General features: G+C 43.2%; 3 protein-coding genes and 2 pseudogenes across 8 annotated transcripts; 3 read left to right on the forward strand and 2 right to left on the reverse strand.

The window, feature by feature from the left end:
- The first annotated feature begins 7,171 nt into the window (after positions 1-7,171).
- LOC123648802 (zinc finger protein 729-like) lies at positions 7,172-26,548 on the forward strand. The gene is made up of 3 exons (XM_045566652.1): positions 7,172-7,305; positions 15,927-16,053; positions 21,763-26,548. Exons 1-3 carry the CDS (start codon positions 7,276-7,278, stop codon positions 25,086-25,088), a joined length of 3,483 nt encoding a protein of 1,160 aa, XP_045422608.1. The 5' UTR covers positions 7,172-7,275; the 3' UTR covers positions 25,089-26,548.
- Positions 16,609-16,697, reverse strand: LOC123649550 (annotated as a pseudogene).
- A 23,791-nt stretch (positions 26,549-50,339) lies between the features above and the next one.
- On the reverse strand, positions 50,340-72,874 carry LOC123648805 (putative protein ZNF720). Of its 3 annotated transcripts, none has more exons than XM_045566663.1 (7): positions 72,760-72,874; positions 66,440-66,510; positions 60,114-60,273; positions 58,264-58,390; positions 57,272-57,367; positions 56,114-56,248; positions 50,340-51,815 (listed from the first exon to the last, which is right to left on the reverse strand). In XM_045566663.1, the coding sequence occupies exons 3-7, from the start codon at positions 60,126-60,128 to the stop codon at positions 51,742-51,744; spliced, it is 447 nt and encodes a 148-aa protein (XP_045422619.1). In that variant the 5' UTR covers positions 60,129-60,273; positions 66,440-66,510; positions 72,760-72,874; the 3' UTR covers positions 50,340-51,741. The 3 variants fall into 3 exon arrangements, with proteins under 3 accessions (XP_045422619.1, XP_045422618.1, XP_045422617.1); XM_045566662.1 differs by lacking the exon at positions 50,340-51,815 and adding an exon at positions 61,358-61,378 and having other exon boundaries at positions 52,366-56,248; XM_045566661.1 differs by lacking the exon at positions 50,340-51,815 and having other exon boundaries at positions 52,366-56,248.
- A 25,442-nt stretch (positions 72,875-98,316) lies between these two features.
- Positions 98,317-141,087, forward strand: LOC123648803 (zinc finger protein 2 homolog). 4 transcript variants are annotated; one of them, XM_045566656.1, is made up of 6 exons: positions 117,669-117,772; positions 125,371-125,530; positions 126,243-126,321; positions 126,399-127,137; positions 127,643-127,738; positions 134,107-141,087. In XM_045566656.1, the coding sequence occupies exons 4-6, from the start codon at positions 127,104-127,106 to the stop codon at positions 136,602-136,604; spliced, it is 2,628 nt and encodes an 875-aa protein (XP_045422612.1). In that variant the 5' UTR covers positions 117,669-117,772; positions 125,371-125,530; positions 126,243-126,321; positions 126,399-127,103; the 3' UTR covers positions 136,605-141,087. The 4 variants fall into 4 exon arrangements, with proteins under 4 accessions (XP_045422610.1, XP_045422612.1, XP_045422611.1 ...); XM_045566654.1 differs by lacking the exons at positions 117,669-117,772; positions 126,243-126,321 and adding an exon at positions 98,317-98,392 and having other exon boundaries at positions 127,011-127,137; XM_045566655.1 differs by having other exon boundaries at positions 126,243-127,137.
- On the forward strand, positions 100,269-102,488 carry LOC123648806 (annotated as a pseudogene).
- Positions 141,088-144,179: the final 3,092 nt, after the last annotated feature.

A 144,179-nucleotide genomic window follows, 5' to 3' on the forward strand; every position in this document is an offset into this window, starting at 1 on the left:
AGGCCACAGACTGGTACTAGCCCTCGGCCCGGGGATTGGGGACCACAGATGTAATGTACACGATGGTACTGATAGTTAATAAGACTGTCTTGGTTAATGAAATTTGCTAAAATTGTAGACTTTAAATTTTCATAACTCTCACAAATGGTAACTATGTAAAGGTAACATGTTAATTATGAATGATGGTGATCATTTCACAATGCACGTCAAGTTGTACACCTTAAATATATGTTTGTATAATATATCAATGGTGTCTCAGTAAAGCTGTTACACAAACAAAATATCACTAGAGGACAGTCAATACTTGAGCCAAACTAGCAACTACCTGAAAAAAATTTCCATTCCTAGTGTATTGTGAATGTTTGGTTTGACTCAGAGCTCAGACAAGCAATAAAACACAGTTGCAGAAAAACTTGGACGTGGAAGTTCACAGAAGCATTATTCCCAGTAGACATAAGGAAATCTACCCAATGCCCATATATAAATTTTTAACATGCATATCCATGCAGTGGAATATTACTCCACATGAAAAAAGAATGAAGTATGTATACATGCAGAAATATAGATAAATCTTGAAAAATTATGCTAAGTGAAAGAAGTCAGTCACACAGGAGCACATATTACTGGTATGGAATATCCAGAATAAGCAAATCTGTGAGACAGAAGGTAGATCAGTCATTGCTGGAGTGAGGGACAGATGTGGAGTGACTGCCATTGGGTATGAGGTTTATTCATTAGGTGAAAAAAATGTTCTGAAACTAGATGGTGAGGATGTTTTTACAGCTTTTTAAATACACTAAAGATGATTAGCACATTTGAAAAGGTAAAATTCTATATGAATTATATCTCAAAAAGCTGATAGAAAAATTAAATTAAAAAGTAACTACACATTGTGAAAACAAAGGTAACTTCTACTGCTCTGTTACCAGATCAGGGCATTGGGCCTTCAGTTTGCACCATGCAGAGCAGAGACTAGATATGCGGCTGTCTTGGTCCATGAGAACACAGTTGCTGACAGTTGGGAAACATGAATCAATTAGCACAGTGATGTTCACCTGCCACTACCTGGGATCAGTAAAAAGCCCCATGTAAATTGTAAGGAGGAGAAGCTGAGAAAAGCTACAAAGGTACTCAACAGGGTAGAGGTTCTTTGTGTGGCTCTGGCCTCAGGAGAGCATCGGGGAGCGGGGTCTTACTACACATGTGCTGAGCCCTCTGCTTGTGTGTATAGAGGATGAAACCACACAGCCACTGGCCCCGATCCTAAGTCCAAAACTCAAAATACTAGGAAAGGCTAAAAACACTTATAAGAAATGAGGATATCACTTTATTATGAAGTGCACAAGAACAAAATCCAGATTCTTTCCTTTGTGGTGTCATTACTGCTCCATTTTTTCAAAAACATATATAGAAAAATATGTTTAAGAGCATTTTCACGATTCAGCACAAGAAGGTGAACTGGCCAATGCACTTGTGAGCTTCCACTTTAAGCTCTGTCTTCCTGGAGTTCCACAGGCAGATAGATTGTGATGGCCTGGAAAATACCCCAAAGGCAGGAGTTGTTATAGGACACACCTCTGGGCACTCTGTGGAGATAAGACATACTAAATTACTAAAGAAATGTTTCACCTCTAATGCTGCCAGTGTCTGGGGTTTCCTTTAGAGAGAATGCCCAGAAGTATTGGCTGATCTCAGGAGCTTGGTCATATCTGCATCTAGTGAACTAAAGGTATATATGATGATAAATCAGTGAACAATTCCCCAGGATTTCAAGTATAACCTGCTGTAAAAAAAAATACTACCTATTGCCAGATCCCTGGAGGCCATTCAGCCTTTTTCCTAGAGTAGTATTTATATCCAGAGCCAGAGGATCCTGCAGAGAAACAAGAGAGTGGTGTTACTTCAAGGCTACTGAAGTTCAATATTCTCAACACAGAATTTGTTCACACTCAGAAACATTTATTCTTTGCTTTAAGAAGTGATTATGTTTGCATATTTATTATCCTTTACACAGCACTTAGAGTCATTGTTGTAGCTTTACATGCAACTGCAGACTGAATATTAGACCCTGCTGAACTATTGATGTTATTCTTATGACAAACCTTAGGCAAAGATGAAGCGAAACAGTCATTTAACTCCCACCCCAGTAAATTGTATAAATCAGGATTTAAACCCAGATTGTTTGGCTGCCAAAAAACAACTCTTACTCAGACTAATACAGTAACAAGGTGATATATGCTCCCGTGATCCAGAAATGAGATTATAATAGTGCTGACCACCAGTATAATTGTGGAATACTGCTGTGAGCTAAGCTATGGGATTAGGCACATAGATAAGAGATAAAACACCACAGGGTTCAGACTGAATTATTATTGATAGTGGTTATATTATGTTTTTCTTAATAACAAGTGGAATAATAGTTAATGACAATGTAATCATTATTATATACCAATATAAGATAAATATATAAAGGAGCATCCAAAAGGCATGGGAATAAGTGCATTGAATCATTGAAGAGATTCATGGTAAGAATAGAGGTGACATTGCAACATTTTCGAAGCAGAAACTGCTGAAGGCCTTGACTTTTTTTTTCTCTGCTATCTGAAACCCAAATCATGATGGAACTTTTTCCTTAAATGTGCCTTTCATTCTTTTGACATGAAAAAATAGTCTAAGCATAATCAACAGACAACAGTTTTCTTTTGTAAAAACAGGTACTGTCACTATTAAGAACATAATACACCCAGCGTTAGATAAAAGATGCATTCTAGTCACTGCCACTTTCAAACATCGTTCCTGTTCAGCAGTTGATTACTGTATTATAGTGTCATTTAATTATTGTCACTTCCATAGAGTTTTTTTTTTTTTGAGACAGAGTCTCACTTTGTTGCCCGGGCTAGAGTGAATGCCGTGGCGTCAGCCTAGCTCACAGCAACCTCAAACTCCTGGGCTCAAGCAATCCTCCTGCCTCAGCCTCCCGAGTAGCTGGGACTACGGGCATGCGCCACCATGCCTGGCTAATTTTTTCTATATATATTTAGTTGTCCATATAATTTCTTTCTATTTTTAGTAGAGACGAGGTCTCGCTCTTGCTCAGGCTGGTCTCGAACTCCTGAGCTCAAACGATCCACCCACCTCGGCCTCCCAAGTGCTAGGATTACAGGCGTGAGCCACCACGCCCAGCCTCCATGGAGTTTTTATACTGACATTTTTATTTTCCTGAAAATGGTGTTTGTGATTTAAGTTGAGAAGATTAATTTCAGAATGACAATAACAGAGAATTTAAGTATCAGATTAAATTTACTAACAAAACATTAACTGCCATCACTATGGATTAAATCACATTAGGAGAACATAGGGTTCACTATATGGTCTAGGCCTAGAAACTAGGGCCCCCAGCATATTTCTAAGAGGTCAGCCCTTGCCTCATGAATTGTTTTTTTTTATTCTCATTGTATTTGGCAGTGGACCAGTTTTAAATCCAGAATAATCCCCTTTCTAAACAAGAGCACTTACTCAGACTCCTGATAAGCCTACTTTGCTTGCAGAATTTGCCTCTCAAGCTGAAACCTAAAACACCAGACTTCTTCCTGATTTCAGGATTGTGGTCTCAGTGTGACAGTTCTGGCAGTCAGTATATGTGTGGAAGGGAGGGAGGAAAGCCCTGAGATAGTCTCTTGCCATTCTGTGACTTCACCTTCCTACAAAACTGCAGTTACCATTTTATCTATACTGGCAATGATTGTGCACACAAGTACAGCTGAGACTATTTCTAAAAAACTCTGCCTTTGTCATTAGTTCCCTTCAAATAATTGTAGGTTCTTAATCAGCATCTCCAAGGACACCATTAGATTGTGTGGAAGAGGCTCTTCCTTTTCCATGATTCTTGGAGGCAGACAGGCTGTCATGTGGAAGAGAGTAGGAAATGCTGAGGTGCAACACAAGAGAGCCTGGCAGTGAAGCATGTGTTGTACACTGGACTGTGCTTCCCTGAGAAGGACTTTTACTCAGAAGTTAACACTTAGTTAACTCCTGGGTTTCTCAGATGCCTGTCTGTAAGAGCTATGGGAAGAATAATGAGCTGACATGAAGAAACTGACAAGGATGCGTCAATGGGTTAGATATAGAACAGAGAAGATATACATTTATACTAAAATTATTAAAGAATTATTAGCACGAGTCAATTCACTTTGATTTGGAAACAAAAGGACATGAAATTTTTTACAAAAATACTCTTTACCAGTATAGACCACTGTTTAGAAAGGAAGTCTAAACAATATAATATTCATAGGAGTAGAAAAGTTTATAAAAGAGGGTCTGACAAGTACAGATCCAGGATCAAGCAGTTTAACAGGGAACTTCTACAGCCCACATATTTATTTATTTAATTGGCTATGCTAATCTCTGTATCATTCCAATTTTAGTATATGTGCTCCTGAAGCGAGCACTACAGTCGTTTTAAATATCACATAAATCAATACTTTTAACTCAATTTAATAACCTTACAAAGGAAGTACTACCAAATAAATTACAGAAATAAAATGAAACATTGGCACCAAAAACTTCCAAATGTTGTACAAAATAGACTTGTTACAGGAAAATCTCATCTCTGACTACACATGGAAATATGTAAGATATAACACTAAAATACAAGTCCTAATTGATTATTAAAAGCAATATATACTGGCAAAGTTCAGTTATCCCTGGAATTCTACAGTAATCCTTTCAATATTATGAAGTTCCATGATAAGTTTCATAATTTTCACAGGCAGAAATAGAACAATCACATGATTGTGTTCATAGATGTAAAAATGTCTACTTAGCAGAATTTAACCTGTATTACTGATAATTTAAAATCATAAAAATTAGACATTATTTTCTTTCTTGCTTGCTTTCCTTCCTTCCTTCCTTCTTCCTTTCTTTCCTTTCTTTCCTTGGAGTCTCACACTGTTCCTCAGGCTAGAGTGCCGTGGTGTCAGCCCAGCTCACAGCAACCTCAAACTCCTGGGCTGAAGCTATTCTCTTTCCTCACCCTCCTGAGTAGCTGGGACTACAAGCGCTAGCCACTACGCCCGGCTAAGTTTTTCTATTTTTAATAGAGATGGGTCTCCTTTTGCTCAGGCTGGTCTTGAACTCCTGAGGTCAAGCAATCCTCCCACCTGGGCCTCCCAGAGTGCTAGGCTTACAGGTGTTAGCCACCGTGCCCAGCCAAAATTAGGCGTTAATAGATCTTTTCAAACTTGACACAATGGTGGTTGTCATACTCATGAAAAGCATGAGGCACATTCCTACTATTCTCACAAACAATATTGCTTACAGTATTCATTAAATTTTGCATTGAGCTTTATCAAAGGTATTTGAAGATGGTAGGAGAAATAAAAACAAATATGTAAGACTTAATTTGCAGATGATATGATTACATATCTGGAAACACAAAGCAATTAGCAAAAACAAACACATACAAAAATAAGTAAACCAACAATATAGGCCAGTCACAGTGGCTCACGCCTGTACTCCTAGCACTTTGGGAGGCCGAGGCGGGAGGATCACTCAAGGTCAGGAGTTCGAGACCAGCCTGAGCAAGAGCGAGACCCGTGTCTACTAAAAATAGAAATTAGCTGGACTACTAAAAATATATAGAAAAATTAGCCGGGCATGGTGGCCCATACCTGTAGTCCCAGCTACTCAGGAGGCTGAGGCAAGAGGATCGTTTGAGCCCAGGAGTTTGAGGTTGCTGTGAGCTAGGCTGACGCCACGGCACTCTAGCCCAGGGAACAGAGTGAGACTCTGTCTCAGAAAAAAAAAGTACTAATAAAAAAGTGATAAAGTACACAATGTAAAACCAGGATATTATGCATGGAATGAAACACCATATGTGAAGTAAGAACGAAAAGGCCAAATGTTTCATCAATTTGTAAGTTATATAACAGACAAAGGGTATCACGAATGTCTGTTTGTTCCAGAAAATATAAAAGCTCTCAAGACATATGGTCTCATGGCAGAAGGAAACAGGAGGTAATGAGAAGTGTCATTCACTGACCTAAGATGGACCAATTTAAACTAAAAAAAAAAAATTTTTTTTTTGAGACAGTGTCCTGTTCGGTTGCCCGGGCTAGAGTGCCGTGGCGTCAGCCTCGCTCACAGCAACCTCAAACTCCTGGGCTTAAGCGATCCTCCTGCCCCAGCCTCGCGAGCAGCTGGGACTACAGGCATGCGCCACAAGGCCTGGCTAATTTTTTCTATGTATTATTAGTTGGCCAGCTAATTTCTTTCTATTTTTAGTAGAGACGGGGTCTCACTCTTGCTCAGGCTGGTCTCCAACTCCTGAGCTCAAACAATCTGCCCAACTCGGCCTCCCAGAGTGCCAGGATTACAGGCATGAGCCACTGCACCTGGCCCCTGTTTCTTTTCTGTTAAGTTGTTACTAGAATATTTAAAATGACCCGCTTGCCTCCTAATTTAGTTCTTCTAGGCATTGCTACCTTAGAGCCTTGCCTCCCTCTTCAAAACTCAGGCTGCCTCTTCAAATAACCAGAGGCCATGAAGGTTATGAAATCCTATTTATTTATTTAAGAGACAGGGTCTTTTGTTTTTCCCTGACTGGAATTCAGGGGCCTGATCATAGTTCACAGCAACCTCTAACCCTTAGGCTGAAGCATTTCTCCTTCCTCACCCTCCTGAGTAGCTGAGACTACAGGCATGCACCACCACGCTGGCTATTTTTTTGTAAAAATGGGGCCTCTCCATGTTGCCCAGGCTGGTCTCAATTCCTGACCGCGAGTGATCCTCTTGCCTTGGCCTCCCAAATTGCTGGCCTTACATGCATGAGCCACCATGCCAGACTGAAAATCTGAAATTTTAAAATATTTTACCATTATAGTTTCTAATTTTGAATGTAACATATATTATTCATAAACGTATAACATTATATACAAGGTTAAATGCGAATGTCCTGGCAGTGCCAGGTCCCTGTAGGGAGAGGAAACCCGGGATGCAGCTTTGCATATGCGGGATCCAATGAGCTGTCACTCAGGAGATTAAGGGGCGGGGCCTGGCGTTCTAGCCAGTCAGGGGCGCTGGGGGAAGAACTGTCCAATCAGGCTCGCAGCGGAAGAGGAAGGGGCGGTTTCTACAGTCTGACCCGGATTTTGTCTCTGGCGCCTGCCCGCCCAGGGCGTGGTTCCTGCTGCTTGTTCTTCACTTGGGAAGTTCCACGTGGCTCTGGTGCAGCCTTTGTCACACTGTGACCTGCCGGTACTGCACGATCTGAAGAGGATGCTGGGACAGCGTGAAAGCCGTGAAATGGTGAGTGCCGTGGGGTTGGAAAGGCTGGAAATGGCTGCTGCCGTTTCCGGGCCTCGCGTCCGCTCCCGAGTCTGCAGCCCCGAGTCCCGGCCGGTGCAGCTCGGCCCTCATCCCCCTGCGGCCGAGGGGTGGGGGGTGGAACAGCCGCCGGGACGCGGGGTGTCCTGTCCCGTTCACACAGGACTTAGCACAGCCCGAAGCCCTCCCCGGGCAGGTCTGAGCCTGCAGCCCCGCGTCTCGCCCAGTTTGGGCGGCAACGACGGGAGGATTATCGGAGAGAATCCTAACTCAGCGGCGGGGGCCGTGGGGTCCTCAGTGTGTCCTTTCTCCTGCTAAAATTTAAACTAAGGCACTGTTAAAACATTAATGTGTTTATCGGAGCAAACAACGATTGACTCAGAGAGCCCCCAGCCCTGGCTCGTGTTTGGGGCGTCCACAAGAGAGGCTTGGGAAAAAGGCTTTTATAAGGTGCACGAGGAAGCAAACCGAATTCAATAACGCACTCGTTATACTTTTGTAGTAGCCTTCCTTGGACTATGATTGTGACTCTCTCCTGTTTATGTCATCGCTGGTAGTTTGTAGTTGGTTAAGCATAAATTTTGTTTCTAAGTGAGTAGTTTACCAAAAAAAAAAAAAAAAAAGCATTTGAGTTAGATTTCAGTATGCTTAGGTAGGGAGTCAGGGGCACAAGAGTCAGTTCAGTCTAATTGCCAAGCATTTAGTTATTGTAAGACTCCACGGAAGGACTGGTTTCTCTCTGCGTTTTTCAAATGTATGGCAAGCAGAATCTCAAATCCACCACCCGTTCCCCCAACATAACTCTCCTATGGCTTGCAGTAAAATCCTAAATTTCTAGTTTTTCCCCCACATTCCCAAACGTCAACTTCCACTCACCAATTCACATTATCCACTATTTGTCCTTTATTGTATTTTTCTAAGAGACAGAGTGTTTAATTGTTTATCCTTTTTCACAGAGCAGTGGGTGGCTGTTTTTGAAATATTTGTGTTTCTGAACATTTCACATGAGGAAATCGGAGAACATTTACTCGGCATTCTGGTTTACCAATTCTTTGTGCCTCTCCGTCTTTATCTTCCCTTGGCACAGACATCTTGCCACAATGTCTTTGGTTTGAGGTTTCTCTTCAGAACGTTTATAGGGTGATGTGTCCTCAGCCACCCTCCTGTCTTGTGCTGGTCCTGGATTTCACAACTGTCTGGGGATGACCCAGAATTCCCACAGTGGCCATGTCTCTTGGAAATTCTCGTGAATACCAGCCCTGGGTATTCTCCAAGAAAATAGCCTGAGGTATGGGGCTGGAGCCTGTCAGGAGAGAATCAGGATGACTTGGGGCTGACAGGAATCTTCTGGTATAGCCTTCATTTTAAAAGCTCAGGTCAGATTTTCTGTCCCCCACCCCAGTTTTCATTTCTTGGCGACATGCCAATTGGATGCTGGTATGGAGGAAAAAAGTCACAGATGATTCCTGCTCTCTGGATTTTCTCACACTTGTGAAGGGTGAAAAACTATCCCAAAGGATGAGGAAACAGATCCCAGTAAGGTGGTACAAGAACCTGCAAAGCAAAATGCACTTCAGACACACAGGGGGGCAAAGTGCAGTGTCTCCTGGGAGAAGGGTCTTCCAGTACTTCGGTGAGCAGGATTGGGGTGAGCAGATGTGTCAAGTGATGGGAAGGGCTGACTTGACACTTGAGTCACACATTTCTGTGTTTCAGTCAGCACTGCTCCTCCCTGCATTTGCCATCTAGAAAAGATTCGTTCACTTATTTCAGCTTCGGTTTATATTTAATTGTAAAATGAATTTTAGCAGTAGAGTTTGAAAGATGAAAAAATATTTTCAAAGTCATGAAAATGTAGGTCTCAGAAAAAAATCTGCTCATGTATTCTATTTGTTAAAAATTATTATTTACCATTTTACTTCCCAGAGTGGGTGGAGTAAGTTTCTCCTGTATGTTTGTTTGGAGGTGATTTAGCAATTCCAGGGTTTAGCTTTGAGAATGCTACCTGGGAAATGAAGTGGAAAAAAATCTCTCTGCCCTTTTGTTGCAGATAGATGAATACATCTCCATGAGAAAGTGTGGTAGAAAAATTGGTGAATGAGAAATATTCACCAAAACATCCATCCCTCTGTTTTTTTGCGGGGTGATGAATTTGTAAGTGGATAACTCTGTTTTGTGTCCTGCTGTCTGGATTTTGTAGGTTAATGGTGAATCCTGTGAGACAGGATTTGGCTACTCCTGAAGGTGGTTACTAAATGATATATTATCATGCAAATAGTAATTAAATGGCCCTTTATTGCCTAGAAGGGATAGATATTTTTGCTTTTCCTGTTGCGGTATGATATTTTAGTGCCTTACAATTTCTGTGATATTATGATAGATACATTTTGGGTTTTTCCCATGATTCCTGGCTCTCAGTTCTTGTAAGCTTCATCATTTCCTAAGTGACTATAGCAATAAGAATATCCTTGGTTAGATTATTTGCCCTTTTGTCCTTGGTATCTGAGGTAACTCCTGGTCGGTACAGGTGAAAGATAGTCTTTTGTTATTTACAACTAGCTCTTTAAAACCATTGAGCTTATGTTACTAAGGGGATTTTTTGAAAGCCCCTGGAAACCACTGGATGGGAGGCTCGTTACCAAGGGAAGCAGCCACAATCCCAGAGTAATGGAATTTTCAGTCTCACCCCCAAAATCTAGGGAGGACATAGAGGCTTCAGGTTAAGTTGATTACTAAAGACCTATGGTTTAATTAATTATGTGAATGAAATAAAGCTTCCATAGAACCCCAAAAGGATGGGGGTTGGGGAGCTTCCAGGTAGCTCAACACATGGAGGTCCTGGAAGGAGGTGAGTCTGGCAAGGACATGACTGCTCTGTACCCATCCCCCATCTCCAGGTAGATAGTGTTGGAATTGAACTAGGTTTGAGGACACCCAGCTGGTATCTCCTCCAAAATTAAGTGCTTGCTTGTTGATAGGGAGAAGTCCCCACATCTTTGGTCACAGAAATCTTTTGTGTTGATTGTTGTAGTATGAGAATAAAGGAAAAACACTCATGGTTTAAATTTTTCCCTCTTAGAATTTCCTTTTATTCTATAAACACTAAGTTTGAGTGATTTTTGCTGGCTTCCTTAAATACTGTGCATTTTCTTTTTTTTCTTTTTTTTTTGAGACAGAGTCGGGCTAGAGTGAGTGCTGTGGCATCAGCCGAACTCACAGCAACCTCAAACTGCTGGGCTTAAGCGATCCTACTGCCTCAGCCTCCGAGTAGCTGGGACTACAGGCATGTACCACCATGCTCGGCTAATTTTTTCTATATATGTATTTTTAGTTGTCCAGATAATTTCTTTCTGTTTTTAGTAGACACGAGGTCTTGCTCAGGCTGGTCTCGAACTCCTGACCTCGAGTGATCCACCCGCCTTGGCCTCCCAGAGGGCTAGGATTACAGGCGTGAGCCACTGCGCCCGGCCACTGTGCATTTTCTTATATAAAATTATGTGAATAATCCTGACCACAAAGTGGAGGCCTGAGCCCAGTGACTCCACGTTAAGGCCAGTCTTGAGCCTGCCACAGGAAGTCACTGAAGGCCCAGTTAGTTCTTCCTGGGGAGCCGCACTGCGGGTTTCCCAACCTGCTCATGCCAGCCATGGGAGGAGTACTTTATAAAATCTTTTTATGGTATAATTCCTGTTTTCCCAAGTAATTAAGGATTTTATTCCTTGGTTGGAGTTTAAGCTCTTTATTTTCTGGGCTGAAAATATGAGTGTGCTAAGTGACATGGTCTGAACAAGCAAAGTTCATTTTTTTTTTTTTTTTGAGACAGAGTCTCACTCTGTTCCCTGGGCTAGAGTGAGTGCCGTGGCGTCAGCTTTGCTCACAGCAACCTCAAACTCCTGGGCTCAAGCAATCCTCCTGCCTCAGCCTCCCGAGGAGCTGGGACTACAGGCATTAGCCACCATGCCCCCGGCTAATTTTTTCTATATATATTTTTAGCTGTCCAAATCATTTCTTTGTATTTTTAGTAGAGACGGGGTCTCGCTCTTGCTCAGGCTGGTCTCAAACTCCTGAGCTCAAACGATCCGCCCGCCTCAGCCTCCCAGAGTGCTGGGATTACAGGCGTGAGCCACTGCGCCCGGCCTCAAAGTTCATTTTTGAAGTAAGTTGTTTGTTTTATGCTGGGTTTAAAAAATAACATAATGCTACATGAGCTCACCATCCAGGTTAGTATAAATAAGCATTTGGCAATTCTGGTGTGTCTCCCTAGAGGTGACCATACTGCTGATTCTTTTTTTTCTTTCTGAGACAGAGTCTCATTCTGTTGCCCGGGCTAGAGTGCTGTGGCATCAGCCCAGCTCACAGCAACCTCAAACTCCTGGGCTCAAGCAATCCTCCTGCCTCAGCCTCCCGAGGAGCTGGGACTACAGGCATGTGCCACCATGCCCAGCTAATTTTTTCTGTATATATTTTTAGTTGTCCATATAATTTCTTTCTCTTTTTAGTAGAGACGGGGTCTCGCTCTTGCTCAGGCTGGTCTCCAGCTCCTGAGCTCAAATAATCCGCCCGCCTCGGCCTCCCAGAATGCTAGGATTACAGGCGTGAGCCACCGTGCCCGGCCCATAATATATTTCTCAAGTGTTTAGTTGAGCCGAGTTGGGGCCAGTTGCCTGGAAGACTCAGACCCAAGTAACCTTGGTTATGAGCTCCATTTGGTCTTTATTACAAGTATGTTTTTTTTATAGGGAAAAAGGAGAAAAGGATGGGGCCACTACAAAGTTGTGTGTCAGGAATTCTCACTGGTTTGCCCAAGCATTGATTAGTGAGTTGCTGCACATTGTCGAACTACGTGGTATAAGTTACAGTGTTGAGGATGCAGCATTATTAATGTGTAGCTCCTTGTGGTGTAAGTAAATCTAGAGTCCACACAGCAGGAAGCTTCAAGAGATTATCGCTTAGGTCAAGGGTCAGAAGTGGAGTGGGACATGACTGCTGACTCAGTCCTGTGACTGGGCCTGATAGCTTAGAGGAGGCCTGCATTCCTCAAATTAAAAGAAAAGGTTTCCTTTCTTTCTCATTTCCCCTTTTGATCAAAATTCTTCTTTTTGAAAGCTTTGATGATCAAAGTGTGTCAAGGTGTCCCTCACCACTGAGAGCACTCATTCCCAGAGTGTTGTCCCGTGTTAGGTGGGGGGGAAAGAGAATATGTTTAGGTGAGGAATTTTGTGAACACCTCCAAACCAAATTGGAATGACATCCCAGGCAAAAATGAGACTTCAGTCAAGTCATTATGTATATAGCTGCTGTCCCTTCTTTTTATCACCTCCAGTCCTTAGAATTCCATGACATTAATTATCTTGGGAGCAGTAAAACAATGAGAGGCATATAACATTAATAATTGGAATACTAGAAATATAATGCAGGTAAGGATTATAACAAGAGAATTTGTATACCAGAAGAACAAAAACAAAACCCTGTTTCATTAGGGAGCCCACTAAAAACATCATGAAGAAAATTAAATTCTTCTTTAGATATTTGCTGTAAGCTAGTGGCTTCTTTCCTAATTTTTCCTAGATGAGTTTCTACATTAGAGGAAATATTTATGTGTACACAACATGCTGTATTTGCCACCACACATACACCTTGCTCAGCGTATATATAAGCTAAAATCTATAAATTTTGTCATTATTTTCTCATTTGGAATGTCCGTTATGTTTATTGTATTTTGGGGATACTATTGGACTAATCATTTGTAAAATATATCTTACATAAAAAATTTTGGAACAAGTGAACGGGAAAAATGGTTTATAACATAAATGTTAAATTATAATTATATGTTAAGTAAGAAAAAGTTTAGATGTAATTTTAAAAGATTCAGTGTTCTCAAAGTATACTTGAAAAATGGAATTTTCAATTTGCCTTAAGTGATACATTTTTAAAAAGTAAAAAAGTATAAATAATTAAACAGAGGGCATATTTTACCACAATTTACAGAAAACATACACAACAAGCTAAGCAAAAACAATAGAATTAGATTTTTTTAGTGCTGCTTTAATCTGTTTCATAGCATTACGGGGACCATGACACACTCAGACAGTGCTGCTTTCTCCAGCCTTCTGTATGTGGCCAGCGAAGACTGTGATCCTTCATCACAGTGTTTGTGTTGTGATAAGAGTGTTGGGTGTGAGGGACTCTGTGCTTTGCCTGCTGTCTCTAGCTGAGTGCCGCTGATAATGGGTCTAGGGAGAGCATCACCTGCATTCAGAGGGACTTGTTATAGAAGCCATTCATGGACCCCTTCCAAACCCACAGGACCACGTTGCATAGAGCGGGGCCTGGAATCCCAAATGATTTATGTGCACATCGAAGCTGAGAGATGAGACTTAGCTAAGAGGTTCTCAGCCCAGGCTTCCAGTTAGGATCACATGGCCAATTTGTCTTTTTTTTGGGGGGGGGGACAGAGTCTCGCTCTGTTGCCCGGGCTAGAGTGCCGTGGCGTCAAGCTCACAGCAACCTCAAACTCTTGGGCTTAAGCAATCCTTTTGCCTCAGCCTCCCAAATAGCTGGTACTACAGGCATGTGCCACCATGCCCGCCTAATTTTTTTCTATATATATAATTTTACCTGTCCAGATCATTTCTTTCTATTTTTAGTAGAGACTGGGTCTCGTTCTTGCTCAGGCTGGTCTTGAACTCCTGACCTCAAGCGATCCTCCCACCTTGGCCTCCAGGAGTGCTAGGATTACAGGCATGAGCCACCACACCCGCACATGGCCAATTTGAAGACATACCATCACTTATGCCTTCCCCACGGATTCTGTTTTCTATGATTGGATTCAGATTATGCTTTAATTTTTCCCACTCATATCACAGTAGTGATTATGGTCAATCTGTGTTCAGTGACACCTGATACCAACTTGTCGCATTTCAGCTGATGGTAACTTTATTAAGTATGTTAAGGTGCTCTCTGTAAGATTCCTTCACTATAAAGTTTATTGTTTTTCTCTGTCATTAATGCCATCGTGGAGGAGTTTACTGAGTGATATGGATAAACTATCACATTTAATGCAAAAACTTCCCTTTCTTTTTAGTTTCCCTTTCTTTGTAGCTTGCTTTGGAGAATAAAGGCTCTCATATTTGATGACTGGAGGTACTGCTTTTGAAATTGCTAGATTTAAAACAGGCCTCCGTCCTGTAGGTTTCCTTTTTATTGTCCCTTCATGTCACAAACATAAGTTTCTTTATTACTTCTCTGTATTTTCAGAGGAGAGGAGCAAGAATTAACATAAGTAATCTATTTAAGCATCTTAAAACTTTATAATATAACAAACAAGGCACATAAAATAAAACAAAAATTGAAATATAAGGCTCAGAAACATAGCTCTTATTTCTGTTTATTTCACTGTATGTGGTGGTCTTCATAGTATGCCTAAAAATCATCAGCATAGCTTTATAAATGTTTTACAATTAAATATATTTCTTTAAAGAAAAAGATTCTACTTTATCACATTTAATATGTATATAGTTACCATATCTATGTATTTGTGTGCATAAAATGTAAGTATTTGATCAGTGTTGTGTTGCTGCCTTCTTAACCTGTTTTCATTACTCTGCTCAGTTATGAAATTGCTCTGACCATTCAGTTGGGGTTGTCTGTGTGTAGTGGCCTGTATGACCCTTGTTAAGTCAGATAAACTGGGGTAAAAAAGCAAGCTCTGCTGTTTATTGGATAACTGGCAAAATACTCTCATAAAATAATAGTCTTATTTTTTCTCATAGATTATTTTTGTGGTTTTAAGCATTAATATATGAAAAACTGCTGGAATGACAACTAGTATACAGTAATTGTTCAAAAAGGATTGCTCCTTTTCTTGCTATTATGTTATAATTTGTCTATTTCATAATACTCTCAATTCCACATCATTCATGATTCCTTCCCCCAGAGTTCTACCTCTGTGCTGTTCAAAGGTGTGGCTTTTAGACCTGAGGCATTGGCGTCACTGGTGAGCTTGTTAGAAATGCAGAATCTCAGGCCTCACCCAGATCTCCTGAACCAGAATCTGACTTATAACAAGACGTCCAGTTCATTGTTGTACCCAGTAAAAATTGAGAAATATGCTTCTAACTCACCATGGCTTTTTCATCCGAGGAATTGATACAACTGATTCTGTAGGATGTAAATATATCACTCAAAACTGTATATTCCTGTGTTGATGTTTTAGTTTGATATTTTACATTCTATACAAACATAGTATCTACATTAATTTTGTAGATCTTATGTCATTCTCTTTCCACATAAGTAGAGAATGCCTTCAGAAATATTAGGGTGTTAAAATGTATGTTCTTGTGTAATTCAGGTCACTCATATATGTCAGAGCCAGTAGTCTTAATGTCCACATTTTATCTTGGGTCAAATCAAAAACTGCCCGTGGTCACATGGCCATTTATTCACTTTTGAGTTTTATTCAGGGACTGTTAACAGTTATATGGACATAGAATTCTCTCTGGAGGAGAGGGAATACCTGAACCCTAAGAACTCTTCCCACAGCTACATGGGCAGTGTATTTTATTTTATTTCATTTCATTTTATTTCACTTTTTATTTTTTCAGGAACTGTTGACATTCAGGGATGTGGCCATAGACTTCTCTGCAGAGGAGTGGGAATGCCTGGACCCTGCTCAGCGGGATTTGTATAGGGATGTGATGTTGGAGACCTACGGAAACCTGGTCTCTGTGGGTGAGAATAACTTACCTTCAGAATATCTGATGTACCTCAAAGGTTTTATTTCTTTTCTTTGCAGAGTGTGTTTTGGGAATTTGTGCATTGTATGAATGAGTTTAAAATTTGAAGTTTCAGGGAAAAAAATGGGGGGCTGTTTTGTTTTTTGTTTGTTTTTTTTTTTTTTTTTTAGACAAGAGTCTCACTTTGTTGCCCAGGCTAGAGTGCTGTGGCATCAGCCTAGCTCACAGCAACCTCAAACTCCTGAGCTCAAGCAGTCCTCCTGCCTCAGCCTCCCGAGTAGCTGGGACTACAGGCATGCGCCACCATGCCCGGATAATTTTTCTATATATTTTTAGTTGTCCAGATAATTTCTTTCTATATTTAATAGAGATGGGGTCTCGCTCTTGCTCAGGCTGGTCTCGAACTCCTGAGCACTCCTGAGCTTGAACGATCTGCCTGCCTTGGCCTCCCAGAGTGCTAGGATTACAGATGTGAGGCACCGCGCCCGATCTATAGAGTTCTTAACTAAAAATGGTCTATGGTCACCTTAGAACATGGTCTGGCATATAGCAACATTTTGTCTTTTTCTTAATTTATTTAGATTGCTAATCTTCTCTGTATCATTCCAATTTTAGTACATGTGCTGCCAAAGTCAGCACTATGGTAACATTTTGACTGTTAACTTATATCTTAATAATTATCATTTTATAATTTTGTTTAGTTGAGTATGCAGCTTACCCAGAGTGTGTCTTCTGTGTTCATTTGTTTGTTTATTGTTTCTTTCTTTCATTCTGACGTGGATTTTTTTTTTAACAAATAAAGATATATGTTTTTGAGGTTACATCTTAATGATTTGATATGTATTGTATAATGATTAACAGAATGAACTTAACACATCCATCATCTCACATAGTTGTCAAATATTGAGGGGTGAGAACACTTAACGTCTACTCTCTTACAGTATGGTGCTGTGAACTACATTCACAGTGCTGTACATTATATCCCCAGAATTTATTAATCTTGTAAGTGAAAGTTTATACTCTTTGACAAATATCTCCCGATTTTTACCACCCTCCCCCACTGTTGGTGCCCACCATTCTACCCTCTACTTCTATGATCTCTACTTTTTAAATTCTACAAATAGCTCATATCATACAGTAATTGTATTTATCTGTTTTATTTCAATTATAATTTCCACCTGGTTCATCCATCCATGTTTTCACAAATGGCAGAATTACCTTTTTTCTTATGGTTAAACAATATTATATAGTGAGAATAATCTGCTAAAAACACAGGAGAGCAGATATCTCTTTGTACTGCTGGTTTAATTTAGTTTGGATATATACCCAGAAATGAGATGGAAGGAGGATTATATGGTTCTTCTGGTTTTAATATTTGAGGAGCCTCCATACAGCTTTCCATAATAGCTGGATCAATTTACATTCCCGGTGACATTGTACAGAGTTTCCTTTTCTCACCTTTGCCAACATTTATTATGTCTTAACTTTTTTATAATAGTCATTATGACAGGTGTGAGTGATTTGTCATTGTGCTTTGACTTGCATTTCCCTGACGAATAATGATGTTGAGCATCTTTTCATGAACCTATTTGCCACTTTTATGTCATGTTTGGAGAAATATCTACTCAGGTGCTTTGCACAATTTAAGTCAGATTTACTCTTTTTTTGGCTATTGAGTTGTTTGAGATTCTTACATTTTAAATATTATATTCATCATGTACATTTTCTCCCAATTCTTGGGTTGCTCTTTTGTGTTGTTGTTGTTGTTGTTGTTGTTTTTTCCTTTGCTGCGCAGAAACCTTTTAGTTTGATGTGGTCTTGTTTTTGGTTTTTGCTTTTGTTGCTTGTACTTTTTTGGTGTGATATACAAAAATCATTATCAAGGCTAATGTCAAAGAGATTGTTCCTTATGCTTTATTCTAGAAGTTATATAGTTTGTGGTATTACATTTGATGTTAATCCATTTTGAGTTAATATTTGTATATGATATGAATGTCCAATTTCATTCTTGTGCATGGGATAGACACTTTTTGTCATTTATCAAAGAGACTGTACTTTCTCCTTTGTGTATCTTGGTGCCCTTGTCAAAAACTAATTGCATACTCATGTCTTTATTTCTGCTTTCTCTGTTCTTTTCCTTGGTCTGTTTTTCTGTTTTCATGGCAGTACCATACTCTTTTGTTAGTATAGCTTTGTAATAGTTTCAAATCAAGAAGTGTGAAGACACCATAAAACATTGAAGAATCCAAATTTGTAACAAGTTATGTGGCAGATTTAAAGTTGAGCTGCTATAGTAAATTACTGGGCATTCTCAATACTTGTACATGTATGAAGAAAAAGGAAATAACATTGCACTTTATAAGCACTGTATTATAAGTGGAAAATGCAATGCCTTAAATAAAAGTATTTAAAATTAGAAAAAAAAACAAGAGTGAACACTCCAGCTTTGTTCTCTCTCAAGATTTTGTTGGCTATTTGGGGTCATTTGTGATTTCATAGAAATTTTTGAATTCTTTACTATTTCTGTGAAAACGACTCTTCAGATTTTAATAGGAATTAAATAAAATTGTAGATTGCTTTGTTTAGTAGGAACATTTTATATTATTCCAGTCCGTGAACAAGGGATATCTTTTTATATATTTGCGTATTCTTCATTATATTCATTAATGGCAGATTTTACTGAACAAATCTTTCACCTCCTTTGTTAAATTGAGTCTTAAAAGTTTATAGTATTTAATTGGGCCGGGCGTGGTGGCTCACGCTTATAATCCTAGCACTCTGGGAGGCCGAGGCAGGCGGATCGTTTGAGCTCAGGAGTTCGAGACCAGCCTGAGCAAGAATGAGACCCATCTCTACTAAAAAATAGAAAGAAATGATCTGAACAACTAAAAATACATAGAAAAATTTACCCAGACATGGTGGCGCATGCCTGTAGTCCCAGCTACTGGGGAAGCTGAGGCAGAAGGATTGCTTGAGCCCAGGAGTTTGAGGTTGCTGTGAGCTAAGCTGACGCCATGGCACTCTAGCCCAGGTAAAAAAAAAAAAAAAAAGTTTATAGCATTTAATTGTATTGTAAGTGGCATTGTTTCCTTGAAATTTTTTCCCAGATAGTTTATTGTTGGTGTATAGAAATGAAACAGATTTTTGAATCTTGATTTTGTGATCTACAAGTTTAGTGAATGGGTGTATTAGCTCTAACTCTTTTGATACAATCTTTGTGGTTTTCCATATGTATGATCTCTCTTCATCTACAAGCAGAGAGAAATTTACTTCTTCATTTCTGATTTGAATGCCTTTTGTTTCTTTTTCTTACGTAATTGCTTTGGCTTGATCTTTCAGTACTATGTTGAATAAAAGTAATGAGATGGGTATCTTTGTGTTATTTCTGATACTAGGGAAAAAACTTCTAGCATTTCACTATTTATGATAATGGTCCCTGAGGGCCTGTTATATATGACCTTTATTATGTTGAGGTATATATCTTTGTATGTATATTATTTCAAGTTTTTATTATGAAAGTATGTTAAATTTTGTCAAATACTTTTAATAAATCATTTGAGATGATCATATGATTTGTATCTTTTCTGTTACTATAGTATATCATCTTTATTCATTTGTATATGTTAAACATGCTTGCATTCCAAGTATAAATCCTACTTGTTTATGGTGTGTGATCCTTTTAATGTGATGATGAATATGGTTTCTAGTATTTTATTGAGACTTTCTGCTTGTGTCATCATCAGAGATAATGGTTTGTGGTTTTCTTTCTTGTAGTGTCCTTATCTGGCTTCAGTATGAGGGTAATGATGGCTTCATAATATGAGTTTGGAGGTTTCTCCCCCTTCCCTGATTTTTTGAAGGAATTTGGGAAGGATCAATTAATTCTTTTTTAAATGTTTGATAGAATTCTCCTGTGAAGGAGTCTTCCAGTCTTGGGCTTCACTTTGCTAAGAAGTTTATCACTGCTTCAATGTCCTTCCTCTGTATTGATCTGCTCAGTATTTCTACTTCATCATGATTTAATCTTGGTGGAATTTTCCTTGAGAAATGTATTTATTTATTCTAATTTATCCATTATGTTGTCATATAACTAACTGTTCACATTATTGTCTTATTGTACTTTATATTTCTGTGATATCACTTTTAATGTCTTCTCTTTCATTTATACTTTTCTTCAATCCTCTCTTGTTGTTTCTCCCTGGGTTAATCTAGCCAAAAGTTTTTCAATTCTATTTTCTTTAAAGAACTTAACGATTAGTTACTTTGATCTATTCTATTGTCTTTCTACCCTTTATTTCATTTTCTGCTCTAATCTGTATTATTTCCTTCATTATGCTAACATTGGGATTATTTTATTCTTCCTGTTTAAGTTCCTTGGGGATTAAAGTTTTTTAATCTTTCCTTTTTCTCTTAATGTCAAAAGTATATCATAAACTTGTCTTAGTAATGCTTTTGTTGCATCCTAGAAGTGTTCATTGGTGGTGTTGTGAATCTTATTTGTCTCAAAATACTTTTTGGTTTAAATTTAGATATCTTCTTTGACCCGTTGATTATTCTGGGGCATGTTTTTTTTACTATCCACATGTTTGTGAGTTTCCCAATTTTCCTTCTGCCGTTGATTTCCATTTCTATATTATTGTGATCAGGAAGAAAAATTTAATAGACGTTTGTTTTGGGGTTTTTTTGTTGTTTTTTTTTTTGGAGTCTCACTCTTTTGCCCCCCCGGGCTAGGGTGCCATGGCGTCAGCCTAGCTCACAGCAACCTCAAACTCCTAGGCTCAAGCAATCCTCCTGCCTCAGCCTCCCAGGTAGCTGGGACTACAGGCATGCGCCACCATGCCTGGCTAATTATATATATATATATATATATATACACACTTTTAGCTGTCCATATAATTTCTTTCTATTTTTAGTAGAGATGGAGTCTCGCTCTTGCTCAGGCTGGTCTCGAACTCCTGAGCTCAAACAATCCGCCCACCTCAGCCTCCCAGAGTGCTAGGATTACAGGCATGAGCCACCGCGCCCACCCCAAAATGGCCTTTTATCAAGCCTGCTGTGTTTTTTCTTTCTGCTTCATAAAGTCTGCTGTTGACCCTATCTAGTGACTATGTAAATTCAATTTTTATTTTTCAGCTCCATACTTTGTTTTTTTTTTTTTTAATTTTAATCTCTTTGTGAATAATCTTATTTTCTTTATGCATTGTTTTCCTCCTCTTAGTTAGTTGTATGTGTTACCTTTGAGCTGACAGAGCACCTTTAAGACAGATATTTGAAATCCTTGTAGAATTACTTCACATATCAAAACTTCATTAGGATCACTTAAAGATTTTTCTCCTTTCATTGGACTGCATTTCTTAGTGTCTCTGATGTCTTTTCACTTTGGGTAAGATTTTGGTCACCTAAAAACAGCTACCTATTCCACCCTTTAGATAACAGCTTTGTTCAGGGGACATTTAGCACCATACAGCCACACTAGACATTTTGGATACTTGTCCAAACTGTTGGCAGTATGTGTTTTATCTGAAGTATTCCGTGTATTTTCCCACTAAAAAGGTTTGCCTATTTCCTGTTAAAAGCACTTAATCTTTACCTTCCATGATGAATTCTGTATGTTTTGCAGTCTTTCTGTTGCTGTAGTAGTTATTGATTTTTGTTCTCAATGAATTCAGCATGTCATTTACACTATATCTGCATTTCTTTTCAGGACTACATATTAAAGGAAATAATAACCAGTCTTTTGAAAGCCCTGAAGAGATCCAGGACTTTGGATTTAGGATTGGATTAAGTGTCCAGTCAAATATTTCTGAAGACCAGAGATTTGAAATTAAAGAGAATATTTCTAAATCTGACCAATTTGATGAGCCCTTCATTAAAACTTTATTATTCTTCCACAAACCAATAATACCATTACATACCAACGCCAACAACTGTCAACAGTATGGTAAAGTATTTACCCAATCATCATTGCTTAATCAATCTCAGGGAATAGATAATTCAGAAAAACATTACGTATCTAGTAAAACTTTGATGTCCTTTATCCAGAACTCTACCCTGAATAATTGCCAGGATATTCATACTGATGAGAGAAAATATCAATGTAATAAACCTGAAAAAACGTTGAACAAAGTCCCATTCTCTAGTAAATATAAGAAAGCTCAATATCCAGAGATCCAGTACAAATGTAAGAAATATGAGAAAGTCTATCATCAACGTTTAAAGCTTATTGGCTATGAGGATACCCATTTTCAAGAGTATTCCTACAAATGTAATGAATGTGTAGAAGCTTTTGCCCAGTCAGGAAAACATTCTCAAAATCAGGGAATTCGTATTGGAGAAAACTCATACAGACATAATAAAGGTGTGAAAGTCTTCAGTCAGTCATCCAATCTAAGAAAACATAACACAATTTATACTGAAGAAAACCTCTACAAATGTAAAGAATGCGGCAAAACCATTAACCCAAGTTCACAGCTTAAATATCAGAAAATTTATACTGAGGAGAAGTCCTATAAATGTAAAGAATGTGGCAAAGCCTTTACTCAGTTTTCAGTTTTTCAACAACATCAAAGAATCCATACTAGAGAAAAATCCTGCAAATGGGAAGAGGGTGGCAAAGCTTTTACTCACTCAACAAGCCTTAGAAGACATCAGGTGGTTCATACTGAAGAAAAACCCTACAAATGTAAAAATTGTGGGAAGTCCTTTAACTATAGTTCATACCTTACTCAACATGAGAGAATTCATACCGGAGAGAAACCCTACAAATGTAAAGAATGTGGCAAAGCCTTTACTCAGTTTTCTAGTCTTAAACAGCATCAGAAAATTCATACTGGAGAAAAACCCTACCAATGTGAAGAATGTGGCTTATTCTTTAACCGGTTGGCAAGCCTTAAAATTCATCAGGTAGTTCATACTGGAGAAAAACCCTACAAATGTGAAGAATGTGGCAAAGCCTTTACCGCGCCATCAAGCCTTAGAATTCATCAGGTAATTCATACTGGAGAGAAACCCTACAAATGTAAAGAATGTGGCAAAGCCTTTACTCAGATTGCAAGTCTTAAACAGCATCAGAAAATTCATACTGGAGAAAAACCCTACAAATGTGAACAGTGTGGCTTATTCTTTAACCGGTTGGCAAGCCTTAGAATTCATCAGGTAGTTCATACTGGAGAAAAACCCTACAAATGTGAAGAATGTGGCAAAGCCTTTACCGCGCCATCAAGCCTTACAAAACACCAGGTAATTCATACTGGAGAGAAACCCTACAAATGTGAAGAATGTGGCAAAGCCTTTACTCAGCTCTCAAATCTTAGACAACATCAGAGAATTCACAGTGGAGAGAAACCCTACAAATGTAAAGAATGTGGCTTATTCTTTAACCGGTTGGCAAGTCTCAGAATTCATCAGGTAGTTCATACTGGAGAAAAACTCTACAAATGTGAAGGATGTGGCAAAGCCTTTACTGAATCAGAAAGCCTTAGAAAACACCAGGTGATTCATACTGGAGAGAAACCCTACAAATGTAAAGCATGTGGCAAAGCCTTTACTCAGTTTTCCAGTCTTAAAAAGCATCAGAAAATTCATACTAGAGAAAAACCCAACAAATGTGAAGAGTGTGGCTTATTCTTTAACCGGTTGGCAAGCCTTAGAATTCATCAAGTAGTTCATACTGGAGAAAAACCCTACAAATGTGAAGAATGTGGCAAAACCTTTACTGGGTCAGCAAGCCTTAGAAAACACCAGGTAGTTCATACTGGAGAGAAACCCTACAAGTGTGAAGAATGTGGCAAAGCCTTTACTCAGCTTTCAAATCTTAGACGACATCAGAGAATTCACACTGGGGAGAAACCATACAAATGTCAAGAATGTGGCAAATCCTTTACACATAGTTCATGCTTTACTCAACATCATAGAATTCATACTGGAGAAAAACCCTACAAATGTGAAGAATGTGGCTTATTCTTTAACCGGTTGGCAAGGCTTAGAATTCATCAGGTAGTTCATACTGGAGAAAAACCCTACAAATGTGAAGAATGTGGCAAAGCCTTTACCCAGTCAGCAAGCCTTAGACTACATCAGGGAATTCATACTGGAGAAAAACCCTACAGATGTGAAGAATGTGGCGTATCTTTTATACGATCAGCAAGCCTTAGAATACACCAGGTAGTTCATACTGGAGGGAAACCCTGCACATGTAGAGAATGTGGCAAAGCCTTTACTCAGCTTTCAAACCTTAGACGGCATCAGAGAATTCACAGTGAAGAGAAACCTTACAAATGTAATGAATGTGGTAAATCCTTTAGACATAGTTCATACTTTACTCAACATCAGAGAATTCATTCTGGAGAGAAACCCTGCACATGTAAAGAATGTGGCAAAGCTTTTGCTCAGTTTTCAAATCTCAGACACCATCAAAAAGTTCATACTGGAGAGAAACCTTACACATGTAAAGTATGTGGTAAATCCTTTAGCTCTAGTTCATACCTTACTCAACATCACAGAATTCATACTGGAGAGAAACCCTACATGTGTAAAGAATGTGGCAAAGCCTTTACCCAGTCAGCAAGCCTTAGAATACATCAGGTAATTCATACTGGAGAGAAACCCTACAAATGTGAAGAATGTGGCAAAGCCTTTACCCAATCAGTAAACCTTAAACTACATCAGAGAATTCATACTGGAGAGAAACCCTACAAATGTGAAGAATGTGGCAAAGCCTTTACTCAGTCAGCAAACCTTAGACTACATCAGGGAATTCATACCGGAGAGAAACCCTACAAATGTGAAGAATGTGGCAAAGCCTTTACTCAGGTTTCAAGTCTTAGACACCATCAAAAAATTCACACTGGAGAGAAACCCTACATATGTAAAGAATGTGATAAATCCTTTAGCCATAGTTCACAACTTACTCGACATCAGAGAATTCATACTGGAGAGAATCCCTACAAATGTGAAGAATGTGGCAAAGCCTTTAACTGCCATTCAAGCCTTACTCAACATCGGAGGATTCACATCAGGGAAACTGTATAGATGTAATGCATGTGAAAAGAATTTTATCCTCAATACACAACTTGGAAGTTACCAGAGTGCCCATAAGGGAAAGAAATTTTACAGGTGCAAGAAATGTGTAGAAGTATTTAATCAAAACTTACATCTAAGCATATCAGTGGATTCACACAGGTAAACACTAAAGCACACTTTCAGATTTTACACTGACCCACAGTGTTGTAGAGAATGTGAAGTTGAAGCAGTTAGATGCTCATGTTGTTCAAAAGAGCAAGAACATTTATGTTTGGACAGGTATAATTATAGCCAATGGGTAACTTGTATTGACAGTATTTGAAAGTTTTCAAAAGCAAATATTGATGTGGTTTGATCTTTGAATTAGTTTATGCTATACTTTCATTCTTAATGTCTATATGAAAGTATGTATTCTGTTGTTTCTATATCAGAGCTGTGAGAGGCCATTCAGTATTAGGTCAATTTGATTAGTACCAATTTTCCATCAGTGTTTAATGGCAAAAGTAAAGTACGTTAAGAAAATCTAAAGAGATGTTTTTTGTGTGTTTGAATCATAAAACAATAATGCATGTAAATACACAGTATGTAATCCGGTTTTTAATTCTGTATTGAACTAAGAAACATTCTAAATTTTCATACTAAGTTGTTTTACCAGTTGCTCCTTAAGTATGAAAAAGCGGGCCAGTTGGTTAAAATACTGACATATCTTTATAGTAGAGTGAAATAGAAGTCTTGAATGTTATTTGATATAAGACATGGAAGTCTTGAATGCTATTTGATGTAACAGAAATAAAAACATCTTCACAGATATCAGAGGAAAGTGAAAATTACTCCTATCTGATACGCTGTATATGTATTCACATCAATGTATGTTAAATAGCCTCAATCTTAAAATTAAAGAAAGTATAACTCTTAAGATCACTATATTAGACCAAAAATAATGTTTCTTGTGTGCCTGTGACCAAGGAGCATATAGTGTATTTTAAAATGCTTTATTTAGGGTATAGGTTAATTAATTTGATTAATAACATTCAATTGTTCTTAACGTTTTAACACTGATGTGCAATGAATAAAATGCAGCACTGCCACAAATGTTAAACTATCTTGTCTACAATTGTAGTTAACAAATGAAAATAATGTACTATTTGGGTAACACAGTGGAATAACTTGTAGTAATCGCTTTATTTTGAGGAACAAAACTTTCAATAATTTCAGCATATTCTCGTAGTTACTATTTTGTGTCCCCTTTTTTGTAGTTTTGGGGTTGTTGATATGCTTACAGCAAAGATTATATGGGAGTATAATTCGATTCCATATTTAAATCCTAAATCATTATTCTTAAAATGTTACCGAATATTTTTCTTTGCACATGGCCTTTTCTGGGCCAGTTGAACACATAGAGGTGTTTTGTTTAGATTTACATGTAATGCAACATACAATATATCAAGCTAAAAATAAACTTTGTGTAAGAACTATAGAGGAAGAAATGCATGTGTGTACCTGTCTTCAGAAGAAAATGGGAAGTGATTCAAGACAGATAAGTTCAGATGATTTGATGGTTTACAAGCAAACTAGACCTTACAAATTCTCAAAGCAAATGCAGTTTTTCTCTATGTTGAATTTTTTTTTCTTACAAATCTCATGTATCCAGGGTGCAGACTCTCCCTATACAAATTCTGTCTTTGCCGCCTATTCAGTTAGAGTAATTATATGATTTTCTGGTCCTTTAAATTGTTGAACACACATGAGCTGTCACATGCTCACACTGTAGCCTGGTGCATCTTCCACCCTTCAAGCTGCACAAAACACCCGAATTGAGATTCCAGCTGCATCTTCTGAGTTTCAAACTTATCCACAAAGCTAACTGCTGACATGAATGTGGAGGTTTTCATATACTTTTCTGACTGTAATTCTTTTTTTATTTATTTTTATTTTTTATTTCAGCTTATTATGGGGGTACAAAAATTCAAGTTATATATATTGCCCATGCCTCCCCAATCCCCCCGAGTCAAGAGCTTCAGGTGTGTCCATTGCCCAGACTGCGCATCGCACTCATCATGTAGGTATACACCCATCCCCCCCCAAGTCAGAACATTCAGGCATGTCCATTCCCCAGACAGTGCGCATCGCACTCCTCATGTAGGTATACGTGATTTTTTTTTTTTTTTTTTGACACAGAGTCTCGCTATGTTGCCCAGGCTGGAATGAGTGCCGTGGCGTCAGCCTAGCTCACAGGAACCTCAGACTCCTTGGCTCAAGGGATCCTACTGCCTCAGCCTCCCGAGTAGCTGGGACTACGGGCATGCACCACTATGCCCGGCTAATTTTTTCTATATAGATTTTTAGTTGGCCATATAATTTCTTTCTATTTTTTTTTTTTAGTAGAGATGGGGTCTCGCTCTTGCTCAGGCTGGTCTCGAACTCCTGAGCTCAATCTGCCCACCTTGGCCTCCCAGAGTGCTAGGATTACAGGCGTGAGCCACCGTGCCCGGCCTACATGATGTTTTTGAGACAGTCTCGCTCTGTTGCCCGGGCTAGAGTGTCATGGCATCAAGCTCACAGCAACCTCAAACTCCTGGGCTCAGGCAATCCTTCTGCCTCAGCCTCCCGAGTAGCTGGGACTACAGGCATGTGCCACCATGCCCAGCTAATTTTTTTCTATATATATTTTCAGTTGTCCTATGTTTGGTGGACACGGGGTTCGCTCTTGCTCAAGCTGGTCTTGAACTCCTGACCTCAAGCGATCCTTCCGCCTCGGCCTCCCAGAATGCTAGGATTACAGGCATGAGCCACCACGCCCGGCTGAGGCTCCTGTCTTGATTTAAGTAAGGCTTGTGCAGACATTCTGTGTGCTCAAGGGCACGTGCCCCTCCCTGTCCCTCAGTATTCTCTTTCTATTCCTTCCTACAGCCTCATTAGGTGGGACTTTCCAACATCCCGCAAGTGTTGGATGGGGGTATTGTAACATAAGCATATCCATTGTATTAAAAGGAGTATTAACGGAGAGGAGGGCCTTGTGATCTGTGTTAAGAGGCTTTCTGGCTGGGTGTGTGGCGACAAAGATGCTGTGCTCTCAGCGGTCCACACAGCAACCGCCTCAGAAGTTCAGTCCTGATGCAGCCAGAGCTGCTGGTCACAAATCTGGGTTCTCCTGTGGTTTGGTGTCTTCTGTTTAGATTTTGTGTCTCTGACCCTCTTCTGCTAACCTCGTCCCTGAAAATATCTGCTCAGTTTTCTGGTTTGATCGAGTTGTTTCCCAGGAGCCAATTGTGTAACTGTGTGTTGCAGGGTCTTTAGGGCTTCTGTCATCACTGCCTAAGTCACTGTACACTGGCCACTACTTACCATGTTGTAGTTCGTCTGCTCCCCTGGAGCTGTGAACAAGTCTAGTTACTTGGTCTCATTCTGATGCTGCTGAGGCTGCTTAGGAACCTGGGCATCTTGTCTTTGGTGTCCCTGACATCATTCCTTTTGTGTGTTTTGAAGTCTGGTACTGGTTTGCTAATAATGGGAACTCTTGCCATAGAAGGCACTTTTAAATCCTTATTGATTTCACCCTCCTATCAACTTGATGAAGTAGGCATGTAATCCTCATTTAACAGGTGATAAAACTGACACTGAGAGGGGTTGAGTGACCTTGTTAACTTTACACAAGTGCATGGTGCATTTTGAATCCTAACCTGGAACTCTGCCTCTAAGGCGTGTACCATGATCCCATCTATTCTGTGTCTCTCTGCCTGCACCCCAAGGGCACACATTCCATTCTGAGTCTTTTCTACTTGATGATAAGAAACTTGCATAAATGTGGGGTTGATGTGGGAGGGAAGTAACTGGAACTTGGCATTTCCTGTCCTCTGCTTTCCCCTTCAGCTGATGCTAGGTGTATCAGTGAGCTGGAGCAGTGGTAGATCTTGACCAGTTTTCACCTTGAATGTGTGAATTATCCCTTTCATTTGCATTGGGCTCTGATCCTAGTGCAAAAGAAAGATTAGGTGACTCAACTGTCATAAAGGACAGAGCCCCACATTCCATCTCTGATGCGTCTTTGTGGGTCATTCTCTCAACTGAGGCCGTGCAGCCAGTGTTACAAGTGAAGAGAAAGAATACAGACCAGGGCATCATTGCTGCTTTCCCCAGTGCACACTGACGGCTACAAATCATTCCCCACTTCCAACCTCGGAATGAAACACCGCCAGACACACACGCACAGTACCCCTGACTCTACCCTTCCTTCCAGCCTCCACAGGAACAGCCCAAGGCCTTCCCTTGCCTTTGGATGTGCGCTCACTGGAATGGAAACAGAGCCTCCTGTCTGTTCCTTCAGATGATTTCTCCTCTTCATCTGGGCCTTTTTCTGAAAGCAGATCTTTTGGAAAGCAGGGTGGTCAGTGGGGCAATGGATGGAGGGGCAGCAGCGCTCTGGGTCTTCTGTTCCCAATCCGATGTTGAAGCTCAAGTCGAAAGTCCCCTCCCTTACACGTGCAGATTTAAAGTGTGGAATGTTCTGCTGGATCTACCCTTTATAAGCAGGTATGTCTGAAGGCATTTCTCCCTTCTCCACTCAGCATAGACTCAAGGAATGTTTTGGGTTGTGATTTCTTTAGGGTTGTAGAAATAGATAATGGGGGATTTTGACTTGTCATAGTGTCATAAAGCAGGATATCAAAGCCAATGGGCACAGGGACAGGAATGCAGGGGACTCCATCTGATTTCTTGCTCAGTCCCCACCCAGAAGTACTTAAGACCTTGCCCAGATTTCAAAATGCAGAATTAAACAGACCATATATTGATACATGTATATATTTTGCACATTGAAGAAAATACTATAACATATAGTGTTAAAAATTATATACATAGATGTTAGAATTTTTCAGATGTTTGGACTTGGAAATGAACAATATTAGACTATATTAGATACACATATATGTGATAAAATAAAAATGCAGGGGAAAAGTAAAAACAAACTGTCCTTTCCCATCTTGAAAGTGGGGGAGATGATTACATTAAATGTTATTGCTTTGAATTGATTAGAACCAATGCTAACCCAAGTGACTGCTGATTCTAGAGGCAGCAAAAGGTCCCACTGGAGAGGGAAACTTCCCCTCTACCTCACTGCAGTCATCGTGGGAGTTCCCCTGTGTTCTGTAGAATTATTCAGCTCTCACAGCCTGAGCTGATAAATTCAGCTAGGTCATTATCATTGTTCTTACAACTTTGGTCCTTTTTTCTTGTGCTACTGTTTAAAATGGGTTGCATGTATGACTATTGCATCATGAGTTTCCAGACATCTCATGGGCCACTTGTCTGTGTCTTGCTCTAAAAAAACACCAAAATCCAAACAAACAAACAAAACCCAAAAACAACTTTCCTAACATTAACCTTTGAAAGCTGCCTGTGATGGATGCTGACTCACTGACCTCCCTGCTTCTCAACCCACAGAGAATATAGAAGAATTGTCAGGTCTTAGAACACGTGGTCAAGGTAAGGATGTGCCCAGTGAAGTGTGTGGTGGATCCCTGACCCACCGCCCTTGAGCTCAAATAAGAAAAATAAGCAGAATATGCAACCAAAGAAGCCCTGGCAACTTGAGACTCAGGGGCACTATACCAAGACTGACAGAAGGAGCAAAGGCAAAGGTGAGACATCTGAAGGGTTGAAATCATCCCTGGACATTGGAGTTCCAGTGTCTCCCATTGACTCTGTGTCTGCAGCCTTCTCTAAGCATGGATAGAGGAACTCAACAGAAATGCACACAGAGCACAGCATACTCCAGAATGCCTCACTCAGGAGCTCATGCTGCACCTGGAGGAGGCAGGATTATGGGGCCATCTTTAGACTGCACATGGCAGGTAGGATAGCAATGGAGTCCAAATGAAAGTACATGTGGGGCTGCCTGGAATCGGGGGCTGTAATGACATGAGGGCAGAAGAAGCGTTGACAAAATTTGTAAAACCTTCGATGCTTTCTTCACTCCAAAATATGAGCAACGACTACTGAGTACCTGGAACATGGCTGGTCTTAACTGAGATGTGCTACAAGTGTAAAGAGGCAGTTTTGATGATATTGCACCTATATATATATATTTTTGGTAACAATTGTATATTGATTACATATTTAAAATGATAATATTTTAGATATATTCGGTTAAGTGAATTTTTACAATCTATTTCACCTGCTTTAAAAATTTTTTTTTTTTTTTTTTTTTTTTTTGAGACAGAGTCTCACTTTGTTGCCTGGGCTAGGGTGAGTGCCGTGGGGTCAGCCTAGCTCACAGCAACCTCAAACTCCTGGGCTTAAGCGATCCTCCTGCCTCAGCCTCCCGAGTAGCTGGGACTACAGGCATGCGCCACCATGCCCGGCTAATTTTTTCTATATATATTTTTAGTTGTCCAGATAATTTCTTTCTATTTTTAGTACAGACGGGGTCTCGCTCAGGCTGGTCTCGAACTCCTGAGCTCAAACGATCTGCCCACCTCGGCCTCCCAGAGTGCTAGGATTACAGGCGGGAGCCACCGCGCCAGGCCTATAAATTTTTTTTAATTTGCCTACTAGAAGATTTGAAACTCATGTTGCTCACATTTTATTTCTTAGATGATTTTCTTCTTTTTGAAATCTCAGGCCGCCTGCTCAAAAGACCAGAGGCCGGGAAAGGTCATAAAATCTCAAATGCTAAAATAATTATCATATTGTTTTCATTTGTGATAACATATACATATACATATATATAATTCACAATTTCACATAACCATATATACAAGGTTAATGCAAATGTCCCGCTGGGTGGGGCGAGGCCCCGGGCGGGGAGACAGCCCTCCATGAAAAGGGGCGGGTCCAGGGACCTGTCATTCTTGTCTCATTCGGCCCTGTGTGAGATCGCGTCTCCTGTCAATCACGGCCCGGAGGGGAAGGGCCAGGAATCCTGTCCAATGAGGAGCGCCGGCCTGGGAACTGTCCAATCAGGCACCCAGCAGGAAAGGAGGGGGCGGTGTTCCGGGACTGGCGGGGCCTTTGTCTCTCACTACAGCCGGAACGGCGGAGTCCGGCGTCCGTGCTCTGCTTTGTTTCCTCAGCTCGGGAGGCCCAGGTGGCTCTGCCACAGCCTCTGTCACCTGGGGACCTGCAGGCACTGGGAGAGCCGTGGCCAAGATGCGCGGACCCCGCAGAAGTTAAGAAATGGTGAGGGTGATGCGGGAGCGACGGAACGCGGAACCGGCTGTGGCGGCCACGTCCTCCCTGTCCGCCCCGGAGCCTGAGACTCCGGTCCCCCGCCCCCCCCGCGGCTCCGCCCCGGGTCCCCTCCCCGCCCCCCGCGGCTGAGCCCTCGGTCCCCTCCCCGCTCCCCGAGGCTCCGCCCCCGGTCCCCCTCCCCGCCCCCCGCGGCTGAGCCCTCGGTCCCCCTCCCCGCCCCCCCCACGCGGCTCCGCCCTCGGTCCCCCTCCCCGCCCCCCCCACGCGGCTCCGCCCTCGGTCCCCCTCCCCACCCCCCCCCCACGCGGCTCCGCCCTCGGTCCCCCTCCCCACCCCCCCCCACGCGGCTCCGCCCTCGGTCCCCCTCCCCACCCCCCCCCCACGCGGCTGAGCCCTCGGTCCCCCCTCCCCGCCCCACGGGGCTCCCCCCCTGGCTCCGCCCCGGGTCCCCCTCCCCGCCCCCCGCTGCTGAGCCCTCGGTCCCCTCCCCGCTCCCCGCGGCTCCTCCCTCGGTCCCTCTCCCCGCCCCCGCGGCTGAGCCCTCGGTTCCCCTCCCGACCCCCCCCCACGCGGCTCCGCCCTCGGTCCCCCTCCCCGCCCCCCCACGCGGCTCCGCCCTCGGTCCCCCTCCCCGCCCCCGCGGCTGAGCCCTCGGTTCCCCTCCCCACCCCCCCCACGCGGCTCCGCCCTCGGTGCCCCTCCCCGCCCCCCCACGCGGCTCCGCCCTCGGTCCCCCTCCCCGCCCCCCCACGCGGCTCCGCCCTTGGTCCCCCTCCCCGTCCCCCCCGCGGCTCCGCCCTCGGTCCCCTCCCCGCCCCCGCGTCTCCGCCCTCGGTCCCCTCCCCGCCCCCCGCGGCTCCGCCCCTGGTCCCCCTCCCCGCCCCGCGCTGCCGTGCCCTCGATCCCCTCCCCGCCCCACTCGGCTCCGCCCTCGGTCCCCCTCCCCGCCCCACGCGGCACTGCCCTCGGTTTCCCCCATTCCCGCCCCTCTCCCGCGCAGCTCAGGACTTAGCTTTGGGAATCCTGCCAAGGAAAAGAAACAGGGAAAATCTGTCCTCCGTTATGGCTGTAGAAAATGAATACATTTCCACAAGAAAATGTGGTAAATTAATTAGTAAATTACATGGATTCATGAAAACATCAGTTTTTCTTTTTTCCTAGGTGGAGAATTTGTGACAGTGGATAGCTCTGTGCACTGTGAGTGATTTTGCTGGATTCTTCAAAGTGGGTATTTTGTTATTTGAAACTAAGTGAATGACCCTTATGGGAAGTAGAAGCCTGAGCCCAGGGACTCCAGGCCAAGCCAGTCTGAAAAAGGAGGTTGTTTAAGGCCCAGTTCGTTCTTCCTGGGGATCCTGCCTAGCAGGTGCCCCAGCTGCCTGCATCAGCCATGGAAGGAGCCGGTTATACTGAGAGAAGCTACAGAGCCCTGGAAAGCCGGGGACTCCCAGGAAGATGAGGTTGGAGTTGGTACGGAATGGGGTTTGGAGACCCTGAACATGGAATGGTTATTATTAAATACTTTGGGGCTGTGTCTAGACTTTATCAAATAAGTTTGAATTTAGGTAAGCAGCTACTTAAATCTAAAGGAATATTGCAACAGGTGGAAAGCACCAACTGTAAGATTTTTGAGGATCTCAAGGTTTAGGCAGAACAAGTCTTTCTTTCATAGGGAGGAGCAAACAACATTAAAAGGTGGGAGAGGGAGGGCAGGATGGAGGGTGGCAAAATCAGGTCCTAGATCAGAACAGTTCACCCTAAAGTCAGCTTGTTCATGGGAGGGGCATAAAGAGGGGTTGGACGTTGGTTCAGGCTGAGGGTGGGTCAGTGTTCTGGGACCAGGGGAAGGAGAGATACTTAAGGAAAGTTTAGTTACCAAGTATTTTGTTTTGACCACTGAAGACAAAATTGTTCAGCTGATTGTTTATGAGAAAAAAACGGGAAATTTGCGAAGTCTGTATGTGGCTTTCGGATGGGGAAAAAGCAGCATTGTACAAGTCACAATTGGAAAGATGTTTCTTTGCACTAAGCTGTTCTTTCAGACAGCGTATGGAGGATCTCTTTAAGCACAGCTATTTACCAGCGTTACCTGCCCACCCCATCGTTCCCTGCCACTTTCCCTTGTCCTATAAATCTCTTCCATTTGGCTGTTTCTGAGTTGTGTCTTTTATAATGAACGGTAGATGTAGGAACAGTATTTTGCTGAGTTTTGTGAGTAGTTCCATCAAATTACTGAACCTGAGGAGGGGGTATGGGAGCCCCGATTTACAGGCAGTTGGTCACAAATCTAGATGGTCCCCTGAAACTTGGAACTATGACTGAGTCATGACCTTGTGGGATCTGTGCTGACTCTGGGTGGTGTCAGAATTAAGTTATTGGATGCCCAGTTGGTGTTGGAGAGTTGGTTGGTGTTCAGCAATCACCACACTTTGGTGTCAGACGTGGTGTCTGATAAAAGACATCACAGGGGCCTGGGCTAGAGGGAAACTCTGAGTGTCTTGGGGAAAGGAGACTGTTGCCCCACACACAGGCTGTCACATTGCACAGTGTCCTCTGATTGCAGGTTTTCTCCCAGGGAGAGAGAGACCTGAGGATGTAGAGGGAAGGAGTTCTGAGAACAGACCCCCCCCCCACACACACCCTGCTGCCACCACATGGTTCCCGCCAACTCCTGAACGCACCCACTAGGCACTGAAGTGGCCACGCCCCTCCCAGGACAGGGCTCTAGCCTCAGGAATCCCACCACAGTGTACTTGCTCCTAGAGTGTCCTGCCAGAATTCTACACGGGTACCTAGCAGACTGCTGGCTTATTCTCACCCACAGACACTGAATGTCTAGCAGCAGCCTGGGCCCTCCACCAGTCTAGTCTTCTGGACCACCTGATTATAAACTCATCTGTCTGCATGGACACAGGAATGAGACAGAGCAGAGCTCCACCTGGGCCAGTATGTGCAGCACAAACTCTGCACCGTCCTCTTCTCACAGGTCCTTGATAACACTTTTTTCTGTCTTTTTCACCACGAACTCTTCTTCTTATACACACAGTCTGCCAAAGCCATCCCTCAGGTTCCTGAGTCCAGCACCTACTGGGATTTAGATGTCCATAAGTTCAAGACCAGGGCTTAGACCTGGCTATTGTAAGAGAAAATACAAATTAGAAATGAGACTTAATCTTCCAACTTGAAAATAAGGGAAGATATATATATGTATGTGTGTATATATATATATATATTTTTTTTTTTTTTTTTTTTTGAGACAGAGTCTCGCTTTGTTGCCCAGGCTAGAGTGAGTGCCGTGGCGTTAGCCTAGCTCACAGCAACCTCAAACTCCTGGGCTTAAGCAATCCTACTGCCTCAGCCTCCCGAGTAGCTGGGACTACAGGCATGTGCCACCATGTCCGGCTAATTTTTTTTCTGTATATATTTTAGGTGGCCAGATAATTTCTATTTTTAGTAGAGACGGGGTCTCGCTCTTGCTGGTCTAGAACTTCTGACCTTGAGCGATCCACCCGCCTCGGCCTCCCAGAGTGCTAGGATTACAGGCATGAGCCACCGCGCCCGGCCTAAGGGAAGATATTTTGCTCTCCTTGTTTTAAAAGCATTTAATTTAGAAAAGTTTTTTATGTAAATTTGTTCTCTGCCTCTTTGTAATATATGTATAAATAATTTTAACAGATAAATAGGCCATTTGTCAGTCTTTTGTTTTGACTCAGACATACTTTTCTTTTGGATCTGGAACCAATTCCTTTGAAATGTAAGCAGCAAAGAATATAGAGTCCTATCAGTCTTATCTCACAGTTTCTGTAGGAGAGTAGAAGCCTATCCTTCAGCAGGTATCTGGCTCCAAGTTGCAAAACTGCCTCCTGTTGTAAAGACAAAGGAAGTTCATTTTTCCTTTGAATATAGCCAATTAGCAAACATAGATGGCCTCCTCAATTCCAGGTGAATTCAGGGTGAGGTATATATGACAAATGGTGCCGTGAAGTCTTCTTGAGGTCTAATTATGCTGACTTTCTGTCTTTGCAGTCTCTCAGCAGATTGCCAGTGATTTACTTTACATTCTGATTTAATTATACAATAAATCCGTTTTCTGTTCTACAATTTTAGAGCTTTATTCTGGGTTTAGAAACTATTTTGTTTTTAATTATATTTCCCAGACACTGTCCAGAATTACCAGATATAAGATAAACATACAAGGTGCCCACCAGTCTTCATTCTAGAGTGGTCTTTCCCTCTCGGGCTTTCAGGCACAATCCACAATTGTGCGGCAAAATGCATGCTGTCCCCAAAATCTGCAGGCAGAAGTCTCTCTGCCTGTTTGGGATCTATAGTCTTTTCTAGAGCAGTTAAGCCAGGTTTCTACAAAAATAACTTCACAGGGCAGCAACCAGGCATTCCACATTTCAGCGTCTGTGACGTCTGCAGACCTGTACCTGATTCAGAGACCGTGGGGCCCAGAAACCCAGCCAGCCTCACTCGTGCATTGAGTGGGCCTGGGAATCTCCACTCCCTTCTCTCGCCCAAATGCCCACCAATGTGCAGAGATTACCTGCTGCTTCTCAGCCCCCTCTGAGACCTAAATCTGCAGCTTCAAATTGTGACTCCAAATCCTGGGATGTGAGGAAAAAAGAGAACTTTTATTTGAGAATGGCAAGTTCTTTTATTTATTAGGCCCAGACTCAATTGTGTCCTCCTCCTCCCTTTGAGCTATGTGTTTATCTCTTGAAATTGCTCTTGCCACAAGTAGCTATAAATTAACCTCATAATGCCACAGTGGACCCTATAACTCACATTCTGTAGCCTAACAGTTCATAGCCAATCATGAATTAATGTTAATTCTGTAAACCAATGAGAATTCGTGACAACGTTTATCAGCCCGCTCATTGTCTCCCTTTTTTGTCTTTGAAACTTGTTTTGTAACTGCTGCTAATCAGCGTGTGTATTCAGGGAAATTGGAATCTCTGCTTGCAGGTTTCAGTCCTCAACCTTGGCCCAAATAAACTCTACTCATATTAATTTTTTCTCAGCTTCTTCATTTAGGTTGACATTCCCTTTAGAATGTGTTAGCGCAGGCTCCATGAGGGGATCTCCCCTCTAGTTTTTCTCTCCTGACTGTAAACCCCCAAGAATGCAGAGCCAGGTTGATCCAACCTGGAACCTAAGAGCTGGGCTCCACCTGGGATTCACAAGACAGGGCCAGATTTCGGACTGAGAATGTGCAGGAAACCCAGGGGCGACATTTTCTGCATCATGACTGATCACCATGGACATCTAAAATCCCCTTTTCAGAGTGGAGCCCTTCAAATGTTCCAGATGTTGCCCAGTGACGTGCTGCAGTCATGTGAGGGGCACCTGGTGTGAACAGCATCTGGTGGCAGGATCTGTAAGTGTAAACAAGCACTTCAGCAGTGGGAGGGCAGCGCCACAAAATATCCAGAGCTGTGACCACAGCCACCCTGCCTGGTAACTGTGTCACTGGAGCAGCGTGCTCTTGTCCTTCCTTGTACACGAGAGTTAGCAACAGGGACAGGTGATATCACCTGGATCTAGAGTCGGCAGCTCCACCAGGGCAGGTTCATTCTCTATCCTGACCCCTCAGAGTCAGCCTGAGTCTCTCCTGCCTGGATCACCATGGAGGCATCAGCCCAGGCTCACTGGGGACCCACTTAACACCTGGGAGACTTTGGGACATTGGGGATGTCCTGTGCTGACTGGAGTCAGGCTGACAATAGGGTCTAATCTTTCTTCAATCTCAGGGGAATGGCTTATCTATTATTTGTTTCTTTCCTTAAAGAAGGAAACTGGTTGATGAGTTCCCAGATGAGGGTTCTTCCAGTTTCCTGGTACTTGGGTGAAAAACAAAGAGATCTAGAGACTCAAACTGCTAGATAAACCAATTACTTCTATTTCATATGGCTATTGGGAAAACAGTTGAAGCAGTCATGGACCCAGCCATCTAGCAACTTTCAGTTAAAGCAAATGGATACATGGTTGAATTCAACGTAGTGTGGTTACTACAAAGTAGGGAGGGGTACAGGGGACTGTGGCTTCATTTGGGTCACTACTTTTTAGATTCTTTTTTCTAATAGCTTGGTTTGGAAGTTCAGTGTTACCATCTTTTTTTATTGGTCAGATAAACTGAAATAAACACAGGCTTTCCCACTTACTGGATGTTTCACAATATATTCTCCTTGGACCAAAAGCACTGGCATCACTGCTGAGCTTGTTAGAAAGGCAGAAACAGGCCTCACCCAGATCTCCTGAATCAGAATCTGCATTTTATTAACAAGATCTTTAGGTCACTGTTGCACACATTAAAATTTGAGAGGTAACTTCTAACTCATTGTGACTTCCCTATGTGAGAAATGTTCACCATTTATCCTGTATAATAGGACCGAAAAATGTATATGTCTGTGTTAATTCCCTTAATTTTATACTGTATCATCCACAATAGTATATCATCTACTCTGGTTTTGTAGATCTTATGCCATGTTCTTTTCCTCAGAGAATACATTATAGACTATTTCTGTGTTAAAAATTATCTTATTGCATAATTTCATTCAATATGTAAGTCAGAACCTGTTCTTTCACCTACAAATTAAAAACTCTTCCCATGGTTACTTGGTAAATATGATTTTTATTTCAGAGACAGTTAAAATTCGAATATGGGGCCATAGAATTCCCTCTGGAGGAGTGACAGTGCTTACACCCTGCTCAGCAGAATTTATATATAGATGTGATGGTAGAGAACTACGGAAGCTGGTCTCCCAGAGTGAGAGTCACTTCAGTGCCCCGTTCCCATTCTACACTAAGAATTTCATTTTCCTTTCTACAATTTTTTTAATTATTGCTTTTCATGAATGAGTTTCTGATCTCTGCCTTCAAAAATAACTTGGGGACTTCTTGGTATAAAAAAGAAAATCTTCTATCTTTTTTTTTTTTTTGAGACACAGTCTCTCACTCTGTTGCCCGGGCTAGAGTGCCGTGGCATCAGCCTAGCTCACAGCAACCTCAGACTTCTGGGCTTAAGTGATCCTCCTGCCTCAGCCTCCTGAGTAGCTGGGACTACAGGCATGCGCCACCATGCCTGGCTAATTTTTTCTATATATTTTTAGTTGTCCAGTTAATTTCTTTCTATTTTTAGTAGAGACGGGGTATTGCTCTTGCTCAGGCTGGTCTCGAACTCCTGAACTCAAATGATCCTCCCTCCTGGGCCTCCCAGAGTGCTAGGATTACAGGCATGAGCCACTGCGCCCGGCCAGAAAATCTTCAGTATCTTTTATTTTGATGTTAACCTTCCCTTTTTGAGGTGATGTATTATACATTCTTCACTTCAGTGGTAATTCCAGAAATTTTATAGCATAAAATGTCATTGCCCACTCCTTAAAATCCAATTTTCAACACCAATTGTAAATTCAGTAGGACTGTGTAGCAGAGTTAAGGCCCTACAAATTGAAAATAGTTCCTAAGTATTATAAAGGTTCTTTCACAAAATACAATTTTGAGATTTTTTTTTTTTTAATCTTCCATAATACTGTTTTCTCCACTGAGTATAGTAGTAGGTTGATAACTGGACAATCCTAGCAAGAGTCATGGTACCTTTTTTCAATAAAACAGTTCTTTCTATCTCTAAGCTGTCTAGAGCAAAGGAAAGGGCCCTGGAATGTGAAAAGAGAGGAGACAGCAGCCCAACACCCAGACAGGTGGGATTGAATGAAGCAAATGACACAGGTGAGAGATCCAAAGATCAAGGAAGAAGCCAGACTTTAAAATGTTTGGGAAGTCTGCTGCAGTGGAAATGGTTTCTGAGAAGCCTGGGTTTCTTTCTCTCGCTCTCACATAGGGGCATCTTCTGTCCCATGCTCTTGCATTCTCTAAGGACTCTACTTCCCTTCATTGATCTTCCTTCAAGGTTACAGTGAGAGCCGAAGTTCTCTTCCTGGCTTATAAGGGGATGCATGGTCTGACTACTCTTCTACTGGTTTTAGGGACACAGGAATATCTGGGTATTTTTCAGAAACTCTATGTTAAACTATTTTTTTAAGTTCCCTTTTTACATCTTGTCAAAAATGTTTGAGAGTGGTTGTGATATTGGAATTTGGTTCAGAAATCCCAGGAATGCAACAAACATGTTTTCTGCTTTAGGGTTTCCTGTCCTATGGTTTCCAATGTGATTCTATAGAAATTCATACTCAGTAATTTTAGCATCTCCCTAAATGTAAGAAAATCTAAAGTTATTTCACTTCACAATTTTATTTTTTTAGTATGAACTGAGATTGGTAGTTTAAACTCTATATGGCCAAATTCCTTAACTGTAATATACTAACAGAGGAATGTATCTATTCCCTATATTTCTTAAATATATTATATTGTTGGGCAGCAACTGAACATATATTGATCTCCCACCTATCACCTTGTTTTTTAATAACTATAATTTATAATTTTTTTAAGTATGAAACTTATAGGGATTGTTATTCATATATATATACCACATGTGTATATATATGGGTATGTAATGTGGATTGTTTCACAAATAAAAATTGCATAACTATCTTTATTGTGTACAATATAATGATTTAATATTTATGTACATTGTGAAAGGACTAAAACAATAAGTTAACGAACATGTTTATTATCTCACATTGTTACCTAGTTTTTGTACTGTTAACACTTACGGTCTACTGACTTAGCAAATTTTAAGCATACGAAACATAATGAAGCCGTACATTATATCCCCAAGATTTACTCATCTTATAACTGAAAGTTTACCCCTGGAACATCTTCCCAGTTTGCCTGTCTCCAGGCCCGGGCAGCCACCTTTGTACCCCACGCTTCTATGAGTTCAGCCTTTTCGGATTCCCTGGGTAAGTGAGATCATGCAGCATTTGTCTTGCTGTCCCTGGCTTCTTTCACTTAGCATAATGTCTTCCAGGTCCACACATGTTGAAATGGTAGGATTTTATCATTTTTCATGGCTGAGTAATATTCTATTGTGAATATATACCATATTTTCTTTATCCATTCAGTGTACACAAACATTTAGGTTTTTTTTAATATCTTGGCAATTGTGAATAATGCTGCAATGACTATGGGGGTACAGATATTTCTTCAAGACATTGATTTTATTTCCATTGGTTATATTCAAAGAAATGAGATTGTTGGATTTTATGGTAGTTGTGTTTTTTAATTTGCTTCATAAAGAATCTCCATACTGGTTTTCATAATGACTCTACCAATTCTCAACTCACCAGCAGTGTCCAGGATTTCTTTCTTTTTTTTTTTCTCACATCCTTGTGACTCTGCTCTGTCTTTTTTTGTTGTTGTTGTTGTTATTAATAGCCATCCTAACAGGTATGTAATGATACCTCATCGAGGTTTTGACCTGCAGTTATCTGATCATTGATGTTAAGCATCTTTCATATACTTTTTGCTATTTCTATGTCTTCATTAAAAGAATGTGTATTCAGACTTTTTCCTATTTTTAATTGGATCATTATTATTGTTTTTCTCTTTGATTTGTATGAGTTTCTTATATATTTAGGTTATTACCTTCTTGTCAGATATACAATTTGCAAATATTTTCTCCCATCCTATAGGTTTTCTTAATTTATAATTTTCTTTGCTGTACAGGGCTTTTTAGTTTCATGCAGTCCAAATATATTTGCTACTGTTGGTGTACTTTTGTTGTCATATTCAAACAAACCATTGTCAATACCAATATCAAGGAGATTTCTTTCATGTTTTGTTATAAGATTTTAAAGAATTCATGTCTTACATTTAAGCTTTGATTTTATTTTGAAGTCATTTTTGGGTATGGTATGAGAAAAAACATCTGATTTTATTCTTTTGTTTAAGGGTATCCAGTTTTCTCAGCACCAAGTATTGGCAAGACTATAATTTCTGCATTGTGTATGCTTGGTGAGCTTGTCAAAGATTAGTTGATCTTTTAGGCATAGGTTTATTTCTTGGCTTTCTAGTCTCTTTCATTGTATTTTTTTCATCAACTACTATGCACATATCATCTGTTTTTATTACTATAGTTTTGAAGTATAGTTTGATATCAGAAAGTATTATGCCTCCCCAGCTTTGTTCCTCAAGATTGCTTTGGCTATTCAAATTCTCTTTCAGTTTTATATCAATTTTAGGATTGTATTTTCTATTACTGTGAAAAATACAATTGGAATTTTGATGGAGATCCAATTCAATATACAGATTGCTTTGGATGATAATGGAACCTTAACAATATTTATTCACCCAGTCCGTATACATGGGAAATCTTTATATTTATTTGTGTCATCTTTAATTTCTTTCATCAATATATTTTTTAAGTGTAAAGATCTTTCACTTCCTTGATTAAATTTATTGCTAAGCAATTTACTGTTTTGATGCTATTGTAATTGAAATTGTTTTCTTCCTTTTTTATTGAATATTTTCTTATTACTGTATGGAAACAACTGATTTGTATATTCATTTAATATTCTCCTAATTTACTAAGTGCATTTACTGGTATAAACAATTTTTGATATGTTATTTATAATTTTCTATATATAAAATTGTATCATCTACAAACAGTGACACTTTTACTTTTTTGTTTTCAACTTGAATGGGTTTTTTGGTTTTTTTTTAATCTTGTCTAATTTTTCTACCTAGGACTTCCAGTAGTATGTTAAAGTAAAAGCAGTGAAAATTGGCACAATATAGCCTTGCATTCTTTTTTTCTTTTTTTTGAGACAGAGTCTTGCTCTGTTGCCTGGGCTAGAGTGAGTGCCGTGGTGTCAGCCTAGCTCACAGCAACCTCAAACTCCTGAGCTTAAGCCATCCTACTGCCTCAGCCTCCCGAGTAGCTGGGACTACAGGCATGTGCCACCATGCCCGGCTAATTTTTTCTATATATATTTTTAGTTGGCCAGATCATTTCTTTCTATTTTTAGTAGAGACGGGGTCTCGCTCTTGCCAAGGCTGGTCTCGAACTTCTGACCTCGGGCGATCCACCCGCCTCGGCCTCCCAGAGTGCCAGGATTACAGGCGTGAGCCACCGCGCCCGGCCTAGCCTTGCATTCTTATCTGTGAATTTGAAGGAGCAAACACCTCTTCCAGTTTTTATGAACAGGCTTCAGCAGGTGAAGATCTTCTCTTACTGGGTCCCAAGGCTGATGTGACCATCTCCGTGTTTGCAGGAGAGCGGTGGCTGCTGGTTTACAAGGCTGCCGCCGGGTCTGCCGTGGGGTCTGCCTTTAGTGGGCCTGATAACCAGGGGCTTGGGTCACTGTGAATTCTGTCTTCTTCCTGGGTAAACGGGGTATTCTTGACGACTTCAATCTTTAGGGCAAGCAGGAGGGAAAGATTCTGCACATATGGTGGGCCTCCTAGCAGGTGTGTGGGTGAGTGTTGCTTCCACTGAGTACCTGGGAAAATGTCCACAGGTCACTGTGTGGGTTTCTAGGTGGGCAGTGCTAGCCATGCACTTGGGCTCAGAGGGCTGGACCTGAGTCACAGAAGTGCTTCAGAGACCACAGTGAAGGCCTGCGTCTGCAAGCTGCCTCCATGGGTGCAAGTAGCTATCTCCCTTAGTAATCTGGATGGGCAGAACCACTCTGGCTGGACTGGGATGAGTTGGAGACAGTTACAGCGTCACTTCACAAGTCTCAGCAAGATCAAATTGAGTAGACTATTTCTGGTCTGCTGCCAAGGCCAGGGGTCCTCAAGATTGCCACCTAAGTGAGGGCCTGCCTTCTTAAAATGACCCTCCATTGTGTTGGGAATTAGCAGGTTTCACACCCCATTCCTGGATCCCAAAGCTCTCACAGAAACACATTTTCTTGAGATGGGATCTTGTTGTATCACCCAGGCTGGTTTTGAACTACTTGCCTAAAGAGTGTCTCCCACCTCAGCCTCCTGAGTGGCTGTGATTACAGAAATGAGCTATGGTCCTTGTATCTCTCATAGAGGCACTTTTGTCCATGAATAGCTACCAAAGTATTGTTTTTATGGGGGGATATATAAGTAAGGGACCTCCTATTCCACCATCTTGCTGATGTCACTTTCCCTATACATTTTTACTTTCTATTTTTTGTTCTATTTCAGATTTCTCTGTAATTTTAGATTCCAACATTTCCAACGTTATGCTAGAATTTACATGTGTAGAAGTAAATTAGGTAATTAGTAGGTACCCCATATTAATTAAAATGTTCTCTTGTAAATTTAAGTTTATGGCAAGCATAAAGGAATTATTAGGATTTTCATCCACTTTCCTGAACCTTTATCTAAATGATAATGTAAGTTATTTCCCATTGTGTATTTATCAGTGACTCTCACCATATTTTACAAAGTTCATATTTTTCTGTATTTAGCATTGTAAGGCTTTTCTTTGCTTTTGAAGGCTGGAGTACAGCCTTCTCATTTTGTGTAAGAATAGTATCAATATACAAATAACAGGCCAGGCGCGGTGGCTCACGCCTGTAATCCTAGCCCTCTGGGAGGCTGAGGCGGGTGGATCTCTCGAGGTCAGGAGTTTGAGACCAGCCTGAGCGAGACCCCGTCTCTACTAAAAATAGAAAGAAATTATCTGGACAACTAAAAATATGTATAGAAAAAATTAGCCGGGCATGGTGGCACATGCCTGTAGTCCCAGCTACTCGGGAGGCTGAGGCAGTAGGATCACCTAAGCCCAGGAGTTTGAGGTTGCTGTGAGCTAGGCTGACACCACGGCACTCACTCTAGCCCGGGCAACAAAGTGAGACTCTGTCTCAAAAAAAAAAAAAAAAAATATATATATATATATATATATATATATATATATATATATATATAAATAACATAATAAAAATTACCTTTAGTTTCTTATAAATGCTTATTTATTAAAATTTTCTCATTAGAGCCTTTTATTAGTGATTATAGTACATTTTCTGTGAAATTTTACTGCTATAACACTATGGCAGTGATATAAAATATGGGCTCGTATCTGCTTTCAGTCAATGGCCAGTGTAGTTGAACATTATAGTTATCTAAAAAAAGTTCTTTTTTTCTGAGACTGGGCCTTACTCTGTTACTCACACCAAGGTGTAGTGATGCCAATCATAGCTCACAGCAACCCCAAATTCCTGGGCCCAAGTAATTCTCCTGGCTCAGCCTTTCTAGTATTTAGGACTCTAGGCATACACCACCATGCCCAGCATATGTTTTAGTAAATTTTTGTAGTGACATGGTCTAAACATGTTTTCCAGGCAAGTCTCAAACTCCTGTGATCAAGTAGACAAAATCTTTTTTAATGGTATATCAGTGTTTTGTACAGGATTTTAATCAGTAAACATTTCTCTTATTTTTGTTTTGCAATTCAGTATTACTGTGTTTCTTTTTCAGGGTAGGATCCTTGACATCACTTCATTGTGTTTTTGTCTTTACCTATCTACTATAATGTTGGATGACAATTTGCAACTCTGTATTTATACTTTAAGTCAATCAAAATACGAATCAGCCATATGTCTATTACAATTATATATATATGTATGTTTGTCTTTGTAAATATGACCCCAACTTTTTTATGGCTTATCTTGTATATTTTTTCCTTTACTAATTTTTAATTGTTTTATCCTAAGTGAGTAGTCATTAAAATAGTCATAATTTTATTATGTGTTTAATGATGAATCTGTATCTTCTTTGTGTAAAACACTTTTGGGATTTGAAGGCAATTTTTATTTTACTTTTTTATTTTTTTGAGACAGAGTCTCACTCTGTTGCCCAGGCTGGAGTGCTGTGGCGTCATCCTAGCTCAGAGCAACGTCAAACTCCTGGGCTCAAGCGATCCTCCTGCCTCAGCCTCCCGAGTAGCTGGGACTACAGGCATGCGCCACCATGCCCGGCTAATTTTTCCTATATATTTTCAGTTGTCCAGCTAATTTCTTTTTTCTTTTCTTTTTTTTTTTTTTGAGACAGAGTCTCGTTTTGTTGCCCAGGCTAGAATGAGGGCCGTGGTGTCAGCCTAGCTCACAGCAACCTCAGACTCCCAAGGAGCTGGGACTACAGGCATGCGCCACTGTGCCCGGCTAATTTTTTCTATATAGATTTTAAATTGGCCATATAATTTCTTTCTATTTTTAGTAGAGACGGGGTCTCGCTCTTGCTCAGGCTGGTCTCAAACTCCTGACCTCGAGCAATCCACCCGCCTCGGCCTCCCAGAGTGCTGGGATTACAGGCGTGAGCCACCGTGCCCGGCCTAATTTCTTTCTGTTTTTAGTAGAAATGGGTTCTCACACTTGCTCAGGCTGGTCTCGAACTCCTGAGCTCAAACAATCCTCCCGCCTCAGCCTCCCAGAGTACTAGGATTACAGGTGTGAGCCACTGCGCCCAGCCGATACTCTATTAATAATTTTAATAAATGTAAAATATAATTGCTTTTTTAGCTACAGAGCATTTTTAATTATGTCCTATCCTTTGTGCTGTTACAAATTTTACATCTACATGTTATAAATCCCACAATACACTGTTCTATTTTTTTCTTTATATAGTCACAGGTCTATTTAAGAAATTAAGAGGGAAAAGTAAATATTTGGGGGCAGATACTTTGGGAATATGTAAATACCCTGTTTCTTCCTTATGTTTCACCCCCAATTTGTGCATTCCTCAGGAAATTGTACCTATATTCATTATTACTGTGGCAATCTTCTGATAAATTTTCTATTTTGCATTATCCATCTACATTGATTTGAATTTGGAATTCTATAGTATATCTTTTCTGTTTAAATCTGTATTAGTATGGACTTAGGAACATGTATGTTATTCTCTGGACCATAACCAATTGATTTCATTATTTTTGTTGTTGTTGACATTGTTCCAGCTTGGATCATTGGGAAGTCTTTCAGATTGGCTCCCTGTGACATGTCCTCGTCCATTTTTTAAGCACTTATTTACTTTATGTATCTACAAGGTACTCTAGGTTCAAGTTGTGGTTTTCATCTCCACCCTCAGAATTATCCATTTTTAAAAGCAGCCCCGTTACTTTTGTTGAAGAATATTTAGAAACCAAGATCTAAGAGCTAGGTGTGCTCCTTGGTAGTGTGTGTCACTGCTTCTTGGCTCTCTCAGCAGAGTCTGGGAAATATATGTATACATATAAACCTAGGTATACACATATCTACCCCTCCATCCATCTTGATAGGTATATTACAGTACTCATAGGTTCATCCGGATCTTTCCAACTTCAGTCCAGGACCACAAAATTTATTCTAGCATTCTCCCTTGGTTTATTTTTAACTTTTGTCAAGCAAATGGAAATTAGGCTCAAATTAAATTTTTAAAGCTAACGTGTAAAATAATTTCAGAATGTCTAATCCATACCCGTGTGGGGAACATACTACAAGGTAGAATATCAAAATACTGTTTTCCAAGGTGACTTAGGTCAGAACTTTTCATCCTACTACCTTAAATGGAGTTAATACATCTGTTGTATGATGAGACTAATTTCTCGCTGTCTGTATTCCATCTGAATTCCCCCAACATCCTGGCATTAACAAGGATGTTTTAAAATTTGCAGAAAGGAAAATTCACTCTTTCCTGTGTATAGTTTATTGGGTTTTAACAACTATCTAGAGTCACACATCCACCTCCACAGTACCACCCAGAACTGTTTTACCACCCTGAAAAGTTTTTCATGCTAGTATCTTGTAGTCAACTCCTTGCCTCATCCTATTACTTGGCAATGACTAATCATTTTCTATCCTTATAATTTAACTTTTTATACAATGTCATAAAATAATTACATAATCCATCATAGCCTTATAGATCGGCCATCCTTCACTTACAGAAATGCTTTTAAGAGTTATCTATATTGTAATATAAATCATTTGTTCTGTTTTGTTGATAACTAGGAATCTATGTATGCAAAACAGTTTCTTTATCCATTCACCTGCCGAGGAACATCTGGTTTATTTCTAGTTCTTTGAAAATATAAATACAGTGGCTATAAACATCCATAAACAGGATTTAAAAAAATTAGTTTTTAATCTGCTAAAGCAGACACTCAGGTCTGGGATATATGGGTCATATAATATATATAAGAAACTGCTAAACTGTTATCCAAAGTTAGTGTGACATTTTACATTCCTAGTTCTCATTGCCCAAAATCCTCACCAGCACTTGGTATTGGCAATTTTATTTTGAATGGCTGCCATTCTTAGATGTGTGTGGTATCTCATTGTGGCTTCTGCCTCATTTTTAAAAAAGAGTTCTCCTGAATATAGAATTCTGTGTTGATAATAGGTTTTACTCTCTGCACTTGAAAGATGTAATTCCATTGTTGAATTACCGGTATGGTTCATGATGACATATCCATTGTTCATATAATTTTCTCTATATGTATTATTCCCCTCTCTGGCTATTTCCAAGATTTTTTCTCATCAGATATTAGGAGTTTTACTATTATGTACCTAGGTATAATTTTCTTGTATTTTCAATTTGGTGACCTTCTTAGATCTAAAAATTTCAGTTTACTACAAATTTCTATAAGTTTTCAGCTATTAATTTTTAGTTTTCTTTTTTACCCCATTTTTATTTTGCTGTCTCTCCAACTCTACTTCTGGGACTCAGTCATTCTACAGGTCTCTGAGGCTGTTTATTTTTCTTCAGATTTTTCTTCACACTTTCCATTAGGTTAGAAAATTTCTATTTCTGTATTTAAATTTCTTTTGCTTTTACTCTACTGACAAGCTCAAAAGTAATTTTTCATATTATTTTATATTTGGGTATTTTTATAATTTCCATTTCTTTGTATGAGTTGCATATCAGAACATTATGAGAATACTTTTCTAATTTACCCTGATGAATATATAATAGCTGCTTTCAAGTTTCTGTCTGATAATTGCAACATTTTTGACATCTTGGCCTTCTACTGCTTTACTATTATCTTATGTAGGATTGCACTTTTCTATATCTTTACACATCTTATGAATTTTAAAATTGTTAATTATAAATGAGAAATATGGAGACTAAGTTTTGTTGAATTCCTTTGAAGACTGTCATTTTTTTAAGCAGGCAACTAACCTGGCTAGACTCAAATTTTTTTTTTTTTTTTTGAGACAGAGTCTCGCTGTGTTGCCCGGGCTAGAGTGAGTGCCGTGGCGTCAGCCTAGCTCACAGCAACCTCAAACTCCTGGGCTTAAGCGATCCTACTGCCTCAGCCTCCCGAGTAGCTGGGACTACAGGCATGCGCCACCATGCCCGGCTAATTTTTTCTATATATATTTTAGTTGGCCAGCTAATTTGTTTCTATTTTTTTAGTAGAGACGGGGTCTTGCTCTTGCTCAGGCTGGTCTCGAACTCCTTACCTTGAGTGATCCACCCGCCTCAGCCTCCCACAGTGCTAGGATTACAGGCGTAAGCCACTGCGCCTGGCCTAGACTCAAATTTTAATATTTGTCTTCTCCTAATATAGGCACAGCTGAAATTTTTATTGAATTCTTACACATCATATACATATTACATCTAGATATGTATGTCAACATAAGTATATATATTTTAATCACATTTTATTATTGCCACCTGTAACCATGTTAGTTCAACAAATTGCTCTATCATTGCTAGATGCCAGAACCTCAGTGTAATTTGCATTTTAGATTTTACATCTTCTATAGGGAGGTGTTTGGAAAAAAAATTTTTTTAATTAAAGAAAGAAAGTAGATTTTACAAATTTATTTATATCTATGTATACTTTTGCTTCTTTTTTAATAGTTATATTTGTGAATTTATTCATGCCATTGTATATACCTATACTTTATTTTATAGTTTTTTTTATATTATAGTAAAATATAGTTTAAAACTTCCCATTTTAACTAATTTTGTCATGTAAAAGTCAGTGGTATTAAGCACAGTCATATAATTTTATGGAATATAATCTGTATGGATATGGTAGTTGTATAACAATGTAAATGTACTTAATGCCACTGAACTGTACATGTAAAAAAGGTAACCTTTACATATATTTGTACAATCATTTCTGTCCATACAGAACATTATATACATTATATCACTGATGAGTGGGATGATTTATTTAAAGAAAAATGACATTAAATAACACCAAAATAAAGCATGAGAATTTTATGTGTATAATTCAAAAGACATTTATAAGTATAAAACAGAAGAGTCATTTAGAATACAAATATTTGAATATGTATTTTTCAGAGGGTTAAACAGAAACATAGTTAAAATCAATTAGACCCTAAACAATGAATTAGAATTAATTTTAGAAGAATATAATTGATTTTAAAGAATACTCCAACAAAGCAAAACTCACAAAAATTGTCAAATTATTTAAAACAGAAACAAATATTGCCTGAAACTAAAAGTCATCAAACCGATTTATAGTCTGAAATTTCTGATTAGATAATGAGATTAGAAATCCATTTAAGTAATTTCACTAATGCATGTGCAGTAAAGATCTTCATAATACATTTGTGAGGATGTCAACTGAAAGGAATTTTAAAGCTGGTAAAATAGGAGAGGAATGCTGTAGTAGGTTTCAGGAACATGTGAAGCCAACACTATAAACCACATCTTTCATGAAATGGCAAAAAAAAAAAAAATACTAGTCCCCTGGATAAAATTCTGATAACTATAGAAAATACCCTGAGAAAGTTCACCTGTGTGGTGAGCAGTGTTCAGGAAAACAAGGCCTGTCTCGAGGTCTGGCGTGACCCGGTATGCCCAAACGTGCAGAGCCACCACCGCCAGCACCTTTGCTACATCTCCCTCACATAACCCCAAAGCAAGAGGACAAACTCTGGTAAAATACCCACCCTTCAAAGGACCCTATTCTTGAATTCTCTCCCCTCTCAGACTCAAGGATTCATCTAGTGTGTTCACACAGACCATGCGTTTGGTCTAATTCAGGGTTTCCATTCCAGCCCAGGCCACACTTGTCCTCCAAGTGAACATTTAAGTGACCACTGTGGACCAGGAACAGCACTCAAGCTCCCAAGCTGAAACCATAGAGGAAACCCCATTTTTGACCCCCTTTCATATCTGGACAGTAAGAGCAGAATCTACTTAAAAGTATTCATGGTCACCGGTGTATCTGACTGCACAGCCTGTAAACTAATATCCTTACTGGAGAGGACAATCATAAAAGTGCACCAAGACACTGGTTTTCTGCATGGGTTCACTGGGTAAGCAGCATTGAAAAAACCCGAGAACTTGTAATAAATGCATATTTTTTGGCTACATACCAGAACCACTGAAAAATGAACACGAAGGAGGGGCACAGCAATCCAAAATAGTACAAGCCTTCTAGGCAATTCAGATGCACACTCAATTTAACAGCTGCAGCAGCACCCAAGTCATAGCTTGTCCCTGAGTTAGCAGATAAATCATTCTAGGAATACACCAAAGGCATGTGCTAATGTAAGAGTTATAACTCAAAATGTAAGAAAGTTTATAAAAACAAAGCTGGATAAAAGCATAGGCTGTATTGCGTTTTTATTCTTCCCTATTGCACTTCCTTTACTGCCCTCCTTGTGCTTTCTGGAATCACCTTCCAAATAAGCCATTTGCAGTTGTGTCCTGCAACAGGATAATCCAATTTAAAACAAATTGCAATTTATTATTTCATAAGATGTGAATCACATAAAAGATTATCGGACATTATAATTGATAATGGAGTTGAAGATAACATTCTATCATGTTGTGTTTGATATTTTCGTTATAAAGTCATAAGTAACAATCAGATGATTAAACACCTCTTCAAGCATACCGTAAAACAATAAGCACAATAAGAAACAGATCAGGCCGGGCACGGTGGCTCACGCCTGTAATCCTAGCACTCTGGGAGGCCGAGGTGGGTGGATGGCTCAAGGTCAGGAGTTCGAGACCAGCCTGAGCAAGAGCAAGACCCCATCTCTACTAAAAATAGAAAGAAATTATCTGGCCAACTAAAATATATATATAGAAAAAATTAGCCAGGCATGGTGGCGCATGCCTGTAGTCCCAGCTACTCGGGAGGCTGAGGCAGGAGGATGCTTAAGCCCAGGAGTTTGAGGTTGCTGTGAGCTAGGCTGACACCACAGCACTCACTCTAGCCCAGGCAACAAAGCGAGACACTGTCTCAAAAAAAAATAAAAATAAATAAAAAAACAAGAAACAGATCATTTGAATGCACAATTGAATTTTGTAAAGCTTGGATATGTATTCTAAAATTTAGGGGTTTCTTACAAAACCCTATGCCAGTGTGATGGCCTTTATGTCATATTTTCTAACACACTTTGATAGAATTTTCATTTTTGGCCCTCCAAATCTTGTCTTGAAATTTGATCCCCAATATTAATTATGGGGCCTAGTGGAATGTGCTTGGGTCATGGGGAAAAGGATCCCTTATAAATGGCTTGATGCCGTTCTTGCAGGATTAGGTGAGTTCTTCACTCACAGTTCCCATGAAATATGGTTAAAGAGGGTTGGCACCTCCCTCCTCTTTCTTTCTGTCTTGTCATGTGATGTCTGTTCTTCTTTTTCTTCTTCTGAGGGTGGAAATTCCCCAAACCCCTCACCAGAAGTAGATGTTGCCATGCTTCTTGTACTACCTGCAGAACTGTGAGCCAAATAAACCTCTCTTTTTTAGTAAATTACCCAGCCTCAGGTGTTTCTTCATAGCAACATAAATGGACTAAGCAATGATCCACGTAAAAACAATCATTCCCAATTATGTTCCCATACATGCTTTTGTGTTTCAGAGAGACTTTTCCACATAGAGTGAACATACCATAATTTTAGTCAGTGAGATAAAGACAAATGCTAGGGAAGAAAGGCCTTAAGTAATGGTGTCCAATAAAATTCCCTGTGTTCTATCAGATTCTCATTTACTCTTTGTTCTGTCTGGAATGTGGTTTGATACTGGAAGGTGGGGCAGCTAACTTGAGTAAGCGTGAGCACACTGACTAACTGTACACAATATCAGAAAGGGTAAATGGAAACAAACTAGTACCCCATAAAGTCATTGCACTATTTCGTCAGTCCTGGACTGCTACCTATTCGTCATATACAAAATACACATTTTATTCAGATACTTTACAATAGTCTTTTCTTCATATACCTGAACAGAAATTAATACCTACAGAACAAAATATATTTCAATTGTGCCAACATTAAATGTGTGAATATAACCTGAAACCCAACTTTGTTGTACTTTTTTCCAAAATTCACAATCTACTTTCCACTCTAGACAGTGGGTGAAAGGATAAGATGGGCTGTAAAAGATCATGGGGAATTGTAGCCTAAAAATTTGGTGAAAGGCTTCAGGTTAAAATACTCAAAGCAACTGACTGACCAACTGCTCCCCCACATTTCCCAGTGCCTCAAAGAGAGCAAGGATGGCATGACTAGACCCACTGATGGACTGAGTTGAAATGAGGGAGGTCCCTGCCACCCCTGGATCACCTTCCCCAGAAGGTCACCTACCTACAGTGGATCTAACCTATCTTGGGGTTATCCTTTATATTTGGACCTTGAGAAACATGGAGTCTGATTTAACCACAGGACACACCATGCTGACTCTGCCTAGAACAGCCTCCCACAGGTATCTTCATCTCTACCATGTATTCATCTCCAACATAGTATTTCAAACCTATGCCCACAAAATTGGATTCATCCACGACTCCATCTACTTTCTCAAAAACTGATTGAAGCCTGAAAAATTACAGCAGTCTGCTTTAGTCATTTTTTCTGGGAATCCCTTGATACAATCAGATGAGTTTTAATTAAATATTTTGCTTATTGAATGTATAAAATTTCTTTCTCTGTGATCTTTCTTGTGATTTCTAAATTTTATATTTTTTATAAAATTCTATCCTTATTTATTACATCTGTACAGTCTTTCTAGTATCAATTCTTCTACGTTGACTTTTAACCATGGTAAAAGAATTTACCACATTCTTTATATTTGTAGGGTTACTCTCCAGTATGAATTTTCTGATGCCAAATAAGACTTGAGGAATGAGCAAAAGATTTATTGCATGCTTTACATTTGTAGGGCTTTTCCCCAGTATGAATTCTCTGGTGCCCAGTAAGACATGAATTATAGTTAAAGGCTTTGCCACATTCTTTACATTTGTAGGGTTTCTCTCCAGCATGAATTTTCTGATGTGAAATAAGACTTGAGGAATAAATGAAAGATTTACCGCATGCTTTACATTTGTAGGGCTTTTCTCCAGTATGAATTCTCTGGTGCCCAGCAAGCCGTGAACTACGGTTAAAGGCTTTGCCACATTCACTACATTTGTAGGGTTTCTCTTCTGTATGAATTTTCTGATGATTAATAAGACCAGAATAATGAGTAAAAGATTTACCGCATGCTTTACATTTGTAGGGTTTTTCTCCAGTATGAATTCTCTGGTGTTCAGTAAGATGTGAATTATAGTTAAAGCCTTTGCCACATTCTTTACATTTGTAGGGTCTGTCTCCAGTATGAATATTCTGGTGCAAAATAAGACTTGAGGAATGACTAAAGGATTTACTACACGCTTTACACTTGTAGGGTTTTTCTCCAGTGTGAATTCTCTGGTGCTCAGTGAGACTTGAATTATAGTTAAAGGCTTTGCCACATTCTTTACATTTGTAGGGTTTCTCTCCAGTGTGAATTCTCTGATGACGAGTAAGTTGTGCACTACAGTTAAAGGCTCTGCCACATTCACCACATTTGTAGGGTTTGCCTTCAGTATGAATTTTCTGATGACGAGTAAGACTTGAATAATGACTAAAAGATTTACTGCATGCTTTACATTTGTAGGGTTTTTCTCCAGTATGAATTCTCTGGTGATTAGTAAGATATAAATTCTCAATAAAGGCTTTGCCACATTCTTTACATTTGTAAGGTTTCTCTCCTGTATGAATTCTCTGATGACGGGTAAGATGTGAACTACGGTTAAAAGCTTTCCCACATTCATTACATTTGTAGGGTTTCTCTTCAGTATGGATTATCTCATATTTTTTTAGATTTGATGATTGACCAAAGACTGTCTCACATTTATTATCTCTGTATGAGTTTACTCCAAAACGGATTCCTTCATGCTGAGTATGAGTTGATGACTGGGAAAAAGCTTCTAAATATTTGTTACATTCATAAGACTTCTCTTGAACTTGAATACACTCATGGAAAATAAGCTTAGAATGTTGATGAAAGACTTTCTCACATTTTTTACATTTGTAGTAGTCCTCTGGAAAATAAGTTTTCAGATATTCTCTAGGGCTAGAGCCTTGGTTAGAGGTTTTCTCAGATTTATGGCATTGATAATTTTGGTCTTCAACATACATATCCTGGTAATAATTTAGCATAGAGCCCTGGCTAAAGGACATTGAAGTTTTGTCATAGGTGTGATGTCTTCTCCAATTATCTATTCCCTGATATTGCTTAAGCAATGATGAATGGGCAAATACCTTCTCATTCTGATCAAAGTTGTAGATTTTATCATACTTTTTGTGTAAGAATAATAAATCTTTAACAAGTGACCCATCAAATTGATCACATATGGAAATCTTCCTTTCATTTTTAAATCTCAGATCTTCAGAAATATTTGACTGAATATTTAACCCAATTCTACATTTTAATTGATCCAAATCATTATTTTGAATATGGCCTAGGTCACTATTTGAATTTTCTAAATTTCCTTTCAGATAAAATTTATGTTCCAAATGTTGATGTTGGTATTCACTCACAGAAACATGTGGTTCAGCAAAAGTAACTGACAAAAATGGAGATTTTTTCGAAGGTAGTTTACATTTCTGACCTTTTCTATCAGTGATGTTTTCATTATAGATAATTGTCCTACATTTTGTTTGTCCATCATAACATCCAATCTCCCCTTGAAACTCACCCTCACGTTCCGATTCTTTCTTTAAGTGTATATTTTCGAGGCCACGATTCCCAAATATTCCCAATATCACTTTTTGAAATGGAGCTTCTATGCATTGCTTTTTCTGTACACCTTGGGTGTAATGAGAAAATATATCTGAAAGATATAAAAGGTTTTTAAAATTCCAATTATTACATTTACAACAAAAATACACAAAATAATACCAAGCTCAGAACATCATCATGTGGTTGAATCAAAAATCTGAAGGCCTTGTTTTTCCACTGACATATATGAACTTACCTCTAAGGAGCCAAAGAGGATGAAAATAAAAGGATTAAAAATATATGTTCCATGCAAATAATAACCACAAGAAGGTCAGGTGGCCATAAGTAGACAAAATACACTTTAAGTCAAACAAATTGCTGCAAAGGCAAATATTGATATTATATGATGGTAAAATGTGTCCATTTACCAGAAATCTGTAACACACACACACACACACACCACCAGGGCTCCCAAATATATGAAGCAAATATGGACTAAAGGGTAGCAATTAATACATAGCAACACAATAATTGTAGGAGACTTCAAGCCCCACTGTCAATAATAAATAGAAAAATCATGGCGGGGCGCGGTGGCTCACGCCTGTAATCCTAGCACTCTGGGAGGCCGAGGCAGGAGGATCACTTGAGGTCAGGAGTTTGAGACCACGCTGAGCAAGAGCAAGACCCCATCTCTACTGAAAAATAGAAAGAAATTATCTGAACAACTAAAAACATATAGAAAAAATTACCCGGACATGGTGGCACATGCCTGTAGTCCCCACTACTTGGGAGGCTGAGGCAGAAAGATCACTTAAGCCGAGGAGTCTGAGGTTGCTGTGAGCTAGGCTGACACCACGGCACTCTAGCCCGGGCAACAGAATGAGACTCTGTCTCCAAAAAAAAAAAAAAAGTGCATCTGTCACTGATGTTCCCGGGATTTCTAAAGACAATCTCAGTACCACCAATATTTACACACATTTTAGGTGATGCAAAAATGGAACATAAGAAAAAGAAACCCAGGCTTCTTAGAAACCAAACTGGAGCAAATCTTCCCAAACCACACTTTGAGGTCTGGCTTCCTCCTAGACCTTCAGACTTGTCATCTGTGTGATCTGCTTCCTTCATTCCAACCTACCTGGGTGTTTGGCTACTATCTCATGTCTCTTCACATTCCAAGGGTCCTGTCTTTGCTCCAGAAAGGTGATCAGGTCCGGCTTAGACGCAGCAAGACCTATTTATTAGAAAGAAGTAACATGACTCTTGCTAGGATTCTCCAATTACCAACCTAGTACTGTGCTCACCAGAGAACAAACATTATAGAAGGCTGTAGAAAATTAAACTCAAAATACTATTTCCTAACAGAACCTTTAAAATACTTAGGAAATATTTTAAATTTGAGGGTCCTTGGCTCCACTGTCCAATATTACTGAATCAAAAACCGGTGGTAAAATAAGAAAAAGAAAAAAATTTGTGGTGAAAATTGGATTTTAAGGTCTGGACAATAATGTTTTATACCACTGAATTTCTAGAGTTGTCAACAATTTAGAGTGAAGTATACAGATCAGTTCAAGAAATAAAAAGGTTTGGCCAGGCACGGTGGCTCACACCTGTAATCCTAGCACTCTGGGAGGCCGAGGTGGGCGGATCTTTTGAGCTCAGGAGTTCGAGACCAGCCTGAGCAAGAGCGAGACCACGACTCTACTAAAAATAGAAAGAAATTATATGGACAGCTAAAAATATATAGAGAGAAATTAGCCGGGCATGGTGGCACATGCCTGTAGTCCCAGCTACTCGGGAGGCTGAGGCAGAAAGATCACTTTAGCCCAGGAGTTTGAGGTTGCTGTGAGCTAGGCTGATGCCACGGCACTCACTCTAGCCCGGGCAACAGAGTGAGACTCTGTCTCAAAAAAAAAAAAAAAAAAACGAAATAAAAAGGTTCATGTCAAGATGAAACAAACATCTTGAAGATTTTCTTTTCTACACCAACAAGGCCCCAAGTTTTCCTTGAAAGCAGGGATCTGAAACTCATTCATATAAAGCAGAAACTCCCCCCCAAAAAAATTCTACAAAGAAAGAAAATGAAATGCTACGAGTGTATTAGGAATCTTAAGGGGAAGTTATCCTCACCCAGGGAGACCAGGTTTCTGTAGTTCTCTAACATCACATCCCTATACAAATTCCACTGAGCAGGGTCCAGGCATTCCCACTCCTCCAGAGAGAATTCTATGGCCACATCCCTGAATGTTAACAATTCCTGGGGAAAAAACACATATTTACCAAGTAGCCATGGCTAACATTCTTAATCTGACTAAATGTGAAATGAGAGTGAAGAGAACTGCCTCTGACATGTAGGAATGTCTGCAGTGATCCAATAATTAACACAGCAGTTCTCTCTAATATATTGTCTAACTCTGAGGACAGAGGGTGGCAAAAAGATCCACAAAACAAGTGTAGATACTGTACTTGTCTGGATGATCAAGTATAAAATTAAGGGCATCAACACAGGCATATACACTTTTGAGTTGTGTATATATATCACATATAATAAGCTGTACATGTTTCTCATGTGGAAAAGTCATGGTGAGTTAGAAATGTAATTCTAAAATTTTAACGTGCACTGCAGTGAACCAGAGATCGTATTAAACTGCAGATTCTGATTCAGGAGATCTGGAGGGGAAATTGAGTTTCTGTATTTCTAACAAACTTCTCAGCAATGCCAACTCTTCCGGCCCCAAAAGAATATTTTGTCAAACATACAGTAAGTGGTAGAACTTGAGTTTTATCCTAGTTCATCTGACCACTAAACAAAGATGAGAAACTTCATTTCCCAAAGCACACTGTACACAAAGAGAAACTAAGAAGAAAGGGGAACGTACAGATTAAATGTAATGATTTATGTACATCAGTCAGTAAAACTCCCCAAGATGCTTACTAATGATAAAATGAAGAATAACTAGCTTTATAGTGGAGGAATCTGTCAGACAGCACCTTAACCAAGTGAATGCACATCAGCCGTGGGAGGACGGATTGGTATGAGGTCCTGGTGCACACAGGACACATCCCTGCTGTGAGACGATTGGCCAAAAAAAGAAGTGAATCATAATCTGAACGTTATCATGGAAAACATCAGTTTTATGCGAAGTTCAGACCACATACATTTCTCATGTGCTGTAACCTCTAGTAGTGTATTTAAAGTCTTTCTTTAGCATCCTAGAGATTACATCTCTTCTAATTTATCTCTTTCTTAGAACTTTGTGAGAGTTACCTTGGGCAATTAATGTCACCCTTTTTAAATGTGCATTTTTTTGAGACAAGGTCTCTCTCTGTTGCCCAGGCTAGAGTGCCGTGGCATCACCACAGCTCACTGCAACCTCAAACTCCTGGGCTCCAGCAATCCTCCTGCCTTAGCTTCCCCAGTAGCTGGGACTGCAGATGTGGGCTACCATGTCCAGCTGGTTTTTCACTCTTGCTCAGGCTGGTCTCAAACTTCTGACCTCAAACAATCACCCTGCCTTGGACTTCCCAAGTGCTAAGATTACAGGCGTGAGCCACTGTGCTCAGCCCTAAGTGTGCATTTTTCAGAGGTGATGGGGCATCCAGACAGAACCTCGACAACACCTATTTTCCTTCTTCACTGATACCTGGAGATCCAACCCCACGCCCAAGAGGAATCTTGGGTATCCACACCTCCCCATGTTGATCTGTCAAAAGAAACATTTTCAATAGCACAGGTAATAATTCCATGATAAGAACTGTTCTTACTATGTAAAAAGTCTGGATGGAGAGAATGGAGAGAAGGTTCTGGTACGTAGGAGAAAAGGATTTAAAGAATCCCTTGAAAATCGTAAGAAGAAAAGGGAATTAAGTAGTTGAGACAAGCTTGTTAGGCAGAAACCTCAGAAGTAGAGAAAGAAGTCCCAAATACAGGACATTCTAGCAGTGAAAGTGGACACAGCCCCTGACCTGGGAGAACTTACCTGAGAACCAGCCATTTCTTCCTCTTCCTCCGGCCTCTCTAAGGCGCCTTCTCAGCTGAGGTCATCTGCACAGGTCACAGCTGCATCTTGAGCATGTGCATGTCAAGGCCTCAGCGCGACCCCTCCATCTGCTACCACCACACCCGCAGGCAGAAGGACCCTGAAGTGCAGAAAAGGCCACACTCATCCGTACTTTGTCACAGTAGAGATTCAGCAACACCGAGCTCCCACAGAAACCAAAACGTGCGTGTGTCCTTCCCTGCCCTCAGGTGCCCTCCCCTGCACAGACGCAGGGGGAGTACGGGGCACACTGACCCACCCCCCACCAAACGCAAGCAGAGCAGGCCCTGGGATCTCTCTCTGGAAAAAAGGCTGGACTCAACTCTCATGAATGGATCTGAGAGCCCACAAGTTTGACCCTGGCCTCACCTTAGAATGATGTGGGCACCTAATTAAAACCGTATAGGTGCTGCCTCCCAGACCAATGGACAGACTCTGTGGGAGGGCACAGGGGATGGTGTTTCTTCAAACTGGCCATGTGGTCCTACCTGGAAGCCTGGGCTGGAGTCACTCAGCCGAGCATTGCCTCCCAAGCTTCAGTGTGCCTAGAAGGCATGTGGCATCCAGGCCCCAGTCTAAGCAATGTGACTCTGCAGGTGTGGACGGGATCCATGCATGGGCTCCATTAACAAGTCCCTGTTAATGCTGATGTTGCCTCCCCTGACCTGTCACCACTAGCACTCAGCTAGAGACAGCAGGAACAGCACAGAGTCCCTTACACTTGACACTTTAATCACAACATAAATACTCTGGTCCAAGTGAAGACCACCAATCACCATCATGAAACATTTTCTGCTGGCCCTTTAAAGGTTACAGAGGCTGGAAAAGCAACTATATATCTGAGGAAGTCATTTGGAAAACAATGTGTTCACATGCACTAATGCAATGTTCACTGGCCATGTATTTTCTGTTCACCAGTATGCTACAGTGCAGTGCTGGGAACCTCACATTATGTGAGTTAATACTCATAACATCCTAGGAGTCAGGTACTAAGTGTACCATAATTCATATCAGGATCTAGATGTTGGGCCCAGATTTCTAATTTTTCTTATGTTTCTTTGTCACTGATGAAATAAAAACTGCACAAAATAAAAGATATATATGGAGGGGAGAGATATGGAAAGGAAGTGTGGAGGAGTAATACAGAAGGATTTTTAATTGTGTTTATATTTACTTTCTTGTACCTTGTAGAACTTCTACTGGATCTGAAGGAATGGAAAACAGGCTGGTGGGTTAAATGTCTCTAGAAGCACAGGTTTTAATAAAAAAAAAAAAAAGATAGAAATTAAGGCACCAAAATACGCAATTCTTTTTTTTTTTTTTTTGAGACAGAGTCTTACTCTGTTGCCCGGGCTAGAGTGCTGTGGCGTCAGCCTTGCTCACAGCAACCTCAAACTCCTGGGCTTAAGCGATCCTCCTGCCTCAGCCTCCCGAGTAGCTGGGACTACAGGCATGCGCCACCATGCCCGGCTAATTTTTTCTGTATATATTTTTAGTTGTCCATATAATTTATTTCTATTTTTAGTAGAGACGGGGTCTCACTCTTGCTCAGGCTGGTCTCGAACTCCTGAGCTCAAATGATCTGCCCGCCTCACCTCGGCCTCCCAGAGTGCTGGGATTACAGGCGTGAGCCACCGTGCCCGGCCCAAAATATGCAATTCTTTGCACCTATTTATCTGCTTTTCACTTTAGAAAAATTATGAGCACCAGCTCTGGAGAGATGGCAGGCGCAGCCACCCCCAAACTCTGATCTCCTCTGATTAGTTCTGAGAGGGGAATTCCAGGGTGGGGCCAAATCTGGGCAAGGATCAGAAGAGGGTTCATTTGGGTAGGGCTGGAGCAGGCCTTAGGCTTTGATCTGTATGCTGCTGGTTTAATTTTATTTTTTAAGCTTGCTCAACATAAATTCCACTTCCAGAGTTTATATGCTTTTAATTACTTAAGGTCCTTTTTTGTCTACTTTGTAACATAACAAGCAATTTAACATAGAACATAAGAGTTTCCTAGGACAATTACATTAGATGCTAAATATTTATTTTGAACATGGTAAAAAAAATGGAAATAACAAAAACAATTTTTCTTTTCATGGATGGTGACATCAGAACTCACAACAACATAGGGAAGTGTCCAAATGAACCCAAAGTCCCCTGTACATCTCCCCTTCCTTGTACTGACTACATGATGCTGAATTCAACCATTTATCCATTTGCTCTAGACTGAAAGTTCCTGGAGAGTAGGAACCATGACTGCTTCCCCACTGTTTTTGTCATGGCCATTTGAAATTATGAAAGCCACTTGGTTTCCTTATCAGTTTGAGTCTCTAAACCTGTTTCTTGTTCTTCACTTAAGTACCCGGAAATTGGAGCACATCCCATCTGGAGATTTCTTCTGTGAGGGGAGGGAAAAAATCCTGGATGACACATTCCTCTCCCTCTGAGATAGAAGGAGGTTTAGACCCTGTTGTCAGCCTGACTCCAGTCTGCACAGGACATCCCCAATATCTCAGACTCCCAGGTGCTGGTGAGAGGGTCCCCACTGAGCCTGTGCTGATGTTCCCAAGGTGATCAAGGCAGGAGAGACTCAGACTCTGTAGAATCAGGATAGAGCATGAACCTGCCCTGGTGGAGCAGCCGGCCATGGATCCAGGTGTGATTTCACCTGTTCATGATCAGCTAACTCTGAGATGAGAGGAAGGAGAATTCCCTACTCCAGTAACAGTGCACAGGCAGGGCTAGTTGCGGTCACGGATATCTTGTGGTCCTGACCTTTCAATGTTAGATGATCTTCTCCCTTCTTATGTGGTATCAAGGTAGGGTCTGGTATCCCTGGCAGTGTTGGATTCAATGCCTATGATTGTTTTCACTTGTATATTATGTACTGACCACTGGGAGCCACTTGAGGAGCTAAAGCAAGTCACTAGACAACATCTGGAAAATTCCAGGGGCTCCACCTAAGATGCATTTCAGGTTTATAAAGTCCATATTGGTCTCTTATGCTGCAGAAAATGTATTCCTTGGGTACACTCTCAGCCTGAAGTCTGGCCCTGTCTTGTGAATCCTGGGTGCAGGCCAGGTCTTGCGTTACATTAAAAGACAAATTACACTTGCTCTGAATTCTTGGGTTTTAGGGTGAAGGGAGCAAAACTGAAGGAGACATCCCTCATGCAGCCAGCTCTAGTGCATCCTGAAGAACCCCAGACCTTGGATTCAGAATTTTAAGCTGCAGATTTAGGGACCTAGAGAGGTGGGGAAGCAATAGCACCTGCTTCACACTGCCTGGCATTTGGGCAGGATGACACAGCAGACCTAGAGGTTCTCAGGCCAACCTAGAGTGCACATGCCCATCTGTGTGGGGGGTGGAGCCCCAGAGTCTCTGAATCAGTTTCAGATCCGAAGACACAGGAGCACTGAAAGACAGGGCTGGGGCTGCTGACTGTAACCCTGTGAGAATAATTTTGTAGGCATTTGATTTGGTCTAACTGTGCTCTAGAAGGGACTGTACACCATAAATAGGCAGAGAGGACAGAAAGCCTGTGTTTTTAAAAATTATAAATGGTGGCTGGATGCAGTGGTTCACACCTGTAATTCTAGCAGTTTGGGAGGACGAGGCAGAAGGATAGCTTGAGGCCAGGAGTTCAAGACAAGCCTGGGCAACATGGTGACACCTCTTCTCTACAAAAAAAAAAAAAATTAGCTGGGCATGGTAGCATGCACCTGTAATCCCAGCTGATGGCTGAGCTGGGAGGATTGCTTGAGCCCAAATATTTGAGGCTGCAATGTGCTGTGATTGCACCACTGAACTGTAACCTAGGTGACAGCATGAGAACCTGTCTCCTAAATAAACAGATAGATAGATAAAGTTATAAATAAAGTGTTACTATTTGACGAACAGTTAAAATTGCTTATATTAATCAGGTCAATGGCTCACATTTGTGATTCTAGCACTTTGGGAGGCCAAGGCAGGAGGACTGCTTGAGCCCAGGAGTTTTAGAACAGCTTCGGCAACACAGCAAGACTGTTTCTACAAAAATTAAAAATAATAAAAATTATCCAGGCATGGCTGCATGCACCTGTACTCTAGCTACTCAGGAGGTTGAGCCTGGAGGATCACTTGAGCCCAGGTGTTTGAGGTTGCAGTGAGCAATGATCATGCCACTGCATGTCACTCTAGTTCAGGTGACAGAATGAAACCCTTTCTCAAATAAATTGCTTATTTCTCCAGTCTCCCCTAGGAGTTAAGTTTACAAATAATTAAAATTTTTACTAACATACGATAACTAAAGCTAGAGATAAGAAGAGAAACAATTCTACATATAGAATATATAAAGAAAATACAATGTGTTTTTTTGGTGAAAAAGGTTATAAAAAAGAAACATACCAATGTGTTTTTTTCCAAAAAAGTAATTTTCCATTAAATTAAAAGAAAAAAAGAAAAGATGAGATAAACTGAATGGATCTAGAACAGTGGTCTCTAACCTTTTTGGCACCAGAGACTGTTTTCATGGAAGACAATTTTTCCATGGGGGTGAGGGGAGTGCAGACCTCAGGGAGCCTAACAGGCCACAGAATGGTAATGGGCTAGGACGTAGGGGCTAGAACCACAGACAGACAAAACTGGAGAAAGAGAATGGGAAAACAAGTTGTAACAGGTCATAAAAGGTTTATAAAAATCTTATCTTGCTTGGTCAGAGCTGATTAAGATTGGGTAAATCTGTTTATAAAGTTGTACTTAAATTAAATCTAATAATAATAAAATGAGGACAAAATTTAGTTTTCTCTTTTAAACAAAATTTTCAGGAAGTATTAGTGAGATAATAAAAGCCTTTGTTTCACCTTTTGAGTAAACTGTGAAAAAAATAGAAAATCAAATTTCTTCATCAATTGTGTCTTTAACCATGATCATTTTATTTATTTATTTATTTTTGAGACAGAGTCTCACTCTGTCGCACAGGCTAGAGTGCCGTGGCGTCAGCCTCGCTCACAGCAACCTCAAACTCCTGGGCTCAAACAAACCTGCCTCAGCCTCCCAAATAGCTGGGACTACAGGCGTGCACCACCAGGCTACATTTTTTCTATTTTTAGTTGTCTGGTTAATTTCTTTCTATTTTTAGTAGAGATGGGGTCTCACTCTTGCTCAGGCTTGTCTCGAACTCCGGAGCTCAAGGGATCATCCCACCTCGGCCTCCCACAGTGCTAGGATCACAGGTGGGAGCCACTGTGCCCGGCCAACCATGATCATTTTAAATCTTGTCCTATATCTTCTTGGAGATTTCTGTCTCATCTTCATACAGATTGAGAAACCCCTTTCACTGGTCTATTTGTAACATATGACCAATTTTTTAGCATTTTCATTGAGTGTATCACTCTCAGTCTTATGGATTGGTAATAAAAAAATCAGCAGAAAAAGTTTACAGAAACTTTGGGGGGGGAATGGGCAATATACATAACCTAAACTCTTGTATCCCTATAATACGCTGAAATAAAAAAATAAAATAAAATAAAAATACAAAAAAAAAAAAGAAAGAAAGAAACTTTTAACCTTCCCTGCTCTAAGGCTCTTCTATTTAACTTATGTTTTATCCTATTTGGGAAACATCAACTTTCTCCCACAAAATAACAGCAGAAAGGTCCATGCATCTGGATGAAGTATCCTACAGCCAGCTCTCTTTAAAAGTGATATTCTCCATTATTGCCAAGGCCTTATAAAGCATCTCACTAAAAATTTTAAATTAATTAAAGTTTCTTTGAACAAGGTACTCTTTGATGATGTAAACATCAAAGATCATGGTCTCCAACATGGATACTTTGTTTATTGGAAACTCCATCAAATAAAAGATTCCCTCCAGCACTGTTTGAAGAAATCATATCAGGTATTGTTGAACAATCCCTGTGCCGCTAGATAAGACGGTCTCTTAGGCTATTTAGTCATCCCTTTATCTACAGATAGATCCAAAGAAACCCAACACTCTGCTAGATCTATCAAACTTTTCTCTAGGCATGAGCACCCTGTTTTAGATGGGGATTGTACTGGGGTAGGAGGGCTAATTATCTTCCTGGCCAACAAGAAGACAGCTCCATGCATTTTGTTGGGAGGACGCTGTCGCCTTAGTTGGTGTCACTTCTCATCAATACGTAATTAGAAATCTTCCTATAACCTTAGACATAATCATAACGAAACTACATCCTCCATAACAGCTTAACAAAAAGCTACTGATTCACTGGCTGAGGAGGTACTAGGCAATCACATTGCTTTAGATGACATATTACCTGAGCAAGGAGGTGTCCATGTGATGGCAAACACCTTTGCTGTAAACAGTTCCCACGAAGTAGAGTCTTATCTAGGAAAAATTAGAAAAGAAGCCACTTGGCTAAAACAAGTCTCTAAAGAGGAACCTGGATTGAATTTTTGTCATGTTTTTAGTTGGCTCCCTAATGGGATGGGCATTTTGTTATTGCTCTGGCATACCAATTCCTTTTTATGTTTTTTTACATTATATGTATACTATTCAAATTATTAAAGCTATGTATTGTTGTTTTACTTCTTCCAAGAAAATTAAAATCATTATATTCCAAAGACTAGAAAAATTAAAACAAGCAACAACAGCTATGTTAATCAATGACATGACTTAAGTTGTCTCACTTTTGCCACTTTCTGAGACCATCCCAATTTGGCTTCTGGGTGCTCCTAAAATGTCTCGTTAAAATGTCTCCTCTTCCCCCCTGTCCCAGTGTCAGACAGGATTATATGGGAATGAGACTTCCAGACAATAAGGAACATTTTGACAGTCAGACTTTGATCAATGCTTTTAAAAAGAAAGATTGTGATCAAAAACGATAAATTGTATGTATACACACACACACACACACACATATATATATATAAACTGTTACTTGAGAATGCAAGCCTCCTTTATATTATCAGGCCCAGGGAGGCACAGGAATGAGGGAGCAGTCATGCCCCACTCCCTGCCTTGACTCTACAGTAAGATATCATCTCCAAAATCCATTTGCTATGTGGACTCTACACTAATACCATAATGTCACATGCTAAGCATTATAACTCACACTCTATAGTTCAACAATGTATAGCCAATCACTAATCAATGTTATTTCTCTGATGAAAATTGCTTACAAACAACTTCACATTGGCCAGCTTCTTGTCTCTCTTTCTGCCTTTAAAAATCTGCTTATAACAAAGACCAAACAGACCTCAAATCCAAAGTTACTCCGGTCTGAGTCTTCTAGGCAACTATTCTCACAATGACTCAAGTAAACTCTTTACAATTATATTTTGTGTCTCAGTTTCTTCCATTATGTCAATGGTGTGAGCACTTGGGGACAAAAGCCAAGAATGACATTGTCAACAGCATTAAAAACTATTTGAAACAGCTCAAGTCCCATTAGCAGTGGAATGGGCAAGTAAACTGGGTGACCTACAGTTGCAGATGGCACTATATGTGCCACAGACGGAGGCACAGAAACAACAAAAAAAATTTCCATTGTAATATTAATGGATTAAACGTAACATTACATTGAAAACTCAAAAAAGGAAAAACTGAGCAAACCTCTGCTTCATAATAAATAAACAGTTAAACTACAAGAATAATAAGAGTCCGCACTGCAGTCACCTCAGGGTGCAGAAGGTAGATAAGATCTGGGGGACACAGCACAACTGCCCAAGGCTGTCTAGTCTCCTGGATGGTGAATCCATGGGGATTATATTCTTATTACTAAAACTGAAAATAAAATAACTTCAAGAATTTTATTTGCTTTTTGAGACCATATCACTCAATTCACTCAGATTTTCAAGTAAGAAAATAAAAATCTCACACTCAAATCATGGAATAAAACTGTTAAATGCTTGGATGAACTAAAAGTACATGGCAGCAAGATTTTATAAAAGAAACAAAATGGAATCAGCTCAGGTGAGCAGCCTGTTTCCTCCACAGTTCACAAGGAACCCCACACTCAGGAGGCTGACCAGGGTCCCCAGCTTGGGGACCACAAGCACCATGGAGACGTAGTCCAGGGTGGCTCCCTCCTGGGGAGAGACAGAAACCTCAACAGCTGGGAAATTTAACTCTGGGAGCCCCACACATCCTGTCCCCTCCTCGCAGCGTGGACACTCACCCTCCTCCACAGTCACAGTTCTCACCAGCAGCCAAACACCGAGAGTCACTCTGAGGTCTGACCTGTGATGCCTCTTTCCTGACACCGCGTGTGCGGGGATTGCTGAACACCTACCAAGTCTCCACACCAGCTGCGTGTCCAGCAATTCAATTCTGACGCCACCCAGAGTCCGCATGCAGCCCACAAGTTCAGGGCTCAGTCCCACAACACCGTCCCCACTGCAGATGCCAGTGGCAAGCCCTGGGGCCCATCGATGCCTCCGAGCAACTGCCCATAAATCAGGGGCTTCCATCGCCCTCCTCAAGTCCAATAATTGGACAGAGTCACTCACAGAACTCAGCAAAACATTATAATTATTGTTACTAGTTTATTGTGAGGAACAGGAACAGCTCAGGAACAGCTGAGTGAAAGAGCCATAGGGGACGAGGAAACGTGGTGGGGGAAGAGGACGGATGTCCTGGTGAATAGCTGTGAGTAAAGAAATCCCACAGCCTCTATGTTCAGTGAGAGCAGCCGACTGCAGACAAAGACCCTTCCCAATATGACTTAGATGTTCTATTTTTCATGTATCACAAAGCCTGACACAGACTCTGCAAATTTATATTTTTGCCTCATAAACAATTAGCTGAACAGTTTTATCTTCCGTGGTCAGAACAAAATACTTGTTTTTGTTTTTAGAATGAAACATAAGACAAGAGAACAAAATACTTGTTAACCAAACTTTAAGTTTCTCTCCTCCCAGGCCCCCGAACTTTGACCTGTCCTCACCCCGCGCCAACATACAACTCCTTTTTAGGCCCCTCCTAAGAACAGGCTGACGTCAGGGTGAAATATTCTCTAGTCTGGGATCTAATTTTGCCACCCTCCATCCTGCTCTTCCTCCTGGCCTTCTTTCTAATCTTGATTGTTCTTCCTTGTCAAAAAAAGACCTTATCTGCCTAAATGTTGAGATGTTTGCAGATTTAATAGTTCATGATTTTACCCTATTGCAATACTCTTTTAGAAGAAAGTTACTTTTAACCTAAATTAGATTTTATTTGATAATGTCTAAAAGCAGCCCCAGGACAATAACAATTGCACCCTCAGAAAGGGCAACACACCCCCACTCTCATCCCAGCCCCGACCACATGTGCCTGCGGACCCCCAGCTTCCCAGGGCTCTGCAGCTTCTCTCAGTATAAAGGGCTCCTTCCAGGGTTGCTGTGAACAGACTGGGACACTTGGGAGGGGGAGGCTCCCAGGAAGGACTAACTGGGCCTTCAATGATCCTTCTGCTAGATCAGAATTGACCTTTGCTTGGAGTCTCTGAGCCCAGGTCTCTGCTTCCCAGTTAACGTTATTCACTTAATTTTAAATGAGGAAACATCCAGTGTTTGAAGAATCCAGCAAAATCACTAAAACTCAGTGTTTATGTTTATAAAAAATTATAAGGCACTTACATTTCACATCTCAATAGGAAAAGCAAAAATATCTATCCCTTTCACACAATAAACATGTCATTGAATCATTCTTTCTATTATAACAAATCATTTAGTAAACAATGAATCATATGTGAACTTCTATAACTGCCAAATCCTGTCCCATAACATTTAGCTATAAACTCTGCCATCCAGATCGCAGGACACAGAACAGGGTTGTCCACTGTCAAAAATTCTCCACCCTGCTTAAGAGAGGAACTGATGCTTTGGTGAATATTTATAATTCACCAATTTATCTACCACACTTTCTTGTGGAAATGTGTTCCACAAGAAATGAATTCTAGCCATAACTGTAGAGACATTTTCCCGATTTCTTCTCACTGGTAGCATTCACAAAGCTAAGCCCTGGGATTCTTATTGAAATCACCTCAAAATAGAACAGACAACAGAACCTTACAACACTTCACTCTAGTGAAGAAAAAAAAAAAAAAAAGAATTATCAACAAATGGAATAAAATACTAGATTTTTTCCCTGAAAGCCACCTCTTTCTTGCCTCATTAGAAATATTTTATTATCTTTCAGGCTTTACTGATAAAATACATTTTACTATTAACGAACAAATCTTTTCAAGGTAACAAGTCCAGGGAGGGGTGGTTTGACATGTGTGACTCCCATGCCAAGTCAAGCCATCATGTCACTTGGGATTTCCTCCCACCTCCTCCTGTTTATTGAAGGACTCAGTGACCACATCCCAGGAGACACTGCTCTGGGCCTCTCTGCGCCTGAAGTGCAAATTGCTTTGCAAGTTCTTGCACTGCCTCACTTGGGTTGGTTTTCCTTGTCCTTTGGGATAGTTTTTTTCCTGCCTTCAAAAGTCTGAAAGAATTCAAAGGGCAGGAGTCATTTCTGCCCTTTCCCCTCAATATCAGCATCCTATTGGCTGAGCACCGGTGTGTCTACGTGGAATGGAAGCTCAGGTTGGGGATGGAAAACCTTAATGTCCCAAGGGGTTAACTTTTTGGGTGAAGGGTAGAACAGGAGACACCCTTCAGCACCAGGCCATGCAGCTGTTCCCCCAGAGGCTCCACCCCCACACCTCAGGCTGTCCTCTGGGAGGAGATGACCCAGGGCTGATATTCCTATTCCAGGAGACATGGCTGCTGTGGGCATCTTGGATGATCCCCAGATAGCTGTGAAACTAGGACCAGGAAAAGACAGAAAGATGGTGGAAGACACATCACCCTATAAAGTTTCCAAAGGGTAACCTCAATCTAAAGATAGTCTGGTCGTGTGTGTGTGTGCCTAGGGAAGACAAAAGGAAGAGAATCACAAAGATTTTTTTACAAGGGAGCATAAAGTGATTATTCTCTGCTTTCTCTCATGTGAAATGTTCAGAAACAAAAAACAAACATCGTAAAAAGAGACCATCACAGCTCTGTGAAAAAAAAAAAAAAACAATTAAAATACTGTGTCTGTTAGAAAAATAAATAAAGGACAAATAATAGATAGTAAGTTGGAGAGTGGTATATGAACTAAAATAAATCTTAAGTCCCCCCCACCAGCTGACTGAATGGACCCCCTCTTGCCAAGAGGATACCCTAAAACTGAGTTATTAGCCATGAGAAGGGAAGTCAAACATGCCTCTTCATGCCCCCTCCCTTCTTGGAGACATCTTTTGTAACTCATCAACAGGCCTAAGGCTGTGCAAGACAAACCTGCAGGTCAATTTACTTAACAGATCACTTGAGTCTGGGCATGTCTGGTGGCTTGTCTGTACTCTAGACTTTCTTTTCTTAACCTAAAACATTCCAAGCCTTTAGACAAAGCTTCATGTCTTTAAACAATTACAAGTCAAAGAATCTTTAAACCCACCTATACCAGCCGCCACTTTGAGATGTCCTAGCTCTGGGGGCCAAACCACTGTATGCCTTCCATGTATTGATTTATGACTTTACCTGTAATTCCTGTCTCCCTAAAATGTAAAAACCAAACTGTAACCCAGCCACAGCCAGTCACTTGCTCAAGGCTTCTTGGGCATGGCTCCATGTCGTGGTTCTCAAATTTGGCTCAGAATAAACCTCTTTAAATTATTTTACAGTTTTGGCTTCTTTTCTGTTGACAGGTAGTAGGCATTTGGGAGTGTGAGAAGGGCATTCGAAATTTAGGATTTCCAACAAACCCCAGAACAGTAAGAATAGCAAACTGGATTTGAGTCTTGGATTTGAGACCCTGCTTGGCATACAAGTGGAAAATGCAGGGAAAACCACTCCCTCTGGGTCGTGTTAAAATAATTAAATAGGGAGCAAATACACTGAAGCGGCTCTAGTGCCCTGCGTTTATACCTATGGAAACACAATTCTAACTCAACTGCATTTCCTATAAATTACAATTTAGAGGAAAACAAAACAGCCTTAACCAACCACAAACTGCCAATAAAGCTCTGATTACATAAACAGAAAATAGCCACGTGGACAGCCCTTATTAGGCCACTACAGAACTGTACCCAGTCAATCATTTAATTTGGTTTGCCCCCTCATGCACCTTATAAAAAAGCCTTTTCCTTCAAGCCCGTCCAGTGGCCCCAAGACCACAAACCACGGTGGAGGTCTGTGGAGGGCTTCTAAATTCTAAAATTAAAATTACTATTTGCTCAAATAAACTCTTTTAAGTTCTCACACTTCTCAGGTTAATTTTTAATAGGAGAAAAGAGGACCTTACAGAGGCCAGCGCCCACCCCGCACACCGAGTGGGGATTCTCCCCTGAGGGCCCTGCGCAACTCGGGGGAGACGCGGGGCCGCGGGCAGAGCAATCGCAGGGCCCGGCCCGCCCGCCCCGCGCCGAGAGGGCACTGAGGGCCCAGGTGTGGCGCTGGCGAACTTCGGTCTTAACACGCCCGAGCGGCGGCGGGAGGCCGCGTCCCCACAGCCGCTTCCGCCTCGGGAACCAGCACCCTCCTCCCACTCAGGACACCCGACCGCACTCTCGCCCCGTCCCAGCTTCCGGGGCGTCCCCGCGTCCTCCCTAGGGACCCCCAGTACCTGCAGGTCACGGGTGACACGGGCTGCGGCAGAGACACCTGGGCCCCCTGCAGGAGCGACACCAGAGCGCGGACGGGGCTCCGTGCCCGGCGGAAGAGACAAAGGCCGCGCCAGATCCCGGAAGCCGCCTCCTTCTTCCCGGCTGCGCATCTGATTGGACAGCTCTCACGTCGGCACGCCGGATTGGATAAGGCTCTAGGCCCCACCCCTCCGGCCATGAGTGACAGGAGACGCTATCAGACTAGGGCTCAATGAAGCCAGAGTAACAGGTGTTCCGCTGTAGCTCTTGTCAGACAGGGCTGTGCCCCTGCTCTGCGACCTGGCCCTGCCAGGGGGACATTTGTATTTGACCTAGCATATAAATTCTTTTTTATGGATTTTATATATATATTATATATATATATATGCACATGCAGTAAATACATGTTATTCACAGTGGAAATAACATAATGAAAATTAATTTTATATATAGAAAAAATTCTCTGGGCATGGCGGCGCATGCCTGTAGTCCCAGCTACTGGGGAGGCTGAGGCAGGAGGATGCTTAAACCCAGGAGTTTGAGGTTGCCGTGAGCAAGGCTGACGCCACGGCACTCACTCTAGCCCGGGCAACAGAGCGAGACTCTGTCTCAAAAAAAAAAAAAAAATTAATTTAAATTTTGAGATTTTTGTAACCTTCCTGGCCTCTGGTCTTTTGAGGAGGCAGCCTGAGTTTTGAAAATGGAGGCAGGCCTCTAAGGCAGCGATGTGCAATAGGAATAAAATGTGAGACGTGTGTCATTTAAAATTTTCTAGTAGCTATGTAAAAGAAAAACAAGTAAAATTAATTATAATAGTTTATTTAACCCAATACCTCCAAAATATTATTGTTTTTATATTTGATCAATATAAAATTATTAATGAAGTATTTTTTGGTACTGTATCTTTGAAACTCATTTTATGTTTTAAATGTGTAGCACATCTCAGTTCAGACCAGCCATATTCCAGGTGCTTGGTAGCCCCGCATGGTCTGTGGCTGCCGCATTTGAGTGCAGCTCTGAGGGCTCTGACTCCCCTGAGGTCAGAGAGCTGACAGGCCTGAACCATGCTTTTTTTTTGAGAGGCAGGGTAACAGCCCTTTCCTATCATCATCTGTTCTCAGCCATAAGGATAGGAGAGGTGATGCCCCAAGAGAAAACGGGGGGCTGTAAGCAGGAAGTGCCCACAGGTAGACCACCACTGACACCAGCTTCTTGGTGGGGACCCATCCCCCTTCTAGAAATCATACACTGAGCAAAGAATGATGGCGCCCAGGAAGAGAGAACCCCAAGATTATGGTTACTCTGAATCCGAGTGGGGTGCCGGCTAGAGACTGCGGACAGATTGCAGACAGCAGGCAAGAGCCTGAGGAAATAACAGGCAGCCCTGGGAGCCTCCCTCAGCCTCCTGCATGTGGCACAGGGCAGATGGGACATGGGGCTCCTGTGCAGTCTGCAGTTCCCTCCAGGCCCAAACCTTTTTTGTTTGTTTGTTTCGTTTTTTGAGACAGAGGCTCACTCTCTTGCCCTGAATACCATGGCATCAGCCTCGCTCACAACAACCTCAAATTCCTGGGCTCGAGGGATACTCCTGCCTTGGCCTCTCAGAGTGCTAGGACCACAGGTGTGCGCCACAACGCTTGCCCTCCAGCCCCAAACCTTGATGCAGCCTCAGCAGAGAGCAGAGGACTAAACCAGAGACAGGCAGGGGAGAGACTGTCCTAGGGAGGGGAGAGGAAAACTCCCCAAAGGACAAGGGTGGGTGGGGCTGGGCCAGCTGACTTCCCACATTCTCCTCTGGTGGCAGGGACTGGTGAAAGGAGGAAGCTCAGCCTGGCAGCGGCTGGCTGCTGGGGCTCTTGGGAACACCAGGAGGAGGGGTGCCCCCTGCAGGCAGGGTCTCCCTAAAGCAGGTCAAGAGTTGGGCAGGGGCACAGGATGTGCCATTCTTACTAGGGTGTGTGCTGGGTATGGTGACTCATGCAAGGGCAGGCCAGTCTCTGCAGGCTGGAGGAATGTTCTCCCACCCCTTCAGCTCCTGGGAGAAGAGTACATGTTAGCAGATTTGCCCTGAGGCTCATAGGGACATTGAGCTATAGGCTGAATGTTTGTGTCTCCCCCACCTCTGAATTCATGTGGGGAAACTCCATCCCCACTGTGATAGTGTCAGGTGTGGGGCCAGTGGGGAAGTGATCAAGACAGGAGGACTCTGTCCTCATAAATACAATTAGTGTCCTTGTGAAGGAGATTGAAGGGAGTATCCTTGTTCCTTCTGCCATGTGAGGACACAGCAAGAAGGTGCCATCTATGAGGAACAGGGATCTCACCAGACAGCAAATCTGCTGGTGCCTTGATCTTGGACTTTCCAGACGCGTTTATATAGCACCCAGTCTAAGCTGTTTTTTTAATAGCAGCCTGAAAAACTAAGATACGTTCTTACGCACTTTGGTCTATTTTCAAAGTTTTAGGTCCACTGATCTATCAGTCTTTTCATCAATTAAGGTGTCTCACAGCACTGGCCAGTGTCTCTCTCTCTCTCTTTTTTTTTTTCAGAATTTTCCTATTTGTGTCTTTATCTAGAAGATTTTTTGCAATAACATGCTTACCTCCAATACCTAATGGTATCTGTATTGGAACAAGTTAAATTTATAAATTGCCTTAAAAACAATTGATGTTGATAGTATTCAGTTTTTCTACCTGGGAATATGTTGTCTTCAATTTGTTTATTTCTGCATTCATATATTTTAGAAGTTTCTATGGTTAATCTCATATGTTATACATTTTTCATTAGATTCATTCTTATCTAGTTTAGTTTAGTTTATACTATTAAAAAGTGAAGTGAGGCACAATAAAATTTTAAAGAGTTGATTTGAGAACGAAGCAGGCCTGCTGTCCCGGCCTGGGCCTCCGCTTGCCCTTCCGAGTCCAGCTTGGCGGCCCCGGTCTCGGTCTCGGTCTCGATGGACAGGCTGTCGCCGGCCCCATGTGCAGGCTGCTTCTCCCTGGCCCCTGCCTCGCGAGGCTCCCGCTCCGAGACAATTTAGCTTAAGCCTTCAAAATCCAAAAAACTATTCACTTCCACTGACTTTCTCCACAGTCTTGGTTGTGATTTTCTCTGTGCAATGTTGATAGATCTGGCAGGTGATGCGTAATTTGACCAGAATAACTCCAGCCAGGGTGAGGCTTCAGAAGCTATATCTTAAAATGCAACGATGCATTTTGTCAAAATATATCATCATTTTCTCCTGGCATTTCTGTTTAAACTGCCCAGTTAACTAAGTAACCCTGTGAAAGATGTGTTCACAGAAGGAATATGTCATTTCCCAAGCTAACAGATATATAAAATAAAAGTTGATAACAGCAGACAAAATACATTCTTTTCTGTTGTTGTCCACAGTAAACAGCTTTAGAAAAATAAATTTAGAAAATTACAAAAAATAAATTGAAAAAGTAGTGTCTCAAAAGAGTTTGGTGAAGAACATCCAAGGCATGACTGTTATTATTTTGAATATAATATCCAATTATTTTCTGCAGGTTACGTTGGGCCACTGTCAGACAGCTTACTGATACATGGAGAAATGACAACTGTCAAGGTTTCCATACATTTTGCATTGCATATATTACTTCTTCTTTTTTTTTTTTTTTTTTGAGACAGAGTGTCACTTTGTTGCCCTGGCTAGAGTGACTGCCGTGGCGTCAGCCTAGCTCACAGCAACCTCAAACCCCTGGGCTTAAGCGATCCTCCTGCCTCAGCCTCCCGAGTAGCTGGGACTACAGGCATGTGCCACCATGCCCGGCTAATTCTTTCTATATATATTTTTAGTTGTCCAGCTAATTTCTTTCTATTTTTAGTAGAGACGGGGGTGGGGGGGTTGGGGGGCGTCTCACTCTTGCTCAGGCTGGTCTCGAACTCCTGACCTCAAGCGATCCACCCGCCTTGGCCTCCCAGAGTGCTGGGATTATAGGCGTGACCCACCGCACCCGGCCCCAACTTCTTTTGTTTTTTTTTGAGACAGAGTCTCACTCTGTTGCCCGGGGTTGAGTGCCGTGGCGTCAGCCTCGCTCACAGCAACCTCACAGTGGGAGGGCAGCTCAGAGCTCTGGGAGGTGTCTCTTCCCAGCATCTGTCCAGGCTGCTCCCACCTGTGCCTCAGTGTCTTCTGAGAGATGAGTGTGTCCATGTGGGTGGCTGGCAGGGAGGTCACCATGGGGAGGCAGCTGCCTCTCTCCTCTGTCCGGGGCATGCGGTGCCACCCTTCTGTAATCTGTCTGCTATAATTTCCATAAAACAATACCATAGACTGGGTGGCCTAAACAACAGAAACTTATTTTTTCACATGGTTATTCAGTTCTAGTTCCATGTGTTGAAAACTATTCTTCCTCAATATTTGCCTTTGCACCTTTGTCAAAAATCAGGTGCCCATGTATGTGAAAGTTTATTTTTGAATTTTCTATTAGGTTCTATTGGTCAGTTTGCTTATCTTTATTCCAATATCACACAGTCTTGATTACTTTAGCTTCATATTAAATCTTGAACACATGTAGGCTTAGCTTCCTGTGTTAGTCTGCAAGGGCTTCCATTAAAAAAACCCTCTTTCTGAACCAATTCTATGGAAAAAAATACTGTAGTCTGGGTGGCCTAAACAACAGAAATTTATTTTCTCAAATTTCTGGAAGCTAATAGTCCACCATGAAGGTTGGTCGGTTTCTCCTTAGGCCTCCCCCTGGGGCTGCAGACAGGGCCCCTCTTGCTGCCTCTTCACGTGACTTTTATCTGTGTGCACACATCTGTGTTTCTCACCTTCTCATAAGGACTGGTCCTACTGGATTAGGGCCACAGCATTATGACCTCGTTGAACTTTAATTACATTTTAAAAATATTGAAATTTCCAATTCAACATTTCTTTCTTATACAACCTGACAACCGAAGCTTTTTAATATTAGTGATGCCTAAATGTTTATGCAGCCCAGACCAACAAGTTCACATTTTTACTAGCACAAACCAAATGACTTGATTAATCCTGGACTCATCTTCATCTCATGTTCTATAACCAACCTAACAGCAAGTACCTCAGAATGTACACGACATGTGGCCACTCCCCACTACTTCGGCTGAGTCCGCCCTGGTCTGGCCCCCTATCTCCCACAGCGATGCCTGCATCGGCCTCCTGACTGGGCTCCTGCTGGTTTCTCTTCTCCAAATTTACTTTACTTCCCACTTATTAGTGCCATTAGCCCAAGGTTGAAGAACATGTTCATCATTTTAATTGAATAAACACAATGTCCTAACAGCGTAAGACAGAGAGGAAGAGATCATAACTCTATGTCCCAGGAGAGGGGAAACATGGTCACATAACCAACCATGGGTAGGCCAGCTTGCAAAAAGTGGTCACTGTGCACAGTTCCAGAAATTCAGTGAGCCATGATTGGCCCCATTCACCCGAAGGTTTGGCCCCATGAAAAGATCTAGCCATTCAATATTATTTGTACATTCTGTCTTGAGATCTGATCCAAATGGAAAGTTACCTTTTTTCTACCACTTCATTTCCTTTATTTTCTCCATTAGGTAGTGTCTTCTCTTTCTCATCAACCTAAGTGTTCTTTGTTATACGGTAATAAGAGATTGGCCATAAATTCCTAAAATACCATATTCTGCTTCCTCCTAATGTTTTAAAATTTGAGGCTGTTCTCTCTGAAGGGATCCCACTCTGTAAGTGGATTTCTCTCCTTTTTTTTGGTTTTTGATCAGATGTCATGTCCAGTGGAGCCAAAATTTTGGTTAGACACTGTGTTCTCTTCTTCTTCCTCTAAAAACTGAGCAAAATTTCAACCTCTCCCTATATACATTATTTTCAAGTCTATATATCTTTTTTCTATCTGGTCCTTGAAAATAATGGCAAAATTAAAAAATTGGAAGTGCTTTGATTGGTACTACTTGTGATGGGTTTTATTATATAACTATCTCTACTGTTGTGGAAGATGTTTGCATTTCTATTATAATGTTTAAATAAAATACATGAATATTTTTGTAAAAATATCTAACATACTGTATGTCAGCCTCATTCCATAAAGAGGAAAGACAATCGTCTTCCTGCACATTGTGGTGATGGATTTTGAGGACCATCATCAGATCTTGGTGTGACAATTGTAGGTGAATAGATAGAGGACAGTGCAGCATTAGAATTGAGAAGAGAGCACTCTAAATATCCCTCCCAGTATGGACAGCGGTGCTACCAAAAATCTTCATGCAAGATTGTCTATGTGGGTGTTACTGAGAAATGTCATTCTTACCTAATGACACCATTACATTTTCCTAACCATCTGTGAATTAGAGCAGTGTGTCCTCTATAAGTTAAAGTGGATGGGCCCCTGGCCTGAGAGTATGTGCTCTATGGCCACAGGCCCATCAAATTATCGCCTGTGTGACGTGCTAGGCCCATGCCCAGGTGCCAAACTCTTGCTCAGGAACAGGGCAGAGGCTGGCCAGGCCCTTACATGCCACTGCTTGTGGGTTCCAGGGCCCTTGTTTCCCAGCCCAGCACTGAGCACTTTGCTGCTTTGAGCAGGCCACAGGGAGAGGAGGACCTGGTGCTGTGCCCACCAGTGCCCTTGTTGGAGTCTCAAGACCTGGGAGTAGGTTGGTATGTGAGGGCCATTAATTCCTGGAGGCCCTGGATGAACTTGTCAGACTTCAGTTGCCTAATCTCACACCCAACCTGCCCAGTCACAGAAACCACATTTTTTAAATCTATTTTTCATGCTTTGTAGGGTATTTGCAGAGTTATCCTACCACAATCTTAGGGTTCCCTCCACCTGGGGCCTGGTCATTCTTTGTTCAGTATGTAATTCCTGGAAGGGGGCTGGGTCTCCACAAAGCAGCAGGTGCGAGTAGTGGACTACTTGTGCACACTTCCTGCTTGCACCCCGTGCTCTCTCCTGGGGCCCTGTCTCTCCCACAGTCGGGCTGAGGAGAGATGATGGCAGAGAGGGGGTGTTCCCTTGCCTCTGACAAAAAAGTGTGGTTCAGGCCCTTCACTCCTCTGAGGTCAGGGGAGTGAGAGCCCTCAGAGCTGCGCTTCAGTATGGCAGCCGCTGGCCACATGGGGCTACTGAGTCCCTGGAATGTGGCTGCTCTGAACTGATGTGCTATATGCTTAAAACATAGAATGAGTTTCAAAGATAACATTACCAAAAAAAGCTTCATTAATAATTTTTTATTGATCAAATATAAAAACAATAATATTTTGGTTATATTGGGTTAAATAAACGATTACAGTCAATTTAACCTGTTTCTTTTTCTTTTTTTAATGTGGCTACTAGAAAATTTTAAATGGCACACGTGGCTTATATTTTATTTCTATAGGACTTCGCTACCTTAGAGGCCTGCCTCCATTTTCAAAGCTCAGGCTGCCTCCTCAAAAGACCAGAGGCCAGGAAGGTTACGAAGCCTCAAACTTTAAAATAGCTATCATTATGTTGTTTCCATATGTGAATAACACATATACATATACATACATGTATATACAAATAAAATTCATAAAATGATATAATTTATAAGGTTAAATGCAAATGTCTCGCAAGCAGGGTCAGGTCCCAAAGCAGCGGCAAACCCTGCCTAAAAAGAGCCACAAACCCGAGCAAGAGCGAGACCCCTCTCTACAAAAAATAGAAAAAGTACCCGGGCGTGGTGGCGCATGCCTGTAGTCCCAGCTACTCCAGAGACTGAGGCAGGAGGATGGCTGGAGCCCGGGAGTTTGAGGTTGCTGTGAGCTAGGATGGCGCCACTGCACTCTAGCCTGGGCAACACCGCGAGACCCTGTCTGGAAAAACAACAACAACAACAAAAAACCCTACAGCCAAGAACCTGCTACTCTGGTCTTGCAGCCCCTCGTCTAATCTCATTTCCTGTCACTCATGGCTAAAGGGGGTGGGGCCTGAGGCCCTATCCAATCAGGGACGCTGTGTTGAGAACTGTCCAATCAGGTGCGCAGCCAGAAAGAAGGAGGCGGGTTCCGGGCTCCGGCGCGGCCTCTGTTCCTGGCGCGGGGCAGCGGGCTGGCGTCCGGGCTCCGCGGTTCCGTCTCCCGGAGGGCGCAGGTGGCGACCTGCAGGTACTGGGAGAGCCATGGGGAGGACCCCGGGGCACGCCGGAAGCTGGGACATGGTGAGTGTAGGGGCTGGTGTCCCGAGAGCGGGGCGGGGCTGGTTGGCGCCGGTGGGGAGCGGCCGTGGCGACGCGGGCCTTCTCGCTTCAGCTCTGGAGTCCTAGGACCGAGGTTCGCCACCGGCGCGCCGGGGCCCTCAGTCCCCTCCGGCCGCAGGGTGGCGCGGGGCGTCCCGTCCCATCTGAGTGGCTCCTTTGCCCGGCCCGCAGCCCGGTCTGGGCGGCTCCGCGTCCCTCCCGGCTTGTGCCGTGACGACGCGAGGGTCCCCAGGGGAGAGTCCCGACTCGGAGTGCGGGGACGTGCAAGGGAGGAACTGTGCTCCGTGGGGTCCCCGGTCCCTCCCTTCTCCTGTTACAATAAACTGACGCACCAGTGACGTGGCGAAGAGTTTATTTTATCCGAACAAACAGTAATTTATGAATGACGAAGCCCCCAGCCATCGTTTGTAGTGTGGGGGTCACCGGGGGAGGCCGGAAGGAAAGGCTTTTACAAGGTGCGTGAGGAAGTAAACCAAACGCAGTAGCTGGTTGGTTACAGTTATGTATATATCTTATTTGGACTTTCGAGGTGAAAATTTTCTGGTTTAGTAATCAAAGGATAATTGGTGGTTTATGGTTGGTTAAGCCTAAATTTTGTTTCCTTCTAAGTTAATATTGGGGTGCAGCAAATGATTCTTCAAATGTAGCTTAGCCATGCTGAGTGCTTTTGAAAATTGGAAAGCCTCAGAAATAAGCCTGAAAATCAAGGTTCTTCTAACCTTGTCTTGCTCCCCCCACCCCAGGAGCTAGGACTCTCTGAAATTTTCTTATCTAACAAACAAACCTTCTTACCAAAATAAATACAGTTGCCTTCTATCGACTTCCTGTTACCTCCTTATCTAGTGCAGATAGAAAATACACCCACTCCTGGATGTTTTTTTTTTCTCGACATAATGCCTCCTACTGGGCTTCATTCAATTTCCTAAAAGAATCATTTACAAGGTAATTTTTCTCCCTGGTCCATTAATTCTCCTTAATAATCATTTTTTGCCCTTCAAAAGAATGTTCTGCATTCCCCATCTCCTCCCTCTTTTATGAAAAAAGGTATTTAAACTTCTGTACTACCGTGGGAGTTTAGAGTAATCCCTTTGTGATTTCCCCACTCACATTAACAAATTTGTATGCCTTTTTCTGTTATTAATCTGCCTTTTGTCAGTTGATATTCAGGGAACCTTCAAAGATTGAAGGGAAAAGTTTTCCCTTGGCCCCTATATTAGTAATTAATAAGAAATAAATTTGAGTTAGATTTTGGATTTAGGTAGTGTGAACTAAAATAAAATTTATGGCTCACCCCCACCCTCCCACCGGCTGACTGAATGGACCCCCTGGTGACCAAAGGAATATCCTAAAACTAAATTGTCTGCCAGGAGGAGGGAGGTCATACATGCCTCATCATGCCCCCCTCCCTTCTTGGGGACATCCTTTGTAACCTATTAACAGGCCTAAGGGTGTGCAAGACAAACCTACCGGTCCTCAATTTGCACAACAAATCTATGTCAGGTAGCTTATGTCTGATAAACAACTCCTTAAGTTAAAACAGTGCAAGCCTTTAGGCAAAGCTTCTTGTCTTTAACCAATTACAAGCCAAAGAATCTTTAAACCCACCTATAACCTGTAAGCCCCCGCTTTGAGATGGCCCACCTTTTCCGGCCAAACCAATGTATGCCTCCCAGTATTGATTTATGACTTTACCTGTAACCCCTGTCTCCCCGAAATGTATAAAACCAAACTGTGACCCAGCCACAGTGAGTCCACTTGCTCAAGGCTTCTTGAGCATGGCTCCAGGTCATGGTCCTCAAATTTGGCTCAGAGTAAATCTCTTTAAAATTATTTTGCGGAGTTTGCTTTTTTTTTCTGTTGACAGTAGGAATGTTGCTGCCCAACCAGGTTCATTCGCCCTCTGCACGGAGAAGAGCCAATGTACTGAGACAGGGTTTGCAGTGGAGAAAGAGTTTTATTCTGCAGCAGAAAATTTCTCAAATCCGCCTCTCCACGAATTTGGGAGACAGGGTTTTTAAGGGTAGTTTGGCAGGCAAGGGGTTAGGCAATTAGGTTCATTAATTGGGGCAAAATTATAGAGATGTCGGGATCATCTTCCTGCGTCCTTCCAGTCCCTGGGCTCACGATTCCAGTTGAGTCGGTTTCTTGGTATGGGCTGTGATGGTCTTAGAAAAATCTTTCCTCAAAAATGACTACATAGGGTTAAATTGCTAAAGAATCTTAGGAAATTCTAACTGATGCTATCTGCTTCTGTACTAAGCTTGCTGTTCTAGTTGAAGAGGGAGAAAGGAAAATAGTCCTCGGGGGTTTAACGTAGGTATGCTTGATTAAATAGAATGTTAATGATTATAATCTGCTTATGTCGCCAAGAAGTCTGTGAAATCACTAGGCCCCTGGGCAGTGAAACCTTGAACTATTAATGGTTATCCTGTCTTTGTTCTCTTTGTTTTTCTTGTACATGTGTGCAGGCACGTAGCCCTTCTCCGGAGGGGTATAAAAGTCCTGTACAATTGCAGGTCGGGGCCACTCTCTCCGAGCAGAGGTGGTCGCCGGCCGGCTAATAAAGACTCCAATTAGACTTTTGATCCTTTTGTGTCTGATTTGTGCGCTTCCACCCTACAACATTTGGAGGCCCCAGCGAGATATGCGGGAGCCAGGGTGTGGAAGCGCAGGCTGAGTTCTTCGCCGGGGGGAGCTCCTGGGAACTAGTACCCAGCCCCGGGAAGGCTCAACCACCCTAAAATTTTGTGAAAATTTAGGAGTCTTCTGTTTGTTTGCACCGGTGAGTTGTTCTGTTTCGTTTTGTGGGCCCTCTTTGATTGCCTGAGGGAGGCTGGACGCAGCTGACTCCCCTGGTTTGAAGCTCTAAAGGCGAGACGTCGCTTGTGAGCTAGGTCTCTTGTTTGGTTTTGTGTATAATGTCTTGTCTGTTATGTGTTTATTATTTTAAACGAGATTCTGTAATAATAATTTGGTCTTAAGTTTTATATAAATAATCTTGTGTTTCTTTTTGGACAGATTGAAAAAGATGGGACAGGCCGCCTCGAGATCGACTGATTGCACTAATTACTCTCCTCTTGAGTGTTTTATAAAGAATTTTACAGACTTCCAACAGAGAGCACGGCCATATGGTTTCACTGTAAATTCCTTTGACTTACAGAAGTTCTGTGAACAAGAATGGCCAACTTTCGGGGTTGGATGGCCACCGGAGGGTAGCTATCAAAGATCTTTAGCTGCCCGGGTGCAGACGGTGGTTTATGGGAACCCGGGACATCCTGATCAAATTCCCTATATTCAAATTTGGAATGATATCTTGGCAGATAATCCTCGGTGGTTGCGCCGTTGCAAAAAGGCGGATTCTCCGCCGAAAGCAGTCATGGTGTCAAAGGTTGCAGGAGGGCCGGGAGAGGGACAAGCAGGCCGTAAGTTATATCCGGTACTGCCGGGACAAGGGGAAGATCCCCTTTTGGAAGAACCCCCTCCTTACGTTACAACCCACTCCCGGGAATCGGGGCAATCGGAGGTCGGAGTTCAGAGCCCACTTGATCTAGCAAGTCCCTCACATACTCGTAGTGGTTCCCAATATCAACCACCACCTGGTGGTCACATACCTGAGGTCCCTATCCTTCCGCTACGACAAGCACCTATGAGCCCAGGGATTGACCATCCTCCTTTTATGGTATATGTCCCTTTTTCCACCAGTGACCTGTATAATTGGAAGAATCAAAACCCTTCTTTTTCTGAGAAGCCCCAGGGATTGATATCTTTGCTGGAAACTATCTTTTTCACTCATCAGCCCACCTGGGATGATTGCCAACAGCTTTTACAGGTGCTCTTTACCTCCGAGGAGCGAGAAAGAATCCGAAGAGAGGCTACTAAGGCAATTCCGGGTCCGGACGGGCAGCCGACAACTGATCCTGTCCGGATCGAACGCGTTTTCCCTTCCCTGCGCCCTAATTGGGATCCGAACGATAATGAAGGTAAGGGGGCTCTCGATCAGTATCGCCAGACTCTGCTCCGGGGTATACGGGCTGCCGCCAAGAAGCCGACTAATTTGTCTAAGGTGAGTGAGACAGTTCAGGGACAAAATGAGGCCCCGGCGGCATTTTTAGAGCGCCTCTTTGAGGCTTATCGCCTTTATACCCCAATTGATCCTGAGGCACCCGAAAATAGGCGGGCTATTAATATTGCCTTTGCCACGCAGTCGGCCCCTGATATTAGAAGAAAGTTACAAAGATTAGAAGGGTTTGAGGGGAAACTGCTGTCTGAGTTAGTGGAAATTGCTCAGAAGATTTACAACAACCGAGAAGGATCAGAGGTTGTGCAATCAAAGAGAATGGCTAAGATCTTAGTAGCTGCTATGGGGAATTCTCAGAATCTGTGTGCAGACATGAATAAGACTAAGAAAGGAAGACATCCCAAGAAAGGTCGCAGTGATTTAGGACCAAACCAATGTGCCTATTGTAAAGAATACGGACATTGGAAGAAGGACTGTCCGCTCCTCCAGCAAAAGAAAGGGGACCAACCGGCTTTAGTTTTGGCAGAGGAGACTGAGTGACGGGGCCCGGGCTCGATTTTTATGAGCCCCCGAGAGCCCAGGGTCACGTTAAATGTAGGGGGCACCCCGGTGAATTTCTTGGTAGATACTGGAGCTACACATTCTGTTTTGCAGAAAGCAATAGGACCCATATCGGAGGTAAAAACCTCCATACAAGGGGCTACAGGAAAAACTAAATCATATCCATGGACTAGGACTCGAATAACTAACTTGGGAAAAGGGACAATTACTCACTCTTTCTTGGTCATTCCTGAATGCCCATATCCACTTCTAGGCAGAGATCTGTTACACAAATTAAAGGCCACTATAACCTTCCAGGGAGACGTGACCGAACTCTCGTTCGATCAAGGCCCTTCTGCTATGCTCCTCACGTGCCCCTTATCAGAAGAATATTTGCTAACTGAAGAAATTTCTGAAGAGGTTAAATTGAATAGATACCTACAGGAGTTACAATGTAAAATACCCGGTGTCTGGGCAGAAACTAATCCACCCGGACTAGCTTCCCACCGCTCCCCCATTATTGTGCAATTGACTAGTACCGCCACACCGATACGTGTACGGCAGTATCCTATTAGTTTAAAGGCAAGAAAAGGAATTGCCATTCACATAGCAAGACTTAGACAGGCAGGAATTCTGGTGCCTTGTCAGTCTGCTTGGAATACTCCTTTGCTCCCAGTCCTGAAGCCGGGGACGAATGATTATCGACCGGTACAGGACCTGAGGGAGGTAAATAAAAGAACTGAGACTATCCACCCAACGGTGCCTAATCCATATACTCTTTTAAGTATGTTGCCTCCAAATCATCAAGTCTACACTGTGTTGGACCTGAAAGATGCCTTCTTTTCACTTCCATTGGCGGCGGTAAGTCAGCCCATTTTTGCTTTTGAATGGATTGACCCAGAGGGAGAATGCTCGGGACAGTTGACTTGGACTCGATTGCCACAGGGGTTTAAGAATTCCCCCACTCTGTTTGATGAGGCATTGAGTCAAGATTTGGTTCAGTTTCGACAGAACCATCCCCAGGTGACTCTGCTGCAATATGTGGATGATCTCCTTTTGGCTGCACAAGACCAGGTAACATGCAAAAAGGCAACTGAAGATTTATTGCTTGAATTGGCCCAGTTAGGGTATAGAGTCTCTGCCCAGAAAGCTCAATTGTGTACTCCAGTAGCCACATATTTGGGTTATGAACTAAAGGGAGGAAAAAGAACTCTCTCCACAGACAGAGTTCAAGCAATTTTGAGAATTCCACAACCTCAAACAAAGAAACAAGTGAGGGAGTTCCTAGGTGCAGTAGGATATTGTAGACTTTGGATTCCTAAGTTTGCTGAAATAGCAAAACCATTATATGCAAGTACTGGGGGAAAAGGAGAAACCCTAGTATGGACTGAAACTGAAACAGAAGCTTTTGAAAGCCTAAAGCGGGCACTTGTGAATGCCCCAGCACTGACCCTGCCTGACGTGACTAAGCCTTTTAAGTTATATGTGGCTGAAGCACGAGGAATAGCGAAGGGGGTGTTGACACAGGAGTTAGGACCTTGGAATAGGCCGGTAGCCTATTTATCAAAAAGGTTGGACCCAGTAGCCTCAGGATGGCCAGGGTGTGTGCGTGCCATTGCGGCAGCTGCTGCCTTGGTGAAGGAGGCCCTGAAGCTGACTTTGGGGCAGGATTTGTGTGTAGTTGCCCCGCATTCAATAGAAACCTTGCTAAAAAGCCCGCCTGATAAGTGGCTGTCAAATGCTAGAATAACACAATACCAAGTGTTGCTATTGGATCCGCCTAGAATTAGGTTCTTGAAAACTGCTTCCCTTAACCCTGCTACCCTACTTCCGGACACAGAGCCATCAGAACCTTTGCACGATTGTTGTGAGATACTGGAATCTTTGACAAGCCTGCGGCCTGACCTTACAGACCAACCTTGGCCGGACCCTGAGGAAGAGTTATTTACGGATGGAAGCAGCTATGTGGATGGAGGAATAAGGTATGCAGGGGCGGCAGTAGTTACTAAGGACCGGGTTATATGGGCACAAGCCCTCAACCCAGGGACGTCAGCTCAAAAGGCCGAACTTGTTGCCTTAACTCAAGCCCTCAGGTGGGGAAAAGACAAAGTTGTTAATATTTATACTGACAGCAGGTATGCTTTTGCTACTGCACATGTTCATGGGGCACTCTACCAAGAACGGGGCCTTTTAACTTCAAGTGGAAAAGAAATAAAGAATAAATCTGAGATTTTAGCTCTTTTAGAGGCTATATGGCTGCCGAAGAAAGTGGCCATTATTCATTGTCGGGGGCATCAGAATGAGAGTACCCCTACAGCGAAGGGAAACATGTTTGCTGATGTCACTGCTAAGGAAGCTGCCCGAAAACCAGTGGGGCCTCTCCATATTTTGCCTGTTCTGCCTGAGCGACTCTTGCCGCCCTCGCCGGTTTATTCAGAGGGAGAATTGGAACTGGGAAGGACTCTAGGAGCAACCACCGATCCGGGAGGTTGGAAAGTCCTTCCAAGTGGCAGGATCTTAGTCCCACAGCACCTGGGTCGCCGGTTAATTGAACAAATACATCAAAGCACGCACCTAGGAAGCACGAAGGTGGCAGAACTGCTTCAACGAGACTATTATATACCTAATTTGCATCAGATGACCCAACAGATTACGGCCGGATGCCTGACATGTGCGCAAGTTAATCCAGGTAAAAGATTGAACCCCCTCCCCGGAGTCCGGTTGCGAGGACAAGCCCCTGGGGAGCAATGGGAAACTGACTTCACGGAAATCAAGCCAGGCAAGTATGGATACCGCTACCTGTTGGTATTCGTGGACACTTTCTCAGGATGGGTAGAAGCATTTCCCACGAAATCAGAAACAGCACAGGTAGTAGTAAAGAAGTTAGTAATGGAAATTGTACCTAGATTCGGCCTTCCTTTAGCCTTGGGGTCCGACAATGGCCCGGCATTCATTGCCAAAACTACTCAATTATTAGCTCAGGCATTACAAATTAAATGGAAGTTACATTGTATTTATAGACCGCAAAGTTCAGGTCAGGCAGAAAGGATGAATAGAACATTGAAAGAAATATTATGTAAGCTAAGAGCGGAGATGGGCGAAGACTGGGTGAGCCTCCTTCCTTTTGCACTATTAAGAACTAGGTGTACTCCATATGTCAGAGGTATAACACCATATGAAATAATGTTTGGCCGTCCACCCCCACTGGTTCCTAAAGTGGGAGAAGAGAAACTAGCTGAATTAAGTGACCACACTCTTCTTAAATCCCTGCAAGCCTTACAGCTGAGCACCCGGAAGATCCACAACTTAGTCAGGGCTGCACACTCTAGTCTTGCTAATTCTCCTTCTGATAAAGTTTCTCTCCAGGTACAGCCCGGTGACCTTGTTTGGATAAAGAAACTCCAGCCCGCTACTTTAGAACCAAGGTGGACTGGACCTTTACCGGTGATTCTCACCACCCCTACGGCTGTAAAGGTGGCAGGAAAACGCCACTGGATTCACCATACCCAAATCAAGAAGGCGACTCCAGTCCAAGAAGAACGATGGACGGCTCGGCCCACCGAAGATCCACTAAAGATAAGACTTTTAAGACATTCCTCTGGAGCATCTTGATGGGGATGGTGGCGACGAGCCCCCACCAGCCTTTAAATTACACTTGGGTGCTCACGCGCACAGTCGATGGGACAGTGATAACTCAAAATGTTACAGTCTTTTCTCCCTTGCTATATTTTGATTTATGTCAGCTTTTAGGTAACACTGAGCCTGTGATGGGGTTATTACCTGAAGGGAGGTTCGGGGCCTATGGATGTGGCAATATTAACATAGAAGAAAACATGCAACGCATTAGATATTATGGTTGCCCCACCACAGGCCCCTCGCATTGTCATGCAAATGGACAATACTGTATAAAGTGGGGCTGTGAAACTATAGCTAGTTGGATAAACAGTGACCCTGATATTATATTGACAAAAGAAGCTCCTAGGTGTGTTTCTTCAAATACCTGTAACCCCGTAACTATAAGTATCAAACGGGGCCAGGATCAGACTTGGGCCACAGGGAAGACCTGGGAATTTCACCTGTACGGAGGAGGGGGAAAGAAGGGGCCAGAAGTCTCATTCACTATTCAGAGATTTACCCCTGTTCGTCAATTTAATCCTATAGGCCCAAACCGTGAGATTTATTTAGGACCTGAATTACCGACACCAGCAATCCTAGAGCCCACAACACCAGAAAAGAGCTTGTTGCCAGAGCCACGCCGGAAGCCTGTGTTAAATTTGTTAAGTTCAGTGTATAAGTTTGTTAACCAAACAAAGCCTAATATAACTCGAGATTGTTGGCTCTGCCTTAATCCAGAACCTCCTTATTATGTAGGGATTGGAGCCATCCGACCCCTAGGTCAAAATGAAAATAATATAAGAAACTTGACTGCTGAAGAAATATATAAGCAACATTTATGCAAATGGGGTCAAAGGCCCAAGCTGACTTTAGAAGACCTACAGGGACAAGGAACTTGTATTTACCCTGTGGGGTTCCCCATATCCCAGTCTCCCTATATGGCGTCATGTAATATTACTATTCAATTGAATAATTTGACAGATCCCGAACCTAAAACACTCTTGGTGGCCCCAAATGGCACGTGGTTTGCGTGTACTACAGGTATCACCCCTTGTGTCAGACCCGCGGTAATTATACAAAAGCAGGATTTGTGTATTCTATCTCATATCGTGCCTCAAGTCTACTTTTATTCAGGAGAAGACGGACGAGAACATCTTCAAGCTTCCATCCCTTGGCGGCTAAAACGAGCCATTCCAGTTTTGGTACCGTTATTAATTGGACTGGGCATTGCAGGTTCGGCTGCTGTAAGTACTGCGGCCTTAATAACTGAAAATCAAAATTTTAAAATCCTGAGTCACCAGGTAGATTTAGATTTAAGTGACTTGGAAAAATCCATTAGTTATTTAGAACAATCAGTTGATTCACTGGCCGAAGTAGTCTTGCAAAACAGAAGAGGGTTAGATTTATTATTCCTGAAACAAGGTGGACTATGTGTAGCCCTGGGAGAAACTTGCTGCTTCTACGCCAATCATTCTGGAATTATTCAGAATAGTCTTTCCCAAGTAAGAAATAAAATACGGGAAAGAGAAGAACAAATTAATGCTAGAAATAACTGGTATCAAAACTTGTTCACCTGGTCCCCATGGCTCACCACCTTGTTGTCAGCTATAGCCGGACCATTACTGTTACTCTTATTAATAATACTGATCGGTCCATGCATACTTAATTGTTTAACAAATTATGTTCAAAGGCACATACAAGGGATAAAACTGATGGTGTTGCGTACTCACTACCACCATATTTGTGATGATGACCTATGATGACTATCAAGGATTTGATATTTCCTAGAAAACCAGTGGGGAATGTGATGGTCTTAGAAAAATCTTTCCTCAAAAATGACTACATAGGGTTAAATTGCTAAAGAATCTTAGGAAATTCTAACTGATGCTATCTGCTTCTGTACTAAGCTTGCTGTTCTAGTTGAAGAGGGAGAAAGGAAAATAGTCCTCGGGGGTTTAACGTAGGTATGCTTGATTAAATAGAATGTTAATGATTATAATCTGCTTATGTCGCCAAGAAGTCTGTGAAATCACTAGGCCCCTGGGCAGTGAAACCTTGAACTATTAATGGTTATCCTGTCTTTGTTCTCTTTGTTTTTCTTGTACATGTGTGCAGGCACGTAGCCCTTCTCCGGAGGGGTATAAAAGTCCTGTACAATTGCAGGTCGGGGCCACTCTCTCCGAGCAGAGGTGGTCGCCGGCCGGCTAATAAAGACTCCAATTAGACTTTTGATCCTTTTGTGTCTGATTTGTGCGCTTCCACCCTACAACATGGGCCACTGGTCTGGGTGGGTCAGTCAATCCACTGGAATGCCGGTCGGGAAGCTACCTTAAAAACTTACCTTTAGGTTTCAAAAAGGTGATGTTATCTATGGAGAATGTTAAGAATCTCTATGGACACCAGTTATGGAGAGAAAGTTAAGAATTTTTATGACCGCCAGCTGTGTGGCTCCGGAGTGGCAATTATAGAGAAGCAAACAGTGGGACAGAGACTAATTATTATTATTTTTAGCTAGGCCTTTACCATAGTTCTCACCTTGTACCCCAGGGTTTCAGGGCACTAGACTCATTTCAGCCTAATTGCCTTCTGCTTAACAAGCCACAGGGCTACTAGTTTTCCCCTGCAATTTATAAACCATAGCAAGCTGGGTCTAAATCAATAGCCTTGTTCCCTCAGCCTAACTCTTCTAGGTCTTGCAGTAAAATCATAAATTTTCAGTTTCCTTTCCGCATTTCCAAATGCCACCTTCCCATCCAGTTCACATTATCAAATGTTTTTCTTTATTGCCCACTTCAAACATGCAGTATATTAGTTGTGTGTCATTTCTTTACATAACAGTGGGTGATTGTTATTTAAATATTTGTTTTCTATTTCTGAACATTTCACATGAGAAGAGAGCAGACAGTAATCCCATGACACTCTGCTATAAAAAAACTTTGTGCCTCTCTTCCTGTTATCTTCCCTAGCCACACACACCTTAGCAGAATGTCTTTGGGTTGAGGTTCCTCTTTCGAAACTTTACAGTATGATGCGTCTTCAGCCACCCTGCTATGTTTTTCTCTTTCCCTGGTCCTGGGCTTCCCAATTCCCCGGAGGGTAATCCAGCATGCCCACAGCAGCCATGTTTTCTGGAGAGTCTAGTGAATATCAGTCCCTGAAACATCTTCTCCCTGGGGAACAGCTTGAGGTATGGGGGTGGAACATCTCAGGGGAGCAGGTAAGTGCTCTTGAGGTTGAGAGGTGTCTCCTGGTCTACCCTTCATCTAAAAAGCTAACCCATTGGGCCTTTAAGATTCTTTTTTGTACCAGCCTCAGTTTTCATTTCTTGGAGACATGTTACTGGTCAGCTCATCAGATGCTGGTATTCAGGGAAAAATTCATAAATAACTCCTGCCTTCTGGATTCTCTCAGAATTCTGTGAAGGAAAAAAAACTATCTCAAAAGAAAGGGTTAATCCACCCCCACAACATGGTGCAAGAACCTGCAAACCAATACACACTTCAGGAACATTGGAAGGCACAGTGAAGTTTCTCTTTGGAGGGTGGGCATTGAGCACTTCAATTAGCAGGATGGGGATGAGAGGATGTCCCAAGGGTGGGATGACCTTACTTGACACTTGAGTCAGACAGGTCTGTATTCTAGTCACCAGTGCCACTCCCTGAATTTGTTGCCTTGAAAAGCTTTGTTCCTTTATTTTAGCTTCAGTTTTTCTTTTTTTTTTTTATATTTTTTATTTTAACATATTAAGGGGTACAAACGTTTTATGTTACATGGATCACTTTTGTAATGCTTGAGTCCTAGCTATACGTATGTGCATCACCCAAATAGTGTTCATGGTACCCATTAGGTAGGTTTTTGCCCCATCCCTCCCTGCCCCCCAATTGATTTCTACTGAGTTTTACTTCCCTCTGTGCACATGTGTCATCGGTTAGTTCCAATTTAATAGGGAGTAAAAATGGGGTGTTTGTTTTTCCATTCTTGAGATACTTCACTTAGGAGAATGGTCTCCAGTTCCATCCAGATTGTTGCAAAAGGTATTAGTTCATCTTTTTTTTTATGGCTGAGTAGTACTCCATGGTATATGTATACCACATTTTATTAATCTACTCATGAATTAATGGGCACTTGGGTTGATTTCACATCATTGCAATTGTGACTTGTGCCGCAATAAACATTCAAGTGCAGAAGTGCAGGAGTCTTTTTTTTTTTTTTTTTTTTTTTGAGACAGAGTCTTGCTCTGTTGCCCGGGCTAGAGTGAGTGCCATGGCGTCAGCCTAGCTCACAGCAACCTCAAACTCCTGGGCTTAAGTGATCCTCCTGCCTCAGCCTCCTGAGTAGCTGGGACTACAGGTATGTGCCACCATGCCTGGCTAATTTTTTCTATATATATTTTTAGTTGTCCAGCTAATTTCTTTCTGCTTTTTAAGTAGAGACGGGATCTCACTCTTGCTCAGGCTGGTCTCGAATTCCTGAGCTCAAATGATCCTCCCGCCTCAGCCTCCCAGAGAGCTAGGATTACAGGCATGAGCCACGATGCCCGGCCTTAAAATAATGTTCTCTAGGGCCATCTATGTCATCACAAGTGCTAAGATTCCTTTCATTTTTATGGCTGAATAATATTTCATTCTTTGTCACATTTTCTTCATCCATCCATTGAAGGACATTTACATAGTTTCCATTCCTTGGCTATTGTGATTAATGCTGCAATACACACAGGAACGCAGATATGTTTTTGAGAAACCAATTTTATTTCCTTTTGATATATACCCAGAAATAGGATTGCTACATCATATGGTAGGTAGTTTTCATCATTTAAATTTTTAATAGGAAAATGACATTGTAACTTTTAAGGAACTACATGCTGTTTTCCATAATAGCTGTAGGAATTTTTATTCCCACCAACAGTATGCAAGTGCTCTCTTTTCTCCATCTTTGCCAATACAGCTGTGGGCGGTGAGCTGTCCATTCAAGGCAGAGATGTCAAACGTGACAGGTTTCAAATGTCCAGAAGGTGCCCCATACCTTAAAACTCGCTGCCTCAACGCTGGAACACTGTTCTGAGGGATGAGGTTACCATCTGTGTCTTTAAGACACTGGCCACTGAGGCCTCGGTTGCGATGACGCTTATGATTTCCCTTGTGAAAATGCCTAAACCGTCATCACCTTAAGGTCGATTTTTGGAGGTCTGTCCACTTAACTGGGATGGTGAAAATGGCCCACCAGACACATGCCTGGGAGTTGGAGTTTGCTCTGCTCGTAGCAGATTCTGGGTAACCCAATAATCACTCTTCCTCATGCCTCAACTTCCACATCAGCAAAAAGCACCAGTGAGGGTGACATTTCCGTGAAGCCACAGCCCATGTCACCCCTGCAAAGCTCTGCAGTTGGTCACAGGAGGACCAGGTGGAGGATTTCTCTAAAAGCGGCCCAACTGGTGCTCTGGCTGGCGAGAGCAGGGTCAGCAGCACGAAGGAGAGCGTCAGTTCCCGCAGCGGTTTAGGAGAGCCCAGTAGGCGGACGCTGGGGAAAGACCCCGGGGCGCGGGCGGGACTGGAAACCGGGCTGCAAGGCGGGAGGTGGAGCGAGGAGCAGACCCGCCAGATTAAGGCAAATGCGAAGTGCACTTTGGAGCCTCCCACCCTCCTCACTGTCGCGCCTGGGTCTGCCCATTACGACCCGCTTCGGAATCACTTCCGTCGCCAGAGGGCGGCAGAGAGCCAGCGGCCAGCCCCGCTTTGAAAAGGGCGGGACGCGCACCTCCCTGCCCCTCCCTCCAGGGCTGCGCACCGCCCCGGCCCGGCGCATGCTGGGATTGTAGTCCTGCAGCCCGGCCAACACCACACTGGGATGCATCAGAGACTACAACTCCCGGGATGCCAGGCGAGTGGCGCACCTCCCTGCCCCTCCCCCCAGGGCTGCGCACCGCCCCAGCCCGGCGCATGCTGGGATTGTAGTCCTGCAGCCGGCCAACACTAGGCTGGTATACACCAGAGACTACAGCTCCCAGGTTGCCAGGCGAGTGGCGCACCTCCCTGCCCCTCCCTCCAGGGCTGCGCTCCACCCCGGCCCGGCGCATGCTGGGACTGTAGTCCTGCAGCCCGGCCAACACCGGGCTGGCAGGGACCAGAGACTACAGCTCCCGGGATGCCAGGCGAGTGGCGCACCTCCCTGCCCCTCCCTCCAGGGCTGCGCACCGATGCATTCTGGGATTATAGTCCTGTAGCACGGCCAACACCAGGCTGGGATGCACCAGAGACTACAGCTCCCAAGATGCCAGGCGAGTGGCGCACCTCTCTGCCCCACCCTCCAGGGCTGCGCACCGCCCCGGCCCGGTGCATGCTGGGATTGTAGTCCTGCAGCCCGGCCAACACCAAACTGGGATGCACCAGAGACTACAGCTCCCGAGATGCCAGGCGAGTGGCGCACCTCTCTGCCCCACCCTCCAGGGCTGCGCACCGCCCCGGCCCGGAGCATGCTGGGATTGTAGTCCTGCAGCCCGGCCAACACCAAACTGGGATGCATCAGAGACTACAGCTCCCGGGATGCCAGGCGAGTGGCGCACCTCCCTGCCCCTCCCTCCAGGGCTGCGCTCCACCCTGGCCCGGCGCATGCTGGGATTGTAGTCCTGCAGTCGGCCAACACCGGGCTGGCAGGGACCAGAGACTACAGCTCCCGGGATGCCAGGCGAGTGGTGCACCTCCCTCGCCCTCCCTCCAGGGCTGCACACCGCCCCGGCCCGGCGCATGCTGGGATTGTAGTCCTGCAGCCGGCCAACACAGGGCTGGCAGGGACCAGAGACTACAGCTCCCAGGAGGCCAGGCGAGTGGTGCACCTCCCTGCCCCTCCCTCCAGGGCTGCGCACCGCCCCGGCGCATGCTGGGATTGTAGTCCTGCAGCCCGGCCAACACTGCACTTGCAGGGAGCAGAGACCACAGCTCCCCGGATGCCAGGCGAGTGGCGCAGCTCCCTGCTCCTACCTCCAGGGATGCGCACCGCCCCGACCCAGCGCATGCTCTATTTTGGTCCTGCAGCCTGGCCAATACTGGGCTGGCAGGGACCAGGGACCACAGCTCCCAGGATGCCAGGCGAGTGGCGCACCTCCCTGCCCCTCCCTCCAGGGCTGCGCTCCACCCTGGCCCGGCGCATGCTGGGATTGTAGTCCTGCAGTCGGCCAACACCGGGCTGGCAGGGACCAGAGACTACAGCTCCCGGGATGCCAGGCGAGTGGTGCACCTCCCTCGCCCTCCCTCCAGGGCTGCACACCGCCCCGGCCCGGCGCATGCTGGGATTGTAGTCCTGTAGTCGGCCAACACAGGGCTGGCAGGGACCAGAGACTACAGCTCCCGGGATGCCAGGCGAGTGGTGCACCTCCCTCGCCCTCCCTCCAGGGCTGCACACCGCCCCGGCCCGGCGCATGCTGGGATTGTAGTCCTGCAGCCGGCCAACACAGGGCTGGCAGGGACCAGAGACCACAGCTCCCGGGATGCCAGGCGAGTGGCGCACCTCCCTGCCCCTCCCTCCAGGGTTTCGCACCGCCCCGGCCCGGCGCATGCTGGGATTGTAGTCCTGCAGCCCAGCCAACTCCGGGCTGGGATGGACCAGAGACTACACTTCCCAGGATGCTATGCGAGTAGCGCACCTCCCTGCCCCTCCCTCCATGGCTGCGCACCGTCCCGGCCCGTCGCATGCTGGGATTGCAGTCCTGCAGCCCGGCCAACACCGGGCTGGGATGGATCAGAGACCACAGCTCCCAGAATGACAGGCGAGTGTGCACCTCCGTGCCCCTCACTCCTGGGCCGCGCACCGCCCCGGCCCGGTACATGCTGGAATTGTACTTATGCAGCCCTGCCAACACCGGGCTAAGATGGAGCAGAGACTACAGCTCCCGGAATGCCAGGCGAATGGCGCACCTCCCTGCCCCTCCCTCCTGGGCTGCGCACCGCCCCGGCCCGGTGCATGCTGGGATTGTAGTCCTGCAGCCTGGCCAACACCGGGCTGGCAGGGACCAGAGATCACAGCTCCCAGGACGCCAGGCGAGTGACGCACCTCCCTGCCCCTCCCTCCCTGCCGCGGACCGCCCCGGTCCGGTACATGCTAGGATTGTAGCCCTGCAGCCCGGCCAATACCGGGCTGGGATGTACCAGAGACTACAGCTCCCAGGATGCCAGGCGATTGGCGCACCTCCCTTACCCTCCCTCCAGGGCTGCGCACCGCCCCGGCCCGGCGCATGCTGGGATTGCAGTCCTGTAGCCCGGCCAACACCGGGCTGGGATGGATCAGAGACCACAGCTCCCAGAATGACAGGCGAGTGTGCACCTCCGTGCCCCTCACTCCTGGGCCGCGCACCGCCCCGGCCCGGTACATGCTGGGATTGTAGTCCTACAGCCCGGCCAACACCGGGCTAAGATGGAGCAGAGACTACAGCTCCCAGGATTCCAGGCGAGTGGCGCAGCGCCCTTCCCCTCCCTCCAGGGCTTGTCACCGCCTCAGCCCCGTGCATTCTGGGATTGTAGTCCTACAGCCCGGGCGACTCCCGGCTAAGATGGAGCAGAGACTACAGTTCCCAGGATGCCACGCAATTGGCGCACCTCCCTCCCCTCCCTCCATGGCTGCGCACCGCCCCGGCCCGTCGCATGCTGGGATTGCAGTCCTGCAGCCCGGCGAACACCGGGCTGGCATGGAGCAGAGACTACAGCTCCCAGGATGCTAGGCGAGTGGTGCACCTCCCTGTCCCTCCGTCCAGGCTGCGCACCACCCCAGAGCCCGGCGCATTCCGGGAGAGTAGTTCTGCAGCCCAGGAACAATGGGCTGATGGTCGCGCAGAAACTACATCTCCCGGCATGCCGAGCGAGGCGCTCACCGCCTTGCCCCACCCTGCATGGATGCGCAGCGCCCCCGAGCCCGGCGCATGCTGGGAGAGTAGTTCTGCTGAGCTGTGAATTCTTACAAAAGTGTTTCCTACTTTTATTTCATTCACAGAGTTTTCTTTATATGAGTTCTGTGTCTAGTGATAACTGACTTCAGGGAGAATATTTTTCTATGTTCATAAGATTCATAGGTTTTTCACCCCCTGTGTGAGTAGTCTGATGTACCGTGAGGTGTGACTTTTACCAGAAATGCTGTTGACGTTCATTACCTTCATGAAGTTTTACACCTTTCTGAGTTCTCCGATGTCCGGTGTGCAGTCCGTCCCGGAAGAAGGTCTTCTCACACTGATTACATCCACAGGCCTTCCGACTGGGTAAGTACCGAGATGCCGTGAGGCTTGACTTAGCCTGAGAGGTTTTTCCACCTTCAGTGTGACTGCCTCGATGCACCTTGAGGTGCGGCTTTCAGTTGAGTTTTTCCGCGTTCGTTAAACCCATAGGGTTTTCCTCCTGTGCGAGTTCTCTGAAATGAGCTGAGGGCTGATTCCTTGGGAAAGAATTTCACACGTACATTCTATTTTACATATTTCCCTGAGTCACCTCTTGGTCCGTGTGAGCTGACGTATCGCAGACTTTTCCACATACGTTACATTTACAGAAGGTCACTTCCATATGAACACTCTCATGTGTCAACGATATTTCCTTTCAATGGGAGGATGTCATGATGAAAAAAACCCAATATTTCCTACATGTTAATGTCTTTCCCTTGACCACTGTATTCAAAATGTTGAAGTCCAGGTTTGTCTAAAATGCTCATAATGTCTGAGGGATAGCCTCCTCAAATTACGGGTGTAATTTGTATTATCTCCAGTCTTGACCTCACCGGAGGAACTCGGGGGAAGCATGTTCTGATATACATCAAACACCTCAGCCCTCATTGCTTAATAGTTCCATTATTTACATTCAGATTTGAGATGTGGTTTCAGCTCAAATTACATGTTTTTTCCTATTTCAAGTCTCTTCTTAGTTGATGTTTTACTTCTGGTGATTACAACTTTCAACAGATGTCTGCTGTGACTTTTTTGGCTCCTTTCAATTAGGTCATCAACTGTCATCAACATGTGGGAGGCTCTGTTTTGAGGGTTCTTCTGGCTCCTTGCTCCAACTTGAAAATCACCTCAAATTTTGTAATGCAATGTCTCTTTTCCTTCCTGTGATGATAGGAGATAATAGTTGAGGAAAACACCGTAGGGCTTCTCTTTGCCCCATCCAATTTCCCAGCATCACTTCCATTGTTCTTTGAGACTATGGAGACTTACTTATTCATTTTTACTTGCTCTTAAGAAACATACGGAAGATTCTGGAGGATTCACTGAGAGAGTAGGTGAATGGAGAGGAGTTCTAAGAGAGCAGGCATTGCTTGATCCTAGTTTCTTATTTAGAGACATAGAATCAAGCCCCAAACCAGCACAATGGCAGTGGGAGAGGACAGGGTCTGGATTTTCAAAAGAAAAGATCAACACACTCATTTTGGATCCAAGAAACAAGTTGAATGAAAGTAAAAAGATGAAAACGTGCAAGCCACAGCCATAACAGTTGCTGTTGCAAAATCAGAAAATATTAGAATTTGAACCAAAAAGTCTAGATATGAAGTGGGACATTCAATAGTGATAAACTGGCTAATTTCCCAGGATGACATAACAATTATATATTTACTTAACAAATAAGCAACAAAATACATAAAGCCAAAACTAACAAAAATGAAGGATAAAAATAATCTAACAATAATAATTGGAGATTTAAATGCCCATCTTTCAATATGGATAGAGAAACAGTCAGAAGATCAACAAGAAATTAGAGCACTTGAAGAAAACTTTACATCAACTAGACCTAACAGATGTGTATGGCATGGTCCACCAAACCACAGCAGATGATGCAGTCAACTTAAGTGTGCATGGAATATTCTCTAGGATAAAATATATTCAAAGCCAAAAATTAAACAATAACATGAAAAGAATGTATCAAACAGAAAATGTGTTCTCTGACTACAATAAAGAAGTAACAACTAATGATAGCTAAAAATTTGGAAAAAGATGCCAGGAGGTGGACAAGGCAGGGGGACTAGGGGAAGAAAGGGCAGATGAAGGGGAGGAGAGAGGAGAGTGCGGGGGTAAAGAGTGGCCAAGGCAGGAAGATGGCCGTGGTTGTGGACGTGTGTGGGCACCCAAGTCTCCGAGTCTAGATTTTCTGTTCCCTTCTTTCTCTCCCTTTGCCTTACCTGTTTCAGTCTGGCATCAAGGGGGCTGAGTGTGGGTAGTGGTCCTGGGTACAACACAGGGATCACAGAGATGGCAGCCGATGGCTGGTCTGCAGCAGTGGCAACAAGGTGGGCAGACTTTGTCCCTCCTCTTGCTCCCCCCACTGCACTGTCCCCCAGCCCTTCACCCCAGGGACCTGTGCCTCCTCCAGCATAGCTCAGGGAGCAGGGGCTGGTCTCCTGCTTGGCTGTCCTGCCTCATGTCACATAACCAGAGCCGGAACTCGTCAGGCTGGGAGGAGAATCTGGGGGCAGGGTCTGGGCCACCTGTGGAATGCTGCGGGGGGAGGTGGGGGGTTGTTGGGGGTGTCCTCAGTAAGTGGACAAACTGCATTCATGGGTGGCAGGATTGTTGGGTAGCTTTGAAAAATAATACTTTGAGTTACTACAAATCTGAAGATGAGACACAGTATGGCTGCAGGGAATCCATTTCTCCTAGCAAGTATGTCATCAGATCTTATGATTTTGATGAATGTTAGTGTAAATGACAGTGTGTGGTATCTTCATGCTCGGGATTCAGATCATAGACAGCAGTGGATGGATGCCATTGAACAGCACAAGGCGGAATCCCGGTATGGATCTGAACCCACCTTGCCATGACATGGCTCAGTGGTATCACTGGTGTCTGGAGCAAATGGCTATTCTGCAACACCCACCTCCTCATTCAAAAAAGGCCACAATTTACATGAGAAATTGGCTGCAATGGAAACCTTTAGAGACATCCCATAGAAGACAAGTTGGTGCTCTACGGAAGTACTTTGATGCTGGTGCTGATGCTGTCTCCAAGGACGAACTTCAAAGGGATAAAGCTTAACTAGGGTATTATCATTATTTTTACTTGAAGAACGAATGGATTCAAAGCCTCTTGATCTTAAAGGGTAATGTCTTTAAGTGCAAAAGTGGTAGAAGATAATGAAAGTGACTTTCCTACATTCTGTTCTGATGGAGATTTCTTTCGTAACACCAGTGACAATTTTAAAAAGTTATTTTCACAGGTAACACCAAAAGGAATTAGTGGTATAGCCTTTCAGGGGGAAAGGATAACTTCTAAAGCGACAACTGCGGCAATCCTTGCAACACTTTCTCACTGTATTAGACTAATGGTTAAATGTGAGGACAGCTGGAAGAAGAAATTGGATAAGGAAATTGAGAAAAGAAGTATACAAAAAATGTGATGACAGAACTTAAGGAAGAAAAATCTCATTTTGGATGACCAGATTATGAAGAAGGTCCTAACAGTCTTGTTAATGAAGAAGAGTTCTTTGATGCTATTGAAAATGCTCTTGACAGACACATTATAATAGAAGAATAGCTACAGAGTGAAAAAGTCAGGTTACCTTGGCCCATATCCTTGCCATCTGCAGATGCCGTTTCTTCTGTGGGGACATATAGCTTTGTCCAAAAGGTTGAAGAGATGCTGCAGAACCACATGACCTGTTCATTACAGGATGTAGGTGGAGATGCCAGTTGGCAGTTGGTTGTAGAAGGAGAAATGAAGGTATACAGAAGAGAAGCAGAAGAAAAGGGGATTGTTGTGGATCCTTTCAAAGCTACCAATGCAGTTAAAGGTGTTACAGGACACGAAGTCTGGAATTACTTCTGGAATGTCGACGTTTGCAGTGCCTGGGAAACAACTGCAGAACATTTTTCTGCGGTGGAAACATTAGCTGATGGTGCAATCATCATGTATCAGACTAACAAGGGAGTGTGGCCTGCTGCTTAGCGAGGTGGATTCTATCTTCCTGCCATTCAAAAGGGAACAGCCTTGACTGAAAATGACCCTGAAACTTGGATAGTATGTCATTTTTCTGTGGATCACAACAGTGCTTTCCTAAGTGGCTGACGTGTCTGTGCCAGATTAAGTGTTGCTATGACATGTCAAAGCTTGGTGAGCCCACCGAGGCGACCCGAGAGCTGAGCAGGGGCAGCATTCTGTGCAAGATCACACATGCAGTTAACGTGAGTACTGGAGGATGGGCACCGGCCTCAGTGTCAAGGGCAGTGAAAAAACAAGATAATACTAAATTTCTTAAATGTTTTACATCTTACGTCCAAGAAAAAAAACTGCAGGAAAACCTATTTCTGTTCTAGCATTAGCAGTGACTGAAGCAATAACTAAAACTTTGTCAGATACATTGAAAAGTAAATATACTACCCATTTCACTTGGGGCAAAGGATGTCAGTTGGAATAAAAATATTTATGATGAAATTTCTAGCGAGAAAGAATGAAGGATAAAATAATTTGGGGATAAGACCTTTGAAAATTATCCACATGGTTCAGAAAACTTGGAAGAAAATGTGTGTGACCAGGGCCAGGCGCAGAGTCAGGGAAGACCTGAGAAGGCCCAGAGCGCTCATATGTGTTGACCCTCAGGCTCTGGACAAGCAGGAAACGAAGGTAAAAACAAAGCGGGCAACCCACGGGCTGAATGGCAAAGGTATGCCACAGGAGACGCATGGGGGACACCTTCAGAGCATTGCAGATTTATTTTCTAGGAGGGAAGCAGCCAGTTCAGTGTATCTGTCCACTGGGTCACTGAGCTGGTGAGACAGAGACTTCAGCGGTCATTCACAGTAAGTAACAGCATGTTCGTAAAGAGAGTTGAGAAAAGTCTCTGAACAAACAACTAAAACTCACAATACTCAGCTACAGTAACTCAAAGGAAGGGGGAAACGTCCAGTTTCTGGTGTTACCACATTATGTCCCCAATGTTCACTTTTAAATGAAAAGTTTTAAGGCATGCAAAAAACTATGACAATATGGCTCACAAAACAGAAATTACCAAACTGTTCCTGAGGAAGCCTGGACACTGGAATTATAAAACAAATCTTTACATTGACTACCTTAAATATATTCAAAGACCTAAAGGAAAACATGTACCAAAAGTATAATAAACTAGGAAAATGGTATATCACCAGACACTATCAATGAGGTAGATATTTTTCAAAATGAGCCAAAATTAAATTATAAATGTGAAAAGTACAATAATTGAAATTAAAAAGAAACACCTTTGGGCAATAGATCTTTCGTCTTTCTAGTAGCTATGTTAAACAAGAATCATGCAAAATGGTGTCTACTGCCATTCCTTGGACTTCAGACAATATCATTATTAGCACAGGCTGCAGCCAGTGGGTGCTGAGGGTTTAACTAGATCTCAGTTACTGAAACTGAACTTTGTTGAATCCTTTCCCATTCCACTGTTGGCTCCTACATTTATTTCAACATATCATTTATTTTTGTCCTGAAACTCTATTTAAATCTTTTAAACAAATTAAATTAAATATTAATTATCCTTGCTTCCCTGCTTTTTGAAGTAACCTTTTCTATCTGTTGAAATAAAAGGGTAACATTCCCTCTGGCCCCTTGTGTGGTCTCTTGTGTGGTTACAGGGTTTGCAAATGTTCACACTTTTTGCAATTACATATAGTTTTCTTCCTAATTATTTTTAACTCTTCCTTGAATTTTGCTCAATTTTTTTTCCATTTACCTACATTTGAGAAAAGGTATTATTTGGGTTTTTTAGGGGTATTGAACTCTTCTGAAGTCTAGACTTCTCCGTCATCATCCTCTCTTTCCCAGAGTAGTTTTGCAGGTAGAAGTCTATTAAAATAGAGACACATGGAGGCCCTCGAGAAAGCTCTTCCTAAACCTCTCCTCTGCCAAAACTGTCTCTGTAGTCACGGGCCCTTGCTCCCGCCTTGCTTTCGTGTCTGTGGCAACTGACCCATCCCTGTCCCTGAGCTGGATTCCATCCACCTCTGCCTTCCCGGGGACCTTGTGCCATTAATTCTCTTTTCTCCTTTAACTTCAAGAATTTGTTTTCTCCATTGGCTCTTCCCTTTCACAGAAAAGTATGCTCACTTATGCTCACTTTTTTCTTTATCTTGGAAAAAAAGCTTCCTTAACCATACATTTGCCTTTAACTACTACCACATCTCTCTTTTGAGCCAAATGTTTGGGCAAAGAAGGCCTCAGTTTCTGTCTTCCCTGTGTCGCCTGGCTTCCACTTCTCTCCCATGGCCTGCCGTCCGGCTCACTCGCCCGCATCCCCAGTTGGTGAGCTGCGTGGCCAGTGGCATCTGCAGGTTTCCCTGTCCTCCTGGGAACACTTGAGTCTGTTCCTTAGGGTACCATGTCCTGAGGGCCTGTCCACCAGGCACTGTGCTGGTGCGGCCGTCACAGAAATGAGCAGCTGTCTTCCCCGTTCTGACAGACCCACCGGATCAGCCATTTCTGATTAGTAGTCAGGTCCCCTCACTCCCACTGCTCAGCTTTGCAGCTTCACTTAGTGCCACTTACCCGTCCCTAGTCTCTCTCCTCCCCAACCCCCCTTATTATACGCCACTTCTCACAGCAATCACTTCTACACCATGCCTTCAATTACTTTCTGTATGCTCCGATGACAACAATTTTAAATGTTTCCATTTAACAGCTATATTTTACACAAGATACCTCATTTGCTGAAACCATAGAGTCAAAGTTACTCCATGAAAGTCATCACTTAAAAATGTGATATTTGGTTGGCACGGTGGCTCACGCCTGTAATCCCAGTGCATGAGGAGACCAAGGTGGCAGTATTCACTTGGGGCCAGCAGTTTGAGACCAGTCTGAGCACTATAATGAGACCTTGTCTCTAGAGAAAACTTAAGACAGATAGCTGGGCATTGTGGCACACGACTGTAGTCCCACTTACTTGGGAGGCTGAGGCAGGTGGGTAACTCGAGCTTAGGAGTTTGAGATTGCTGTGACTCTACCCCAGCATCTAATTTGGGGTCAGATAGGTCTGGGTTTGTATCCCAGATTCAAACACTGTGCAGCAGTGTGACTTCAGACAACCAAAATCTCTAAGCCTTTGTTTTTTCATCTGCCTGAACTCACTGAGGGTTGGGACTATCTCATACATACAGTGTCTGGTACATACAATGGGCTTAATCATTGTTAAATGAAGGAAAGACATTTTTAAAATCCACATTAAAAAAATTTTCCTTATAAAAAGTGTACTGATAGACAATGTCACTCCCCTGCCCCAAGCTTTATTTTAATCTTTATTTTCTGATAATCAAGATCAGGGATTTGTGGGATCCCAGACTGCAATGGGAACAAATCCTCGCGCGACCCTCAGCAGTCATGTGACCTTGGGGAAGGTACTTAACTCCTGCAGGTCAATTTCTTTTGTAAAATCTGTGAAATGTAGAACCGGCTGTTTGGAGGGCTATAGGGCATACACGGTTGGAACAGTATCAGGCACATAGAGCTTTCCAGATGTTAAGTATTTTTCCTCATGAGGAAAATGGAATGAGGATCATGGTGCCCCACTATGTGGTTCTCAATTTTTTTTTTTTTTTTTGAGACAGAGTATCACTCTTTTTGCCCTGGCTAGAGTGCCCTGGCATCAGCCTAGCTCACAGCAACCTCAAACTCCTGGGCTCAAGCAATCCTCCTGCCTCAGCCTCCCGAGTAGCTGGGACTACAGGCATGCGCCACCATGCCCGGATAATTTTTTCTATATATTTTTAGTTATCCAGATAATTTCTTTCTATTTTTTTTAGTAGAGACGGGGTCTCGCTCCTGCTCAGGCTGGTGTCGAATTCCTAACCTCGAGCAATCCTCTCGCCTCGGCCTCCCAGAGTGCTAAGATTACAGGCGTGAGCCACCGTGCCCAGCCTGGTTCTCAATTTTGTAATGAGAAAATTGTGCTTTATGTGCTGTTAAAAAAACAAAAAAGGAAAACCTGGAAACTCCTGCCATGGAAGGTAGAAACAGGTGAGAAAAGGGAGTTGGTGAGTGCCAGCCTTTCAGAGCTTGGGAGGAGAAGTTTGGTCTCTATTTTCTGGACAAGGAGGAGGAGGGGTGATGTGTCCTTGGGTCTCATTCGAGACACAGCCACAGTCTTTATTGAGAGTAGGACCAGGGCCCCAGCGGTTGCTATGGTCAACTTGCAGGTGAAAACTAAAACTCATTAGAAGACAGGGGAAGAGCCTTTAGTTGCAAAAACAGTCCACAATGCAGGTGTAAGTAACTAAGTTTGATGAGCAAATGAAAGCTGCAGACTTGGAAAGACTGAGCTGCTAATGAAATAATCTCTTTACTAACAGGGGCTTATGGAGCCCATTAAGGAAGATTACTTGGAGGGACACATGCAGGCGCACTTCCTCAGGGCAGCCCGGAATCAATAAAAATTGGACCCAGAGGCCAGGCGTGGTGGCTCGAGCCACTTAATCCTAGCACTCTGGGAGGCCCAGGTGGGAGGATCACTTGAGCTCAGGAGTTCGAGATCAGCCTGAGCAAGAGCGAGACCTGGTCTGTACTAAAAATAGAAAAATTAGCGGGGCATGGTGGTGGAGCCTGTAGTCCCAGCTACTCGGGAGGCTGAGGCAGGAGGATCGCTTAAGCCCAGGAGTCTGAGGTTGCTGTGAGCTAGGCTGACGCCACGGCACTCACTCTAGCCTGGGCAACAGAGTGAGAGTCTGTCTCAAAAAAGAAAAAAAAAGCAATAAGATGATGACCTTGCCTTATGCAAATATGTAGTTGGAAAAAGGTGTATTTTTAAAGCTTTCAGATAATTGTGGGTATTATTTTATACTACACCAGAACTCCACAAGTGCTAGTTTCTTAAATTAGTTACAACAGAATTTTAAATATCGGTGCATTTATGACATTAATATTCATTGACTTATCTTGCACAATAAATGAATCTTTTCCTCTTGAAGGAAAAGTTTGTTTTTGTTAGTATCCTCACCAATCTTACAAAAACATTCTTTAAGTATTAAAAAGCAGTCAGGCTCACAGTAGAAGGTATAAGTTCTTGTACTGTGGCCTTAGTAATATTTTTAGGTCGAAAGCATAAAATTTAGTATTGGAAACAAATACTTGTTATTTCCTTAAGTGACAAACTCTCGCTTTGTTCATTTTTGAGAATGATAGTCAATTGTGTTTTCAAATAAAATGAGGTTCTGTGAAAAAATTGGCTTATTTAGCTCACAATTAAATCACAAGTGCTTTTGCTTAACACAACCATACTTCAGCATGCAGAATGTAAATTTCTCACTTATTCAGAATATTTAAAAAGTCAACATTTAATACCACTTAACTTTTGCTGATTCATGAAGTACATTCTTAAGTCAAGCAGGTTTTTTTGTTTGTTGTTGTGTTTTACTGCAGGGGCAGTGAGGAATGGAATGACCAGTGTGACTGGGTTATACTAGTAGGGCCGGTTTATCCCGAGCCACGCGGGCGGGCACGGTCCTGCCAGGTGACAGCTGGGCTTTCCGCGGAGCTTCCCAGCGCATTCCCTGCTCTCCATCCTCTTCCTCTCCCTGAGACAGGCCCAAAGGGTCCTTCGCTTCGTGCCCTGCGCTGTTCCCAGGAACAGACAGGCAAGAAGCAAGGGGACCCAGGACGCGGAGGGGCGCCCACGTGGGCTCCGTCGCGCGGGGACGCGAGGACGCAGGCGGGGCTGGGGCCGCGGGGGTCACACGCAGGTGTCCGCACCCGGCCACCGCCACGGCGCGGCGTCAGAAGCGGCGCACCCGCGCTCCTTTCGCTCGGGCCGTGCTGCGTGCTGGACGGCGGAGTGGGTCAAACGGACGCTGTCCTTGTGTCCGCTGTCAGGTGGAGAAGAAAAACAATGAGTCACGGCGAACTGTGGCGAGTGCTACAAGCTGAAACCGTATTTCGCTTTCCCCCAACGTCGGTGTAACTTACTTGTTCCAAGAGCAGCGAACGCTGGGTGGAGGCTGCGGACCGGCACTGCCCGCCCTGCGCGCACCGACCCAGCAAGGTACTTACTGTCACTGTGCCCACTTAGCAGATGAGGAGGCAGAGCACAGAGAGTTTAAGTAACTTGCGAAAGGTCACACAGCTGATAAGGGAGAGCTGGGATTTCGGTTAAGGCCCCGCTTCCCCGGACTCCCTGTTCTCCGTCACTGATTCCCTGTTGCTTGGAAAACGAGAGCTTTGGCGAGGTAAGAAAGAAAATGTTACCCAAAAGTTCAATACCCTCTACCCTCGGGTCCTTAACATTTGGGTGTACTCTTTTTTTTTCTTTTAAAATTTCTTTTATTATGAATATAACAGCATACTATAGAAAAACACATGAAACAAACATACAGCTTTACATTATCATAAAGCAAACACTTGTGTAGCTCCTTCCCAGGTAGAGAAATGGAATTTTGCTGACATCCCAAACCCCGCTCCCCACAGGGAACTATCATTTTGACCTTCATGGCAATCATTTTTTTCCTTTTCTTCTTAGATTTATCGCCTTGCAGGAGTGTTAGCATTTCTGGTGAGCATATATTTAGGAGTTGAATTGCTGGATGTATATGTTCAACTTTTTTTTTTTTTTTTTTTTTGAGACAGAGTCTGGCTGTGTTGCCCGGGCTAGAGTGAGTGCCGTGGCATCAGCCTAGCTCACAGCAACCTCAAACTCCTGGGCTCAAGCGATCCTACTGCCTCAGCCTCCCGAGTAGCTGGGACTACAGGCATCTGCCACCATGCCCGGCTAATTTTTTCTATATATATTTTAGTTGGCCACATAATTTCTTTCTATTTTTAGAAGAGACGGGGTCTTGCTCTGTCTGAGGCTGGTCTTGAACTCCTGACCTCGAGCAATCCACCCGCCTCGGCCTCCCAGAGTGCTAGGATTACAGGTGTGAGCCACCACACCCGGCCTATATGTTCAACTTGAATAGCTAATGCCAAACAATTTTCTAAGGCGATCGAACCAATTTATATTAATATTTCTTCTAGCACGTGCAGTTTCCTGTTGCTCTCTACGTCCTTGCTAACACTTGACATTGTTAGTATTGATTCCAGCTATTCTGCTGGATATGTAGGAATAGTCCCTGATGATTAATCATATTGATGCATGTGGTTATTGGACATTTGCATATCCTCTTTTGTGAAGTGCTTGTTCAAGTTCCTTGCTTATTTTTCTATTGGGATGTCTGTGCTTTTCTTACTGGCTTGTGGGTGATCTCTGTTCTGCATATGAGCCCTTAATTGGTTATAAATGGGACAAATAGCTTCTTTTATTCTATGGCTTGCCTTGTCACCCCCTGAATGGGTTTTTTTTTTTTTTTTGAGACAGAGTATCACTCTGTTGCCCAGGCTAGAGTGAGTGCCCTGGCGTCAGCCTAGCTCACAGCAACCTCAAACTCCTGGGCTCAAGCAATCCTCCTGCCTCAGCCTCCTGAGTAGCTGGGACTACAGTCATGGGCCACCATGCCCAGCTAATTTTTTCTATATATACTTTTAGTTGTCCAGATAATTTATTTCTATTTTCTTAGTAGAGATGGGGTCTCGCTCAGGCTGGTCTGGAACTCCTGACCTCAAGCGATCCACCTGCCTCAGCCTCCCAGAGGGCTAGGATTACAGGCGTGAGCCACCGTGCCCAGCCTGAATGCGGTCTTTTGATGAATAAAATTTCTTTTTTTTTTTCTGAGGAAATTATAGCTTTGTTTTATAGAAGCATACTTTACTTACACAAATTCACAGATTTTAAGTGTTTAATTTGGACAACTGTATATATCCTTGTCACTGCCACCACAAGCAACATACAAAATATCTCTATCACCCCAGAAAATTTCCTAGTGACACTTTCTAGAAAGTTATTCACCCCTGTTCCAGAGGTGACTACTTTCCGATTTTTATTACCGTAGGTTATTTCTGCCGGCTCTAGGATTTCACATAGAATGAAAAATACATGTTCACTGCCTTGATTCACACTGAGAAACCAACCATTTTACCCATGTTTCATTTCATACAGTCACTGCAAATGTCAGTGAAAAAGCAATCAATGTCTTATTATTCCTGTAAGAACAGTTTTGACCTCATGGGCCTTCTGGAAAATGGTCTCGGGCATCTGCGGAAGTTGGAAGACCACAGTTAGCGAAGCACCGGTTTAAATGAGTGCTTGGAAAGAGTGCTCATATGTTAGTATTATCAACTTCTCAAGTTCATCTAGGACTGGTCTATTATAAGAGAAAGAAGCTGTTATGTTTTTTGCTCAGACTGCTTAAAAGAAACAAGAAATACATGATAAGATTATATAGGAAAGCAAAGTGAGGAAAGACTTTGGAAATCTGAATCTCACGTTCATGTTCCTTAAGGCCCTAAAGCCGTCACTGCCCAACACTACTGCTTCGTGACATGCTCCTGGTGTCCCCGTGTGAGGCTGGAGGAGTGAAAGATGTTTCGCCATCACCAGTGCGGACGTATTTCACCACTGCCTGTTAGGGGGGGTCGTGCCTGAAGGCGGCCGCGGCCGCCGTCGCAGCCTGCGGAGGACAGGGCTGGTGCGCCGGGGCTGGTGCGCGGGGGCCGGTGTGCGGGGCTGGTGCGCGGGGGCCGGTGCGCGGGGGCGGGTGTGCCGGGGCCGGTGTGCGGGGGCGGGTGTGCGGGGCCGGTGCGCGGGGGCGGGTGCGCCGGGGCCGGTGTGCGGGGGCGGGTGTGCGGGGCTGGTGCGCGGGGGCGGGTGTGCCGGGGCCGGTGTGCGGGGCGGGTGTGCGGGGGCCGGTGTGCGGGGCTGGTGCGCCGGGGGCGGGTGTGCCGGGGCGGGTGTGCGGGGCGGGTGTGCGGGGCTGGTGCGCCGGGGGCGGGTGTGCCGGGGCGGGTGTGCGGGGCCGGTGCGCGGGGGCGGGTGTGCCGGGGCGGGTGTGCGGGGCCGGTGCGCGGGGGCGGGTGTGCCGGGGCGGGTGTGCCGGGGCGGGTGTGCGGGGCTGGTGCGCCGGGGCCGGTGTGCGGGGGCTGGTGTGCGGGGGCGGGTGTGCGGGGCTGGTGCGCCGGGGGCGGGTGCGCGGGGGCGGGTGCGCGGGGGGCGGGTGTGCGGGGCTGGTGCGCCGGGGGCTGGTGCGCCGGGGGCGGGTGCGCGGGGGCGGGTGTGCGGGGCTGGTGCGCCGGGGGCGGGTGTGCGGGGCGGGTGTGCGGGGGCCGGTGTGCGGGGGCCGTGTGCGGGGCCGGTGTGCGGGGGCCGGTGTGCGGGGCGGGTGTGCGGGGCGGGTGCGCCGGGGGCGGGTGCGCCGGGGGCGGGTGTGCGGGGCGGGTGTGCCGGGGCCGGTGTGCGGGGGCGGGTGTGCGGGGCTGGTGCGCCGGGGGCGGGTGTGCGGGGGCCGGTGTGCGGGGCTGGTGCGCCGGGGCCGGTGTGCGGGGGCCGGTGTGCGGGGGCTGGTGTGCGGGGCGGGTGTGCCGAGCGGAAGGGCTTTGTTGAAGGTGGGCCCCTCCCTCCATTCCCCTCACTCCCAGCAGATATGTTGCTAAGACATTAACAATTCCTGAATTAATTTTTAAATGAATATCCTTATTTTTACAGAGATGCAAATAGGCATTTTGATGAGAGGCCGCTTCCACTCCCAGTAGGTGTCACCTTTTTTGAGCTTGCGTTTTTCTCCCGTGGAGCTGCGTTTACTTCGCGCCGGCGTCCACCGCCTCCGAGTCCCCGGGCGCCGCGGGCCGGGCCGGGCTTCGCGAGGGGCTGCGGGCGGTGCGCGTAGCCTCCACCTAACGCGGTGCCTCTTTTTAAAAGGTGATTTTCAATAACACCGAGCAATGGAAACATCAGTATTCCCATCACATGCATACTCTCCATGAAGATAATTCAAAAACAATGTATCAGTTAAAATGGAAAAAGTAGGGCTTCCCGCCCGCGGGCGGCCCCGTGTGTCCGGCGCCCGCCGCCCCGGACAGCGCAGCCGAGAGCCCCGCGGTCGCTAGAAACCCAAGGTGACTTTTCACAGTTCACTTCAGAGGAGCATGAAAATAGCTCAGATCTCCACAGATTCTGTCGGGAGGGAGCGGAAAGGAGCATAGAAACCGCCCCGCATCCCGGGCCGGCTTCCCGCGCGGGTTCCAGCGGGTGGTGATGAGCGTCGCGTCCCGTCGCGTCACCGTCGCGTCCCGTCGCGTCCCGTCGCGTGTCAGCCCTGGTGTGGGAAAGGCTGACAGACGCGTCGTCCAACCAGAATTACTGTGACGAATACATGGGCACAAATGTGAAAACTGATGTCTTGAGAGTACTTGAACGTTTTTCTTCCATGGATGCTCAAATTGCATCTTCTTCCTGTGGGAAAACGTTCCGGAGGGATGCTTTAGACGTGACCCTGAACGCGAACTGTCGTGCACATTTGTTCACATTCTTTTCAGGGGCACACAGCTAAGAGCTCAAGGTGCAATAATAGCTTTTTTTGTGGGGGCAGGGGAGAGGGGACAATAGCTTTTTAAAGATATTTCTTATTTATAAAGAATCTTTAGAAATAAAAGTAGGTTCCTGAAACTGTCATCAGAATTTTAAGAGAAACTTGTTAAAGAAAAGTAAATGCATGCATTTGAGTTTAATGATCATTATGGGCCGGGCGCGGTGGCTCAGGCCTGTCATCCCAGCACACTGGGAGGCCGAGGCAGGAGGATCGTTTGAGCTCAGGAGTTTGAGACCAGCCTGAGCAACAGCGAGATGCTGTCTCTACTAAAAACAGGAAAAAAAGCAGCCGAAACAGAAAAAAAAGCAGCCGGGCGTGGTGAGCCCCTGTAGTCCCAGCTACTCGGGAGGCTGAGGCAGGAGGATTGCTTGAGCCCAGGAGTGTGAGGCTGCTGTGAGCTATGATGATGCCACTACACACTACCTGGGGCAATAGGGTGAGACTCTATCTCAAAAAAAAAAATCATTATGGTTTAAAATGTTGCCATTCTTTTTCTCATCACAAAACAATTGCTGTTAAAGGCAGCAGGAGAGATTTCTGGATTCTCCACCACACACACACAGCCTGTCGGGGGATGGGGAACAGTGACACGACCACGCTGTCCACGGGCAGGCACTGAGTGCCGTGGAGGTTTAAGGAGGCCCAGGCTGTATTCCATAGGCTATTCTGATGTGTGTCGTGACTGACAACTTCTTCCTTAAAGTCTTCGTTCCTTGGATCATGGGTGTTAATCCTTCCCTGCCGACGTCTTGTGCCTGCTCAGGAAGTTGCCCAGGAATATGGTGCCAGCAGGACTTGGACAAAGGCTTTGCCAGTTGGCCTGCTAAGCTCTAGTTGCGTCCTGACCTTGGCATCACTTATACAGAATTCCTGTGCTAAGCCTTCATCATTTGAAATAGGAATCCTATTCAAGCAGTTGGGATTGTTTTACTCCTCCCACGGCAAACCTGTAGAGAAAAGTCAACCTAGTGGCTTAGAGGGAAAGAATACTTAGGTCAGTACCTGCTCCTTTAGCATCCAGCAAGGGTTTAGGGCAGGAGGCCTGTGCTGAGCACTGGAATAGAAGCCCCTTGGTGGACACAGGCCTCCTTGTGGAGCTGGAGGCCATGGGGACTCTTAGCACCTGCTGGAGAGAAGCAAGAGTGGTGCTTCTGTACGCGGAGAGAGAAGTGACGCGGGAGAAACAGCGGGGTTGGGAGAAGGGCCATCCCTGCAGACAGGTGAGGTTCGATGTGCCTGTGAGACAGCAGAGGGCCCTGTCCGGTCCCTCGCCTTTGGATGATGGAACTAGAGCAGGAACCTGAGCTGGAGGGAAGGAGTGAAGAGTGAGAGTAATTGTGCAGTGGGAGTGGAGAAGGAACAAAGGAATCTGTAACTGGTTGTGACTAATTAGTTGTAAACACCACTGCACAAGGACCAACCTGTCCTGCTCTTTTGTGATGCAGCATCCTGTACGTGGCTGGTAGGTCTACTTAGTACCACCTTAGTATAAACCTTCTATTTCCTTGTTGATCTTCTGAATTTTCTCTATCCATTATTGAAAGTGCAATAATGAAGTCTCTAACTCTTATTGCTGGATGACGTTTTTCCCTTCAGTTTTGTCAATTTTGGGCCCATGCATTTTTTCTGTTTTGTTAGGTGAACTTATGATTTTTATAATTATTTTCTGTGCGTTTTTTTTTTTTTTTTTTTTTTTGAGGCTGGGTCTGTCTCTGTAGCACTGGGTGTAGTGCAGTGGCATTGTGATAGCTCACTGCAACCTCAAAGTCCTGGTCTCAAGTGATCCTCCTGCCTCAGCCTCCTTAGTAGCTTGAACTAGAGGTGCCACCATGCCTGCCTAATTTTTCTGTTTTTTGTAGAGACAGGGTTTGTCTCTTGCTCAGGCTGCTTCTTCCTGACATTTGCAAACTTCAGGCTGTTCTTTCTGAAGACATCTCACTCCCTAAGTGGCTTTCTCTCTCTCCTTCCTTTTTTGGTATTTACTCAAATAGTGAAATGGAGCCAAAATTTTTGTTAGATACTGAATTCTTCCTTTCCTCTGAAAACCAAGCACAGTTTTCATTCTCCCTTTATATACATTACTTTCAACACTATACCTTTTTTTTTCCTCTGCTTTGATTGTTTTCAGAATAAAGTGCTTTGGAATATCTGTTCATTCCTTTGACATTTTATTTATTTATTTTTTTTTGAGGCAGAGTGTCGCTTTGTTGCCCTGGCTAGAGTGAGTGCCATGGCCTCAGCCTCGCTCACAGCAACCTCAAACTTCTGGGCTTAAGCGATCCTACTGCCTCAGCCTCCCGAGTAGCTGGGACTACAGGCATGTGCCACCATGCCCGGCTAATTTTTTCTATATATATTTTAGTTGGCCAGATAATTTCTTTCTATTTTTAGTAGAGACGCGGTCTCGCTCTTGCTCAGGCTGGTCTCAAACTCCTGACCTCGAGCAATCCACCCGCCTCAGCCTCCCAGAGTGCTAGGATTACAGGCATGAGCCACTGCGCCTGGCCTTCCTTTGACATTTTAATCAGTAATAATATTCCATGGCCTTTTATTTCCAATGAACATATTCAATTTTGTCTCTTGGAGTCCCTGGGCTAAATATCATATGAAAAGCATTAAGGTGAGTCATAGAGAATCTCTGGTGGCTGTAGGGTGCAAGAATTTTAATCACAATCATTACTAAAACTGAGTTTTTATTTGATATGAAGAAAATACATACAATTTGTTAGGGATAATGGCAATATTTGCATAATTTTCTTAACCATTAGAAATAGGTATTGAATTACCTACAAACTAAGTATTGCGGTGTGTGATATATACTTTAAAATGCCACTGGGATAGCTGGAGTTGGTCATTGAAAATGATGGCAAAATAGGAAAAATCTTTGAAGTTTTTTGATTGGTACTATTCATGATGGGTTTTATTATATAATTATCTCTACTACTGTGCAAGATGTTTGCATTCATATTATAATATTTCAGTGAAGCACATAAACATTTTAATGAAATTGCCTAACACACTGCACATCAGCCCCATTCCATAAGAAAAAAAGGCCATCTTCTTGATGCATATTTTAGTGATGTATTTTGAAGATTATGAACAAATCGTGGTGAACGACAAGTGTGGAGGACAGTGCAGCATTAGAATAAAAAAGAGAGCACTCTAAATGTCCTTCCAAGTACAGAAAGTGGTGCTACCAACAATCTTTGTGCAAGACTGTCTTTGTGGGTGTTACAGTCTTACCTTGAGGACACCACTGGATTTTCCTTACGGTCTGAATTACAGCGGTGTGTCTTCCACAAGAGGGTGTGCTCTACGGCCACCAGACCATCCGGTGGTCCCCTGTGTGATGTAGCAGCTGTCATGCTCAGGTGCCGCAGGCCTGCTCAGGCACAGGGCAGAGACTGGCCAGGCTGATACCAGCCACTGCTTATGGGCTCCATGGCCCTCACTCCCCAGCCCAGCCCTGAGCTCTCTGCTGCTCTGTACAGGCCACAGGGGGAGGAGGAGCCGGTGCTGTGCCCAGCAGTGCCCTTGTTGGAGGCTAAAGTCCTGGTCTTTGGGTCAGTCTGTAAGGGCTGCTTATTCCTGGAGTCCTAGAGGCAGTTACCAGATCTCAGGTGCCTCTCAGAAGCCTAGATGTCCAACCCAATATGCCCAGTCACAGAAATCACATGTTTTAAGTGTATATTTCATGCTTTGTAGTGTATTTGCAGAGTTATGTTCCCACCAGTCTGGAGAGTGGCCAGGTGAAGCAGATGTCCCCGGTAGGCAGGGGAGGTAGGCACCGGTCAGGGGCCTGGTCGGGTGGATCCTATGGGTGCAAAGCCTGCCACATTGTCTCAGAAATCCAGCCAGACCAGGGGTTGGGGGTGGAGTAGTGACAGGGCTCCAGCGGGGCGGGTGGGTGACAACACGTCCAAAGTGACATTCATCTGTTGGGTTGACATGATGGGGACCTGATGTTTTTGGCAAAAGTAATGTGTTTTTAGTAAAAATAAATTACAGAAAATTATACATAATCTCTGTAAACTAAACATGACAAAAATTACACTTGTAATTCACTATTATTATACTGATCATCACTGTCATGTCCACTGCTAGCATGAGCAGCAGTTGTCACTGCTGTCGCTGTTGTAGGGATGGTGACAACACCCCTACGGCTCTGCCTCCCGCTGCTGTTCCTGGGGCTCCTTGCTGGCTCCTCACTGCGACTCCCGACCTCTTTGGCGAAGCTGCAGCTGCAGAGACCTCGGGCTCCGCGTGGCCCAGGACAGCCGGGGACAGGCCTGAGAGCAGCCGTCCTGTGCATGTGACCTGGCAGGTGGGGTGGTGCTGGGTGCAGTGAGGGGAAGAGGCTCTCCCCGCTCAGTGAGCAAGGGGCAGCCCGTGGTGAGTGGCGTGGCCTGTCCCTGTCCCTCTCCCTGTGGCAGCCAGTGGTCACGTGGGGCTACTGAGCACCTGCAATGTGTCTGGTCTGAACTGAGATGTCCTTTCTACATGCTTAAAACATGGGGTGAGTTTCAAAGACACAGTACCAAAAATACTTCATTAATATTTTTTATTGATCAAATATAAAAATAATCTTTCAGATATGTTGGGTTAAAGCAATTATTACAATCTATTTTGTTTCTTTTTTCTTATGTGGCTACTAGAAAATTTTAAATGACACGCATGTCTCGCATTTTATTTCTGTTACACATCGCTGCCTCAGAGGCCTGCCTGCATTTTCAGAGCTCAGGCTGCGTCCTCAAAAGACCAGAGGCCAGGAAGGGTACAAAATCTCAAACTTTACAATTAATTTTCATCATGTTATTTGCATTTGTGAATAACAAATATATTGACTGTACATATATACATACATAATTCATGAAAAGATGCAATGTAAATTCAAGGTGAAATACAAATGTCCCCCAGGAGGGCCAGGTCGCAGAGCGGGGGCAAAGCCCTGTCCAAGGAGCTACAGCGGAACACCTGTTACTCGGCCTCTTTCAGCCCTGGTTTGACCGCGTCTCCTGTCACTCATGTCCGGAGGGGTGGGGCCTAGAGCCTTATCCAATCCGGCGTGCCGACGTGAGAGCTGTCCAATCAGATGCGCAGCCGGGAAGAAGGAGGCGGCTTCCGGGATCTGGCGCGGCCTTTGTCTCTTCCGCCGGGCTCGGAGCAGCGTCCGCGCTCCGCTGTCGCTCCTGCAGGGGGCCCAGGTGTCTCTGCCGCAGCCCGTGTCACCCGTGACCTGCAGGTACTGGGGGTCCCTAGGGAGGACGCGGGGACGCCCCGGAAGCTGGGACGGGGCGAGCGTGCGGTCGGCGCTCCGAGGGGGCGGGGGCCGGGCGGGCGGCCGGAAGCGGCTGTGGGGACGCGGCCTCCCGGCTTCGCCTCCGGAGTCCGGGACCGAGGTCGGGCCGAGGCGCGCCGGGGCGTTCGGTCCCCTCGGTCCGCGGGGCGGGGCCGGGCGGGCAGCGGGGCCCTGGGCGTCCTGGCCCGGCGTGTCCTGCGGCCCCAGCCCGAGCGGCTCCGGGGGCCCCGCGTCTCCCCAGGTTGTGCGGGGACGACGGGAGGGTCCTCCGGGGACGGCGGCGACGCTGTGCGGGGCTGGTGCGGGAGAGGAGGCGTAGTCCGTGAGGGCCTCGTCCCTCCTTCGTCCTGTTAACAGTTAAACTGGGGAAGCCTGGAAACTTAGAATATTAATGGTTTATTTGGGCAAATAGTAATTGGTGAATCTGGACGTCCCCAACCGTGGTTTGAGGTCTTGGGGCCACTGCAGGGGCTTGGCTTGCAAGAAAGGCGTTGATAAGGTGCTTGAGGAATGGAAGGAATTTAAATAATTGATTGGGTACAGTTGTGTAGCGGCTTCTTTGGAGTATCCCTGTGGCTGTTTTCTGGTTATGTAATCGGAGCTCTGTTGGCAGTTTGTGTATGTTGTGATTTACGGGAAATGCATTTGAGTTAGAACTAAATTTCCATACGGAGGAGCCCGGGACACTGTGGCCGGTTCAGTCTAGTTGCTCCCTGACTCAGGGGACCGGTTTCCCCTGCATTTTCCAGATGTGTGGCCAGCAGGGTCTCAAATCCAGTTTGCTCAGCCAGCTGTTCTAACGGGGCCTGTTGGAAATCTGAAATTTCTAGTTCTTTTCCTATGTTCCCAAATGCCTCCTTCCGCTCCCCACCTCATAACATTATGAACTGTTTGTTCCTTATTTATTTTTCAAGCAGACACACTATTGTGCTTGTTGAACATGTTTTTCCCACAGGATGTGGGTGGCTCTTTTTAACATATGTTTTCTGTTTCTGAACATTTCAGGTAACAGGAAAGCAGAGAATAATCACCTGACACTCCCTGTAAAATTCTTTGTGCTTCTGCTCCTGTTGTCTTCCCTGGGCTCACACACCTTACCAGCTGATCTTTAGGTTGAGGTCCCCGTTGAAAACTTTACAGGGTGACGTGTCCTCAGCCATCCTTGTGTCTTTTCCTGGAGCTGGTTTCACACTGTCTGGGGATGACCCAAGATACCCACAGTGACCGTGTCTCCTGGAACGTGTGGTGAATGTCAGTCCTGTGTCATCTCTGTCCAGAGCACAGGCTGAGGAGGGGGCTGGAGCCTTGCAGGGGTGGGGAACCTGCGGCCTTCTGATTTCAAGTTTGTTCATTTTTAAGCAGCAAAGGAGGCAAGAAAAGCTTCACCTTTCTCTGCTGCACCCCTTTTAATAAAAGGATTTGTTCTGTACAATTTGGATTCAGTCAAAAGGCCATACTTAAGGTCCTAGAGGGCCACATATTGTCTTACGGCCGCAGGTTCCCCACTCCTGCAGGGGGAACAGCTGGGTGCCCTGTGGCTGACAGGAGCCTCCTGTTGTAGCCTTCATCTATAAAGCGAACCCATTGGGATAGTAAGGTTTTCTTTCCTGAACCTGAGCTTCCATTCCTTGGAGAAACGCTGGTGCTCAGCCAATAGGATGCTGGATCGAGAGGAAAGGGCAGAAATGGCTCCTGCCCTCTGGACTCTTTCTCAAAGGACAAGGAAAACTCACCCGAGTGAGGCAGTGCAGGAGCCGGCAAAGCAGTTTGCACTTCAGGCGCACAGAGGCCCAGAGCAGTGTCTGCTGGGACGTGGTCGTTGAGTTTTTCCAGGGAACAGGGTGGGAGTGGGGGAACGTCACACGCGACAGGACGGTCTGACTTGGCCCTGGAGTCACACGTGTCTGTCCTGCAGTCAGCCCCACCCCTCCCTGAGTTTGTCACCTTGAAAAGATTTACTCCTTAACAGTAAAATATATTTTATCAGCAGAGCTCAAAACATAAGAAATTATTTCCAGTGAGGCAAGAAAGAGGTGGCTATGGGGGGGAAAAAATCCAGTCTTACAATATTGCATTTGTTAAAAATTCTTATTTACCGTTTTCTTTCCCAGAGTGAGTGCTGTAAGGTTCTGAGTTCTGTTCTAGTTTTGGGTGACTTCAATCAGAACCCCAGGGCTTAGCTTTGGGAATGCCACCAGGGAGAGAAAAAGTAGGGAAAATATCTCTACGATCATGGCTGCAGGAAAATGAATACCTTTCCACAAGAAAGTGTGGTAAATAAATTGGTGAGTAGGAAATGTTCACCAGGACGTGAGCTCCTCTCTTATGCAGGCTGGAGAATGTTTGATAGTGGATGACTCTGTTCTGTGTCCTGTGATCTGCGTGTCAGAGTTTATAGCTAAATTTATGTGGCAGGACTTGGCAGTTACTAGAAGTGTTCACGTGTGATTCATTGTTTACCAAACGATTTGTTATAATAGAAATAGCGATTAAAAGACATGTTTATTGTCTGAAGGGGGTAGATGGTTTTGCTTTTCCTGTTCAGATGTAAAATGTAGGTGCCGTATCATTTTCTTCCCTTCTATAATCATAAACAGGTAGTTTGAGGGATTTTGTTGGATTCTTCTAACACTTGCTGTTTTCTCATTTAAAACTAAGTGAATACTTTTTGCGCCCTTCCTTGGGCTCTCTCTCTGCTGCGACAGTGGGTCTGGTCATCATCTGTGATGTATGTGTCATGCTCTGTAAATCTGTATCTTGCTCTTGCCGTATAATCCTATCTGTCTCTCCTCAATAAACCTCATTTTCGTGCTTGTCTAAAGAAAAAAAATGAATAGGAAAAAAAAAAACTGAGTAATAACCTCACTTGGGAAGCAGAGACCTGGGCTCAGAGACTCCAACCAAAGTTCAGACCTGACCTAGCAGAAGGAGGTCACTGAAGGCCCCGTTAGTCCTTCCTGGGAGCCCCCCCCCCCCTCCGTGTCCCAGTCTGTTCACAGCAACCCTGGAAGGAGCCCTTTATAGTGAGAGAAGCTGCAGAGCCCTGGGAAGCTGGGGGTCCGCAGGCACATGTGGTTGGGGTGGAGGTGGGGGTGTGATGCCCTGTCTGGGGGTGTAATTGTTGTTGTCCTGGGGCTGTTTTAGACAGTAACAAAATACGTTCTAATTTACGTTAGAGGTAACTTTCTTGTAAAGAAGTCTCGGTGTAAAAGCACCAAGGATGACATCTGCAAATGTCTCCGAGGTTAGGCAGACAAGGGCTTTTCTTCACAGCGAAGAGCAAACAAGAGTGGACAGAAGGTGGGAGGGAGGGCAGGATGGGGGTGGCGGGGTCCGGTCCCAGATCAGAGAGGTTTCCCGCTGAAGTCAGCCTGTTCTCAGGGGGGGCAGACCCAGGCCTCTCTGTTGGCTCAGTATGAGCTTGGTCAAAGTGCAGCAGCCTCGGAGGAGGCGAGAAACTGAAGGAAAGTTTGGTTAACAAATAGTTTGTTCTAATCACTGAAGATACAACTGTTCAACACATTGTTTATAAGGCAAAAGTAAAACTTTGTGGTCTGTCAGGCTTTGTGATAGGTGAAAAATAGAGCGTAATCTAAACCAAATGGAAAAGGCCTCGTCTGCAGTCGGCTGCTCTCACTGAACATAGAGGCTGTGGGATTTCTTCACTCACACTGTTCTCCAGGACATCCATCCTGTTCCCCCGTCACATTTCCTGGTCCCCTACGGCTCTTTCACTCGGCTGTTCCTTAGCCGCATCCTTACAGTAAACTAGTAACAATAATTACAATGTTTTGCTGAGTTCTGTGAGTGACTCTGTCCAATTATTGGACTTGAGGAGGGCGACGGAAGCCCCTGATTTATGGGCAGTTGGTCGGAGGCATCGATGGGCCCCAGGGCTTGCCACTGGCATCTGCAGTGGGGACGGTGTTGTGGGACTGAGCCCTGAACTTGTGGGCTGTGTGCGGACTCTTGGTGGCGTCAGAATTGAATTGCTGGACACACAGCTGGTGTGGAGACTTGGTAGGTGTTCAGCAATCCCCGCACACGCGGTGTCAGGAAAGAGGCATCACAGGTCAGACCTCAGAGTGACTGTCGGTGTTTGGCTGCTGGTGAGAACTGTGACCGTGGAGGAGGGTGAGTGTCCACGCTGTGAGGAGGGGACAGGATGTGTGGGGCTCCCAGAGTTAAATTTCCCAGCTGTTGAGGTTTCTGTCTCTCCCCAGGAGGGAGCCACCCTGGACTACGTCTCCATGGTGCTTGTGGTCCCCAAGGTGGGGACCCTGGTCAGCCTCCTGAGTGTGGGGTTCCTTGTGAACTGTGGAGGAAACAGGCTGCTCACCTGAGCTGATTCCATTTTGTTTCTTTTATAAAATCTTGCTGCCATGTACTTTTAGTTCATCCAAGCATTTAACAGTTTTTAATTTTTTTTTTTTTTTTTTTTTTTTTGAGACAGAGTCTCACTCTTTTGCCCTGGCTAGAGTGCCGTGGCATCAGCCTAGCTCACAGCAACCTCAGACTCCTGGGCTCAAGTGATCCTCCTGCCTCAGCCTCCTGAGTAGCTGGGACTACAGGCATGCACCACCATTCCTGGCTAATTTTTCTATGTATATTTTTTTGGTGTCCATATAATTTCTTTCCATTTTTTAGTAGAGACGGGGTCTCACTCTTGCTCAGGCTGGTCTCGAACTCCTGAGCTCAAACGATCCACCCGCCTCGGCCTCCCAGAGTGCTAGGATTACAGGCCTGAGCCACTGTGCCCAGCCCATTTAACAGTTTTATTCCATGATTTGAGTGTGAGATTTGTTTTCTTACTTGAAAATGTGAGTGGATTGAGGGATATGGTGTGAAGAAGCAAAGAAGATTCTCGCGATAAACAGTTTTATGCTGTGTGCAAACACTAAGAATGTAACCCCCATGGACTCAGCGCAGGGAGAACAGACAGCCGTGGGCAGCCCCGGGGGTCCCCAGATGTCGCCTACCTTCCGCACCCTGAGCTGACTGCAGGGCTGGTTCTTACTGTGCTTTGTGACTTCACCGTCGAGTTGTTGTGAACCAGAGTTTTGCTCGGTCTTTCCTGTTGTGAGTTTTCAGTGGCTTAATGCCACCTTTAATATGCCATTAATATTTGTTTGCTGAAAAGGTTTTTTGTGGTTTCTGTGGCTGGCTCTGTGGCTGCCGTGCCGCCGTCCGGGGCTGTGTGTCACTCAGTGTACTTCCCCTTGCACAGCTAGTGGGACTTTAGTGTTTGAAGTTTGTTATGGGTTGTTGAGAAGGCCATTTTTGTTTTGTCCCCAAGTGCTAATCCTTTATGAGTTTTTTTTACCTAAAGGGAGAAACGGAGGCACAAAATATAATTTCAGAGTTTACTTGAGCCAAGGTGGGAACAGTTGCCTGGAAGCCTCAGACCAGAGTAACCGTGGATGTGAGCTCTGTTTGGTCTTTTTTATAAGCAGACTTTTAAAGTCAAAAAGGGGGAGAAGGAGTGGACCAATATGCAGTTGTCCCAGGAATTGTCATCAGTTTGCAGAAACGACATTGATTAGTGACTGGCTCTACACTGTTGAACTACAGGGTGTGAGTTACGGTTCTCAGCGTGTGGCTCTGTTAGTGACTTTGTAGCTACTTGTGCTGTCAGAGTCCACACAGGAAACAGGTTTTGCAGATGATTTCTTAGTTCAGGGGTCAGTGGGGAGTGGGCATGGCTGCTGTCACAGTCCTGTGCCTTTCTGGGCCTAATAATTGAGAGAAGGCGGCATTCCTGAACTGACACTTTGTTTTCTTTATAATTTCCCCTTTTTGATCACAATCTGTCAAGATGTTTTTCACTGCCGGGAAGGCTCGTGGCCATGTAGTCCTGTCCAGTGTTGGGATGGCGTTAGAAGAGACATTTCAGTGAGGAATTTAAGAGCAGCAAACAGCCAAACTGGGATGCTCTCAATAGAGTGGCAGAAATGAGATTTCAGCCAAATCACTGATTTATTTATTTATTTTCAGACAGAGTCTCGCTCTGTCATGTGACCTTGGGGAAGGTACTTAACTCCTGCAGGTCAATTTCTTCTGTAAAATCTGTAAAATGTAGAACCGGCTGTTTGGAGGAATAAATGCGCATACCACAGGGCACATAGTGCTTTCCAAATGTTAAGTGTCTTTCCTCATGAGGAAAGTGGAATGGGGACCATGGTTCCCCACTGTGTGGTTCTCAGTTTTTGTTTTCTTTTTTTTTTTTTGGAGATAGAGTCTCGCTCTTTTTGCCCTGGCTAGAGTGCCGTGGCATCAGCCTAGCTCACAGCAACCTCAAACTCCTGGGCTAAAGCGATCCTCCTGCCTCAGCCTCCTGAGTAGCTGGGACTACAGGCATGCGCCACTATACCCGGCTGATTTTTTTTTTCTATATATACTTTTAGCTGTCCAGATCATTTCTTTCTATTTTCAGTAGAGACGGGGTCTCACTCTTGCTCAGGCTGGTCTCGAACTCCTGACCTCGACCGATCCGCCCGCCTCTGCCTCCCAGAGTGCTAGGATTACAGGCGTTAGCCACCGTGCCCGGCCCCATATGTATTTTTATTCTGTAAAGTTTTTATTTCATCAGTGGCAGAGAAGAAAAATGAAAAAGCTGGGCCGAATGTCTAGATTCTGCTAGGAATTATGGGACGCTTAGTGCCTGACCCCCAGGGTGTTAGGAGGGTGAACTCACACAGTGAACGTGAGGTCCCAGCACGCCGCAGGCAGCATACTTGGGAGCACTCAGGGCGTGGTCAGTCAGCATCACCTTAATGCACGTGTCCATGCAGTTTTCCAGATGGCTTCCTCAGATAGAGCTGCCTTCTGCAGCCTCCGTAAACCTGAAAGGGCCAGCGGAGAATGTTTCAGGACAGTGGTTGGTGGCCTTCCCTGGACCCAAAGTATTTATGTTGTCATAGCAGCGTTGGGTGTCAGGGACTGTGTGCTGTGCCTGCTGTGTGAGACTGATGACAGATCTGGGGAGGGAGACTTGTTACTGAAGATAATCCCTGGCCCTTCCACACCTGCAGAATCACGTTACTTAGAGTGGGACCTGGAATGCCAGTTGACACGCATGCGCATGGAAGCTTGAGACGTGATGCTCAGCTAAGTAGCTCAGCCCAGGCTTTCAGCTCTACTCCATGGCCAGGTTGAAGGAACACGGTCACCTGTGCCCACCCTGCAGATTCTATTCGTCAGGGTGGGAGCATCCATGTGGTTTTGATTACCTGCCTCATGTGATTCTGAGATGAGGCCAGGGTCAAGCATGTGGGCTCCCAGATCAGTTCATGAGAGTTGAGTCCAGCCTTTTTTCCAAAGTCGAGGTCACAGGACCGGCACTGCTTGGGTTTGCTTGGGGGGAAACCAGTGTGGCCCGTATTCCCGCTGCTGCAGCAGAAATTGCCGGTGTCTGTGGCAGGGGAGGGCACCTGAGGGCAGGGAAGGAGAAACGCACATTTTGGTATTTATGTGGGAGCTCGGTGTTCCCGATTCTCTACTGTGACAAAGGGCAGGTGAATGTCATCTTTTCTGCACTTCAGGGTCCTTCCGCCTGCGGGTGTGGTGGTAGCAGATGGAGGGGTCGCGCTGAGGCCTTGACATGCACATGCTCAAGATGCAGCTGTGACCTGTGCAGATGACCTCAGCTGAGAGGGCGCCTTAGAGAGGCCGGAGGAAGAGGAAGAAATGGCTGGTTCTCAGGTAAGTTCTCCCAGGTCAGGGGCTGTGTCCACTTTTACTGCTAGAATGTCCTGTATTTGGGATTTGCAAACCTTTGCTTCTCTGCTTCTGGTGGTTCTGCCAAACAAGATTGTCTCAACTACTTAGTTTCCATTCTTCTTCGGATACTCAAGGGCTCCTTAAAATCCTCCTCCCCTGCATAGCAGAGCCTTCTCTGCCTTCTCTCCATGCAGGCTGTTCACATAGCGTGGACAGTTCCCACCGTGAGTTTGTGGCCTGCAGTACTGAGCATGCTCCCTTTCTGACAGAGCAGCTTGGGAAGATGTGGATACCGGAGAATCCTCTGGGGCACGGGGCTGGGTCCTCAGGTGTCAGTGGGGGGACCTGTCCTGTGAGGTCGCATGTGGATGCCCCGTCATCCTTATGCCAAACAGGATTTTAAAAGGCACATTCAAAGAGGATGGTATAAATTGCCCCAGATAACTCAGAAATTTCTGGAAAACAGTTTAGTTGGAAGAGTTGTGCTCTGTAGGATGCTGTGGAGGGACTATTTAAATAAAATAAACCATTAGCGATTACAGAACATGGGAAATATATATGTGGTTTGAACTTGGCATAAAACTGATATTATTTATGATTGGATTCACGGTATTTATTGGTGGCCAGTAATGTCACAGCAGTGATGTGGTGTCCTGTGCACATCAGCACCTGACACAAACTTACGCTCTTACAGTTGGTGTGAAGTTTACTTGCTTGGTTAGAGCGGCCTCTGACAGACTCCTCTACTGTAGTGATGATTTTCTAAATTGTCAGTAAGTATCATGGGGAGTTTTACTCAGGGAGGTACATAAATCATCACGTTTCATCTGGCAGTTCTCCTTTTTCTTAGTTTTGCTCTTTGGCTTATAGCTTGCTTTGGAAAATGAAGGCTCTCATCTTTGTGTACTGGTCAGGTGAACCAGGATAAAACCCAGGTTCTACTACTTGCTGTATGTTTGACAAGATATTTTCTATGGGCTGGAAGAGTTGGAATTACGGGTGAGTGTGTGAGAAATGCAGAAACTCAGGCCCCACTCCAGATCTCCTGAATCAGAATCTGCCCTTCAGTACGATCTCCAGTTCACAGCCGTGCACATTGAAATTTCAGTCATGCCTTTCTAACTCACCTTGACTTTTCCACATGAGAAACATATACAGCTTATTGTATATGATGTGTATATGTATACAGCACTGAAAAATATATATGCCTCTGTGGATGCCCTTAATTTGTCTGAGTACTTTATCATGCAGAAAAGTACAGTATCTGCACGTTCTGTGGATCTCTTTGCTGCCCTCTGTCCCCAGAGTAGAGAATGCGTTAGAGGATGTTACTGTGTTAATTGCTGGGTAATTCCAGTCACTCACGTAAGTCAAAGCCACTTCTCTTCCCTCTCTCGTTTCACCTTTAGTGAAATTAAGAGCGTTGGCCATGGCTGTTTGGTAAATACGTTTTTCCCCCTAGGGATTGTTGACATTCAGGGACGTGGCCATAAAATTCTCTGTGGAGGAGTGGGCGTGCCTGGACCCTGCTCAGCAGAATTTGCATCGGGATGTGATGTTAGAGAACTACGCAAACCTGGTCTCTGTGGGTGAGGATGACTTCCTTTAGGAGTCTTAATGCACCCTAAGGGTTTTATTTTCTTATGGAATGTTGTATGGGAATTTCTGCTTTGCATGAATGAGTTTCAGAGCACGAACTGCTTTCAGGGAACACCCTGGGGCTTGCTGGTGTAGAAAGGAGAATCTTCAAGTTGTTTTATCTTGATATGAACCTTCCCTTTCGTGAGCTGGCCTGTATACTTCACTCCAGATGGGTGACAATTCTAAAAATTTGGTAGCATAAAACATTATTCTCCAGACCTTAAAATTCAATTTTGACCACCAGTGTTTCATTTAAATACTAGATAGTGGAACTAAGAACTCACAAATTTTTAAATAATTTCTAAATATCCTCCTGGTTCTGTGAAGAAACAGTATTTGGGGTTTAATTTTCTAGAACCTCTACAATGTTCTTTCTTCTCTACTGAGTACAGTACGAGGTTGGTAATTGGAGAATCCTGGCACGAGTCACGTTGCCTCTTTCTAATGACACAGGTCTTGCTGCCTCTGAGCTGGACCTGATTTCCTGTCTGGAGCACAGGCAAGAGCCCGGGCCTGTGAGGAGACATGAGGCAGGAGCCACACACCCAGGTAGGTGGGAGTGAATGCGGCAGATGACACAGGTGAGAGGGTCAAAGTTCAGGGAAGAAGCCAGACCTTAAAATGTAGTTTGGGAATCTCTGCTCGAATGGAGATGGTTTCTGAGAAGCCTGGGTTTCTTTCTCTGGCTGTCACCTAGGGGCATCTTCTGCCCCATGCTCTTGCATTCTCTAGGGACTCTACTTCCCTTCAGTGACCTTCCCTCAGGGTTACAGTGAGAGCCGAAGTCCTCTTCGTGGCTTATGAGAAACTGCATGATCTGCGTCCTCTTCCATTGCTTTTGGGGACATGGGAATATCTGCATAGTTTTGAGGAACTCCATTTGGAAGTATTTTTTATCTTCCTTTATTGCATGGTGTCTGAAACGTGTGTGAGTAGTGGTGTTATTGATATTTGCTTCAGAAATCCCGGGAGCACCAGCGACAGACGCTCATTTTCTGTTTTGTATTTTCCTGTCATGTGGAGGTTTCCATTGCTATGTTGTGGGAATTCATACCCAGTAATTTCGTTAAAATACTAAGAATCTCCCTAATTATAAAAATGATATTTTAACTTCAAATTTTTATAGTATGGTATAAACTGAGATTAATAATTTAAATATATTTTCATATTCCTGAACTGTAATGCATCTAAGTGTATCCACTCCTTCCTAGATTTCTTTTTTTTTTTTTTTTTTTTTTTGAGACAGAGTCTCACTCTGTTGCCCTGGCTAGAGTGAGTGCCGTGACGTCAGCCTAGCTCACAGCAACCTCAAACTCCTGGGCTCAAGCGATCCTACTGCCTCAGCCTCCTGAGTAGCTGGACTACAGGCATGCGCCACCATGCCCGCTCATTTTTTCTATATATATTTTAGTTGGCCAGACAATTTCTTTCTATTTTTAGTAGAGACGGGGTCTCGCTCTTGCTGAGGCTGGTCTTGAACTCCTGACCTCGAGCGATCCACCCGCCTCAGCCTCCCAGAGTGCTAGGATTACAGGCGTTAGCCTCTGCGCCCGGCCAGATTTTTTAAATGAACTGTGTCATTAGGCATCATAGAATGTGATTCCCACTTTGACATTTTATTTTTAAAAGCTCATTTTATGTTTCTCCTGTTTGGTGTGAAGCTTACCTTGACTTACCATTCTTACATATATGAGTGTATATGTGTGTGTGTGTAACATGTAGATTGTATAACTATGTATTTGTGTGTGATATAATGATATGCATTAACTGTGAAGTGCATAATACAATGAAGTTAACGAACACATCTGTCACCTCACATGCTCATCTTTTTTTTCTGTCGTGAGAACACATATGGTCTACTGTCTTAGTAAATTTTAGGCTACAAAATATTATTATTGACTGTAGTTGTGGTGCTACACATTTGATCCTCAAAACTTACTCCTCGGTTACAACTGAACGTCTGTACCCTTTGACAGCATCTCCCGTCTCCTCCGCCTCCGGGCTCTGGCAACCACCTCTCTGCTCTGCTCCTGAGAGTTCAACCTCTGTAGAGTCCCCATGTAGTGAGAACATGAAGTATTCGTGTTCCTGTGTCTGGCTTATTCCACTCAGCATAATGTCCTCCGTGTCCGTCGTATTGTTGAAATGGCAGGAATTCGTTGTTTTCTATGGCTCAGTAATATTCTATTGTGTGTGTGCATATATATATATATATATATATATATATATATATATATATATATAGACACCGTATTTTCTTTATGTATTAAGTGTCCACAAATAGGTTGTTTTCATATATTGCAATGGTGAATAACATTGCAGTCCAGTGAGGGTACGGACATTTCTTTGAGATTCTGCTCTCATTTCCTTTGGTTATTTGCAGAGAAGTGGGACTGCAGGATGCTATGGCAGTTCTAGCTTTGTAATTTTTAAAGAACCTCCACACCGGTTTTCATAATGACCCTCCCAGTTTGCAACTCGGCAACAGTGAACTGCTCTTCTTTTTCTTCACACCCTCTCCGCACTGGCTTTCCCTCTTCTTACTGACAGCAGCTGTGGTAGGAGGTGTGAGGGGATGGCTCATCCTTGTCTTCGTTTGCCTCTGCCTGATGACTGGTGATATTAAGCACCTTCTTCTGTACCTGTTGACTGTTTCTGTGTACTTTTTGGAAGAACATGGATTTATTCTTTTCTCTGTGTTTCAATTGGGCTATTATTATTATTATTGTTTTTGCCTTCAGTTTGTATGAGTTTTTTCTAGATTTTGAATGTTAGCATCTTATCAGATATATGGTTTGCAAATGTTTTCATCCATCCTGTAAGTTTTTTTGTTTTATTATGTTCTTTGCTGTGTAGAAGCTTTTTAGTTTGATGCAGTCCATCTGGTTTATATTTGCTTTAGTTGCTATACTTTTTGTGTCATATCAAAATAATCATTGGCAAGACTAATATATCATGGAGATATTTCATATGTTTTCTTTTATAATTTGTAAGGATTTGTGTATCTTTTTATGTCTTTATTTTGAGTTAATTTGTAGGTATGGTGTGGAAAAAATGGTCTAATTTTATTGTTTTTTATGTAGGTATCCAGTTTTGTAGCATCAAGTACTGAAGAGACTCTGCTTTCTCTATCATGTATTCTTTCTCAGTGCCCCTGTCAGAGATTAGTTAACCTCACGCCTGAGTTTATTTCTGGGCTCTCTGTTCACTTTCCTTGGTTTCTGTGTCCATTTCAGTGCACATGTCATCCTGCTATTTATGCTATTTTAGTCTTGAAATGTAGTTGAAATCAGAAAGCATTATGATCCTAGATCTTTTCTTCTTCAACATTGCTTTGGCTATTTGAAATCTCTTGTAGGTACATATAAATTTTGGAGTTTTTTCTATTGCTGTGAAAAACACCACTAAATTTTGATAGGAGGCTGGGCGCAGTGGCTCATGGCTGCAATCCTAGCACTCTGGGAGGACGAGGTGGGTGGATTGTTTGATCTCAGGAATTCGAGACCAGCCTGAGCAAGAGCGAGACCCCTTCTCTACTATAAAAATAGAAAGAAATGATCTGGACAGCTAAAAATATATATAGAAAAAAATTAGCCGAGCATGGTGGTGCATGCCTGTAGTCCCAGCTACTCGGGAGGCTGAGGCAGGAGGATCGCTTGAGCCCAGGAGTTTGAGGTTGCTGTGAGCTAAGCTGATACCACGGCACTCTAGCCCAGGCAACAGAGTGAGATTCTGTCTCAAAAAAAAAAAAAAAAATTGAGTTCTTACATATTCTGGGTGTTAACCTCTTGTATACATGTAGGAAAAGACTATACGATTGGGAGCTCTGATATGTGCATATCTGCTAATACTTGTGATAACTTCCTTATCCATGGGCACCTTTATCAAAATATAAGGCACTTTTTTCTAATTCGTGACACTTTTTTGACAGGGTCCAATTCTGTCCCTCAGTGTGGAATGTGCTGGCATAATTATAGCTCACCACAACCTCCAATTGCTGGACTCAGGCAGTCCTCCTGCCTCAGGCTCCCTTGTGGCTGGGACTACAGCCTTGTGCCACCATTTCCAGCTAATTTTTTGTGAACTTTTATGTAGAGATGGAGTCTCACTGTATTACCCAGGCTGCTTTCATACTTCTGGCCTCAAGTGATAGTCCCACCGCAGCCTCCTAAAGCTCTAGTGTTATAGGTGTGACCCACTGTGCCCGGCCTTGTGACAATTTTTGATGTAAGTTGTATTTTTTCTGTGGCAGCACTTGACATTTCATTCTGTAGTTTTCATGCATTCTTGCATGTTCAGCCCTGTGTCCTTACGCTTAAAGTGTTACTTTTGTAGAAATCATAGAATTGAATGTTGTGTTTTGAATTTAGTCAAGCAGGTTAAATGTTTCAATTGATTTAATTTATTTATATGTGAAGTATTTACTAAAAGGGAATGACTTATAATATTGTGTGCTGTTTATTTTATTGTAGGTCTTGTAGTCATTTTGATTGTGTTCCTCTCTTACTGTCTTTCTATGTTTTGTTGTTTTTTGTAGTTACACTTTTAATTTTGTTACTTCCTTTCGTGTATCTACTTACTATAGTATTCCCGATGGGGTTGCCATACATGTTACGTAAAACATTCTGAAGTTACACCAATCTGTTCTAAGTTGTTGATTTCAGTTGCATTCAAAAACCCTGCCTCCTTCCATCGCCCATTGTATTTTATTGATCTCTCAAATTATATCTTTTTGTATTGTGTATCCAATATCAGAGACTTATAGTTGTTTTTGTTTGTTTTGAAGTCTGTGTCACATTTGAAAGCATTTAATGCACCATCATTGTGATAATACAGGATAATACTTCTGTATATAATTAATTTTATCAGAGAACTCTACACTTTCACATGATTTTTATTGCTATCTACCATTATTTAATTTTTTATATGAAGAACTGATTTCTTTAGCATTTCTTGCAGGGTAAGTATAGTGGATATGAATTAATTCACATTTTGTTGCTCTTGGAAATTCTTTATTTCTGATTCATTTTAAAGGACAGGACAGTTTTGCAAGAAAAAGTGCCCTTGGTGTTGGTAGGTATCGTTTCTCATCATTTTGAATATATTATTCTACGCTTTTGTGGCCTGCAAGATATTTTGGTAAAACTTTTCTGATCTGACAGGAGCACCCTTGTAGATGCCAAATCACTTTTATTGTTGTTAATTTCAAGATTCTCTTTGTAACTTTCAGATTTCTGATTATAATGTGTTTTGGTGTGATTGCCTTTGTCTTAGTTCTAGTTGGAGTTGCCTGAGCTTCTTTAAATTGTATGTTATGTTCTTTTTCACATTTTCAAGGTCTTATCCACTATTTCTTCTTCTTTTTTTTTTTTTTTGAGACAGAGTCTTGCTCTGTTGCTAGGGCTAGAGTGCCGTGGCATCAGCCTAGCTCACAGCAACCTCAAACTCCTGTGCTCAAGCAATCCTACTGCCTCAGCCTCCTGAGTAGCTGGGACTACAGGCATGTGCTACCATGCCCGGCTAATTTTTTCTATATATATTTTTAGTTGTCCAGATAATTTCTTTCTATTTTTAGTAGAGACAGGGTCTCGCTCTTGCTCAGGCTGGTCTAGAACTCCTCAGCTCAAGGGACCCTCCTTCCCTGGCCTCTCAGAGTGCTGGGATTACAGGTGTGAGCCACTGCGCCCGGCCTTTGTCCACTATTTCTGCAAATGGTCTTCCCTTTTTTCTTTCTCTTCTCATCATACATCTGTCATTATCACTGTAATGGCCTAGTTGATGGTAACTTCTTAGTCCCTTAGGCTCTCTTTACTTTTTGTCATTTTATCTTCCTTTTAGCTTCCCTGAGTCTATAATTTTAAAGGACCTATTATCAAACTGGCTGCATTTTTCTTCTGTTAGATTAAGTCTGCTGTCAACACCCTCTAATGAATCTTTATTTAATTGTATTATTGATCAACTTCATCCTTTGTTTTTCTACTTTTGAACATCTTCGTTAGTAATCTAAGCTTCTTTATGAATTCTTTTCTTCCTTTTGTTTAGTTATCATTGTTGTCATTCAGCATCATTGAAATGATTTAAATTCCTTTAAATTAATTCATAGATGTTTACTTCTTTACAGTCACTGAAATATTTATTTCTGACATTGGATTGTGCCATGTTTCTTTGTTTATTTAATGTCTTATGATTTTATTGATATTTTTGTCATTTGAAAAACAGCTAGTTATTCATTTTTTATGGACTGGCTTTGTACAGGGAACAACTAGAATTATGCAGCTACAGTAGACATTCCGAGGGTTTCTCCGACGAGTCGGCTGTACCTGTCTTATCTGGACTACTGTGTATGTTTACAGATAAAAGTTTCCCTATACTTTTTATTGAAATACTTTTATCTCTGCCTTTCCTTGGCAAATGTCATTGGTAGTACAGTCTCTCTGTTGCTGTAACAAGCATTCATCTTTCTTCTCAGTGGACCCAGCCCGTCATTTAAAGTATATCTCTGTTCCTTTTAGCACTCCATATTTAAAAAAGCAATAACCAGGTGTTAGGTAGCCCCAGAAAAACTGAGACCTTTGGACACATGTTCCACTGTTTTCTTTGTTTTCTGAGAGAGAAACAGGGACTGGGAAGACTTTTTTCTTGGTTCTATTCTGCTGTAGCGCCGTAAGGGTAACAGACGTAATTGTTTTTTTTTCTTAATTTGGCTCCTCATAGATTTGTTCTCACTGGGGGTACAGCAATCTGAATTGTGGTTTTTGCAGCGTGTTTTTGTTAAGTTCACACATCCATGGGGAAACCAAGGCCTCACAGTTTTGATCCAGTCATCATGCTGAGGTCCTCAGCTTGGTCTAGTTTTGTATATTTTATTTGTTTAGCACATAGTAAATGTAATTTTTAATATTTTTATTATCTTTCAGATATATTTTCTCATTTGACCCAAGGCCTATTGACAAAGAAGTACATAGACGCTCCATTCCAAAAAGAGATATTGGGAAGATTTGCGAGGTGTGGTCTTGAAAATTTCCATATACAGAAATACTGGGAAAGTGTGAGTGAATGTGAAGGGCAGAATGGATGTTACGATGGACAGAAAAAATGTAGGACAACTACCTGTAACAAAAATACCATGGATAATGGAGGTCAACAGTACAAAACATTTGGGGACAAAACTCCATCTATGTCAATTACTTTTGCTGAACCCCATGTTTCTGTAAGTACATGTCAAGATCATGTTTTGGAACATAACATTCATCTGAAAGGACATTTGGAAAATCTAAATAGGGACTTGGTCCATGTTCCAAATAATGACTTGGACCAAGTCAAGTATAGAATTGGATTAAATGTTCAGTCACATATTTCTGGAGATCTGAGATTTAAAAATGAAGGGAAGATTTCTAAACATGATCAATTTGATGAGTCCGTTGTTGAAAGTTTATTATTCTTCCACCAAAACATAATACCTTCACCTACCAAAATCAATAATGTTGACCAGCACGGGAAAGTCTTCCCCCACTCATCATTGTTTAATCAATATGAGGAAATAGATAACTTGGGGAAATGTCACACTTATAATAAAACTCTGATGTCCTTGAGCCAGGACTCTACCGTAAATGATTACCAAGATATTTATGTTGAAGACAGAAATAATCAATGCCATAAATCTGAGAAAACCAAAGAAGTCTCTGGTTCTAGAACACATCAGAAAACTCCTTTTCCAGGGAACGATTACAAATGTAAAACATGTAAGAAAGTCTTTTTCCGATACTCAAAGCTTATTGTCCATCAGTGTATCCATATTCAAGAGAAGTCTTACCAGTATAATAAAGGTTTAGAAGCTTATACCCAGCCTTCAAAACATACTCAGTATCTGGGAATCCATTTTGGAGAAAATGCATACAGATATAGTAAATGTGAGAGATTGTTTAGTCAATCATCAAATCTAAAAAAACATAATTTAATCCATGCTGAAGAGAAACTCTACAAATGTAAAGAATGTGGCAAAGCTTATAACCATATTTCACACCTTATTCAACATCAGAAAATTCATACTGGAGAAAAATTTTACAAATGTGGTACATGTAACAAAACCTTTAGTCGTTCCTCAAGTCTTACTATGCACCAGAGAATTCATACGGGAGAAAAATTGTACAAATGTGATACATGTAGCAAATCTTTTACTCACTCCTCAACTCTTATTGTGCACCAGAGAATTCATACGGGAGAAAAATTGTATAAATGTAATACATGTAGCAAATCTTTTAGTCACTCCTCAAGTCTGATTGTGCACCAGAGAATTCATACTGGAGAAAAATTTTACAAATGTAATACCTGTAGCAAATCGTTTACTTATTCTTCAAGTCTCATTGTGCATCAGAGAATTCATACTGGGGAAAAACCCTACAAATGTAAAGAATGTGGCAAAGCCTTTTACTGTAGTTCACACCTTACTGAGCACCAGAGAATTCATACAGGAGAAAAATTTTACAAATGTAAAACATGTAGTAAATCCTTTACTCATTCCTCACATCTTATAGTGCATCAGAGTATTCATTCTGGAGAGAAGCCATACAAATGTGAAAAATGCGGCCTGTCTTTTGTCTGTTCTTCAACCCTTAGGCGACATCACAGAATTCATACTGGAGAGAAACCCTACAAATGTGATGAATGTGGCAAAGCCTTTAATCAGTGCTCTCGCCTTACTATACATAAAAGAATTCATACTGGAGAGAAACCGTACAAGTGTAAAGAATGTGGTAAAGGCTTTAAAACTAGTTCAGAGGTTAGTCAGCACCAGAGAGTTCACACTGGAGAAAAACTTTACAAATGTACAGTGTGTACTAAATCCTTTACTCGTTCTTCATATCTTATTTTGCACCAGGCAATTCATACTGGAGAGAGACCCTACAAATGTAAAGAATGTGACAAATCCTTTAACTATAGTTCACTTCTTACTCAGCACCAGAGAATGCATACTGGAGAAAAGGTTTACAAATGTAATACATGTAGCAAATCTTTTACTCATTCCTCAAGTCTTATTGTGCATCAGAGAATTCACACTGGAGAGAAACCCTACAAATGTAAGGAATGTGGCAAAGCTTTTAACTCTAGTGCACATCTTACTCGGCATCAGAAAATTCATACTGGAGAAAAATTTTACAAATGTAACGCATGTAGCAAATCTTTTACTTATTCCTCAAGTCTTATCGTACATCAGAGAATTCATACTGGAGAGAAACCCTACAAATGTGAAGAATGTGGCAAAGCCTTTAACCAGTACTCAAACCTTACTAAACATAAGAGAATGCATACTGGAGAGAAACCCTACAGATGTGAGGAATGTGGCAAAACCTTTACCTGTAGGTCATACCTTACTCAACATCAGAGAATTCATAGTAGAAAGAGTCTACACCTGTGACAAATGAGGAAATAATTTTATCCAAAATATACAAGTTAGAAATCACCAGAAGTATCATGGAGAAAGAAAGTTTCCAGATGCAATAAACGGAAGGGTTTAATGAAAGTGCAAATGTAATTGTATTGGGATTTGCAGAAAGAAAGGCTAAACCATGGACACTTTCAAATTGTATACCAAAACATTTATGATGGAGACTAATCCAAATGCAAAGCAATTATATGATTTATTCATGTGCTTCAAAGAGGCAAAAAACTGATATTTGCAGATGTGTAGTCATTCCATACTTTGGCAGTATTGACAGTATTTGGGTTATTCGAAAAGCAGTTATTATTGACATAAGTGAACTCTCAGTTCAGTTGATGCTATGCCTTAATTTCTAGTGTTCATATGGTAATATGTGGTCTTTTTCTGCATCGGAACCATTAGACACCATTCTATATTATGTGGATATCATTAATATCAACCTTTCTATGGATGTATAATTACAGATGGAAAACACATGAAGAAAATCTAAAGAACAATGCAGTTTGTGTTTGACTTATGAAGCATTCATGCATGTAAGCATATGGTATGTGTTCTGAACATTATTCTGAATTACTGAGAGGACCAATCTAAATTTTCTAAATAAATCATTTTTCCACTTGTTCCTTAAGTGGAAAAAACTTGCCAATTAATCAAAATACTGAGATATCTTCATTGTAGAATGAAGTAGAAGTCTTGAGTGTTACTTGGTGTGACAGAAGACACGGTAAAGTGTTGTATATTATTTCATGTGGTAGAAATATTTATATATTTCCACAGAAGTCAGTGAAAAGTGATGATTACTTCTGTCTGAAATGTTGCAAATGTATTTCTATCCAACATTCACTAAATAGTGTCACACTTTTTAAAGAAAGAAATCAGAAGTCTAAGATTATTATATTTGCCGAACAATAATGCTTCTGGAGTTCTTATGATTGTATTTTAACAAGGGGACATATAATTGATTTTCAGATGCATTTTAAAGACTGTGTTTGAACATAATTTGTTTTAGTCAATAGAACTAAATGATTTTTAAAGTTTAATACTGATGTGTCATGAAGGAATTGTTATTGTGTCATCAGTTTTACACTGTATTCTCATATCTAAGACTGGTTAATATATGTAAATAATATTTTATTAAATGGCAGAGTGGAATTATTTCTCTAATAATCCCTTTTTCCTGAAGGCTTAAAATTCCTATAATTTCGGCAATATTTTTGTCTAAGTCACTATTTTGTATTTTCTGATTTTTGTAATCATTGCGATATTGTGGTAGTTACAATAAAGATTCTATGGAAGTGTAATTAGAAACCATATGTTTTAGATCCTAAATCACAGTTTATGTAATTTTATGCCATGGTTGTTTTGTACATGCTCTCTTTATGGGTGAAACGAATATATAAAATTTTCATTTTCATTTACATGGTATCGAATACACTAATATATTAAGCTAATAGTTTATGTAATCTAATCATGCTTAGAAATTAATTTGGAGATAAGTGGTGATACATTTAGTTATGTTTTATTCAACTAATACATTTTGTTCTTTTTCAATTGGAGAATGAAACTACTTAAAACAAGCATCTTCCTATTATCATTTCTATTTTAAGTGGCATCATAAAATGTACTGATTTTACTGGACTGACTTTTTCAGATAGAAACAGAAGCTTCAAAAATCATGCAGTTGTTCTGACATTTATATAAAAGTAAGAAACACACAGGGCAGTGCTCTGTGTGAAATAGATGCTTAATATTATGGAGCAAAACGTTCTTACTGGGGTGAGTTTGTAGATGTAGGTAAGAGACTGAAATGTCCAGAGTGGAGAACTGGCATCAGCTCTGCACGTGCAGAGGGGACATCTGTTGCCAGGCTGCACAGGTGACTCTCTGAATTTAGAAAGAAAATGCTTCTTGTACAATTTTGTGATCGTCTCCAGCTTTTCTCTCTCTTTTATTTTATCCCCACCTGCGTGTGCACCGCAGCCCTTCTCCCTCTTTGCCCGTGTTGTGGCTGCGTCCTTCTCACTGCTCTCCGGTGTCACGTCGTCTCACGCAGGGCTTCGTTCTGAGGATTGGTATGAAGTTTTCGTGATACAATGATAATTTCTTTCTGACTGGAGAGTTTGAAGACATGCGTTGGTTTTATACACACAGTTTAGAGCACTGAATTGAAATAAGAGGAAGGCGGTGCCAGGAGCCCAGAGCACTAAGTCAGGCGGTGAGCACTGTGGGAGACGTGGAGACAGAACAACCGTGACCGTGCTGTGCCTCTCAGAGAGGCGGATGGAATGTACTGGAAAGCGTATATGGGAAACACTTTTGCAATGTGAGAAGCAGGCTGAACTGAGCTCACAGCACTGACTCTGAGTCACAGGTAGTTACAAGGGGTGTCGTCGTATGGCCAAATGTGACATAGATGGGATGGGTACTTTGGGGATATTGTCAGTTGCTGATTGTCAGGGTGGTGGGTTCTGTCCCCATGGTTGGGAATTACTGGGCAGTGTGCGGACCAGGTGCTGTTTGGAGTTTGAGATTGTCGCAGTTTTTTCGACCTTGATCAGCTTTAGTGGCAGGAGATGGGGTGGTGGATGAGTTCAATTTTGTGGGCGTAGCTTTAACATGTCATGTTGTCAGAGTAGGTGTTTGAGACGAAGATGCCGCTGGGCGACTGAGCTGGGCAGAGTAAGCAAGGTGTGCCGCCGTCACACACAGTCCCAGTTTCCCAGGGAGCTGTGTGTGTGACCCCCGTGCACTTATGCAGAGTATAACCCCAGCTCAGGTGATATCTGCTGTAGGCGGGTGACCCTCCAGGAAAGCCGGCCCACAGGTGGCACGGACCCCTCTTATTGCCACTCATGCTGTCAGTGAGTCATGTCATCCGTGCTCTGTTTGGGGCGCTGGGAGAGGGAGGGACGATGGGACGGTCAGATGCACTGGACACTTTAGCCTGAAACATTCTACCCACTTTTTAGGATAGAAACGTCCGTGTTCTTTTACAGCCTACGTTCCCCTTTCACCCAGCCTGTCTTGAATGGAAAGTGGGTTGTGAATTGTGGAAATGGGTACAGTGAGGTTGGGTTGCAGGTTAGGTTCACACAGTTCACGTGGACACAGTTGAAATGTAATAATGCACCGTCTTCCGTAGGTGCTGGTTTGTGTTCGGGCATACCAAGAGAGGACTGCTGGGTGGTATCGGAATAAAAGACGCGTGTTTTGCCTTATGTCCGTGGCGCGTGTGCAGCGGCACAGGACTGCTCACACAGTCCCCTGACTCCGGGCACGCTGGTCTGTTTCCATTTCCTCTCTGTGCTCGCGCACACTCAGGCTGGCGGCTGCCCCGCCATTGTCACGCCACATCCCTGCAGCAGCAGAGAGTGAACGTCACCAGGATAGGACGTAGAGTTTCACTGGAAGCTGCTGCTTTTAAATTCAGAAAAGGCCGTTCTCCCTTTGCATTGCTCTGCCTCATGCTTTTCTTACTACTGTTGAGGCTTTTCTGCAAGTTTGCCAGTCCAGGGAACCCACCTAGGGGACTAATGTTTGGGCTCATATGTATGGTTGTCTTCTCCATTAAGGCCTGGGGATGCAATCAAATTGACAGCTTACCGTGACTGGTTTTACGTGGGTTCTGGTCTTGGTTATCCAGGTGGGAAGGGGGGCTCAGATGTGGACTGTCCTCTGCTTCGCCCTGGAAGACTGAGTGCCTTCTCTGGTCCACAGACCTTAGTTAAATATCCACTCAGGGTGTGAGTGTGTGGCCTGGTCTGGAGTTGAAATTCTAAAGTCTGAAACCAAAGGTCTAGTCTGTGTGAACACACTGGATGAATCCTCGAGAGTCCAAGAAGGAAGAAAATTCAGGAGTAAGGTTCCCCTGACAGCAGGTGTTGGACGAGAATTTGTCACGCTGTTTTCAGGGCCACCTGGGGGGTATGTGGGAAAGGTGGTGGTGGCCCTGGTGGTTCGAGGTGTGGGTTCCACTCCGACTCGCAAGGCAGGCTCTATTACTCTGCACTCGGCTCATCACACACGGCTTCGTTCTCTTAGGCTGTTCCCTGTGATTAGCAGATTCTCTAGGGGTCAATTGTTCTTGGGACCCCCTACAGTTCTCCCCTGGTATTATACCAGCTTGAAATTTCTCTTCCAGTTGACACCCTCACAGATCTGTTATGAAAACCTTTACTTCTCATTCGTAAGTGAAATTGTCCAAATGGATTTCTGCAAACTGTAGATTCTGAATGGGTTTGATACCTTTCATTTTTAGGCAGTACTTTGTGTTTCACATAATGTGATTATTTTGTGAGTTTTGCTTTGTTAGAGTACTTTTTAGAATGAATTATCTTCTTAAGATATGTATTGTAATTTATTATCTACTTCCAAATCATTTTCAACTTTTTCTGTTTAATTTTTCTGAAGGAATACCCATTGAAATATATAATTGCTACACTGAATGAGTCTTCTGTTTTATTTTATACTTACAAGAGTTTCTTCAATTACACAAAATTCTCATACCTTCTTTTGGTGTTTTTATAATGTCACTTGTCTTTGAATAAATCGTGCATTAATTAGTGTTATATTTTTTAAAACATCACTTAAGAACTGATTTGATTCTCATAATAGCATGGATTTGATTATTTCTTATCTTTAGATGTGTACTATGTACCTATGATATTATAATATGTAAGGCTGACAACTTTCTTTTTTAAATTTTTCGCGAAATATCCATACTATAAAATTTATCACTTTATTTAAAGTGTACCGTTCACTGCAATCAAGTGCATTTATATCTTTGCTCAACTGTCAACACCATTCATCCCCAGAATGTGCTTCATCTTGAAAAAGTGAAACTCTGGACCCAGGAAACAGTAATTTGCATCTTCCCTTTCCTCAGCCCTCAGCATCCACCGTTCTACTTTCTGTCTACGTGTATTTGATCATTCTGGGTAATTCATAAAAGTAGAATCACACAGTGTTCTCTTTCTTGACTAGTTCATTCTACTTTACGTAATGTCAGTAAGGTTTATCTATGTTGTAGCATGTGTGAATCTTTTCTTTGTCATATATATGTGTGTGTGTGTGTGTGTGTGTGTGTGTATATATATATCTTCTTTTGGGTAATGTGAATAATGCTGTTATCAGTGTGACTGTATAAATTTTTTTTTCTAGATGACACTTTCAATTATCTTGATATGTACCCTGAAGTGGCATTGCTGGATCATAAAACCAGTCTAATTTCAATTGTTGAGAAAGCATTATACTGTTTTTTTTGTAGTATCTTTACCATTTCACTCTTCCCACAGAGCACAAGGGTGTCAATCTCGCAACATTCTCATCAGTAGTGGTTGTTTTTTTTTTACTTTTTAAAAGTAAAATTTACTTTCTTTGCAAACACTGAAAGCTGAGAGACATAAAATTCTTTACATTGAAGGTGTATATTATACTGTATGTATAGAGATGATGGTTGTACAAATATACATAAAATTTACCATTTAATCATTTTCATGTGTACAATTCCGATGGTATTAAGTACATTCAGACTGTTGTGCAATCATCTCTACCCATACAGAATATCATACACCTTAAAATTATGTGAATGTACTTAATTCCACTGCATTTAATCATGTGTATGTAATTGAACTTAATGTACTAATGCCACATGGGAAAATGGTTACAATGGTAAATTTTAAAATATATTTTACCATAATAAAAATATTAGATGACCAGCGTACATGCACATACAATGCCATGGATAAATATCACAAATATAATGCATAGAAGAAGTCAGAGGCAAAAGTATGCATACCGGATAAATCAGTTTGTATAAAATCTATGAACCAAATCAAACTGAGGTCCTGATATCCAGTAATGATGGAGAAATTCGCTGAACTAACATTCTCACAGATGACAATAAGATGTAGTCATGTAGAATGACAACTGGATGCGATGTGTATCTGGTATATGTGTAGGAACCGAAAGAGAATTTCAGCGGTGCATACTGTAGCGGAGATGGTTGTTGGAATTTAAGTACAGCAAGTTAACTCCTTCCTAGAAAAATAAAAACACTAATCAAAGAAATACAACCAGGTCTAGTCTCTGTAATGTTCAATTATAGTTTCTGTTAAACAGCATTAAACTTCATAAGTTTTGTGAAGAAACAGAAAACTGTAATTCTACACGAGGTAAAAATAGGCAGAAGTTGTTCCCAAGTTGTCCAAAAGATTCCAATTACCAGAAAATAATTTGAAAGCAGCTATTACAAATATTTTACAAAAATTAGAAAGATATTCCCATAATGAATGTACAGATATGGAACTTGAAGAGAGAAATGGAAATTATAAAAAGTAGCTCAAAATATGAAGATGGTAAGTGTTAAAAATTACATTTGAGGCCGGGCATGGTGGCTCACTCCTGTAATCCTGGCACTCTGGGAGGCCGAGGTGGGAGGATCACTTGAGGTCAGGAGTTCGAGACCAGCCTGAGCAAGAGTGAGAAAGAAATTTTCTGGACAACCAAAAATATATAGAAAAAATTAGCCGGGCATGGTGGCGCATGCCTGTAGTCCCAGCTACTCGGGAGGCTTAGGCAGGAGGATCACTTGCACCCAGGAGTTTGAGGTTGCTGTGAGCTAGGCTGACGCCACGGCACTCACTCTAGCCTGGGCAACAAACCGAGACTCTGTCTCAAAAAAAAAAAAATTACTTTTGAGCTTATCTGAAGATTAGAAATAGAAGAAATTTAAATACAGTGTGATAGGAATGGTCTAACCTGGCTGGGCGTGCTCACACCTGTAGTCCCAGGCCCCTGAGAAGCCAAAGCAAGATGGTCACTTGAGACCAGCCTGGGAAACATAGTGACACCTTGTCTCTACCAAAAAGTAAAATTTAGCTATGTGTTGTGGTACAAGCCTGTACCCTAGCTAAGTCGAGGTGTGAGGTGGGAAGATCATGGGATCCCAGGAATTTGAGGTTACAAAGTGAGCTATGGTCACACCAGTGCACTCCAGCCTGGGTGAAAATGTTATCTTAACTCAAAAAAATAAAAAAGAAGTTATCTAACCTAGAGAAAGGGGTAAATGATTTTTGAAGAAAAATGAACAGTCTTGGAGATCTGTGGGGTGATCCAATCCAGAGTAAGAGTGGAATGCGCTCTCTCTGCGCCTTCATGCAGTTAAAGACCCCAGGGCGCAGCACTGGCAGGCACCGTCTGTATACACAGCACACAGAGGAGGGTGGAGTTAAATGAAATGCATGTAGCAAATAGAACCACGGAGAAGCTGAAATCTAGCATTACTAGCAGGAAACGTCATGCAGTGTTTTTCCCTCTCATCTCCCTCAACCCAATGAACAAGTGACGAGAGTATAGTGCTCACAAAGGTGGTTTAACAATGTCATTCCAAAGACAATTTCCATTACTTTGGAAAATCTATGGACAAGAAATATTATCCCACTACTTTTAAATACATCAAATACTTCTTAACATCAAGCAAAACTAAGTATTTTATCTAAGAACGTTCCCACTAGGTACACAGGACTATCAAATAAAACCGCACACATGTGA

This window comes from Lemur catta, chromosome 13, assembly GCF_020740605.2.
Source record: "Lemur catta isolate mLemCat1 chromosome 13, mLemCat1.pri, whole genome shotgun sequence".
In the NCBI taxonomy this organism is placed as follows: Eukaryota; Metazoa; Chordata; class Mammalia; order Primates; family Lemuridae; genus Lemur; species Lemur catta.

Excerpts from the sequence above, each read along its gene's own strand:
- LOC123648802 (XM_045566652.1), top strand. The coding sequence starts at position 7,276 with ATGCTGGGACAGCGTGAAAGCCGTGAAATG. Across the intron at positions 7,306-15,926 it reads AGCGTGAAAGCCGTGAAATG|GAACTGTTGACATTCAGGGA; the intron begins GTGAGTGCCGTG and ends TTATTTTTTCAG. Across the intron at positions 16,054-21,762 it reads CGGAAACCTGGTCTCTGTGG|GACTACATATTAAAGGAAAT; the intron begins GTGAGAATAACT and ends ATTTCTTTTCAG.
- LOC123648805 (XM_045566661.1), bottom strand. Across the intron at positions 57,368-58,263 it reads CAGAAACCTGGTCTCCCTGG|GTCTTGCTGCGTCTAAGCCG; the intron begins GTGAGGATAACT and ends TCTAATAAATAG. Across the intron at positions 56,249-57,271 it reads GATAGTAGCCAAACACCCAG|ATATATTTTCTCATTACACC; the intron begins GTAGGTTGGAAT and ends TATATCTTTCAG.
- LOC123648803 (XM_045566654.1), top strand. Across the intron at positions 127,138-127,642 it reads CGCAAACCTGGTCTCTGTGG|GTCTTGCTGCCTCTGAGCTG; the intron begins GTGAGGATGACT and ends CTAATGACACAG. Across the intron at positions 127,739-134,106 it reads GGCAGGAGCCACACACCCAG|ATATATTTTCTCATTTGACC; the intron begins GTAGGTGGGAGT and ends ATTATCTTTCAG.